The sequence below is a fragment of the Nannobrachium achirus genome, assembly GCF_963921795.1.
Source record: "Nannobrachium achirus genome assembly, chromosome: 17".
Taxonomy (NCBI): domain Eukaryota; kingdom Metazoa; phylum Chordata; class Actinopteri; order Myctophiformes; family Myctophidae; genus Nannobrachium; species Nannobrachium achirus.
The window spans coordinates 53,506,866-53,635,229 of record NC_137824.1 but is presented as its reverse complement, the minus strand read 5'-3'; the positions used below and the strand labels follow the sequence as shown (position 1 = coordinate 53,635,229).

General features: G+C 42.6%; 4 protein-coding genes across 4 annotated transcripts in view; 1 reads left to right on the top strand and 3 right to left on the bottom strand.

Annotated features, from left to right (window-relative positions):
• Positions 1 to 12,711, bottom strand: part of sparc (secreted protein, acidic, cysteine-rich (osteonectin)) — a 27,709-nt gene extending 14,998 nt beyond the window's left edge. Inside the window, exon 1 of the mRNA XM_080745738.1 lies at positions 12,620 to 12,711. The gene's annotated coding sequence lies outside the window, so the exon portion shown is untranslated. The remainder of the gene's footprint in view (positions 1 to 12,619) is intronic.
• A 19,615-nt stretch (positions 12,712 to 32,326) lies between these two features.
• On the bottom strand, positions 32,327 to 39,453 carry atox1 (antioxidant 1 copper chaperone). The gene is made up of 5 exons (XM_080746233.1): positions 39,321 to 39,453; positions 37,852 to 37,964; positions 37,567 to 37,645; positions 34,627 to 34,794; positions 32,327 to 34,088 (listed from the first exon to the last, which is right to left on the bottom strand). Exons 2-4 carry the CDS (start codon positions 37,855 to 37,857, stop codon positions 34,670 to 34,672), a joined length of 210 nt encoding a protein of 69 aa, XP_080602359.1. The 5' UTR covers positions 37,858 to 37,964; positions 39,321 to 39,453; the 3' UTR covers positions 32,327 to 34,088; positions 34,627 to 34,669.
• Positions 39,454 to 39,647: 194 nt separating this feature from the next.
• Positions 39,648 to 106,386, top strand: slc36a1 (solute carrier family 36 member 1). The gene is made up of 12 exons (XM_080746232.1): positions 39,648 to 39,828; positions 42,958 to 43,082; positions 48,295 to 48,421; positions 48,885 to 48,975; positions 50,081 to 50,169; positions 53,884 to 53,973; positions 54,513 to 54,597; positions 57,091 to 57,318; positions 64,979 to 65,077; positions 65,814 to 65,980; positions 68,637 to 68,806; positions 102,022 to 106,386. Exons 2-12 carry the CDS (start codon positions 43,046 to 43,048, stop codon positions 102,291 to 102,293), a joined length of 1,455 nt encoding a protein of 484 aa, XP_080602358.1. The 5' UTR covers positions 39,648 to 39,828; positions 42,958 to 43,045; the 3' UTR covers positions 102,294 to 106,386.
• Positions 60,219 to 61,034, bottom strand: LOC308301963 (mitochondrial import inner membrane translocase subunit Tim21-like; the record flags this gene model as incomplete). The annotated part of the gene is made up of 1 exon (XM_080746110.1): positions 60,219 to 61,034. One exon carries the CDS (start codon positions 61,032 to 61,034, stop codon positions 60,219 to 60,221), a length of 816 nt encoding a protein of 271 aa, XP_080602236.1.
• Positions 106,387 to 128,364: the final 21,978 nt, after the last annotated feature.

Genomic DNA, 128,364 nt, shown 5'->3' with positions numbered 1-128,364 from the left:
CATTTTCCACCTTGTTTTATCCAGTATATTTTCCCCATCCAACATATTCTATTATCTTACAATCCCACTGCAGTATTTCTGGATTCATGTCACAAGCACCTGTTTGATTTTTGGATCCTTGACAAAAAAAGATTAACCTTTATTATCTACAGCATAAGACCTGAAGTCCGTCTGCATCTTAAGCCTATAAAATACTGCGCACTGCACTGGTATTGCACACGGCCCGGGAAATATCAGATCTACAAGCTGCAGGCTAACTCAGGCTTTAAAGACCCCAGACATGGTGGAATGCCTATAACAGTAGAACGCCTCTCCTCCTCTCCCCCTCTTCTCTCTGAGTGTCCATTGTTCAGGGTTTGATATACTATCCCCCCGTCTCTCTTCCCATCTCTCTCCCTTCAGCGTGTCTCATCTCAAGGACAAAATAATAAGGGCTCTTTTGTTTTGTAGTGTCCCACATTGTGCGTTTCTCCCTCATTTACTCCCTCTTTCTCTAACGTCTCTCCGTGTCTCTCTGCACAGCATCTCTCGCTGCGTCTCTCCTTTTTGATTCTATCTATCTCCAGGGGTGTCGTACCAAATTGTGGGCCCTGGGTACAAGGATTCACTGCGGGGGCCCCCATGAACGTTCTTCTTAGGGGGAGGGGGTTTAACCCATTCAGACTGGGAACACATTATTATGCATTATTTTGTGCTTTAACTATGTTTCTATGTCAGTGGTGCTCAAACTATTTCATGTGAAGGACCCCCAAAATGAATGTATTTTGGCAACGGACCCCCCAGAAGCAAATTTTTAGTTACAAATGTTTGCTTAAAAAATACATATATTCAAAGATTTGCGCACATTTTCACGACTTTTAAAAAATAGCAGATCAGCGCGGCACCGTGAGCTTGTATATCGGCTATTTTTCAATAGCTAAAGTATACAATAATTAAGGACCCTCCACCTTGTGCCCACTAATAGCACATAATAGCTAAAGTATGAAATAATTAAGGGCCCTCCACCTTGGGCCCTAGTAACTCAGTCCCTCTTTTCCCCCCCTTGTGACGCCCCTGTCTATCTCTACTTCGACTCCCTCTCTGTTGATGTCTCTCTTTCTCTCTCTCTCCCTAGTTGTGCCCCTCTCAGACGACCCGTCTGTTCCAGCCACTGTTTATCCTGCAGAGATGAGAGGGCCTGAGTGTGTGTGCTCGTGTGTAGGGCCTTTAAGAGTGATCCTATCAGTGTATATCATCTGGTGAAGTTGAGAGCAAAGATCAAAGCAATTACTGTTCTTTCATTTAGCCCTTTCATAGTGTCATCAAAAAGAATAGGGAGTCACTTCTCAAACTATACCTAGGGTTAGTATCATTCTCACACACACGCACGCACGCACGCACGCACACACACTAGGCATTAACGAAAAAGTCGATTTCATTACACAAGTCGACTCCCATCAGAGAAAGTCGAAGTTGATTTTTTTTTTTATAATATTGTGAAAATAGCAGATCTACATGCTCACAACACCTTGCGATGCGAGGCGTTGTGAGCATGTAGATCTGCTATTTTCACAATTGCTGCCTCTATATATTTGGCAATGTTTAATTTGTCATTTTAGAGGTATTAAAGAGTCCTTGCATTGTCACTTTAGAAATGTGAAGATACCCTCTCTACACTTTATGTTGGTTTGTTTACTGTTGAGTGAGAAAACAATGTTTCACATTAAGTTAATCATCTGGGGACCCCCCAAAATAATTGGGGGGTTGTGTGTGATGTGATGACGTCATCAAACGATAAAACTAATCTTTTTACTGAGTCGAGTCGACTTGCAAAAATCACAAGTCGTTAATACCCTAACACACACACAGAGAGATAAGAGGGTTAACGGGTTTGAAGCAAAGACTAATTAACACAGAGGGAGAAATAATCTACCCTTTAAGGAGAAACAGACATCACCAGAATAATCCAAAGAACCTTTTGTGAACATTGTTTCGACACGTTTCGAGAATTACAGACTTATCGTTGGAGAGGATAGATGAGAGGAAACTGCGGGGCACTTCTTAATACCATCGCCTTGAGGAGGAACACATTGTGACATTTAGAGAGGGAGGAAAAGTGCGTAACATTTGGCTGACGGGTGCCGGGGGACCTGAAGAATGCACGGGGCCCCTCTTGACATGAACCATCTGAATAGGTGAACGTGTTTAGACAGATGCAGTACAAAGGGTATAACCTTTGCATGTATAGTCGACTGCAGATATGACATTTAGACGTTACCGCGGCATACGTGTTTTGACTGGCCCTCGGGCGACATCATTTGGGTTTTGTTATTTACAATTGGTGAACTATTCGTTGATGAATCCCTCGTTGACACCTTGAGTAGGGATGGGACGATATGAACATTTCATATCATGATTATTTTCACGAAAGAAATCGCGATTCACAATATTATCGCGATAACCAAACCAAAATCCATATATCCTGGGGCGGAACATTTGCCAAAAAATTGCAGATCTACAAGCTCACAACGCGTCGCAATGCGACGCGCTGTGAGCTTGTAGATCGGCTATTTTTTGGCAAAGACATTTGATAGAGAGTGAAAAAAAAGACTGTATGAAGTACGTATTATACGGTAAGTACCTTTTACCAATTATAGAGGGTTTAAGTGGTACCGATATGCAGCTCAGCAAATAAAAGGTGAATTGATCCCAGTGCATGACGCGATATATAAAATCTCTGTGATACGATTATCGTGAGTGTTATTTATCACGATAAACGATAATATCGCTTATCGTCCCATCCCTACCCTTGAGAGAACATCATAAAACTTGGAAGCTGTATTCGGGGGGCCTGTTTCTAAAAGCTACGATTTGTTGTTTGCTTTTTGCTGCAGTTCTACGCAATGAAGCAAATATGGAAATGTTCCTTTGGCGTACGTAAGTGTGGTGGAATTAAAAAGCACACAAGGCAGTGTTGACAACCAGAAGCCATGGCATTACTTCTGTACTTAATTATAGACTAGTCTGACTAAAAAGGGACTAAGGGAGTTTCACTTGTATGGCAGTAACTTACTTTCACAACAAACACCTTGTTTCATTTCACCCCTTTTTTTTTTTAAAGGTGAAGAGAACGTCCCTTGTGTTGGTTTATTTGGAGACGTCACTGTCTGTGTGCGCTGCCAGGCTTGCTGTACTGAGATCATTATGGAAAGGACCAGGGACGTGCAGAGAATGTTAGAGAGGCAGGGGCTGACATTTCTAAAAGGGCCTTGTGGTGAAAATATTGAAAATAGCAGACCTCCAAGCTTGGAGGTCGGCTATTTTCGGTACTTCATAACACACTACTAAACTAAGCATAAAAATGGATTTCTGGACAGTGAGGGCAATTCTTTCAACATAAGACGCTGCATTCAAGTTCAGGACAGTTTGGACAAGGCAATTCTCTTGAATGCTGCCTTCAGGTATGGCATGGAAAGAGGGCATTTGCATTTCTTTCACCATAGATACCTACACTTGGAAAGGAGTCAGCTTATAGGTGGTTCAGGCATCTAGTACGGATGCCTCCAGAGCGTCCCACTAGGAGGGACCCCGTGGCAGACCAAAGACCAGATGGAAGGATTATACTGTATCTCCAAACTGGCTTGGGAACGCCTCAGTATACTCCCAGACGGGAGTGGAGGAAGTTGCACAGGATAAGGAACTCTGGAAGTCACAGTTGGAACTGTTACCCCCGCGACCCGATTAAGCGGTCGAAGATGGATGGATGGATGGATGGATAACAGCGTTACCTCACTCAGTGTACTACACACTATTTTACAGTACACTTCATTGTAGTACCGCGTCATGTGCCCAAATTACTTACTGGTTGGAAATCAGGTGTTTTCAACGCGGCATACGCACGTAGATGGACATGATTAGCCTCAGCAGCACTGATACAGACTGCAGAAGAGAGACTTTGACAATGGTGTTCAGTGTTTGTGTGCGCTGCACACAGTGTTAGGTCAGCTAGGAGGCCGTGAAGCCTCGACTGGGCTGTGGGCTCGGGACGTGGAAAAGTACAGCGACTGCCTGGCAGAGTGCACAGACAGTGACGTCTAAAAGTGTAAGCCGGCACAAGGAACGTTCTCTCCACCTTTTGAAAAAAGGGGGTAGCTGAAAAAAGAAAACACTAGGTGTTTTTTCTGACAGGAAATCTTGGAGAAAATAAACCCTAACAAACAACTAAGTATAACTAAGTGGCATGTCAAACTGAGAGAGGATGAGAGCAGGGACGTGCAGAGAATTTTAGAGAGGCAGGGGCTGAAATTAATAAAAGGGCCTTTTGGTGAAAAAATATCGAAAATAGCAGACCTCCAAGCTCACAACACGTCTCGCTGTGACTCGTTGTGAGGTCGGCTATTTTCAGTGCTTGATACCACACTGAACTAAAGCATAATCAAGTCGATGTGGTGTAACAGCATGGATTTCTACACAGAGAGGGCAGTTCTCTCAACATAAGATGCTGCATTCAAGTTCAGGAGAGTTTGGACAAGGCAATTCTCTTGAATGCTGCCTTCAGTTATGGCATGGAAAGAGGGCATTTGCATTTCATTCACCGCAGTAAAAACTGCATTCATGGTCTGGAGAGGGCACCTTTTACAGACAGATACAAGGGCAGGGGCTCAAGCCCCCTTTGATGTCTATGTGTGCACTTGATGAGATAGAAAGAGGGGGGCAGAGCAGAGGGGTCAGAGAATGTGAAATTTGATTGCAAATTAAAAACATATTAAGGAAAACATGGCCTCAGCTCCAAAACTGCCAGTTCAGTGTTTGATTTGGAGGAGCATGGTGTCCCCATCTAATGACCTTTTCATGCTTTTTTTTCTTTTTCCTTCAACACATTCACCTTTTAGACGATCCGCCTCCGAACCAGACGAAAAGCTAACGGCGCTCGGCACGACAGGAAAGCGGATGAAGGGGCCGGGACGAGGTGACGCAACAGCAAAACAAATTGTTTTATTTGGAAAGCGGCGCTCATAATCAAACAGCGCAGAGGGTAAAAGGGGAACTTCAGACTCATAAAGGATCCCTGTTTTCCCCTCCTCAAAGGTATTTAATTTGGGATGTTTGTTGGGTAAAAGCAAGCAGCTGTGGGGTGTAAAATCCCTGATGCGCGAGAAAAACAACTCCCGGCACGGATCTGTCTGTGGCCCAAAATCTCTACCTCTCTTTTTTTCTTACTTTATCTCTTGAACTGTCTCTATCTCGCTTTCCCCATCTCCCCTCCTCTTACTCTATCGCTCTGTTTTGCTCTCCCTATCAGGGGCGTCACATTGGGGGGGAAAGGGCCTTAATTCTTTTATACTTTAGCTATTGAAAAATAGCAGATATACAAGCTCACGGTGCCACGCTGCGAGTTTGTAAATCTGCTATTTTTGAAAAGTCATGAAAATGTGTGCAAATCTTAGAATATGTGTATTTTTTTAAGTGAACATTTGTAACTCAAATTTTGCTTCTGGCAGGTCCCTGGAACTAAATATTTTGAGATGGGGGTCCGTGACCAAACACATATCATTTTGGGGGTCCTTCACGTGAAAAAAGGTTTGAGCACCGCTGACATAGAAACATCGTTTTTTTCAAAAAACAAAAGGATTTGAAATGTTCAAAGACTTGCACACGTTTTTCAAAATTTTTGAAAAATAGCAGATCTACAAGCTCGCAGCACGGCACTCGGTGCCGCGCTGTGAGCTTGTATATCTGCTATTTTTCAGTCGTTAAAGCACAAAATAATTGAAGTGAATCCTTGTACCCACCAGGGCCCAGAATTTGGTGCGACACACCCCTGCTCGCTATCACGTTCTCTTCCCTATCATCCCTCGATGCATCCGTACATCTCTCACTGTTTCTGTTCCTTTTACCCTTTCCTTTCATATCCCAGTTGACTTTAGAGGGAGAGGGAACACAAGATTCTTTGCTGTTCCCCCGGTGACATAACAGGTGGGTCGGATGCCTGGGAGAGAGAGAAAAAAAAGAGAAAAAAAAACACTTGCTCCAGGAGACACGGTGGGGCTGCAAGGCCAAGGGTGTCGCACCAAATTCTGGGCCCTGGGTACAAGGGTTGACTCACATTTTGTGCTTTAGCTATTTTTGAAAAATCTTGAAAATGTGTGCAAGTCTTTGATATTATTTCAAATCCTTCCAAGGTTTTTTGAAAAACCTATGTTTCTGTGTCAGTGGTGCTCAAACTTTTTCATGTGAAGGACCCCCAAAAAATTATACATATTTAGCCACGGACCCCCATCTTAAAATATTTAGTTCCAGAAGCAAAATTTTACTTACAAATGTTCGCTTAAAAAGTACATATATTCGAAGATTTGCACACATTTTCACGACTTTTCAAAAATAGCAGATCTACAAGCTCGCAGCGCGGCACTCGGTGCCGCGCTGTGGGCTTATATATCTGCTATTTTTCACTAGCTAAAGTATAAAATAATTAAGGCCCCTCCTCCACCTTGGGCCCTAGTAACTCCTAGTCCCACTGTTCCCCCCCTTGTGACGCCCCTGGCTCAGATTCACAGAGTCCCCCCCAGCAAATACGATAGGCAAACACCATATGTGTGCAGGGGCTATTAAAGAAAAACCCCAAACAACTTAATATAGAGACACAGGGAATAGCCTCTTTTTGTGCATGCTTATCCTGTCACTTTCAATTACACGCGACTCTGCTCCCCATTGAGATCACTGTATGCTCGCTGAAGGAAGGAAGGGTGAAAACACTGCTTAAGTATTGGACATGTTGACACCATGGCGGGGGTCAGACGAAAGGCTCACACACATCACTTTTTTCATCTTCACTTTCATTTTTTTTAACCACTTAAACCCTATATTGTCACTGTCAGGCAGAAACCTTGTATCTCCAAGTTTCAAATTTCTGCATTTTTTCGCAAAGCCCTGCTTCAACCATACAAGGCCGTCGCACAGAAGTTGTGAAAACAGCATATCTACAAGCACACAACGCCTCGCGGTGCGAGGCGTTGTGTGCTTGTAGATCGTCTGTTTTCACTAGTTTAAATCATTTTTAAAATGATAAGTACAAAACAAGCCTGGGTAGCGAGTAGGGATGGGACGATATGAACATTTCATGTCACGATTATTGTGACGAAAGAAATCGCGATTTACGATTTCATAATGATAATTATATCCATTATCCTGGGGCGGAACATTTGCCAAAAAATAGCAGATCTACAAGCTCACAAGCTATTTTTTGGCAAAGACATTTGATAGAGAGTGAAAAAAAAAGACCAAAGATCAAGTACGTATATTATAAGTACCTTTTACCAATTACAGAGGGTTTAAGTGGTAGCGGATATGCAGCTCTGCAAATAAAAGGTGAATTGATCCCTAGTGCATGACGGAGGACGATATCACGATGAATTCAATCTCCACAATACGATTATCGTGAGTGTTTTTTTATCACGATAAACGATAATATCGCGTATCATCCCATCTCTAGTAGCGAGCACAGTGATTTTTGCGCTCATTCTACAAACTCAGTCCATAACATGGCATGATAGGCCGTTGTGGAATGCATTGCTTTCCTACTCTGAATAGCAAGCCCTTGGATCCAAACTACGCCTTGCACTCTTGTAATGATACACCTGAATGACAAACTCTTTCTGTGGGAATTCCCAGTAGAGTGAAAGCTGGACAAAGGGCAGGTTTGAGAGTCGGCCTAACAATTCACTCCTGTCATTCAAACTCAAGTATTATACGCACAAAGCAAGTATGGACATTAAAAAGGGAGCGTCAGCAAAGGTTAAAAGAAAGAAACGTGAGCGAGTTGCAGTGGATCTACAATATCGCCGTTGTCGGACGTACAGAAACCAATTGTGTCTTCAAATTTGTGCGTTTTTCCGCAAATTAAAGCCCTGCTTCATCAGACAAGGCCGTCGCACAAACCGCGAGGCGTTGTGTGTGCTTGTAGATCGGCTGTTTTCACTAGTTTAGTTAATTTTTAAAGTGATAAAAACGAACGGTTTTGGACATACAAGGTTTTTCCACCCGACAACGACGATATACATGTAATCTGAGTTCTGTGTGTCACCTGACCTCTTTGTTTCCCCCATCCCCCATGCACCTCCCGATAGGGAGAATGTATTTTTCTGTCAGCCCTTTGGCTTCCTAAGCTGGATTGTGATCCTGTTGGCTTGGGGCAGTAAACAGAGCAGTGCTCTGAGTGCCAGTTCCCTCTGTAATTGGATAACGTGTGTTCGGACGACGCATACCCCCTCCTCTGCACAGGGGTGTCGCACCGAATCCTGCGCCCTGGGTACAAGGATTCACTCACATTTTGTGCTTTAACTATTGAAAAATAGCAGATATACAAGCTCGCAGCGCGGCACCGAGTGCCGCGCTGCGAGCTTGTAGATCTGCTGTTTTTGAAAAATCGTGAAAATGTGTCAACTGTCAAGTCTTTGAATATTTCAAATTCTTCTAAGGTTTTTTTTTAAAAACCTATGTTTCTATGTCAGTGGTGCACAAACTTTTTCATGTGAAGGACCCCCAAAATGATATGTATTTGGCCAGGCCACGGACCTCCGTCTCAAAATATTCAGTTCCAGGGACCCCCCCCTGAAGCAAATTTTGAGTTACAAATGTTCGCTTAAAAAATACACATATTCAAAGATTTGCACACATTTGCACGACTTTTCAAAAGTAGCAGATCTACAAGCTCGCAGCGCGGCACTCGGTGCCGCGCTGTGAGCTTGTAGATCTGCTATTTTTCAATAGCTAAAGTATAAAATAATTAAGGCTCCTCCCCTCCTTGGGCCCTGGTAACTCAGTCCAACTTACACCCCCCTTGTGACGCCCCTGACTCATTTCTCTCTCATCCTCTTCAGCAGCCAAAACACCACTGTGTGTATGCTGTACACAGAATGCGCTTGTTTGTCTGGACAAGTTTATGTTGCACTTCACTTCTCGAGATTGTCACTGTGCATTTCTCTAATGCAATCTATCAGGCATTCCCTTCCATCAGTCAAATGCATGCCTTGTCATCGTCACAGTATGTGTGTGTGGTGTAAGGTTACTTTGGAACAAAAGCGTCTTTGTCATCCACACTGACCTATCCCAGTCTTTTTGTGCTCAAAAACCTCAACCTTCTCTTCTGTGTGCACTTTGTGACCAAACCACTCAGACAGTGAGCCAGCATCAAACCCTTCTTTTATACTTTTGCGCGCTGTCACGCACCGAAAATAGAAGATCTACAAGCTCACAACCGCGGTGAGCTTTCAAATGGGATATCTTTGGTGTGCGACAATACCATGAAGCTAAGGCTAAATCACCCTTTATAGGTGGACTCAAATTTTCAGATTTCAAATGGGCCATTTATAGTTACGTATGGTTGATTTTGTGTACGTTTTGGGTGAGGGATTGCGTACAGTAATTCCGTTGACATACATAGTTCCTCCTATACGTTAAATGACACATTTGACATTTGCTGGATGTCCAAACACCATTTGGCACCAGTTTCCCATTGAGCATCACAATGAGCGTAATCTTCTATACCCTAGTGGTGCTGGTGATAGCTAGGATACTGGACTACCTGTGTTGTTTTTGACAGCAAGTTTTGATTTAGTTTTAGTCATAGTCTTTTGAACAAAATGTCTTTTAGTTTTAGTCATAATTTAGTCTCCTGAAAAGTTTTAGTTTTAGTCTAATTTTAGTCGACTAAATATCATAAGATGTATTTTTGCAGGCCTTGATGGCATCGCAATGACTGATTTTACACTTGGTTGCGTGCTGAAAATAGCCGAACTACAAGCTCACAACGCGTCGCGCTTGTGAGCTTGTAGATCTGCTATTTTCAGCGCGCAACACCTGAGAGCAACCAAACATAGAATGACTCTCTTCTCCACTAGTCCCTCCCTAACGTTTTAGTCTAGTTTGTATTTTGTTGACGAAATTGTCAATTTATTTAGTCTTAGTTTTAGTCATCACAGCTTAGTTTTTATTTCGTTTTTTGTTTCGTTTTCGTCAGTGAAAAAAAACACGTAGTCGACAAAAAAAAATTTGTCATAGTTTTAGTCGACGAAATCAACAGTGTGGACCAGGACTACCCACGGAGCCACACAGCGCCAACATGGATAAGAAGGCATGTCTGAGGCAGGCAGTACATTTTAACCATAGCCCTGTCCTGTCTGTCTGTCATCATCTCACACCCTTCCCCCCCGGCCTTCCATCCAGCTGTGAATTTACACCTCAAGCTCAGAAGGGCTGCAGTCCAGGGAATTCTGGTCTCTTTCTCTCTCTCTCTCACTTTGCTAACTCAAACGTTTATGCCTGGCATGTCCATATCTCTTGAGTGTTTGCCAGCCTGTCAATTCATTCTTTTCCACTCCGTAAGTCCTCCCCTCCCTCTACCCTGAGTTTTAAGTTTTTGTATGTCCATGTCAAAACCTCAGGGCAGCCAAGATCGGAGTACAATCCTTCCTTCCTGGATTAAAGAGCTTTTTAGGCTGCCAGGCAGGCCATTTCTTCCCAGCGTCCCCGGTTGCCCTGTCACCATTCTTGCCCTGTCCGACTCCAGTCCTGCCACCTCGACAACAATGAGTCATCGCTCAGCATCCTTTCCATACTGGACTCATGTGAATTGCAGCTAACGTGGGCTTGCCAAGAGAGAACAAAGAGGAGACAAGCAGAGGAAGATGGTTCCAGACTTCCTAAAGATACCAAGGATGGGAAAAGCTTCTTCTTCATCTTCTTTTTTTTTTATTTATTTTTTTATTCTATGAACAACAGAGCTTTTCTCTCTTTTGCACATGGGCTCTAGCCACAATAAGTGAACATTCGCTGAAAATAGCAGATCTACAAACATTGTAAAATGGGAAACAGGTAGGGGAACAAGTATAGACCCCTGTGGGACACCAGTCAACTAAGTTTATCGTCGTTGTCAGGTAGAAACCTTGTATCCAAAACCATTTGTTTTTATCATTTAAAAAACTAGTGAAAACAGCCGATCTACAAGCACACAACGCCTCGCACCGTGAGGCGTTGTGTGCTTGTAGATCAGCTGTTTTCACTACTTTTGTGTGACGGCCATGTCTGATGAAGTAGGGCTTTACTTTGCGGAAAAACATACACATTTTAAACTTGGAGATACAAGGTTTCTGCCCGACAATGACGTTATAAAGATTTCTGGAGTACAGTAATAAAATTCAGTCAACCACTTTTTTGTAGGTGTTTGTAGGTGGGATGGAATGGAGTCTGCCAGATGTCACTGAATACACTAACAATGTTTATTACCAAACAAACCCCCACAGCTTTGTTTTGTGCTCTCTCTCTCCCTTTGTTGCTCTGTGTGTCTCCCCCTTTCTCTCTTGTCAGTCGGTAAATATGGCCTGAAGTCTTGACAGTCCAGCGGCAAAAGCCACTGACATCTGCACCATCTCACAAAGCATTCAAACAGCTGGTAACAAATCGCCATGACAACTCCGCATTCCATTCCAGGGAAGTAATTGGGAGTGACGGTGTGTTTGGATGGATGGAAGGAGTGATATGCTGTCTGAGAAGAAACAGTCCCCTTTTCCTCTTGGTTGACTCCAGTCCCCCTCCCCCCTTCTCTATCTCCCCCTCCCTCTCATTCCTAACTTGGTCAGTCCCCTCCTCCCATTGCTTATGTGGCACACAATACCTCCACATTGTCCGGTTGCAGTACTACAGACAAATCATTTTCATCATCTTCTTTGCAACGCCAAAGTGGTAAGATTCCCTCCATTGATTATGCAAGGGAGAGTGGACCAGGAAGAGTTTGGATTGTAGCTTTTTTTTATGCTCTCAACCGTTAGTAGCTGGGAGAGCACTTACTGTATGTCACCAGACAAACTATGGAAATGTGTACGTCATATATGGCTCGGGAGTTAGAATACTCCAATGGCAGTCACTATGGCAGGTACAGTCACCAACAATGATTTCTGGGTCCCCTTGTCATCTAAAGACATTACTTTGGCTGATTAAATAGTGAAAGTCGTTGTAGTTACGTTTGGTACTGTATGTACCAGCAACTGTTGCCTGAAGACAGAAAAAGTGCTTCCCTGCCAAGAACTTCAGCACAAACAGGTGAATTTGGAATGTGAGTCATTTGCCAACCAAGCTAAAGTTCAAATCAATAATAACATAATCAATCAAATAATTAAGGTCATTTCTTCAATAATAATTACTTACAAATCATAATGATATGAAACATAATTTCAACATTGCATGTCTCTAATCAAAAACATAAATCTGGCCTGAACAAAGGTTATTGCTTGTCACCATATCATTCTGTGAAGTTAAACCAAGCCACTTGCAAACTATGACACACTATGTCTACACTAAATACTTCACATGCTAAATCTCAAATACACATACACACAGTAAAATCATCGGTGTTGTAACTAATGGGTACAAATGTGACCAAATGGACCTGGAACTTATTGTTCACTCACGGTTCAATTGGAGGTAGGTACACAGACTACACACAGACAAAATGATGGACGACAGTGGAAACAAGACTTCGGGCATTCTTGTGTTTTTATCCCTTTGAATTCATTTTCAATAAAGTACTCAATCAAACAATCAATACATCAATCAATGGATGCAACGAGGAGCACAGGGGCCTTACCTTTCAGTTACAGAGAGCAGAGGAACTGAAGAAGAAGGAGAAGTGAACTCTAGCAGGGGCCCGGGATCATCTAACTCTCCTAAACAACTTCACACACAAGACATTTGCAGTGGGACGGACTGAGTGAGTCTCCAGCCCCCCTACAGTACCTCTGCCTCCCCCCTCCTCGGGTGGGCTGGGCCTAGAGATTAACTCTGTCTATGCTCCCATACCTACTGGGACAAATACAACAGTGTGCGAACACAGGCAGCAAGATTTGTGAACTGTTGCGACAAAAGAAGGACTACAAACCATGAATTGGCACCTAGACCTACATAATGCTATTTGTTCCAAAAGCTTTATACCGTGTATATATATAAAATAAGATGTATGTGGCATGTAATAAGCATTATAAAGGTCTTGGAGAAATGTCTGCACATCCACTTGACGAGTGAACATTAAATGAAAACCACAGTTTAGTTTTAATTAACAATAATCTAGTGCTGATTGAAGTTATAATTTAGTTTCAATTTGGGTTCACATGATTTATAGCGGTGGTTCTCAAAGTAGATTCCAGGGACTCTGGGATCTATAATTGACCCATACAAGTCTGTAACTGACAGTGTACAAATGGAACCAAATGAGGGTTCATTTAGTTCCATTTGTACACTGTCAGAGTTGAGGAGAGACCTTGAAATTTAAAAGTTTGAGAAACACTGATTTATAGGATTCTAGCGCCAGAGAAGATGTGAAAACATGTTGTTTTCCGTGCAGGGAGGTATCCAAAGAGGCTCGCATCCGAGGAACCTACAGAAAAATGACGGAGAGGAACAACAATCGCATCCCTGCTATCATTCACTTGTCAGTGACACACACACGTACTGTACACACACACACACATACTGTACACACACAACCCACAGCACACACAAAAAAAGACCTGCCACACCGACAAGCAGTAGCAATCAAACCCAGATAGAGGGCCTGCAAATCAGGCCCTGACTGGATGCCATGCAGTCATCACAATCATTGTTTTTTCGGCGGTCGATTGCTCCTGCCTGTTCCCACAGTGTACTCACAGAACAGTGCTGACGAGAAGAACATCTGGATGAGACAAGGGAGGGGAAGGAAAAATAAGTGGCGTTGCAACGTGGCGTTTTCCATCCTCGCCCCGGCTGGGCTGGAAGAGGGTGCTGCTAACAGTCTGCAGACTGAACCCATGCTGCATGCAGGAAGTGATGGGGAGAAGAGAGGAGAGGAGAGGAGAGGGAGCTGTAATTACACTGGGATCAGGGGTGTCGCACCAAATTCGGGGCCCTGGGTACGAGGATTCACAGGATTATTTTGTGCTTTGACTATTGAAAAATAGCAGATATACAAGCTCACAGCGCGGCACCGAGTGCCGCGCTGCGAGCTTGTAGATCTGCTATTTTTGAAAAATCGTGAAAATTTGAGTCTGAATATTTCAAATCCTTCTAAGGTTTTTTTTTGGAAAAAAATATGTTTCTATGTCAGTGGTGCACAATAAATGTCATGTCAAGGACCCCCAACGTGATATGTATTTGGCCACGGACCCCCATCTCAAAATATTTAGTTCCAGGGACCCCCTCAGAAGCAAAGTTTGAGTTACAAATGTTCGCTTAAAAAATACAAGAAGATTTGCACACATTTTCACGACTTGTCAAAAATAGCAGATCTACAAGCTCGCTGTGAGCTTGTATATCTGCTAATTTTCAATAGCTAAAGCATGAAATAATTAAGGCCCCCTTCCTCCACCTTGGGCCCTAGTAAGTCAATCCCACTCCCCCCCCCCCCTTGTGACGCCCCTGCCCTGGAGGTGTAATTACACTGGGAGACCCTTTCTGCCTCCATCCCTTCCTCTCCTTTTCTGTTCTCTCTCTCCCTCTCTCTCTTCCTATACTTCCCTCACTCTGTGTCTCGTCCCTCGCTGTTCCTTTCAGTTGCTCTCCCTCCTTTTCTCTCACTTCCACTTTGTCTCTCCCTCTCTCTCCCTCGACTCTGATTCACTCGTTCCTCTCTGACTCTCTCCCTTCTCCCTCTCTCTCTCTCTCTCTCTCTCTCCCTCTCCCTCTCTTCTGTCTCAGCTGGCTGTGTGTAGACGTGGCAGGGTCCAAGCCCAACAAGTCCACACAAAGACACACACACACACACACACGGGCAGCTGGGACAAAACTGTATTATGGCAATTATGGATGCTAGCTGCCAGCTTCTGCTTAAATTGCCCGTCTAGGTGGGCGCAGCTTACCGAACAAGTGGCAGGGCGTGTTCTCAGTATCGTCACGTCAACCCCCGGCCCCTTCACACCTAACGAGTGACATTTAGAAAAGGCTGCAAAATGCTAAATATGTCTAAAAATAGCTGAAATATGGAACTCGCTTTTGCCGCCATGCAGGGCTTTTCTTGCACACGTCACAGAGACTATACGGAGACGGAAAGAAAAGTTATATAACTCAAACTATTTGAAGTGGTTTTTACCCTTTCCCCCCTCCTCCTCTGCGGCCTTCCAAGGCACACCTGCGTGTGAAAAGTACACTTCATCCTTCAATGTGGGTTTTAAACGTCTGAAAAAAGGGTGAGAGAGAAGCAAAAGACTTGCGGGAGTTTAAATCCGTCAGTAAACATCAAAGATTTTTTTCCTTCTTCCCTCATTTCCTCCATAAAGTCACCCTGCCTCTTAAAATGATTTCTGTGCGTGGAGGGACAGGGAGGCTTTTCAGACTGATGGACGGTTTGCTCTGAGGTAAACTAACCTCCACACTCCTCCCCCCTCCCTCATCAAACATAATCAACACCGGTCCCCAAATTAATAACTTGTTTTTCTTGGGGCTTTTGTTTGTTCGAAAATATCCCAGGTGCGTGTAAATGACATGTTTGCAGTGTGAGGATAGGCCTCCTTTTTTATTAGAGGCCTGTAATAGCCAAAAGAGGAGTCGAATGTCCCTAACAAAAACAAATAAAACCGGACTGCCTGTGTAAAAAAGGTTATTACCTCGCAAGGCTTGAAGACTTGAACTGACACAGTTCTGTATTAGTCTTTGAGGAAGTTGCTCTTTTCTCGAGTCTTCAGGACAACACATCTGTGAGGTCTTTCGGGAAGGGAGACTATCATTTTGCCGTTCCTCAAAGTAGTCTGTGTTATCGGCCACACACAGACACACCGGTGGCTGTCCTGATTGCTAGTCGAGGCCTATAATTACCTTTTAGACAATAGACAACAGATGCTCTCTCGCCAACATGAAATGTTACAATAAGCATTCGGACAAAGTTTGCCTCGATTCGTAGAGGGACACACTGCTGCCAGCTAATAGGCAAGCAAGGTCATCTGTCGGAAGATATACTGTATGTAATTATTGGGCTTGGAGAGACTACTGACACATCCTGTGGTCAGGCTAAATCTGTTGAGGTGACAGAAGCAGCCTGTCATTGTCGGTGGCTCCTCTTGTGTAAACTTTGTAAAGCCAGCCAAGTCAAGGCGGATAACAAGCATGTTGAGATGTTGAAGTTGTTTAGTGAGCGTAAAGCATAGTGAGTATCAAGTACTACTTTGTACATGATCCAATATTTTATTCCATTCGATTGTAATGCCACACAGGCGTGCATCACATGCTGTGACACTTAGCTCTCACACGTAACTCTGCCATACTTTTGCCTAGCAACGTGATTTCAACTTTAAAACGCTCACACGACTTGGGTCTTTTTTCCGCCCATAGGGATGAGCTGTAATTGTTGAAGCCCCGCCCCCCTGTCTTCCTATTGGCTGGGCTTTAAAAATCCATAACTTCAGTTCGCAGCATGGTACCGTCTCGAAACTTGGTGTCTGGACTTAGACGGCCAATATGGACAAGCTGTAATTGTTGAAGCCACAGTCAAAGCCAGAATGTTAACTTTTGAATTTGGAACACAAAATCCAAAGATATAAGATAAGCCAATATACCTGTACAAACTCACAATGTGGCACGATGCAGTGTGTTGTGAGTGTCTTTCTAAGAACTAAATGTAGTTTGAAGTTGGAGCCAATGTTTCGAAGCCATCTTCGAATAGCCTAAGAAAGGACGCACCCTGGCCTGCAGCAGTTATTGTAGCTGTCACCAAAACAGTGTTAAAGAAGTAGTTCACCCACAATGACTTTTTTCCTATTGATTACTCACCCCATGGAGACCCAAATGCATTTGGGTCTCCATCCGGAATCAATAGGGGTACATTTAATATAATCAAATTATTGGCTTAAGGACAAAAACTAAAATAATATTGAACCCAAGTCTCCATGGGTTGAGTAATCGATAGGAAAAAAAAAAGTCATTTGGGGGTGAACTACTCCTTGAAACCAAGCCACTTGCAAACATTATCTACACTAAATATCTGACATGCTAAAATCTCAAATCTACAATAACATTCTTAGTATTCAAGTTGTCCATCTGTAACTCAGAGAGTGCACAAATAGGGAGGGATGTCAGGGTTTAAGTAGTTGACTCTGAACATGTACACAACGGGCTCCATAAGGGCCATTCACACAGGGCAGTATAACTCTAACTATACAAATATAGTCAGGTATCAAGTCAATTCTAGTCAAGCGGATGGCACATCATGGCTCACACCACAACTATAAAAAACAATGAACGATAACATTATAGTAAAAATGATAGTGCTCAGTGTGAACGGTAGGGATTATTCATTCTAGATTTTACAGTGTATGAAGTGTGGTAAAGCAGATTAAAGCAGCACTCTGGACTAGGCTTGTCACGGTGCTGGATTTCTAACTTCGATACGATATTTTGGAAAACTTCAATACTTGATGCCATTTCCGATACCACGCAACCACAGCGTTTTTTAAAGAAAAATACAGAACTTCTTGAGGTAGATGGTAGTGCACTTTTTGTTAGAATGTTTTCACATTCTAAGTACAAATAGGCCTTTAAAATAACTAGGAATGAGCCAAAGTAGGAAGGATACACATAAAAGTAACGTTGGTGTAAACCAACGAGAGGTAAAAACTGAGTATCGATATTATCCATACTATGGTAAAGTATTGAAAATCAATACTATATTCAAAATCGATATTTTTGACAACACCACTCTGGACTTTCAGGTCCTACCAGGGAGTCCAGGTTCCCCACGCAGGTGCTAAAAGTTTGACCACTGAGCCAATAGTGCACAGCTGCTTGCTCAGGGGAGATTTATAAATGTGACCTTCAGACAGTAGTACCACACGTCAACTGTCTGGTAGTGGTCCTACTAACAGGGACGTGCAGAGAATGTTAAAGAGGCAGGGGCTGAAATCTCTAAAAGGGCCTTTTTTGGTGGAAATATCGAAAATAGCCGACTTCCAAGCTCACAATGCGTTGTCTATTTTCGGTGCTTGATAGTATACCACACTGAACTAAGCATAATAAAGTCAATACTGGAGATGTGACGTACGGCATGGATCTCTACACAGAGAGGGTAATTCTTTCAACATGAAACGCTGCATTCAAGTTCAGGAGAGTTTGGACAAGGCAATTCTCTTGAACGCTGCCTTCAGGTAAGGCATGGAAATAGTTCATTTGCATTTCTTTCACCATTGTAAAAACTGCATTTATGGTCTGGAGAGGGCACTTTTTACAGACAGATAAAAGGGCAGGGGCTCAAGCCCCCTTTGATGGCTATGTGTGCACGTGCCTGCCTACTAGACTAGAACACAGGATACATATACACTTCTCAATAGAAGAGCAGGGAGAATCAAAACTGCTGCAGTTATATTATATTATGTTCTACCATAAAATAACATTTCATTCACAAAGAAAAGTCACATAGTGTAGCTTCAAGGCCAATATAAAATGGTACCCATGGTCTGTTCAGCCCCAGGCTGCCGTTGGGTTCGTAGCAAGCCCCAGACGTGGGCTGAGCCTCAGCGTTCTGGTGACGTGTAAGTCTGAGCATGGGCTCAGACTCGTACAGACTGTACCGGCAGCTCCCATCAGGGCCAAAGCCAACACACATACATTCTCTCCATTTTCTGCTCCTGTTTAGAGCAGAGCAGACAGGCTTTTAGTACTGCCTTTGGCAGTCATTGTGGGACCAGTATAGGCAGTGCAGTGCACAAACACGCGCATGCGTAAGCGCGATTGCACAAACTCAACCATGCAATTCTTGGCACGCGCATATGCACGCAGTGGTGTGCTGTACCCAAACGTGCACGCACGCACGCACGCACGCACGCACGCACGCACGCACGCACGCACGCACGCACGCACGCACGCACACACACACACACACACACACACACACACACACACACACACACACACACACACACACACACACACACACACACACACACACACACACACACACACACACACACACACACACACACACACACACACACACAGTATAAGTACACACATCAAAGGGTGAAACTCTTGCAGAGCAGTGAAACATTTAAAGAGCTTTCAGAACATAAAACACCAGTTCTTAGATTCAAAACCGCCACCGGTGAATTGTTCTGCCTCTCTGTGCAGCTTTAACATGTCATTAAAGTTTAAACAAAATCTCGTGAAGAAAAAACAAAAACAAAACTATCCAGGTAACAGAGATAAGTCTGTATACACTACAGAGATCTGTCTCTCTCTAATCTAAAGTATAGTGTTTAATTTCCCACCCCATGGAACTTTAATTCTGGGTATAAAAGTATGACAGAAAAAGACTTTGCTGCACTGAACTCTTGGAGTGTAATCTCAAACAATATACTGTACCAACTCCTACAATGCAATACAACCAGTAAGACTCCCTAATCGGGAGATAAGCGAGCGTCACGTCGCATACACAAACTTTAGAGGTCAATCGTAGCCAATCAGGAGGGACTATGGGAAATGGGACAGATCCATGTTGATGACATGACTTGAGAGATACTGTGTAGTGTGTAGTGTGTACCGCTTTGTGTGATTTTAGGGCAAAATCTGTAGGAGCAGTGTCCAAAAATGTGTTTTGCAAGAATCGGCCTGATGGTGGCACTAGAAGAGGGCCATGTGAGAAATCAGGCTGGAGGTTGTGATTTGCCATCCGATCCAAGGAGTGTGTGTGCAAAGTTTGGCATCGATAGGGCCAACGGTGGCAGAGATAGAGTAGGCGCAAAAGTGTGACGTGACGGACAGACGAACGGACGGACGGACAGACAGACAGACGGACAGCCGGTGGAGCTTTTCATAGTAACTTGCGACCTGGCGCGCGTATGTGTGTATACGTGCACGTGTGCATGTAAAACACATAAAACCAATGTTTGCTTTTAACTCCCCATGGCCCAAGTGCAGTCTAACTGATCAAAGACGTGTTAACCAGATTAGAAATCCACAGGTCATGCACAGTAACATTCTTAAGGAATGCCTCCTACCGAGCCTTATCACATTTTGCAGAATGTTGTCACAACATCAGCAGATATGAAATCTCCTGCATTTACTTGCACACGCATGGCTCTGTAATCTGCACGTTCAGCGAACTTGAGCTTTCAATACTTCTAATCCCTTTCAGTAGAGGGGGTGACTGAGGACTTAATACGGGCAAATACACGTATCTGCCAGGAGGCAAAATACTAGGGCTGAATGTCAGAAGGCTGCTAAATGTCAAATCATCTCTGGGTTTGACATATTTGGAACAACATTTGCATTCAATTACCTAACCACAACAACAAAAGGTTACCGTCTACTGTGAAGTATGGTCTGTAAAGGAGCAGGGATTACACATCATCAGGGGCGTCACAAGGGGGGGAAAAGTGGGACTGAGTTACCAGGGGCCTTAATTATTTTATACTATAGCTTTTGAAAAATATCAAGCATTTTTACACCATTTATTGAAACATCGTGAAAATGTGTGCAAATCTTTGAATATATGTATTTTTTAGGCAAACATTTGTAACTCAAATTTTGCTTCATGGGGGTCCCTGGAACTAAATATTTTGAGATGGGGGTCCGTGGCCAAATACATATAATTTTGGGGGTCCTTCACATGAAAAGGTTTGAGCACCACTGACATAGAAACATAGGTTTTTCAAAAAACCTTAGAAGGATTTGAAATATTTTTGAAAAATGCACACATTTTCACGATTTTAGCAGATCTATAAGCTTGCAGCGCGGCACTCGGTGCTGCGCTGTGAGCTTGTATATCTGCTATTTTTCAATAGTTAAAACACCCAGGGCCCAGAATTTGGTGCTATTTTGCTGCTTTAATGCCCAGAGGGGGATGTCAAAAGCAGAGGCATGGATTTTCCCCATCATCAATCCCTAGCAAATCGAACCCTGTCATTAATTCTGAATGAGAACCTTTGAGTCATGCAGAAGGAAACTGGAATGCAATCAGTCATTGTTAGGCCTGGTGGAATGTGTTCGGTATTGTTGGCGAGGAAATCACACAACTACACACTCTACACCTTCAACTAACATCCAAATCTTTTGTGCACGCATGCCTCCAAAAGCACGTCGCCACTGTCGAGGAGAAACCCTTACGTTCAGAACCGTTACAAGAACCTGCGTTCCATAAATGTCATTTGTCATACATATTCTGAAGAAAACCAGGAGGAGACTGACATTCATTAACTGCAACTTATGATGAAAATAAGAAAATTATAATGGTGTGCAAAAAATAAATTCTCGAATTTGCCACGGACAAAACCAAGACTTGCCACGGACACATTTTGTCCGTGTACAGACATGTTGCTGACCCCTGCTGCACGTGAGCAACATGTGCTTAGAATGACTGGAATGAACGTGTTGCTCACATGTTTATGGCCCCTCATCATTTTGTGCCTGAATCAGACAAGCTGTGAGTTTTTGTGTCCAGGCCTGAAGCTAGGCTTATTTTCACAAGGTTTGCCTTATAGGGGCCATGTGTTTCTGGGCCCCCTGACTGCGCGAGCACATGCTCAAACTGTGTGTGTGTGTGTGTGTGTGTGTGTGTGTGTGTGTGTGTGTGTGTGTGTGTGTGTGTGTGTGTGTGTGTGTGTGTGTGTGTGTGTGTGTGTGCGTGCGTGTGTGTGTGTGTGTGTTTTTATGTGTGCGATTTGTGTGATTGCATGTGTTGTTGAATGCATCCGCTGTGTGAGCCTATACAACACTGTTTGCACACATATGTCAGCTTCAAGCGTTTGTGTGTCCACTGTTTACGTTTGTTTCATCTTTCCCATCTCTCTCTCTCTGTCTCAGTGTATGTGCCATGTGTGAGTATGAGGGTGTGCATGTACAGGGGCGTCACAAGGGGGTTTACTAGGGTCCAAGGTGGAGGGACCTGGAATTATTGTATACTTTAGCTATTGAAAAATAGCAGATTTACAAGCTCACAGCGCGGCACCGAGTGCCACGCTGCCGAGCTTGCAGATCTGCTATTTTTGAAAAGTCGTGGAAATGTGTGTAAATCTTTGAATATTATGTATTTTTTAAGCGAACCTTTGTAACTAAAATTTTGCTTCTGGGGGGTCCCTGAACAAAATATTTTGAGATGGGGGTCCGTGTCCAAAATACATATCATGTTGGGGGTCCTTCACATGAAAAAGTTTGAGCACCACTGACATAGAAACATAGGTTTTTCAAAGACTTTTCAGGATCTTTCAAAAATAGCAGATCTACAAGCTCGGCACTACTCGGCACAGTTCTGCGAGCTTGTACTGTATATCTGCTATTTTTCAATAGTTAAAGCACAAAATGTGAGTGAATCCTTGTACCCAGGGCCCAGAAATTGGTGCGACACCCCTGGGTGTGCATGTAAGTGGCCACCTTACAGGCTGGAAGTCAAAACAAGCCATATACTGTAGTCTATACTGGGATGTTTTACAAGCACCGGAAATCTGATCTTCCACTCCATGTCCCTCCGTATCTGAACGATCTGCTCACATATCAAGGTATTCATTCAACTCTGGAATGCAAAGAAAATCAGGACCGCGGAAGGTACGTACGGATGGCAAAACAAGACAGAACAGAAATGAGACACAGCATCATTTGGCTTTTATTTAATTAATTCCACCGGTGTGAAACCAAAGCCGAATGTGCACACCTATAAGGTTTCAACCCTATTCTATTGAGGAGGATGGGCATTAATGCACAACGTTCATAAAGATATATAGTATATTTATTTTTGTATACTAGTAAGGCACCATTTGACCAGTGATGTATATCTGACCAGTTACCCATATATGGAGATCCATGTACTGTATAGGGAGATATGCTGTGAGAGCCCAAACATGCTTACTCAGTTATTCGTTATCTGAAAGTCCTACGATGTCTATGACATCTGACATCATACCCTTTTATGTCCTTGCATGGAGATCCTTGTCTGTAGAACCAGCCACACAGATATGGGCTGTTCTGTTAGATATGGGCTTAATATTGATGATCAGGGAACTCCATATACAGTATGGGCATAAAAGGGATTCTGTTAGTGTGACATCACAGTGAAGCCAGAGCGTGATGTCAGAGCGGCAAACCCATTCTGTTAGAGTGGTTCCCCTGACATCACAGTGACATGAGAGCATGATGTCAGAGCGACAAACCCATAGAACCACAATGTCAGGCGTGACAGATAGAGATACACACATACGGACAAGCTGTTCACATACTAATCTGCAACCTATGGTCGCAGCAATTAAACTTGCAAAAAAAAATAGAAAGTTCATTATTTTGTTTACAGTATAATCATTCATTCTTTTCGGGAATAGCATTGGTCAGCAGACGGTCAACTCAATTCACCCAAATAAGATAATGATGTTGAACCGAGGAGAGCAGCGGTTAGTGTCCGTGTTTGCTTTCATCACTCAATCTGCACACTGACTGGCTGGCTGGCTGACCCCCCCCCCCCCCCCCCCCCCCCACCCCCCCCCGCTGAGCTGTTTGACTTGGCACACTGCACAGGATCTAACAGCACACACACACAGGGGTGTCGCACCAAATTCTGGGCCCTGGGTACAAGGATTCACTGTGGGGCCCTGTTATGTGCTTTAACTATTGAGTGCCGCGCTGCGAGCTTGTAGATCTGCTATTTTTGAAAAATCATGAAAATCTTTGAATATTTCAAATCCTTCTAAGTTTTTTTTTGTTGAAAAACCTATGTTTCGATGTCAGTGGAGCTCAAACCTTTTCATTTGCAGTACCCCCAAAATGGTATGTATTTGGCCACGGACCCCCATCTCAAAATATTTAGTTCCAGGGACCCCCCAGAAGCAAAATTTTAGTTACAAATGTTCGCTTAAAAAATACATATATTCAAAGATTTGCACACATTTTCACGACTTTTCAAAAATAGCAGATCTACAAGCTCGCAGCGCGGCACTCGGTGCCGCGCTGTGAGCTTGTAGATCTGCTATTTTTCAATAGCTAAAGAATAAAATAATTAAGGCCCCTCCAACACCTTGGGCCCTGGTAACTCAGTCCCACTTTCCTACCCCTTGTGACGCCCCTGCACACACACACACACACACACACACACACACACACACACACACACACACACACACACACACACACACACACACACACACACACACACACACACACACACACACACACACACACACACACGTAGAGAAAGACAGAGAAATGTGGCACCAAAAAAAATACATACAAATTGGAAAAATGAATATTCAAGGTGTAGTCCCTTTAAGTTCAAGTCACAAAACACCTCAGATGATAGTAGTAACCTATCATTAATCCGTGTACTAACCCCCCGCACCTCTCCTATTCGGAGAAGTGAGACATCGGATGTATACCATCTAATCTGTTAAATGGTCTGTATTCCTAAAGTGCCCTTTTCCAAATTGCTGTACAGTGTGTATGCATTGCATTCACCCATTCATACACACATTTATATGACGACCGGGAGTCAGTACTTGCTCAACGGCACTTTGACGTGAGGAGGACCGGAGATAGAACCTTGATGTTATGCCCAGAGATAGAGTTCTCAACGGGCCGGAAAATGAAGGCCCGGCCCTAACTGGGCTGGCCCGAAAACATCGGGTATGGTCGGGTTTAGGAAGAATTTGAGAACTCTACCACAGAGTAAAAGTACTAAAATAATAATAAAAAATAAATTCATTGAGCTCGATGCCCGGCCCGGCCCAACTAATTAGCATACATTTTAGGCCCTACCCTAACTCTAAATGTCGGGCCGGGTTCGGGCAGAATTTGAGAACTCTAACCAGAGAGCAGATAGGCAGTTGTTTAGGGGTGGCACAAGCCAAACAAGTGGGCTAGTGGCTGGTAATTCATTGCTTTGATCCCCAGACTGAGGGTGGGGAAACACTCAGTAGTTCCTTCAACAATTACTATCAGCAAATGTTACATCAAATTACTATTTCTTCTCAGAAGTCAACTAAAGAGCACTAATTAATTAATATGCTGACCTGCTCACAACTGTAAATGTGATACAAGGTGTTCCAAACCCCTCCAAAGCTCAGTTAACTTGTTTTTAATTTGGTAAATCAAGACGTCAGCACATGCTGATTTGGTGCCCAGGTCTATTTTGTCTCTGTGTGTTTTCATTGGAGACCATTGTGTGTGGAGGATATTGCGGTGAAGCGTTAAATTGAATCCCCACGATAACATTCATGTGTCTGAATCAAGACTGTTTTCAGCAGCACACTGGTCACCGAGCATGGCTTTAATATAGAAACAGCCTATCAATGTTTGCTCCAATGACAAAAAAGCTAACAGTCTGTTTGAATGTGTTTGTTCTGGCAAACTAAGCTTTGATCCACGTGACACATGGAACACACCAATATCTGTATTAAAAATCTTCATAATACAATACATCAAGCGTATTCAGCAGTAGCCAAGGAGAGGACGAGTTCAAGTGTTTTTGAACTTGTGTTTTTTTTATCTTATTATGCAGGGGAGTAGGCTGTGCAAGGATGCTCTGTTTCAGAAATGTTCTGCTACATGTTCATTCATATGCATGCACACCTGGGGAGCTGCCCACTACAACCAGACGTATTTCACGACCTAGCTGCACCTACGCTTCAGGGGTGGACCAGGGATAAGAATTATACATTCAGATCTTTTACTGAGATGTTTCTGGACAGTAAAGGGGATTTGATCCAGCAACCCACCTGAGTAAAGCTCAGAGAACAAACTACTTCTTCCTCTCCTGCCACAAGCATTTACTAAACTGTAAAAGGAAGCTCAGAAATAGATACCGTACCACAAAACTAATCAGGGTACCAAGGATCAAAGCCAGCGAAGTGTGTTGAAGGGTTAGGGTTAGGGTTAGGTATGAGGAATCCAGTCACGGTGCTGGTGACCCTGGTGTCGGTGGAGTTTGGGCTCTACACCTTGTCCCTCTGTGCCCCGGGGTGGCTGGTACAGACAGAAGGGCTTAGCGAGGGTCTCTTTACCATCTGCAATGTCTACGAGGGCTTCTCCAGCTGCACGACATTTCCAGCCTGGGTGGGTAAGCAACCTCTTTGTTGTTTCTGTTTTCTAGATAAGTGTATATCGTCGTTGTCGGGTGGAAACCTTGTATGTCCAAAACCGTTCGTTTTGCATTTATCATTTTAAAAATGATTTAAACTACAGTATTTTCTGGACTATTAGGCGCACCTGACTATAAGGCGCACTGTCAATGAATGGTCTATTTTCAAACTGTTTTCATATATAAGGCGCACCTGACTATAAGGCGCACATAATAGACGCTACCGTTGCGTTATGCATCCAACAGATGGAGCTGTGCTAAAGGGAATGTCAATGTCAATGAATGATCCATATATAAGGCGCACTGGACTATAAGGCGCACTGTAGTTTTTTGAGAAAATTAAAGGCTTTTAAGTGCGCCTTATAGTCCGGAAAATACGGTAGTGAAAACAGACGATCTACAAGCACACAACGCCTCGCGGTGCGAGGCGTTGTGTGCTTGTAGATCTGCTGTTTTCACTACTTTTGTGCAAGGGCCTTGTATGATGAAGCAGGGCTTTACTTTGCGAACGAACGTACACATTTGAAACTTGGAGATACGAGGTTTCCACCCAACGACGATATACAGTATATTATGCTCTTTGATCAACAGTGATATTACATCTGAGTGCCATAGGATTGTCACAAAAAGGCAGTGCACACAATATTACTTGTATCTTTTTTTCCCTACTTGTCTTTTAATCCTAGGTCCATACAGTTTGTCGTGGATGTTCCTGGCTGCGTCCTGTGCTCTCTCCTTGGCTGCTCTCTTCAGCATCAGGCCTGCTATAAGCAGAGGACGGAGAGCCATGGCTGCCCTACTCCTTAACATCTGCTCAGGTACATAGGGATCTATAATTATTTTCAGAAAGAAAGTGCCTAGGGTTATGCGTAATGACTTGACATTATATTCTAATAATAATAATTAGACCTATTTGGAATATCTCATGGGATATATTCAGTTTTTCAGCTTCACTCAGTTGATTGCAGTCCAAGTCCACATAACTATTAATTTAGCGAATGTCTGTCCGTCTGACCATCTGCATGCTGACATCACTGATAGACTATAGTACACAGTTTCGCCGCCATGGTAACCGAGAAGCGATAGGCTTATGGGCTCCACTCTATGCTATGAGGGTTCCTGGGTTCTCCTGGGGAAAATGACAGGGGCATTTATTTCTGCTTAATAGACCCCATGGACAGTCATCTGGGATCAATATAAGCAGGGAAATGAGCCTAGATGTTATTTAGACTGGAGTTGTCCTTTAAATCAGTCATCCTCCATCCTACATAAATTCACATCTTATCTTCTTGGAACTAGCCCTATTCACGGCCCGCCCACTCAGCAAATTTCTCAGCAACTTCCTGGTGCTGACGTCAGTTTAGAAGGGGAAACTATAACAGAAATATCTGCACTTAAAGCCAACAAATCATGATTTCGAACGGTAAAGTAAATTATAATGCTTTGTGCCTTTAACTATCTTGTGTTCTTGATCATGCTAGCCGTATTTTATACTTTACTATTCGGAAATTGCATTAAATTTGCGATTTCTGTGTTAACTCTATGGGCTTTTAGTAGGGTTTTACCCTTCAAAACGTGACTTCAGGCACAAGGGGGATGCTGAGTGGGCGGGCCGTGAATAGGGCTAACTGGAGCTGCCTATGGTTCAGCCACCGTCTTCTAGTTGGACATTGAGCAGGTTCAAGGTTCAAAGTTCAACATACTAGTCTAGAGTAGTAGTTACTTTGAGGTCAAGCACACAAATAGCTGCTGAGGGTGAAAGTGATATGTTAATAATTCACTTTTCCCCTCCTACTTTAAAAATTCCAGTCACAAGCTAATGCCTTAAGGTGCCTCCACACCGAAAATACTACAGGAGACTCTTTCTAACTGTTCACAGACTGCAAAGAACTGCAAAAAACTAAGCACAAACTAAGACATTGTAGAGCAAGCATCATGTTGCTCTTTAACAGTGAGGCATTTCAATGAAAACACCAAGAATCATTATAGGCTACTTTAAAATTGTCATTTTTCTCTGCCTTATGGCCAACAGAATAGATGGTAAAGCGCCTCTACTGATTCATTCACTGAACTCACATGTGATTTCCCATGTTGTATAAAGAAATTGCATGAAGTATCACATTATTAATACTATGCATTAGCATTACTATTAATTAACACTATACCTAATGTTTGCTATTTCATATATTTACTACAGGAACTACAATTTGTCTGATTGATTACAATGATTACCTGCTGTGATTATAGTATGTGTTATGATTTTTCCATGCATCAGTGCCAGGAAGGGAAAGAGCACAAGAAAATCCAAGTCCAAGTATCGTCATGTAAAGTTATACTTATGTTAAAGTCTACGTAAATGTACAAAAGTGGGGATTTTGGTCACCGTGAAATGGTGGTCAATAACTATCAAGATGCCACATCTGTGAATTCACCCTACCAACCAGTCCATCTCTCTCCCCAATACAGCGATGCTCTCCAAAGTGACAAGCATAACTCTTTTCTTTGTGAGAAAGCACAAAGACTGAGGGAAAAGAGGTTCAGAACTAAATTAAAAGGTAGTGCTACTCCTGGTTGTGAAAGAGTATACACAGTAAAATTCTGGGTGTTAATTTAACTTATTTACTTATTATTTAATGTAACTTTTTTACAATCGAGTACCTGAGGCGAAAAACCATATAAGTCCATATTAAAAAAAATTGAATATAGATATTTCTTTGATTTACCAGAGTGTAAACCACAAACTAGAAGTTTTTAATCTGTTAAATTCTTAATACACTACCCCCTCATTTTGTTGAATTAGATTTTTTTACTTAACTCATATATATTAGGAATTATAAGAGATAGTACTTATGGAAAGTGGAAAAACAGTAGGCCTATATCTCCAACAGTTTGTGGAACAGGAAGTCCGTACAAGCAATATTCAGCCACTAGTCTCGCGTAGCCAGACAACTATGCCACAATCTCTGAATGCTATATAGAGTCTGGAACAGCAGCTCCCGAACGTCGAGTATCGAAAACTGGCATTAACGTTCAAAAAAATATATTTTAAAATGTCATTTCTGCTAAGCAGCAAGCTAAACATGCTTATATGATTTTTATTTATATAATGATAAATGTGTGTGATGTGAGACAGAAACGGAAGTGACGTGAGGGCTTCACTTCCGCTTCATCTTCGCACTCATCATTTCTTCCCCGGTCTGCCAGACTGTATGCTGGGAGCATTTGACCAAATCGCGGAGGCAACCGTCTGGCCACGCGAGACTATTCAGCCACCCTGTGTACAATATGCCTTCCGGTTGCTTCTAGCGGAAGTGGCGGAAGTGCTGCGTTTAACGGAAGCTACGTCATGCGTTGCAGTCTTCCGGTGAAATTCTCACGCCGGAAGTTGAACGCTTTCTGCCTTATAGTCACCAGGCTTTTCTCTTCGCAGATGAGTGAAGCCTGGCTACGCGAGGCTCAGCAGACAAAGGGAGCAGATAACATTAAAACAGACAATTGAACAAAATGAGGGGGGAGTGCATTAACAATTTAACAGATTAAAATGACTATCTTATGGTTAACAGTCTGATAGATCAAAAACTACTATTAAAAAAAATATATATATATATGGACTTAAGACTGTTATTCATCTCAGGTACTCAATCGTCTTTCTTTTCTAGTTGCACTCTGTATCAGTGGGTTGATTGCCTTCTTGATGTCCGTGGAGAAGATGCCAGAGTTGCTGAAGTACCTGGGTTGGACCTTCTACATCTGCTGTGCCAACCTCTTCTATGGCTTGTTAGTGTCCGTGGCACTGGGCGTGGTGAAGGGTGAGACCACACGGGTTGTACCAAGCGCCACCGGGATGGAGGTGGATCTGCCTGTGATAGCAGCCTGAGGGTGGGCAAAGGTTTATTAAGGCTTTCACAGGCTGTCTTTTGGAGGACTGTGCACATTGACATTACCAGCTAATACCAGCTAAGGCCTTTGTCTGACTGTAACAGATCTTAACTTAAACCCTTGAGCCTATACTTTACAACACCTATACAATAGCAAAAATAGCTCAAAATCTACCCATGTAGTTGCCATTTTCAGTATTTGAAAATAACTTTTGGGTTTTAGTTTTGAACACTTTTTTTGTCTGTGACATGCACAAATAGGGATGCCAAGTTGAAAGTGGTTAAGACTATATATTTAAGCCTGGCACATTTTCATTTAATGTGATCCTTCCACAAATTACAAAATCATCAAGCATTTCATAATTTATAAATTGTTCCACCATAGACATTTTGCAGGTTGAAAAGGCCCTTAACTGTGAACTTAACAAGATCTGCACCTGGCTCAATGACAACAGACTCTCAATTCACCTAGGCAAAACTGAATGTATCCTCTTTGGATCTAGTCAGAAACTTAGCCTAGTTGAGAACTTCACAATTAAAGTAGGTGACACTGTGATAGAAAGAAAAAACCACATCTGCTACCTGGGTTGCATCCTGGAGGCTAACCTATCCAGTGAAAAAATGACCACCAAGGTAATCAATAAAGTCAATCAACGAATTCGCTTCTTGCAAAGAGTTGCCCCACTGATCAATATTAAATCCCGAAAGACACTAGGAGGTGCTCTTATTGGGCCCCTCATTGATTACGGAGTCCTTGTCTGGTATCGCGACGCCCCAGCTGCCTTAAAGCTAAAGCTCCAAACAGCCCAAAACAAACTAATTAGGGTTGTGCTTGGTCTCCCTCCTCTGACCCACCTTACCGAGCATCACCACGAAAGCGTGGGGTGGCTCAAAGTAGCTGACAGAGTACAGCATCTTGCAATGGGCCTGGTGTACAAGATACACTACACCTCCAAGATTCCCATGTACCTGACAAACTACTTCTTAAAGGTCAAGGATGTTCACGATCATAACACCAGAGGCAGCTCCACTAATCATCATCAGCGTAGATTTAACACTAAACAAGGCGCTAACTCGTTCTCCTGCTATACCATCAACATGTGGAACGCCCTTCCACAAGCCCTAAAGGAGAGCAAATCCCTAGCCTCCTTCAAAATTGGTATGAAAAGTCACCTTCAGACAGCAGCTACCCGTGACTTGTAAATAGACTAAGCCCCCATGCTCCCCCCCCCCCCTTTTTCTTTGTATTCTGCCTTTTGTATTTGATGTTATGCTTTTGAAACTGATATTATCCTAGATAAAGTACTATGTTCTATCCGTCTGTCTTTCAATGTTATATGAGATACTTAAAGTGTGGTTCCTGTGGAAATAAGCCTCGGCTTTCTAGGATCTCCTTTTAGTTGACCTTGTACCAGTGATTTGTACTGTCATGAAACTGTACTTTTTTCTATTGCAAACTTCTAATAAATTCTTCAATCAATCAAAAACACTAAAACTTGTTATAAAAGCACTGGAGAAAGCAAATACATCTTTATCAAACAGCACCACCCAGTGGCAGAATACTGAAGTCTCTCCATAGTATTTCTTCCATACCACACAATACACATCTTTAAGTGTTTTCTCTTTGCCATGTGTAATTGATTCTCCAAAAGACAGTCGTTGACACTTAATATGAAATCCATATTTGTATCATTTAGTCAGATCTGACCTCAAGCTGAGGTTATGTACTATTTCATCATTTCACTGAGGAACATTTAGGACTGGCTGGATTAACGGTCGGCCCTCCAGATCAGGGGTTCCCAAACTTTTTTGTCTCAGGGCACCCCATGAATATATTTTTTTTAATCCGAGGCACCCCTACATTATAATTTTCACTCCCAGCACCTTATATTTATTGCATATCGTCGCTGTCGGGTGGAAACCATGTACTGTATGTCCAATACCGTTCGTTTTGTATTTATCATCTATAAAATGTAGTGTGCAAGGCATTGTGTGCTTGTAGATCGGCTGTTTTCACTAGTTTTGTGCGACAGTCTTGTATGATGAAGCAGGGGCAAAAGGCGTACACATTTGAAACTTGGAGATACAAGGTTTCTGCCCAACAGTGATGATATTTTAGTGATTATGTTGCAAGGAAAACGTTGAGATAATAGCCATTTTGGTTAGAACTTTGTACTTCAAGTAAAATCATAAGTGTCCAAATATTATCAAATGATCTCGCGGCACCCCTGGACTGCTGTCACGGCACCCCAGGGTGCCCCGTCACCCACTTTGAAAACCCCTGCTCCAGATGATTGCGGTGGGAAGCAGAGCACCACCTCTTACTTCTGCCTGCTGTGTCACTTGCGTAGGATTATTTGAGGAAATTGTATTAAAGTGAATCAATACAAACTTGATGACATTTAGGCAGACTCTAAAGTTGTTTTTATTTCACATTTGAGTCAAAAATCTACAGAAAACAGAGAAGTTTGTTGCATTTTCCTTACAAATTCATATCAGAGTGAATTACATTAAGTGCTCAAGTTATTAAGACAAAGCAAAGATATAATTGTGGACGGTTTGACAAAACCTCTTGACCATTTCAAGAGGTCCAAGAATAGACTGGTTCCTTAATGTTTACCGTAATGCAACACACAGCTAACCACGCTTTATGGGAATTAGCAGCATGGTTGCCTCAAGGTTAATAACGCTACTGCAAGTCAACATTTAGATAAAGAGGTCCATTGTACAACAAGCCTTTAACCAATTTAGACAACCACCTTTTGTTCCTTTGTACATTTGGTCATATTTCCCCAGGAACTGTAGTTGAAAATGTCAGTTTAACATGTTCGTGATAGGGCAATATTATATTTAAGAGCATAACCTATTCAATATGGTAGCACTTTAGAAAAGTGGACGTAATTCTACAATGTCTTTCTCTTGTACTCTCTTAATGCTCTCTTGATGTCTGAATGCTTAATGTTTTATGTAAAGTACTGTTAATTGCCTTGTTGTATAAATGTGCGAAACAAATACACTTGTCTTTCCTTTAAATAAAAAAGGTGGAGTAGGTGTGAGTATAGGACATGACTTTGGAATCAAATCAAATACTTTCCTCTTAATTATTTCATACACAATCAATCATAATCTTGAATGAAACTGAATGGAAGCTAGTTACATCATGTTTAGAGTGTTTAACATTGCTTACAAGGGATATATCATACGTTCATAACGTGGAGAGGAAGAAAACAAATATTATTATTGCCTCTTCTTCTAAGAGACACCCCAAAACTGTAATGTCAGTGCAGCAACAAGGGGTTCAAATGATGCAGTAAAACAGTAGCCTGGCAAGCCATCCTCATGCTGTGCATTCACTCACTCGTTTCTTCGGGACTTTGGGCTATATAGTACTTGCCTTGACAGACAGACTCCTCTAACCAATCAGCGTAGCAAAACTTCTGCCGACATCACAGAGCAGCCAGTCAGAAGAACGGCAAACAAACACATCTTTTCGGCCGATGAGCTCCGCTAGCGCATACTTTGGTTCCTTTTGAATTGTTGTAATTGATTCCAACTCTGAAATAACTTCACTTACTTCTTGTTTTATCATTTCAGCATTAACTGTTACACTTGTTGCGTCGAGGGCAGCCATTGTTGTTTTGAAAATGCTACAGCATGTATTCTACATCACCATCTACACATGGACCAATCAGGGGAAGCTTTTCACTTGTTGTGCGGACAGCAGTTGAAACGCAGTCACTGATTGGCCCCGATCATTTTCTGATTTCTCATACTCGGTGCCCATAAGACGGTGTCCAGACCCGATACTGGGGAAGGAATGAGTGAGTGAGCGCAGTATCAGGGCTGGCATGCCAGGCTAGTAAAAGAGGACAGGGTTATGTCAAGCAGAAGAACACACACTCCTTGTTTTATCAGTGAGTAAAATGCAATACCACATCTTTAGTTTAGTAGTCGATCCTTCATAACGGTAGTGTGACCCTTGTAAACATTGGTAGTCACTCTGAAAGCCTCTATTGGAATGTTGACATGTGTCCATTACTATGGATTCTTGAATTCTAATCCAAGTTGATTGTTGAATCTGAATGCAGGGGGAACGTCAGCAAACTCTACAGATAAGAAGGACTATAAAATCCAGTCAATTGTCACTTCACATCAGCAGCAATTATCCCCTGCAAAACATATAGACAAACACCATCTGTGATTATGTTGCATTTGTAGTTATTGTGATCTGCAGTCTTCTGCAATATCTACATTTAAAAAGAAAAAAAAGAAGAAGCGTGAGTGTTATGAGGACTGACAGAGTAGAATAGAATAGACCACTAGTACCCAAACTCAGGGTCTGGGACTCTGGACCCATTTGTGGGTTTACGGACACATTTTTATGGGTCCCTGTATTTTCTTGTTTTCTACATTTTGTATTTAATGATTGTTTATTTCAAAACATTTTCCAAAAAATATTCCCGAAAAAGTAATTTCATTAATGAATAAAATAGATCAGAGCAATTCCATAAATTAGAAAACAAATGTTTAAGAAGTAGTGAAAATTGCCGGTTTACAAGCTCACAACGTGGCGCAAAGTAGATCTGCTATTTTCATTAGTTTGGGTCCCAGGCAAATGTCTAATTTCTCTTTTTGGTCTCGAGCTAAAATGTTTGGGAACCACTGGAGACTAGACAGAAGGAGAAAAAAAGAATCTTAAAAAGTTACCTGTTCTACATGAGTTGCAGCAGACGGCCAGAGCCAGACACCTTCATTTGGTGCCATTGTACTTGACTTCCTTCCCACATTTCTTCAGAGTCTCTGTGAGAAAATCCACATCCTTTTCAGACTCAATCCACACCAACTTCTTGGGCAAGTCGATCTCGAACTTAACATCTGAAAGAGCAAAAAAACAAAGCGTAATCACCATCGTTGTTTTGTTGAGGTCAAGGGTTGTTAAAGAGGGGAGCATTCAGTAAAAGTGAGCGTCATCCTATGATCTAGAGATGGGACGATAAGCGATGTTATCGTTTATCGTGATAAAAAACACTCACGATAATCGTATATCGTGGAGATTTAATTTATTGTGATATCGTCCTCCGTCATGCACTGGGATCAATTCACCTTTTATTTGCCGAGCTTCATATCCGGTACCATTTAAACCCTCTATTGGTAAAATGTACTTTATAATATACGTCTTTTTTTATAACTCTCTACCAAATCTCTTTGCCAAAATATAATAATAATCTTTATTGTCCCCAGAGGGAAATTTGTCTTCACAGTCTGTTCAAACAAGAAACAACACCGCCGATCTACAAACTCACAACGTGTCACGTTGTGAGCTTGTAGATCGGCTATTTTTTGGCAAATGTTCCGCCCCAGCATAATGGATGTTGGGGTTATTTTGATCAGTGCGATAATATCGTAAATCGTGATTTCTTTGGCCACAATAATCGTGATATTGTCCCATCCCTACTATGATCCAGGGACATAAAACCCACATGGTTCCGACATTTGGGTTTAAATGTTTAGCTCAGTCATAAACACACATTGTGCAACATTTGGGAAAGAAAGCTCTGCATTAAAACAAAATGGCCACGCTGGATGTACTGTGCAAATGCGTATTTACAATCGCGTTTTTGCACTGGAAAATAAAGAGTTACAGTTTCCTTGTTGACTGCCATACAGAAACATCCTGGTGACTCAGCGACACACCGAGTCATTACAGACTCACTGTCTGTGGTAATGGCTTAAAATCACAGCAATACTTATTGTGAGTTTGTAGATCGGCTATTTTTGTGCAACACTGCAGTAGAACAAAGTACAAAATAGGCCATAATGTGTTAATTAAAACCAGATGTAATATTATGTGCATACGCACTGTAAAAGATAATTATGAATGAAAACGTTATCTTGTATGTGTAGGCATAGTCTCTGAAAAGCTCTGAAAATGATTGAGGAGTAAAGCGGATGTGCCGCACTGCCGCATCCCCCCACTTTGGTTTTGTCTTTGCAGTCATGCAAATTTTTAATAATGCAAATTTGTAATAATGCAAATTTGTAATAATGCAAATCCAATTAATTGAAGCAAATGTGGTTTTCAGAAGGAAATGACAAACATGACAACTTCCTGTTATCAGCTTTCAGGAGAACCAGTAAGACTCCCTAATCGGGAGATAAGCGACAGTCACGTCGCATACACAAACTTTAGAAGGCAATCGTAGCTAATCGGGAGGGAATATGGGAAATGGGACTGATCCATGTTGATGACATGACTTTAGAGATACTGTGTACCACTTTGTGTGATTTTAGGCCAAAATCTGTAGGAGCAGTTTCCAAAAATCGGCCTGATGGTGGTGCTAGAAGAGGGCCATGTGAGAAATCATGGGCGGAGGTTGTGATTTGCCATCCAAGGACTAAGGAGTGTGTGTGCAACGTTTGGCATGGATAGGCGCAACGGTGGCAGAGATAAGAGTAGGCCCTAGGGGCAAAAGTGTGACGTGACGTGGCGGACAGATGGAGGGACTAACTGACAGCCGGTGGAGGTTGTCATAGTATCTTGCGAGCTGATGGTCGCAACTAGTTCCAGAATGTAGCATTCGTAGAGGATGTAGTGGAATAGTTGTCTGGCTACGTGACACAACTGTATGTGATACTACTATCAGAAAGGATACCTCAGACAGGCCCAATTCCACAGTCATTATATAAGAGACACAACAACAACACCATTCAAAACAGGTGACTTGCAGGTTTAATAACACACCACACCCTGCCAGCAGTGCCAGGAAGTCATGAGTTGTTGGTGACACAAAGGCTTTAAGGCACTTTAAGCCTACACTTTTACTGACTACTAGAGCATAGATACAACTAAAACCATAGGTTCTTTCATGGCTACATCTCAATGTTGATATGCTCACACAATTTTAGCCAATGCCTTAACTGTAACACTTGGCTTGGGCATTCCTCTAAATCTGCAGGCCTTTCACAACTGATTTATGGACAAAGTGAAACTGAAATAAACTGAAACTGTAGTGAATGTCTCTTCCAGACTTGTGACCACTTCCAAAATGGTCACTTCTCTACTGTCCTCATCAATAACGACATCTGGTGTATTAGCTGTGACTGAAAAAGCATCATTTCATTTCATCATTCATGCACATGAACATGAAAGATGAAACACAAGAGTGATTATATGCATTTTGGCAGACGATGAAACATAATGAACATATTAACTCATGTCCTTGAATAATAGGTCAACGACACACACACACACACACACACACACACACACACACACACACACACACACACACACACACACACACACACACACACACACACTATAGAACAGTACCATGGTTATCTATGTAATAGCCTAGTGTAAATATATTTGGGGGGAAAGGACAGTTGGGGGTTAAGGTCCAAAGAAGATGCAAGGTTGCACCATGGGGTTTGACTGATGCTCACACCCACTGAAAGAACAGCATGTTCAAATGCTGCATGGTAGATAAGCAAGAAACGTGCGCACTTTTAACCACAGTTCGCCATAGAATAGATTCAACAAAAGATAGATTTATCCCACATGAGGACAGACATTAACAGAACTTGTGTCTGACTGAAAAATAGATCAGAAAAGATGTGAGTTGGTCCTCCTCTCCCTTAACTCACCATCACCAAGCTTATTGAGGATCCTGGTGACGGCTCCAGAGCAGCCCTCACACGTCATGGCCACCTCAAATTCGTGCTTCTGTCGGGGAAATAAAAAACAAATTGTTAATACCAACTCCTCGCACGCATGCTGTCGCTTTATTAGCTTAGATGTTCGGGTCGCCACAACTGGACAGAAAGAAAGCGAAAGCCGAAAGGGTGGTAGTTTTTTTTTCTCCAACGTGCACAGTTTCTTTCACCACAACAAAGTATCTAATGACATAATGAATCATGGACAGAGCTCACCGTCATGTTTCAGGCTGTTGTTGTGGTTGTGGCACAGCAGAATGTCACCGTCGAGACTCCAGAAGCTTTGTACAGCACACACAGTCAGTCAGTCACCCCTCGATGTTAGCAGCCTATTGAATCAGAACACACAGACCTATGGACACTGGGCCAGGGGGTTCAGTCGGTTAGCAATATACCGGCGTTACTTGCTAGGCGGGCGGAGCTTATGTGGGACGTTCGCGAACGAATCGAGTCTTTTGAACGGCTCTTTGAAATGAACGGTGGGATCCTGTTCGCAGTACAGGGAGCCCTTCCTCTTTTCCTCCCCCTTTTTTTTTAATTCTCAAATGTTTTTTTTTTTATAAATACTGCAATGTAGAAATACACTGTTAAAAGTCTGTAATTCAAAATGTAGGCCTACTTGTCTTGAGTAAAAGTACAAAAGTATTGGTATCAAATGTCCCGTTTCACAGGTTTTCCAATGAATAAAATGTTGAAATATCTTCCAAATGGCTATATATATAGGTCTATATATATATGTCACGGTTTTTTTGCGTCTCAGAGAATTAGAGAAACGGAGCGCTTGCCGTGCCGCACAGGGCGGAACAAGCGGTCGCCACAACAACGTCCTCCAGGCGGAGCCACTCGATTGTCCACGACATTGCAAGCGGCGCGAAGGCCAGCGGACCTTGGTCCTGCTCTTCGCCCCCGAGCGCCGCAGGCGCGAGTGGCCGCGAAGAGCGGGCCAGGGCCGCGCGGCCGGCGGAGCGCCGCGCGAGTTACGAAGCCGTGGTGAATGCAATCGTTATATTTATGCCCAGGCCGTAAGGCCTGGGCAAGCCCACGATAAACGCCCTGTCCAAGTGACTACAATGGAGCTAATGGCTAAGCTAGGCTAGGCTAGGCTAGTAAATAAAGAAAGAGAGTCGCAAACGAGTGACGTCAGCGCCTTCACTATTGAATGGCTGCGTCGCCATCTGGTGGTGATTAGTGTGTGGTGAACTACAAAACGAGCGCTCTTACCACAGTCTCCCTGAGTTACCCAAAATGACTGTAACATACATATATATATAGTATATACTAGTATCTGCTCTCATTCCATAGGGATGTCCCTTTGGAGTGATGGTTAAGATATTGGACTTTCACGCAGGAGACCCGGGTTCGAAACCGGGTGGGGAGGTTCGGATCACCTCCGTTACATATATATGGTTGAATCGATTTGAAATTCTAATCAAAATCCTGACTCCTAACTAGTAACAAAAATGAGTCTTTTGAACGGCTCTTTGAAAGGAACGGATCCCAGAGAGCCAGCTCACTTCAAAGAGCCATAAATCCCATCTCTACTGAACCGTCTCTACAACTGGGCTGTCTCAGTTCACAAATCAAGCGCGTCCACCCACTGTTCTGTTCCCACCGGAACAGCGCATCATTTGTTTTCAAAATAAAATACCTTCTTTCCTCACACACACAAGAGAGAGAAAACACACCATTGTACCGCACCGCACGGAGCTCAATCATCATGGACACGGGCAATGCGAAATAATCCCTATGAAGTCAAGCCTGGACGGTGCTTATATTATTAACCACACGCGACTCACGCGAGCAACATGACAAAGTGGGGGGTTGCTTCAACTTAAAACTTAAACAGGGTTTTTAATATTCCAGCCGTGTACAAGAAAATCTAAGCAACCGCCGCGCTGTGGTTGTTGTTGTGTCAGCAGCAGTCAGACAGTCAGTCAGCTGACCTAGTAGTGTCCGGGTCCGCGTCATCATGTGACCTGACCGTGCCTGCCTGCCTGTGCCAACACAACACACTCGGTGGATGAACCGCGGAATCGTCTTTATACTTTGCATAAAAAGCCACAGTAATCACAGCTATAATGTCGCGCTGCCCTCGGGCGGGATGGTGATATGACAGTATAACGTCTGCGTCGTGAGGATAATCTGACCAACAGATTCCACTTGGAGAGAGAGAGAAGACGCGATTTTGCCCAGGTATGATCTGTCCTGTCATTGATGTGTCATTCCTTCCACGGTTCCACCCGACTGTTTACACGTTTCACTTTCACAGATGCATGATAGCAACCCTGAGGTTTATAGACTATAATATATCATTTAGAAAGCCACTGGCAAAACAGGTTTGACTGTTTGTGTGCAATATCCATTCTATATTCTATAAGCCATTCCACCACTGATCACATTATTCACATATGACCCACATTTCGTTGTCTTTGACACCTTCCAACTCGTCTTGGTGACAGCACAGCAGTCCAAATGAACTCCTTTTAGATAAGATAGGCTAAAGCTTTATTGACCCTCGGCTTGGTGGGAAATCCTTGAAACTAATCAATAAGTGAGAATCGTGTCCACAATTATGACATCATCAACAACAACAACACTGTATGCTGCTCACATAATTATCCTACTGTAAGTATTTATTTGTGTTTTTTTTGTTAACATAGAACTGCTGGCCTGCGTTGGATCTCTGCATGAGTATAGTCAGTATATAGTCTAGTCAGTGTATAGTCTATCTAGAAATGTATATGTACAGATAATGAATGAATATACATTTATCACTATAGATCCATCACATGTGACTGTGAATATATGAACGAGTAGACTACTAGGGCTATAGTGCATTGATTGTCTATTATTAACTGTCTCAACACTTGAGTATGGGTGAGGACACTCAGGACAGTATGGTATATCAACACTTGAGACTCAAGTGTTGATATACATATACTGTCCTGGCTGTCACTCACTACTCAAGTGTGAGTGGTGAGTGAGGGCAGTATATGAATGAACACAGTAGCAGTATTCAACTATATATTCTTATCAAGGGTGCCAGATTTTGAAAAATACCTTGATTCATTTTCCTTGTTATAAAAAAACAGTGATCAAACAACAGGGTTAACATTTCATTGCTTCAGCACACATTAGTATTGCATCAGTACTGTTTCAGTGTCAATGCCATTGTGCTGACACACAGTAGTAGCCTACTGTCATATCGTCTCTGTCTCGTATCTCCAAGTTTCAAATTTGTACATTTTTCGCAAAGTTCCCTGCTTCACCATACAAGGCCATTGCACAAAAGTAGTAAAAACAGCAGATCTACAAGCACACAACGCCTCACGGTGCGAGGCGTTGTGTGCTTGTAGATCGGCTGTTTTCACTAGTTTAAATCATTTTTTAAATGATAAATACAAAACAAACGGTCTTGGACATGGGTTTCCACCCGACAACGACGATATTCTAATGGATATATACCTTAGGTCTATTAACATATCAGCACGGGATTGAAACATCTAGTTCTATTATATACTTTAGCTGAATATGAGAATGAAGAGCCGATCTGGAGTCAAATTATACTGACTCAGAAAGATTATGTTTCTCTTTACACTGCACTCTCTTGATACCCTACTATGAGAATGTGTGCGTTAGTGTTTGTCATGCTCTTCCCATTGAGCTACACGGGCAGCAGAACCCCTAGTCATAGCAGTTTAAAAATACTATAATGTCGGCCATCCCACCCTTGACCCAAAATTGCATTAAAAAGCAAAAAACTCCAGACACCAGAGGATTAAGTCTTTATTTTAGATCAAGACTGTAGTTGCAATCTGTATTGTGTGACATAGTTGTGCAACAAAGTATAAATTAGCCATTAGTGCCATGATCTACCCACTGAATTTCACTAAATCTCAAATAGTTCCATTCTCCAAACATAAGTGTGCTTGTATTTGTGGGTGTGTTTCATTTAGGTGTTGCCAGCAGGTCCTGTATAGATAATCACATGCATGTTGGCAGCGGGCACACAGAAACACCTAAAATTAAACACACTCTCACACAATGAACATTATTTACCTTCAGCTGTGTTCACACACATCAAATGCCTGCTGTTAAAAAGGGTCCTTATCGTTAGACGAATATCCTGGACAAACAGACGTCTGGGCAGTAAACCTCATCTAGCTTGGCAAATGTGATAAGGCAATGCAAGAGGCATTGTCTTCTTTAACATAATACATTCTGCGAGTTATTAAGTCATTACCTCCTACTAATTATAAATATGTGAAATCTATGTTGGGCATTCCAGAACCACTGATTCGACAGACATACAGATGGGTACTCTGACCGTGGGGTGTGTGTTAACAGACCATCGTCTAGCTTCTTTTGTAACTTATTCTCTTCTTCACTTCTTAGTCCTGTGAGACTGTAGAAATTCATAGAAAGCACAGTGTACACTACAAATGAGGCCAGTAGGGGATGGAGTGCCTTTTAAGGACACTACAGTAAAAGCCTGCTTGCCTCTAGAAACCTCTGATATTTGAACATCGCTTACATCTCATTTAATATGTTAACATAACAAATGGTGTTGATTGTGTTGTGTGCCTGAATAAAATGAACGATTGCTACTGATGTGATGTGTCATAGGCCTAGTACAGTAACAAAAGGGTGTGATTCTGCATCTACGAATCAGTGCATTGAGTGCAATGCTGATGTAGATAATATTGTTAACCATGAGGATAACAATAATATTTATAATTGCTTTGTTGCAAAAAACCTTTCATGAAGTGCTTCACAACATACAGTAAGTCACAATCAAACATGTGGGAGTCTATCCCGGCTACACCGCTAATCTACCACACCTACCATCATCTCCCTTGCAAGCCATGGCGTGCTACTCATACGCTGAGTTGGCGTTGGCGATGCCCGTGATCGAACCCATGATGATTGTGGTCATCATGGGTGCGGGTAGCGCTTCCCACTGAGCTACCCAGACATGAAGCGGAACTAGAAAGTTTCAATTCTAGAAAATTGCAAGTGTGGTGGTTGCACTGGAGTGATTCACAGGGAATCCGCTGGCAATTGAATTCCGTCTTAACATTTACATTTGGCAAATGAAGCATCCCATCCTGTCTGATTGGACATTATATTGTCCAATCAGAAAAGGGACAGAAAACGTCCCCTGAACTCAATGGACTTTTGGGATTACAGAAAAGTTGAATGAAATCAGATTTACTTTAGGTGTACAAAAGGTTCTCTGACCTAGAACAATAGTCTGGTTGCCTATAATAATGTATTATGTATTGTTACAATGTAATGAATGCGTAACTGTCTCCCCCACAGTGGCACGCTGCTGTTAATGTGGAATACAACGATATACCAACGGTAGGATTAGAGACGGGACCTGAGGAGACCCATACATCCACCCACCATGGCCACCGTCAATAATGGAGACCCCCACAGCGAAGGTATTCACATCATCAATCGCACCCCTTGATGAAGCAGCAAAGAATGTTGCAGTAGTTTATGAATGAAAATGACATGGAATTCTATTAATTTGGGCAGAGGGGCAATGTCAGGGGGTGTGTTTGTTTTGAGAGGGAGAAAGTAGTACTGTAGCACTGAGGACACGGTTCTCAAACTTACTTCTTAATTTCAATTTGTGACTCCCAGTCCCCGAACCGAACCGGTTTGTTAACCACTTGAACCCCAGCATCCCTATTCTGGAGGGAACCTTTTCCAAAAGCAGCAGAACTGCAAGCTGCAATTCTTTTCACTTTCACTTTTAATACAGAGAAATGCAGTGCTTCATAGTCATACAATTAAGTAAAAGTAAATGTACTACATACTGTAAACAACCAATAGTAAGTAGTTAAAAAATTAAGTAGCATAGCAAGGCTATGTTCAAATGTAAGTCACGAGTCATGACAGTAATCAACATCTAATCGAATAGCCTAAATCAACGATTGGCTCGCAAATTGTTGAGACATGTGATTCAACATTGTGATTTGAATAATTTGTCATCAGTTGAAACACATGAAAGTCATAAGGCACAGTGCCAAACCATCAAACCTCTACCTGTTAGGGGAAAAGAAACTGCTGAGTCTGAGTGTAGTTATTTGATCATTGTTATTAATTTGAGATTCATAATGTTTGTGGGGATGGCATCAATAGAACATTTATAAGTCACAAGACTGCATGTTTGCACTCAGCCTGAAGCACTTGTTTTCTGTTTTTGGAGCTGTGTGAAGCACAGGCTCCCTATACGTGGCCGTGTGGGTCTGTCTGTCTGTGTGTCTGTCTGTCTGTCTGTGTGTGTGTGTGTCTGTATGTAGCCTGAACTTCCTAAACTTCGGCACGCCACTAGTCCCACAGTTTTGCCACCACACACTCGCGCCATATGTCAAATCGACCGGCTTACTCGGGAATCGTGGGCTATTACTTTTCTAAGAGAAAGGTTCTATAGTTTAATTGATATTAATTTATTAGTGAATTAATTTTCCCCATTGACTTATAATGGGAATCGCAAAAACTCACATTCAATTATTTGTCTCTCGCAAACCATAGGGGCTAGAGTTTCAAGACTTGGAGAGGAGGTTCATAATGATTTCAAGGATTAAATAAAAAATAATTGTGTCATTTGGCCGCATGGTGGCGCCATAACACCCCACTTTACGTTTTGGCCTGTAACTCTTGAACCGTAGGTCGGAAAATTAAAAATATTTTTTCCCTGGATTCCTTGGGTCATGACGCATCTCCCCATATAGGCCACGCCCATTTGCGCCATGATAGATTTTCCGCCATCTTGAATTTTCTCCAAAACACACTTTTTGCTCCTTTTCCTACATATTTTCTTCAAATGTCACAAAAATCGGTACACATGATCCACACACACACACACACACACACACACACACACACACACACACACACACACACACACACACACACACACAGCTCCACTTCACACAGGTGTGATTTTTCAGTTTCAGTACAGTCAAAAGGTGTTTTAGTCAGGCGGAAATTCGGAAAAAAGGCCTTCTATAAGCAGGTTAGATGCATTTGGGGGTAAAAGTGGGGAACCAGGCCATTTTACATAATTCAAGGGTGCAGAATCTGAAAAACCTGGTTCCCAATCAAAATTTTGAGTTTTTGACCTTCTAATTCGCGTAACAAAGTGGCTGCCGAATTGTACATTTTGAACTATTTATTCAAGCAATATTTCTCTTTCATCATTTTATCATATAATCAGGGTTTTGCTAACACCCAGGACAGTTTCTGCAGTTGCTTGATTCAGTTTAGATTTAGATATTTGATATTCATTTTATCAGACACGCCCCCTTCCTATACAAACCCATTGTAACTTCAAACTCCATTTTAACCATGATAGATTTAATGAAAACACCCGTCCTCTGCCAACATACAAAATGTGGAATGCCCTGACTGACACCATCCATTACAAGATGTAGATGACTGGTTTCTTTAAAAACGGGCCTGAAAAATCATCGATCAGAAGACCACAAGAGGAGATAAATGCAATTTCCCATAGAAAGGAGGTGTCATTCACTGGCACCAAATACCATGCACGCAATTGGGCGGATATTTGCCCTCTGGCTATTTGGAAATATACGGTATGTAAAACATTAAATGTTAAATCTTTGTTTAAGCAACATAAATGTAATGCACAGCACATGTTGACAACCTTCCTGAGGGTAAAACACATTAAAGTTGAGCAGAATGTTATTGATATAGTTATATTTCTGCCAAAGGGTACAAGCTACAGTTGGTGTCAAAGGGTACAAGCTACATTCCGCTTAGTGTGTTTTATCCTCAAGAATGATCCAACATGTCCTGTAAGTAGCCTTGGGAACCAACCATTCCAGAGCAATGTGGCCCATAAATAAACACTTGTGACGTTTTTCTGGTGACTCCTGACGCCTTCCTAATACATGAGCAGGTTGTGTTCTTTCGATAACTCCTTTCATTTATTTTTAATAATTATTTGGGAAAATGAAAAATAAATAAATACAAAAAATAAATTATTAAAAATAAATGAACACACCAGAAATATCCCTTTTAAATAAAAATAAAACATTTTAACCATGATAGATTCAATGAATACACCCATCCTTTTTTTCTGGTGACTCCTGATGCCCTTCTAATACATGAACAGGCAGTGTTCTTTCAATAACCTTTTTAGTTTATTTTCTATAATTATTAGGGAAAATGAAAAAAATAAAATACAATTAAGAAATTATTAAAAATAAATGAAAAATGTTATTGACAAAACACAACCTGCTCACGTATTAGGAGGATGTCAGGAGTCACCAGAAAAAAGGATGGGTGTTCTCATTAAATCTATCGTGGTTAAAATGGAGTTTGAAGTTACAATGGGTTTGTATAGGAAGGGGGTGTGTCTGATAAAATGAATATCAAATATCTAAATCTAAACTAGGGATGGGCCGAAAGCAAAATTCTTGGCCGAAACCGAATACCGAATACTGGAAACATTCCACCGAATACCGAATAGCCGAATAATACATGTATATAATTTATTTTGTATAATAAATGTTTGTACCATTGCTGTACCTTTGTTGTAAAGCTACCTGATTATGGCAAACCCTAACTTAAATAATAATCACCATATGGTTCCATAAAACATTTATTTCTCACTTTTGAATGCACACATAACAAAATAAAATATTTTCTCTTTGCAATGTTAGCATAAAACAAAGTCAAAATAGTGCAACTATTTCTGTAGTATCCTACAGAGATAAAAGTGCATCAGAACAAGGTGCTTAAAACTGCAGAATGATCTAGGCCTACAACAAAATATTATTGTAAACACAAGGGCTGTAACAGCCAGGCCTTCAACAACAAATACACATACTGTATGTTGCAAAATGATCTAGGGCCCTGGGGTCCTCAAATACAAATCTTGAAGGTCCAGAAATATTTTTTTGAAACAGGTCCAGGTCCGAAAAAAAGGCGAAGGCGAAATAAGGCGGATACATTTATACAGTATGTACTGTATGTATGTATGTTTATTATAATCATTAGAATTGTTTATTTTAATTATTATTATTATTATTTGGAACTTTGGAAATCTCAGTTGGAACTGTTACCCCTGCTACCTGATGCTGGATAAGCGGTTGAAGATGGATGGATGGATGAATGGATAATTATTTATGCATGTAGAGTAGGCTACATTATTTACATTTATTGTGTAGCAATAAAACACTGGCTTATAGTTTAATTATTGGAAACTAAAGAGCATAAATGCAATATTAGGCTTGTCGTTCAGAATGGAAAATAAAGTGGAACTTAGCGTGAGGGGGAGAGGATTACTTGACATTCAGTTAGTTGACACACGTACTGCACAAGCCAGACTGACTGTGCTGATTGACTATGTCAAATGACCAGTCAAATCAGGGTCAACGAGTCATAGTTATTAACCTAACACAGCCTAGGATAGCTGGCAATAATATGCGACGACACATCACATTGTTAAAGACGCATGATCACGCATCGCGAGTTTCGCGACCATTTCTCGTCTAATGCAAGCAGTTGGAGCCTTACATCGTGGATATTAATGTGTTGCTGTTGTCCTCTCCAATTGAACAGCCAAAGGTAGAAGATCTCTAAGTTATTAATCCAGTGGGAGCAATGGTTTCCAAGAGGTTTTAGCAACTTTTTCAGGCAGCGAGCGGCATGAGTGTGTGGAGAGGGGAGGGGAGGGGGGAGCAGCATGGAGAGCGCTGCTTCGGAGGGAAGGAAAACCTTTGATCTACAAGCCCACAGCACGTTGCACCCGCGACGCTTTGTGGGCTTGCAAATTGGCGTAGGGGTGTGTCTTGTGAGCCTGTGTATGTGTTTGAGCGAATGAGCACAATCAGCACATACACACCCACGCACACACAAACACACATCACACACAGTCAGTCCGATCGTCAGATACAACTGTGCGGAGATTTCTCAGAAATGTGCCGCGGTCCGGACATGGACTGCGGTCCGCCTATTGAGGACCCCTGACCCTGTCCTTCACACTATTCGGTGCTCAACTATTCGGTTTTAAAAGCTATCCAGCCGAAAACCGAAAATCCATTTTTAGCCATTTTCGGCCGAAAATTTTCGGTGCCGAATATTCGGCCTCATCCCTAATCTAAACTGAATCAAACAACTCAAAAACTGTCCTGTGTGTTCCCAAAAGCTTGATTAGATGATAAAATTACTGAAGGTTTTTTGAAAGTGAAATATCCCTTGAAGAAATAGTTTAAAATTGACAATTCTGCAGCTATTTTATTACGCAAATTAGAAGGTCAAAAACATTTTGCTTGGGAACCATTTTTTTCAGATTCAGCACCCTTGAATTGTGTAAAATAGACTGGTTCCCAACTTTTACCCCAAAATGCCTCTAACAATCACATTTTTCAGAAATTCCACTAGACTATTTGTTTCAATGCTCATGTGATCAATGTTCATTTAAATTTAATCAAGCATTTCTCATTTGGAAAAACTCTTCCCTTCTCTTCTCTTCTCTTCCCTTCTCTTCTCTTCTCTTCTCTTCTCTTCTCTTCTCTTCTCTTCTCTTCTCTTCTCTTCTCTTCCGCCTGTTCTTTCCTTCCCTCTTTTAACTAATTTGCTCTCTTCACTGCTCTCTTCTACTCCCCTCTTCTCCAGGTCATTCTGGCCCCATCCTGTCCCCCAGTCCATCAGAAGGGGACATATTGTGTCCCTCGCCTGTTCCTCCTGGCCCCTCCAGGAGCCAGAATCAGTATGAGAGGATTGGCGGGCAGGGTGGAACCACGTAAGCATGGTCCCATGATCTCCCACCCTAGATCACACTAGTTTTGACTTTTGAGTGCGGCGAGAACCGTGAAAACAAATATCACTCAGTCCACAGCGTACCTGCTATATTTCTCATAAGCTTATATGCAAATATGTAAAACTAGTTTAATTTAGCTATTCCTTTATGGTGCAGATGGGGATAATGGCTGCGAGCTAGTTATTCTGTTTACTAGCTATACAATCATTTTAGCATTTTACAAGTCAAGTATAAAAGCTTTTCTACCCCTTCCTCGAACTAAAACTTGACCAGTAGAGAGAGAGACTGTATTCATGTTTTGACTAACTAATTGAATTAGACTAACATTCAGGCCACCAGGTGCGGTCTATTGGCAATCACACAGTTTAATCTGCTGCTTAAAAGCCAGCAAATTACATCTGCAAATGCCATCTGCTAGCAATTTACATCTGTTTCCTCTCTATAGGTTCGTCCAGACTCTAATCCACCTGTTGAAGGGAAATATTGGTACAGGGCTGCTGGGGCTGCCCTTGGCTGTAAGATATGCAGGTCTGGTGGTAAGGACATACATTAATATTCATATTAATTTAAATAATAGTAGGCAATTTTCCTCTCAGTATAGCTAAAGTGAAGAGGATTAGCCAGGACAAACTCAAATCAAGTCAATATAATGTGGTTGTTGCGCATCTAATTGGGCTGGTTGGTGTGAATATCGGGGGTGGGTCTAACGAATATCCAATCAGCGCAGCAGTTGAAACGATTTCAAACGAAGTTCACACACGACAGGCACACATACACACACATGCGCGCACGCTGAGTTCACCAAGCTGTTAATGTTGATTACATGTTTCTGGTTGCAGTTCTGTGTGGAAGCAGTCACTGGCACAGACAGAGACACACACACTAACACACACACACGAGCGTCGCACACGCGACCGATCGCGACACATGGTGCTTGCGCGCACGCTCGTGCAGGCTCGCAAAAAAGTCCCTCCCCCGTAAATCGTTTTGAATAGGGCACAGTATCAGACTAAAGCGTGAGCTGAGTCTGAAATCAGGCTACAAAAACATATCTTTAAAAAAAAGTACAGGCCAAATACCTACAATACATAGCTATGAATATGATTTGGGTTCACGCTATTTTATATTTTTAAGTGTAGCAACAGTGAAAACAGCGCTTTATAGGTCAACAGTGCTTTTATTTTACATTCCACAGACCACGAGACAGAGCGCTCTGGACAGATTCAGGTGTTTTTTTTTAGACAGATATCTGGTGTTGTGTTTATAGACGGTTGTTACGTCCCCCTCTCAGACGAGAACCTTAAAGCAAACTCCACCTGCCCAAAGGTTTTATTTACGTTGCAGGTGGGCAACCCTTATAGTGTCAATGGTTGCCTATGAACCTTTGAATGAAGCCCCACATTATTGAACACATCTCTTTTCTTCCTTCCTTCTTTTAACTAATTTCTTCTCCATTCTTCAAGACACAAAGCCTTATCACATATTTGCAGCTTCCTCTGCTGATCTGTCTGTGATGTCAGTTGTATATTTCCGTCAAAACCTCCATTACCAATGTTTTTATACAATATTCTAAGACAGACTTGACTTGATCTAATCTTTTTTTCCTCTCCATCTGTCCTCTCTTTGTCTCCTTCCATCCAGCTGGGTCCTATCAGTCTGCTGTGTATGGGATTTGTCGCCATTCACTGTATGAAATTACTGGTAGATTGTTCTCACCACCTCAGTGCAAAGTAAGTCTACTGCAGAGTATACACTATATGGTCGCTGTTGGATGGAAACCTTGTATGTCCAGAACCTTTTCTTTTCAGAACATGGAAAATGGAACCCTTGTTCCAAAGGATCCGATAGCAGTTATTGTTTATTTAGTTACAAGCTCTTATTAATACTTTTCATTGGTTCAATATCTATAAAACCCAAAGACACACTTAATGACTAAAGGCTCTCCATACTTCGACCGAAATGTTCGACGAGTTGTGTTTTCCGACGTGCAAATTTCCGAACTCTCGTTCGTTCCAATGCTTTTCAGAAGTCCCGAGGGATATAATTTTATGGTAGAAAAGGACCTTTTGACCGAAAACCGCGGTTTCGGTCAAAGTATAGACAGGCCTTTAAGCATTCAAGTTTCTGTCCGATAGCGACAATATGACAGTATACGTTTTATTATTGTTCTACTGAGGATGACAAGGCACCCAAGTTGCAACAATAGATGGTAACAATAGAACTTGTACGTAGATCTACATGTATCTGATCTAACAAAAACTGTTCAGTAACCACTTCACTGTGGATGAAATGCACACGCTTCAACCCTCAAATTGTCAATTGTCTACTCAACCCTCTTAATTGCCGTCTACACCAAGAATGATGACTATAATGGTAAACATAACAATCGTGATGAGAGCATCCACGCTGATGAGCGATAATGTTCTGTAAACAGTGTGCATTCCAGCTGTGTTCGAGACAAAAAATGGATACTGCTGTATGTTGCACAGAGAAAACCAGGAGGTTATGGGTTCAAATAATGTATACACAGCTTCTCTCTAACTCAAGGTCGGTGCCTCCCAGCGCGACAATTTGTCTGTGTGCACTTGCCGGATGAATATATGGATAAAATGGCCCAGATTCGTAATTATATTTTTAATCCTCAATGATGAGTCCCTCAGTAATATCATCTGATGCGTTGAACCCTGTAAATACTCTGTAAAACGTTGATTTTGATTGGCTGTCACAGTCTGTCAGTGATCCTATTGTTCATCAAATCCCTTTGAAACTGATCCCAATGATTTAATTCACTACTTCCATTGTTGCTATACTATAGTTGTGCTATGGACAACATCCACTTGAGTTAGAACAATTTATGAAATCCTGTATTTACTAGTCCTGTGCCTGGGGTGTGCTGTGCACAGTATATAGAGGATTCAATGTAGGAGTCTCAGAAGTAATGTTGGAGTGCCCGTTGGGAAGATCTTTATACCCATATATGGTGTTCAGATTCAGATTCACTCCATGTTGGAGTGCCCATTGGGCAGATCTTTATGCCCATAAATGGTGTTCCGTGTCCAGGTCATTCTGATGTCAGTACTATGACGTCAGAGTATGACGTCAGTGATGTCAGCAATGCATGCAGACAGACGGTTACCATGGCAGTGAAACTGTGTAGTATCAGTGATGTCAGCATGCAGATGGTCAGACGGACGGACAGACATTCGCTAAATTAATATTTATTATTATAGATAGTTATACAGTAGTTCTTGGACGTCCCTTAAAGTAGAGTAGTTCACCCCCAAAATGACTTTTTTTCTATTGATTACTCATGCCATGGAGACTAGAGTTCAATAATATTTTTAGTTTTTTGTCGCATTCCTAAGACAAAAAACAATAAATTTACCCCCATTCGTTCCGGATGGGGACCCGTTTCAAAACGGGTCCCCATCCGGATTCAATGGGGGTAAATTTACTCGAATCAAATTTTTGTCTTAGGAATGTGACAAAAAACAAAAAATATTATTGAACTCTAGTCTCCATGGCATGAGTAATCAATAGAAAAAAAGTCATTTTGGGGGTGAACTACTCCTTTAAGTCACGTGGTCTTGTGTGCAATTTGAGCCCATTTGACAGCATTATTGCTAAGAGCAAAGTCCCCTGCCAGTGGTCAGGTGACCACCATCAACTCCATCCGGAGGCACGTGCACCAGATGACATTCTTAAAAATGTCAGTGGTATAGATAGCAGATACAACTAGGGGTGGGACAATAAGCGATAGTATCGTTTATCGTGATAAAAAAACGCTCACGATAATCGTATCGTGGAGATTTAATTTATCGCGATATTGTCCTCAGTCATGCACTGGGATCAATTCACCTTTTATTTGCCGAGCTGCATATCCGGTACCACTTAAACCCTCTATAATTGGTAAAAGGTACTTATATATATTATACGTACTTCATACAGTCTTTTTTCCACTCTCTATCAAATGTCTTTGCCAAAAAAAAATGCAGATCTACAAGCTCACAACGCGCTGCTTTGTGAGCTTGTAGATCTCCTATTTTTGGCAAATGTTCCGCCACAGGATAATGGATTTTGATTATTGCAATGATATCATAAATCGCGATTTATTTTGTCACAAATGACAATAATCGTGATATGAAATTTTCATATCGCCCCATCCCTAGATACAACTAGGGCTGTCACCATTATGACATTTTACATGACGATTAATTGTCACTCAAATAATTGGCGATTAACAATTTAATTGTCTATTCGTCGTTGACAATAGACCGTTTGTCAGCCTTCTGATTGGTCCCTGAGACTCCCTGACTGGCCAACCAGAAAAAAACATTCACTTTTTGCTATCGGGGGTGGAGTTTGTGCAGTGGAGAATGTTGCTTCAGCCTTTCAAAAACTGTCCGCAGTGCGCGACACGGAGATCGGCCGGTACGGTGATAGCGACGGCAAGCGTCAAGCGATCTCGCTCATCATAACGAATAAGCTTCAACAAACTAGTTCACATGTACCTTATCAATGGTCTAAGAGTCACGATTGGGTACATATAATTTAAATGGGCAGAATTACGAAAAGCCAGCCTATTATGTGAGGAGAAACATTCTCTCTGTCCTCTTCCTAGTACCCAAGATGCAATGCGCTTCTCTTTCTATCTCTGATCCAGAGGATTAAACTAATTAAAACATTTATTTTTCGGGGGAAAACTACTGTTTTGCTATGTAATTACTGTACCTTTTTCTTCCCTTTTTATTAATATCACGTAGATGTGTTTTTTGTGGTACTTTATATAGCTGTAATGAGGCTATGAAGGGAAAAAAAATCGCATCCACTACCACTATAAAAGAATCTGCAAAGAGGATTCTGTCCCACTGGGATTAAACAAATTAAAACATATATTTTCGGGTAAATCCCCTGTTTTGCAATGTAACTACTGTACCTTTGTCTTCCCTTTTTATTAATATCACCTAGGTGTTTTTCCTTTGGTACTTTATATAGCTGTAATGAGGCTTTGAAGGGAAAAAAAAATCCCATCCACCTCCACTATAAAAACAATCTGCCCAGGGTTAATGTCCCATCATAGTAACAGGGCAGAATGGGGCGGGATTTGCAAAAGGGTTTATTACATTTCTGTTTGGCTTTTAGGCTTTGAAGTTGCACATGGTAGATATGACACATGACCTAAATATACAAATACATTACTGACATATTTGACAACTTAGTACTTAAAAAATAACATTGATAGTGGAAATAGCCGATCTACAAGCTCACAACGCGTCGCATCGATCTGCTATTTCCACTATTTCTGTCATTTTTCAACATTCACGATTATGGCGATTATGACAAAATAATTGCGATCATGTCAAATAATCACGATTAGACGATTATGTAATAATTGTGACAGCCCTAGATACAACTGAACAATATTTCTGCTTGCTGTCCTTTAGATTGAACAAGCCCTTTCTGAACTACGGTGATGCAGTACAGTACGGGATGGAGAACGTCTCGTGGCTCAGGAGACACTCCAGATGGGGAAGGTAAGAGAAGCATTCATCTCCCATCGCGATACACTTCTTATTCTTACTCTTATTAAAGGGGAAGACCACCCATTTTCAATATTGAACTGTGTCATTAATATGCCTTAGAGGAGTGTGAAAATAGAAACAAAGTTCCCCCCCTTCTGTGTTGCCTAGAACTGGAAGATTGATTTTGGGGTTTGTATTGTAAAGTACAACTTGATGACATCACACATTGTACTTTACAATACAAACCCCAAAATCAATCCTCCAGTTCTAGGCAACACAGAAGGGGGGGAACTTTTTTTCTATTTCCACACAACTCCGTATATTAATGACATATTTCAATATTGAAAATGGGTGGTCTTCCTTTTTAAGAATAAAAGGCAAAACAAAAACAGGTGATTTACTCTTATTTTGCACATTGCCTGCCGTCTGCGGGTTCCGCGGGTAACGGGTCGGCCCGCACATCTCTATTACCTTGTAAGCATGCAATAATAACAATAGATATAATAGAAGGATGAAATAAAGAAACATATATATTCTTGTTTTTTCCTCAGACGGCTGGTGAACCTGTTCCTGATCATCACCCAGCTGGGATTCTGCTGTGTCTACTTTGTGTTCCTCAGTGACAACATCAAACAGGTCAGAAACGCTTTGACACTCTCACATGGTGGACGTTTTGCTCTTAACTCTCAAAGCCCTGGAACGCGCCCGAGTCGCCTTAGATTTGAACCACTTTAACCATTATTTTATGCTTTAACTATTGAAAAATAGAAGATTGCCGCGCTGCGAGCTTGTAGATCTGCTATTTTTGAAAAATCGTGAAAATGTTTGCAAGTCTTTGAATATCTTTGACCCGATCTTTGACCCGACTTCTAAATCCTTCCTCTAAATCAGCTGTTCTCAAACATTTTCACGTCAAGGACCCCCAAAATTACATGTATTTGGCCGCAGACCCCCATCTCAAAATATGTTGTTCCAGGGACCACCCAGAGGCAAATATTTGAGTTACAAATGTTCGCTTTTAATTAGATATATTCAAAGACTTGCTAAAACAAATCTAGATTTTTGGAGCTGTGTGCAGCTCCCTATACGTGGCTGTGTGGGTCTGTCTGTGTGTGTGTCCGTGTGTATGTAGCCTGACTTCGGCACGCTACTAGTCCCACAGTTTTGCCACCACAAACTCGCGCCATATGTCAAATCGACCGGCTTACTCGGGAATAGTGGGCTAGTAACTTGCTAAGAGAAAGGTTCAATAGTTTAATTGATATTAATTTATTAGTGAAATAATTTTCCCCATTGACTTATAATGGGAATCGCAAAAACTCACATTCAATTATTTGTCTCCCGCAAACCATAGGGGCTAGAGTTTCAAGACTTGGAGAGGAGGTTCATAATGATTTCAAGGATTAAATAAAAAATAATTGTGTCATTTGGCCGCATGGTGGCGCCATAACACCCCACTTTACGTTTTGGCCTGTAACTCTTGAACCGTAGGTCGGAAAATTAAAAATATTTTTTCCCTGGATTCCTTGGGTCATGACGCATCTCCCCATATAGATAGATTTTCCGCCATCTTGAATTTTCTCCAAAACACACTTTTTGCTCCTTTTCCTACATATTTTCTTCAAATGTCACAAAAATCGGTACACATGATCCACACACACACACACACACACACACACACACACACACACACACACACACACACACACACACACACACACACACACACACACACACACACACACACACACACACACACACACACACACACACACACACACACACACACACACACACAGCTCCACTTCACACGGGTGTGATTTTTTTTTAAATAGCAGATCTACAAGCTGCACTCGGTGCCGCGCTGTGAGCTTGTATATCTGCTATTTTTCAATAGTTAAAGCATTCAATAATTCTAAGCCTAAATGGGTTAATTCATACTGGGGTGTTGTTTCCACCCATGGTTCTATTTTCACTTCAGGTCTAATGTCCCACTGCTGAGGTAAAAAGAGGGGCACTGGAGTTGTGTAATGTCACAGTTTACCACTAGATGGTAGTATTTAGTCAAGCTTGAGGGCTGCTGGTGTTACTTCTGCCCGAGAGGAACCATTGTATGAACTCGACTCACCTTTATTGAAACTCACCCAACTAAACAAGCACTAATAACCGATAATAACAACAATGGTGTTGCTTTTGTTGTATACTGCTGCTGCTGTTTTCATATGCACAACATAATTATTATTTTTTAATTACTGTATGCATATATATGTATAGCTCTATTTCCCTCACGATTGGCTGTTTTCACTAGTTTAAATCATTTTAAAAATGATAAATACAAAACAAACGGTATTGGTCATGCAAGGTTTCTACCCGACAATGACGATATATATATTATTACCAAGGTCAACATTGGTGGGCGCCCGCAGTACTTTGCGCCCGCAGTACTTTGTTTGACCCTTTTCCCAGGGGCGTCATTTGGGCCATCAGGGGATGGCAACTGCCACCCCCTTGTTTTCACATTTAACTTTAAATTCAGTCATTTCATGTGAATTGTTTAAGCAGATGAATCTGATCTCATCGCAATCTATACCCGTTATGATTTAGACAAGCCTTTTATTGTATGCATTCGTTAGGCCTAATTTATTAATTCCTATTCCTATCCCTATTTTGGGAATGTCATTTTAGACAAACATTTTTAAAACATTTTCTCTTTTAGAGCTATGAGAAAGAAGTAGTCGCCAGCACTCAAGGAATCTCCTTTTTTACATGATTTTGTTTACCTCAATGGACAGAGTCAACGGACGCGTTTCGACCCTTCGGTCTTCTTTCAGCGTTGTAACCTATGATGAGTATGATGCAACGCTGAAGAAGACCGAAGGGTCGAAACGCGTCCGTTGACTCTGTCCATTGAGGTAAATAAAATCATGTGAAAAGGAGATTCCTTGAGTTGCTGGCGACTACTTCTTTCTCATATGCTATTTTGAGCCGTGCACCTAAAAGCCTTCATCTAACTTGGAGTGTTGCGGGCTGTCTGCTTCATTGCAGATACCTTTCTCTTTTAGAGCTATGTAATTTTTTTTGCCACCCCTTATTCCTTTCTGAAATAACACCTCTGACTCTTCCCCCCAGGTGGTGGAGGCGGCCAACGCAACCACGGTGAGCTGTCAGGTGAACAACACCAACCAGACCCAGCTGGTGGTGCCCAGCTTCGACTCGCGCCTCTACATGCTCTGCTTCTTGCCCGCGTTCATCCTGCTGGTCTTCACGCCCAACCTCCGCTACCTGGCGCCGCTCTCCCTTGTGGCCAACATCGCCATGAGCGCCAGCCTGGTCCTCATCTACTACTACTCGCTCTCGGTAAGCCCAGCCTGGTCCTCATCTACTACTACTCGCTCTCGGTAAGCCCAGCCTGGTCCTCATCTACTACTACTTGCTCTCGGTAAGGCAACCGCTCTCATACAGGTGGTGCCGCACCAAATCCTGGGTAAAAGGATTCCCTGCGGGGCCCCCCATGAATGTTCTTCATAGGGGGAGGAGGGGGTTTAACCCATTTAGACTGGGGAACGCATTATTACGCATTATTTTATGCTTTAACTATTGAAAAATAGCAGATCTACAAGCTCGCAGTGCGGCACTCGGTGCCGCGCTGTGAGCTTGTAGATCTGCTATTTTTGAAAAATCGTGAAAACCTTTTTTGAAGATGTCAGTGGTGCTCAAACTTTTTTTGTGTGAAGGACCCCCAAAATTATATGTATTTGGCCACGGACCCCCATCTCAAAATATTTAGTTCCAGGGACCCCCCAGAAGCAGAAATTTGAGTTACAAATGTTTGCTTAAAACATTCATATATTCAAAGATTTGCACATATTTTCACGACTTTTCAAAAATAGCAGATCTACAAGCTTGTATATCTGCTATTTTTCAATGGCTAAAGTATAAAATAATTAAGGTCCCTCCACCTTGGGCCCTAGTAACTATTATATCTGTCTGTTGATACATGAAACCTGTGTATCCGTCTGTCCCGGGCAGAACTCGTGCGCAGTCCCACCAAAAGGGCTCAATCCTGGCGTGTGTGTCCCATGGGACCTGGGGGTGTGCAGCGAAAGAAAGTAACAAAAATAAATCAAAGCGTTTAATCAGGTTTAAAAATAAGTCATATTAACTCATTGAATGCCCTTTTCAAGATGGCCGCCAAGTACCAGGATGCCACGTTCCTAAATTTATAGTGCACGGATCAATTTATAGTGCACGGATCGTGCACGCCCATGCACCATATATGCACCATATGTGTAGTAGGGTAGTTTTAACAGCTTTCAAACAAAAAAATCCGCTTGGAAATCCGTTCAGGCATTCATGAGATAGAAGCCTTCAAAGTCAGACAAAACAAACACTGCCACCTTCCTAAATTTCTAGTGCACGGATCAATTTTTAGTGCACGGATCGTGCACGCCCATGCCTAGATCATGCACCATATGTGTAGTACTTTCTAACAGCTTTCAAACAAAAAAATCCGCTTGGAAATCCGTTCAGGCATTCATGAGATACAAGCCTTCAAAGTCAGACAAAACAGCCATTTTTGACATTTTGAAAGATGTGTTTGTTATGGGGCTAAACATGCAATTTCGCAATTGTGATCATGCCTAATACATTTGAGGCATTTTTAGAATTTTTTTTATAAAAAAAGTTTTTGAAAAAAAAAAAAAAAAACGGCTTCCAACTCGGGAAACTCGGGCTGTGGCATCCTGGGACTACTGTAATAACTCGGGAAACTCGGGCCTTGGCAGTCAATGAGTTAACCAACCATCTTTTTAATGAGAATTTAAAGTTTTCAAAAGGTAAATAATTCCACCGAACTGCTATGTTTTTGTTTTTTGTTTTTTTTAAATATATATTTAACAATTTATTACAACTCTTGTAAAGCGTCGCTAAAGATTGGGGGTATGATGAAAACAACTAAAAGACACTATTTTCAATGCGGTTGTGATTCTGGGCAAATGAGTGTAAGAAAACGTTCTCAAATTGGATACCAACAAGAACACACATACATATACAATACAATTCAAGATGTTGTTCACCACAAAAATCATGTGCTTTACAAAAGGTCTGCCACCAAAGCATATTGTTCAAATAGTTTTTAAAGCAGGTTGCACAATCTTTCTCTGAAAACCCCCAATCATTGCTTCTATTTAACCAAAGAAAATACTGAAAACGTGAACTATTCGGCAAGGCTGTCTTTTAGACACAAATTATTGTGATTTTATTTTGCATGAAAAACATTCCTTGGGCTAGATATCGGCCCCCCAAAACAGTCAAAAGTGATGAGTCATCACCTTTTTTCCACTTTTCAAAGTTTTGGGCTGCCGAAGGTTAACCCAAGCAATGTTTTTTATGCAAAACAAATGCTTGCAATGGATTCAGAATCATGAAGAACCCCTAGTTTGACCCCTCACATGCTAATTAAAGCAGATGTTTTTCCTTTTTTTAATATTTCTAGTGGAGTCAATGGGACAGTGAATATACAAATGGCCATAACCTTTTTTCGCGATGTTTCCGGCAGAGCAGGCCTCTCATTCTGTGGACCTTAACCTCTTAAGCCCCAGGGGGGTCCAGGGGGAAAATCCGCCTAAAATGTATGCCCAAATTGGAACAATTGTGGACACAAAACTACAATGATTGTGGCTACTCTTGACTCACCAAATGTCAGCTGACCCCTGACAATTCACAAATGCAGTGTAAAACATCACATTTTTCTTACCAAATTGTCTTGTTGCTGTGTTCATTTACCTAGGAAAAGAGGATTGAAAAAGACCTCCGCCTATGGAAATTTTGCATTCTGAATAGTGAATGACCCTCAAGACCTCATTGAAAACATATACTGTATAGTGAATAGAGAAATTGTTCACCAAGGTGTTATCAATTTATAGGCCAAATTTTATGAATATATTCCAAACTATGTAAACTCTACAGGTGTTTTAGTGAGAGTAGTGCTGTAATATTAGTAATGTTAAAGTATAGGGTGAAACATGATAAAAACGAGTAGCAATAGGTTGTAATAATACTGTAATATGAGTAATGTATGGATGAAAAGTACAATGGCAACTGATTACTATGCTGTAGGCCCACTGTAACAATAATCAACAATGATTTGGTCTCGGGTTAGGTCAACACCTTTTGCCCCCGCCGGCGGGGGCAATGGGGTTCAAGAGGTTAATGACCAAACTAATAGATAAAACAGAAATAAAAAGTACGGCAGAAGATCACATGTCCCACCCTATTCCTTGGGCTTGTGGGTCCCCGGCTACTATGATGATGGTCCGTCGTGGGGACTTTAGGGAGTTGTCTACTTCCACAAATATGTAACGAAACTCATACCTTCCTGTTTCAGGATTCTCTTTTGATTCTGAATGAACAGTTCCTTTGAGGCCTGGTTCTGAGCCCTCGATGTAAAACTTGACTCTCATGTACTTCAGCCCGTCCTTCTGGTACTTCTCCCACTGTGGGTGCCGTCTCCTTCGTCTGTGGGTGGTCTCACCATAGCACCTTATTGGCTCACCAAATGCACCAATTACCTCTGGATGTAACCTGACTAGGTCAAACGCTTTCCCGTAGATTTTGTTTGGGCTTGATGAAGAGAACAGCCACTGGAAATCCTCATATAAAGTAACCCCTGTTACTCCGAGTCCGATGAGACACGAAAGAAGAAGTCCCCCCACTATAATGAAGTCGGTGAATGTGAAATCTCCGCCTGTGTCCTTTACCTTTTGTGCAGCCGAAACCTTTGGCGTTCCGTGTCGTCGGTACTTGGAAACGGACATCTGCCCACGGTCTCTCTCTTCAGGGCTGCGTTCATTACTAAGCACAGAGTCGAGAGAGATGCCCCGTATTTGTATGACATTACTGTTGCCTCCGGCAGATGAAGAAGTGCCACCTGTGTTTCTGAAGAAGAGAATTCCTGGTGTCGTCGTAGATGCAGTCCACTGCTTCTGTGTGAGCAACCTGATCTGTGTGTGTCTGCAGCATAACTGTTGTTGCAAATGTCGGTGCACAGCTTTTAATGTCAAAGAACACGCCATGGCTCTCACAGTAGTGACACTCTGCTACTCTGTCTAGCCTGCTAGCCTGGACACAAGAAAGCAGAGCTCGGCTTGGCTCTGACGCGAGTTCGTTCCTCACCGGCAGAACCTCTGACGGAGGTCGGTTAAGACTCTTCAATGGCTAATCCTCTATCTGGAGTGCTGTGCTTATGTGCTTAGCTTAGTTATTGCTAGGCCTGGCTCAGGACTTCTTCCGGTGTTCAACTGCAGTAGCTGGTACAACTGGCCCAGATCTAACTGAGTAGCTGGTTTATATGCGTTTTGGTGACGTCATATTGATGACGTCACTCTGACCCATATACCGTTCAATCCTGGTTGCCATTGACTCCTCTAACAAATGGCTACTGTCTATGACGGTAGTCCCATATGACATGATGGAATGGACTATCTCCATATATAGTGTTCTCCACCTCTCCATGTTAGGCCAAACGGGTTCGCTCCATATCTCCATGTATAGGCCTAAATGCCCGACGTTGAGCTTGGCAACGAAACGTTCCTAACAGCCGCCCCCATATTTACTAGAAAATATGTTAAATTCTAAGAACGTTTCGAGTACCGGTTTGATACAGAAGCGTGTAAGCGCTACACTTCTGGAATCCTGTGCGTCGACTTAAAGTCGGATCCCGGCCTAACAACGTTATCTGGCCGCCCCATTACAGCTTATTTGTTGCGCTTCCTCTCCTTGCTTGATGATTTCCACCTGGCCGCCCGTGTTGGATTTAGGAAACATGAAGGTGAATTAGCTGAAGTAGGATTCAAGTTGTTACTGGATATCGTTCTGTCTCTATGACCTCTCAACATGTTGGTGGTATTAACTCGCCGATTTCTCAACATGTTGGACTGAATCATCCTGCCGTCCCATGAAGGGTCTTGCCTCCTCATGAAACGTTTGCCAGCCCATAGAGCCCCATTGTGAACCCGGACATATTGAGTACACCAAGGTTTTATGTTATAAATGTTGAGTAAGGGTCCCCAGCATGTAGAAACTGCCGGATGCTAACTTGCATATGTTGAGCAATTTTCATAATTTGCATAATTAGCTTTAATTAGCATAATCCCCTATAATAATGGATAATATGTAAAAAATTGATTGGCCGATTTGAACAATATTGGAGTGGTTTTGGGGGTTATTGAGGATGCTGAATCCATTTTCTAAATTCGAAATGGCCGTTTTAAACCGGAAATGGCCTTATAGCAACTTAAAGTGGGGTGATTTTGATACTTTTTTATGTTGTATATGGCCATTTCCGGTTTAAAACGGCCATTTTGAATTTAGAAAATGTCAGAAATGGATTCAGCATTCTCAATAACCCCCAAAACCACTCCAATATTGTTCAAATCAGCCAATCAGTTTTTGACATATTATCCATTATTATGGGGGATTATGCTAAATAAATCGAATTATGCAAATTATGAAAATTGCTCAACACATGCAAGTTAGCATCCGGCAGTTTCTAAATGCTGGGAACCCATACTCAACATTTCTAACATAAAACCTTGGTGTACTCAATATGCCAGGGTTCAGATTCTGGCAAGTGGACTAATAGGGTTAGGGTTAGGAAAAAAAGACCCCCCAAAAATCTTCTTTAAGTAGCATGTGAGGGGTCTATCTAGGGGGTTTTCATGATTCTGAATCCATTCCAAGCATTTGTTTTGCACAAAAACATTCCTTGGGCAAGAAATGGACCCCACAAAACTATGGTTTAGTGAAGAGTCATCACTTTTCACAGTTGTGTAGGGTCCATTTCTTGCCCAACAACAGGCGTTGTGTGCTTGTAGATCGTCTGTTTTCACTAGTTTTGTGTGACAGAGGTCTCTGCCTGACAGTGACGATATTTTAATGATTATGTTGTGAGGAAAACGTTGAGATAATAGTGTCCAAATAAATTCCAAATATTATCAAATGATCTCGCGGCACCCCTGGACTGCCGTCGCGGCACCCCAGGGTGCCCTGTCACCCACTTTGAAAACCCCTGCTCTACAGGGTGGTTGGGGCACCCGACTGGGGAGGATAGAATGTCCCACACACACACACACGCACGCACGCACGCACGCACGCAGTGGCTGTTATAGATGAGAGGTTTAGCGTTGGTGACAGTTTTTTCAAAACATAAAATAGTTGATCGCACAACGTCTGCCCATGCATATCGTTTTGCGTTCCTCGAGGTAGAGCGCCGAAAAAAGCAATTTCCAGCCTCAAACAAAAGCTTTTGTATATTCAGTAGTTGAGAACAGAGACGGGGAGAATCCCACTCCACCACACATACAAGGCTGGTCTTACACTCTACTCTACCGCTTTGCTTAAAACTGCTCACCATTCATAGGGATTTCCCCATGCTCCTCTCAGGGATGTTCATTGCTAAAAAGTAAATAAATAAAATAAGCGGCGGCATTGTGTTTTCCTGCAAACTTGCATTGGCAGCCTTTGCCTTTTGGACACAGAAGCCAATTGGAGACTTTTCCAATTATGACACAAAAACATAGGCAGTAATCACAGTCAGACTACCACTATGGGCCTTTCTTTTTGAGCGGTGGTCACATCGTCTCCTTAGCGCGAGTGTGTGTGTGTAGCTATGTGTGTGTGTGTATGTAGCCTGCAATACCGCTGGTCACACATGCACGCGCACACACACGACCCTGAGATGAACTGCTACACTCACATACACCACCGCTCACTTCAAACTTGGTTTGATTTTTCGTTTCTTTTGTAAGATATTTTTGGGGCTTTTCTGCCTTTATTGTCAGTGAAGAGTGACAGGAAGGGGAGTGACACCCTTCATAGGCCACAAGGCTCGGGAATCGAACCCATGACTGCATTTCTGCCTATGTGGTATGGGCCTTAACCACTAGACCACCAGCGCCCCCGCTATGTGCCTTTCAGCACCATGGACTGTGATGCCATCCAATACAAGTGTAAATCCCTACCGAAGGCTATACTTTTTACTAATAACAATAAATCCAGCAGAATAATCACCCGGCCATCAGTCCCTTCCTTGTCTCCCCTTCCCAAAATAAGTACTTGGTAAACTGCATTGTCGACAGGAATAGATAACTATACATTCAAGCGTGAAATATTCTGGGAGAAAAAAACAAGCCTGAAGCTGCATTCACACTACAGATATATAGTTGAACGTTTTGCTTGCTTGGTCAATGTAATCTCAATGGAAACCAGCTTTAAAGCTTTCAAAGCTTTGTTCTGTGTATGTCCTGTATCTTTAAAGCTGGTTTCCATTGAGATAACATTGACCAAGCAAGCAAAACGTTCAACTATATATCTGTAGTGTGAATGCAGCATTAGCCTGTCAAACAACTCTAATTCAGTTGTGTAGGTGATAAAAGGTTTTCTGAATTCCGAATTAGGTTCTTACTGAATGGACTCTCAAAGTGAGTGTGTGGGAGGCACTGGTGATAAAAAAACATAATTGAATTCAGTGCAGATTACATGGAAAGTGCACAGAAATTGGTTCAGAAGAACAGGGACATGCATCATGCGCACATGTTGCAATTTATTTTGTTGTTGTATGTATTGACCACAGTGACTGATGCATAAGGTTTAATGTTACAATACTTTAATAGATATCAACATTCTGCCCATGAGACTAGCCCAACTCTGGGCCATAGAGAATGAAACTTCTAGCACAGAATGTAGTTTGTGGATCTTTTATCTGCAGCGCAAAAGAAGTCAGGCGCTCACCTTTTAAAATAAAATGTAAAAATCTACAGACTGCATTCCGCTCACATTTGTCCATGTTTTGCTTGATTTCCAGAATTGCTTTATTTCAGTCTATATGTTAATGTTTGTGGGACCACCACTCGGCGGATACTAAACTAAAACATTCGTGTCCTAGAACGCAGAGGGACAGAAGTGACCTTTAATACTCATTGGTTGTTGACATTTTTGCTTTCCGGCTTGTACTTTCCAGAACATCCCAAACCCTGTTGAGCTGCCAACGGTTGGAAGAGCCAGGGACTACCCACTCTTCTTTGGAATGGCCATCTTTGCCTTTGAGGGGATTGGAGTGGTAGGTGACTTTAGCAAGACATTGGAGTAGAATAGAAAAAGACATGTGGACATTTGTCTTCACATTTATACAATAGGATAAAACAGAGGTCTTCAACGTTTTCAGGCCAGGGACCCCTAAACTGATGGGGAGATGGAGTAGGGACCCCCTACCTCGTAGGCTGGGTGTGGGGCTACAACATATATTGTATAAGTATGTATAAAATTGTGTATAAACATACCATGTTATTGTGCATTCAATTCTATGCTATTAAAAATAGATTATATTCATGCTTTTATTTTAAACACATTGTGGCCCTACCACTGCCATTTATAAACATACCTTATTAACTGAGAACCAATGGCAATCCTATCAATCTATCACCAACAATCTGTCAATTGCACAATAATCGTGTATACAAGCTATTCAAAAGAGACAGAATAATGTTTTTTTTAATATATTTAAAGACAAATTTATTTTTTTCTTAAAAATAAAAAACATTTTTCATTTTTTCCCCAATAATTTCGGGGGACCCCCTGCAGTATCCCCGCGGACCCCCAGTTGAAGACCCCTGGGATAAAATCTTCAACACAGAAAACAACATAACCCCCCCCCAAAAAAAAAATATTTTCCTTGGCTTCAGTACCAGGACATTTTGCATCCTTGTCATAGCCATAAATCAAAGCAATATCTCACACACGTTCCGGCTGACCAGCATTGTGTATGTTGTTTTTGTGCATTTCCTTCTGCTGGCCAGGTCCTTCCGCTGGAGAACAAGATGCAGAAGCCACAGAGGTTCACTCTGGTCTTGTACCTCGGCATGGGACTCGTCACCTGCCTCTACATCAGCCTGGGCACGGTCGGCTACATCTGCTTCGGGGATCAGATTAAGGGCAGCATCACCCTCAATCTCCCCAACTGCTGGTGAGCTGTTGTAATAGATTCATTTAAACCTCACTTTAGTATAAATATTGAATTTCCACAAGGTAGAGTGAAGATGATTACAATATATTTATTAAACAACAGAATGAGAGCTCTCGAGGCTCACGCATGCTAGTGTCCTCCCGACTGTCAGGGGCAGGCCCTTCTTATAGAAAACAGTAGTACAAGAATAGCTAAAGATACAAGTCTATTCTTACAGAAGTCTTCCATACATGGACTGGTGACGTAGGAGTAAGCATGGAGCAGCTGTCCGGATATACAGCTGCTATCAATCTTGATGTTGAAAGTAACCCCTCTGGGGGTCCCCACACCAAATTATTTTGGGGGGCCCCCCAGATGATTAACTTAATGTGCAACAATGTTTTCTCGCTCAACAGTAAAATGCAGTTTAAGTGTATAGAGGGTTATCTTCACATTTCTAAAGTGACAATTTAAGGACTTTTTTGAATACCTCTAAAATGACAAATTAAACATTGGCCAAATTGTCAAATATTAGAGGCAGAAATTGTGAAAATAGGCGATCTACATGCTCACAATGCCTACCAATGTGGTATGCACCTGGACCAGTAGGCCAGCAGGCGCCCATAGTTTTGTCGTATATTTCTTTTAAATAAAAGATACGTGTTGTTTGTACTTCCAAGTTGAATGGAAGTTCAGATGCAACTTTGAATTCAAACGCTGTCAAACGACAGTTTCAAAACCATTATCGATGACAATACTTGCACGTTTTGGTGTCATTTATGCCTTTAGTGGCCTCAATTTCACTACACACTATTTGTCAGATCAATTAAGTACCAAATTGCCCACTAACATACAGCACTTTCAAACAAAACAGTTTACAGTTTAGGCATTTAGCAGACGCTTTTAATCCAAAGCGACTTACAATAGGCAGATAAAACATCACAATAATAAACAAGATAATATGTCAGTACATCAACAGCAATATAACAAATGCAAATGGATATCTATCTAGAAAAAACACAATATAATCAGTAAAGAAAAAAGGTTCTAAAAACCTAAAAAAAACAAATGCTAACTAGCTTCATGTATGGTCATTGATTTTTCAGTAGTGCTAAGGGTTTAGGTGGAGTCTGAAAAGGCGAGTCTTCAGTCCACGGCGAAAGCTAGCGAGTGAGTCCGTTGTTCTAAGTGCGACAGGGAGTTTATTCCACAACTTGGGGGCCAGGAGGGCAAACTGTCTCGGATGCACAATTACAGCATGGGCTGCTGGCATCTCGACAGAGTGCAATCTAGTTTGTGTTGTCTTAAGTAGTATTCCACTCTGTGCTGTTCTGTTGGTGGTTTGGGGTAGATTTGCACTTTTTTATACTATTGTATACTGCCGGGAAAACCAGAAACTCAATATTTCTATTTCATGTATTCTCAGGAATAGGAACTGCTAAACTTCTACAAAGGTTCTGAACGTATTATTCGCCCCTGGGAATCAGATTAATTAAAAGCAAGTTTAATGTTCCTAATTATCCATTAGAGGTAACAAACAAACAGGTTAGCTTGTTCACTGAAGCCTTCGAAAAAGGGATTGATGACGGTAATAAGCACACATCGTCTTTGGAGAGTTCTGCAGAGAGGGATAATAACATCGTTTCACTGAAAAAATGTTTTGCCTTAACTTTATTTGCAGGGACAATTATATCTTGGGCTTGCAGTCATCCTGACCTTGAAGTTCTGTTGTACAAATAACATTCTTTTATTAATTGTTTCTCTACAAACCAAATTGCACTTTGGGATAATCAAGTTAGTGAAAAGCAAAACTTTATAATAGATTTCATTTTGTTTGCCTGTCATTTGTTTTTATGGTTGACAAAGCAATAGTAGACTTGTATGTGAGAGCTTTCTCCTGACTGGATTATTCAGGTGGTTAGTGGAATAGATTGGCTGCTCAATGAGCTTGAAAAACTCTTTAAGTGCTGTAATTTTCAACTTCTCTGTTTGGAGGGGGTGGGGCAAAAAAAACATAGATTTTCTTATTTCCTTGTGTTTTATATATTATATTTTATAACCATAAGATGCCTGTCTGTTTTGACATCTGTGTCTCGTCTGGCTGACAGATCGGCCCGGGACTGTGCATAGGGATGGGACGATACGAAAATGTCATATCACGATTACTGTGACAAAAGAAATCGCAATTTACGATATTATCGCGATAATTATTACCCCATTATCCTGGGGTGGAACATTTGGACAACGCGCCGCGACGCGTTGTGAGCTTGTAGATCGGCTATTTTTTGTCAAAGACATTTGATCTAGAGTGAAAAAAAAGACTGCATCAAGTACATATATTATAAGTAAGTTTTACCAATAGAGGGTTTAAATGGTACTGTATATGCAGCTCGGCAAATAAAAGGTGAATTGATCCCAGTGCATGACGGAGGACGATATCACAATAAATTAAATCTCCACGATACGATTATCATGTGTGTTTATTTATCACGATAAACGATAATATTGCGTATCGTCCCATCCCTTACTGTGCAGTGTGCATTTGATTATGTTTATCTGTTTGTTTTTATAGTCTGTCTTGTTGATCTCTTTATCTCTCTGTCTCTCTTTGCTTCTCTCTTCATTTCTTGCTTCCTTACTTTGTCTGTCTATCTCCCTCTTCTTCTGTCTCTCACAGGATGTACCAGGTGGTGAAGCTATTGTACAGCTTTGGTATTTTCATCACCTTTGCCCTCCAGTTCTACGTGCCAGCGGAGATCCTCGTCCCGCTGGCTTTGGCTCGTGTGTCCGAGCGCTGGGAGACGGCCGTAGACCTGCTGATCCGCACAGCTCTTGTCATATTTACCTGTAAGTACAGACCCTATAGTACCAGTAACACTCCCTAATCGGGAGATAAGCAACCGGCTGGTCGCATACACAAACTTTAGAAGGCAATCGTAGCCAATCAGGAGGGAATATGGGAAATGGGACAGATCCATGCTGATGACATGAGTTTAGAGATACTGTGTACCGCTTTGCGTGATTTTAGGGTAAAATCTGTTGGAGCAGTGTCCAAAAATGTGTTTTGAAAAAATCTGCCTCATGGTGGCGCTAGAAGAAGGCCATGTGAGAAATTAGGGCTGGAGGTTGTGGTTTTTCAGCCAAGGAGTGTGTGTGCAAAGTTTGGCATGGATAGGGGCAACTTTGCCGGAGATAAGAGTAGGGCCAAAAGTGTGACGTGACGGACAGACTGACTGACTGACGGAGGGACAGCCGGTGGAGGTTTTGATAGTAACTGAGACCTGACAGTCGCAATGAAATAGACTTGACTCCATTTGAATGTCTTTGGCAGCATTGATGCTGCATTAATTTAGAGCCAAGAACATAAAATTGCGCGTCTAAAACAGGATGGGGACAGCAGAAGTCAAAACCTGTACTGTACATCACACTACAGAAAGGTGTTTTACAAGGTCAAGTTTATTAAGTATTGATGGTTCAAGTGGTTAAATATCTGAAAACACAAATTGACATGAATCCAAAATACACGATGATTGTGCTGTCAAAACAATGAAACTATATGTAATCTATGAAAAGGTTGTGGGGGTCCCTGCTTCATCTCTCTCTCAACTAAGGGGTCCTTGGCCTGAAAACGTGCTGCTTTAGAAGACACAAATGCCAGAAAAGCTTCATCTGAAATTAGCAGTGAAGCAATAATCTAATTATCCAGTCAGTAAACTTTAATGACACTAGTTTCCACGCGTTGAGCGTCAGAGTTTGAATCTGACGAAGACGCCTTGTTAATGTTCATCACATTTCTGATCAATAGTCACAAGAGCTTAACACAGTTGTAAATTGTGTCTGTCGGTCCTGTCTGACCGATTGACTTCAAACTGGTCGGACCAGCAGTTGTCCAGAACTAATGATTACATTTGAATAATAGTACAAGTACAGTATAACTACAGTATCAGTGACATATTACACTAGTAAGACGCCTCAGGGCGACATGCGACATGCGGTCGCGCCATGTCTTGGCCATCAGGCGATTCAGGCCAGTGATATCGGACCAGTTAACCATATATGGAGACCCCTGGTACCCATATGGAGATCCATGTACGTTATATGGAGATATGCAGAGTTATTCGTTATGTGACGTCTATGACATCTGACATCATACATACAATCCCTTTTAAGCCCATACATGGAGATCCCTGTCTGTAGAACCAGCCACACAGATAATCACAGTGACATCACAGTGATTTGTCAGGGGAACCACATTGTCATTATAGAAAGAGATACAGACAATACAGACAAGAGATACAGACAATACAGACAAGAGATACAGACCGTTCACATACTAAACTGCGACCTACGGTTTCAATAATACATGTGTACATAAACAGGTTATATGTGTATATTGGTGAATTACCAATAATTGTATATTGGTGTCAATATTTCTCACACTCAGCACTGCACTTCGCTGATTGAAGTAAGGGTCACATGAATCATATGAGCATTCACAGATTAGAGGTTTTATTGTATTTTCCCAAGAAAGGTTATTTTTATTGAAGATGAATCGTGATTGGACTCGCAATAATGACTTTAGTTGATTTTTCATGATTTAAAATATAGTATTAGGTTTGCCTCATACACATTAATGTTATCAAGTTTTCATTCATTAAATCCATTTCTCTGTCTCTACTCTCTCACACACACACACACACACACACACACACACACACACACACACACACACACACACACACACACACACACACACACACACACACACACACACACACACACACACACACACACACACACACACACACACACACACACACACACACTAGGGCTGACCCAAAAAATTCGAATATTCGAAGCTTCGTTCGAAGGCACGGTATTCGAATTTGAAAAATAAATTCGAATAATCGGCCGCGGCCGTTTGTCCTTTGGGGGGGCCGCGTGCCTTAGCTTGCATGCGCCTCGCTCCACTCTAGCGTGATAGCGTCACCCCCTCCTCCTCTCGTTTGGCACCGAAATGTGTGAAACCAATGTCTGAGTAACATCACCCAATGCAACTATGCGATGCAGTCACACATTTCGTTATCAAACCATTGTCGGTGTAACATGATCCATGCATGCGTTTGCTGTCTTCCACTCGCTGACAGACACACAACTCAACGCAAGGAAACAAACAGCGAAAATTGGATTTTACAAAACGGACCCCGTCAGCGTCGATCCCGTTTTAAAGAGGAAAAAATAGCTTAAAACCCAACTTGCTAGGGTTACGTTGTCGTGGTGTTGATGAAGTTTATATCGGATCTGCTGCAAGCTCAATAGTCGCGCCCGCATAGAGTAGGCTACGTTGTCTGAGCCTGACCATCAGCTTTCGGTTGATGAGTGTGGAACTTTAATTCAGACACAGTGCAGTGCAATTATTGTGGGCTCGCCTGGAAGGCGAGCACACGTATGTTATCTTCATTATTTATCTATCAGTCAGTCAGTCAGTCAGTCAGTATCTCCTCAAAACTTTGGCGAGCTTCATCTCTTAAACGCTTACACCTTTCAACACCATTCAAATTTTTATGTGTTCAGCTTACTGAGGACACGTGTGCTTGTACTTTTGGTTTTGAAATGTTTTGTAGTATAAATATAAAAAAATAAAAATGTTTAACTTTAAGCACCCAATGCATTTAGTGAGTGGGGACAGAGTGGAGAGAAGGATAATAGACCCATGTTTATGTTAAGGCGCTGTGGCTGCAGTGTTCACACTTCAGATATGCTATCTATATCATTGCGTTCACACAGGTCTGCTCTCTGATTTGATCCAAATGTCTAAGCTGTGTGATGTATAAAACTATAGTTATAGTTAAAACTATAAATAAATGTCCCTCTCCACTCTACTGATTACACAGCTGTGATCAAGAATCAAGTCCGGGCGATGGGATGTAAATCCCATAGCCATATATCCTAGAGCCCGCAGGGACAGTCAGCCATATTAGTGGTTGTTGTTGGTTGTCAGGGAGATATCAAAACCAATGCATTTCCAAGTCAGATCCACAAACACAATAAAAGCCATGCTCCACTCCTCAGTCTGGAGTGGCCACATAGAAGAACGCCTTGGTTATAGACATAGTGGAGGACAGATGTGATCTGGGATTGTTAGCCTACAGTATATGCACTCAATATACTCCACTACAGTTGGAGTCCATTTGACAGTTGCTGGTTCCCAAACACAGAATCAAAAATGTAGATCTAGAACACATAGAATATGTACAGTACAGTAAGGTTCAGTCCACTACAGTTGGAGTCCATTTGACAGTTGCTGGTTCCCAAACACAGAATCAAAAATGTAGATCTAGAACACATAGAATATGTACAGTACAGTAAGGTTCAGTAGAGTACAGTAAAAGTACAGTAAGGTTCAGTAGAGTACAGTAAAGTACAGTAAGGTACAGAAAGGTACAGTACAGAAAGGTACAGTAGAGTACAGTACAGTAAGGTACAGTAAAGTACAATACAGTACAGTAAGGTACAGTAGAGTACAGTAAAGTACAATAAAGTACAGTAAAGTAGAATAAAGTACAGTAAGGTACAGTGGAGTACAGTAAAGTACAGTAGAGTACAGTAAAGTACAGTATAGTAAGGTACAGTAGAGTACAGTACAGTAAGGTACAGTACGGTACAGTAGAGTACAGTATAGTATAGTACAGTAAGGTACAGTACAGTACAGTAAGGTACAGTAGAGTACAGTACAGTAAGGTACAGTAGAGTACAGTAAAGTACAGTAAGTTACAGTAGAATACAGTAAAGTACAGTACAGTAGAGTACAGTAAAGTACAGTAAGTTACAGTACAGTACAGTACAGTACAGTACAGTACAGTACAGTACAGTAAGGTGCAGTACAGTATAGTAAGGTACAGTACAATACTGTAAGGTACTGTACCTTACAGTACCTTAAAGTATCCTATTTGTTGGGTTGGAATCGAGCCCACACTGTTTCGAAGGAACAGTATTTCTAGTTTACTATAAAATCTACTATTACATTAGCGTGTACAACACCTTGGGACTTGGGAGTTAATCTGTTTGTTATATAGGGCTCGAGTCGCGCTGCAGTGTTTGCTGTTGCAGCCGCGCTTTGTTACATTACTGACGTGATGTGATTATGTCAATCCTACTTGTCCTGCAAAAACACCTTTCTTTAATGTAGAAAACATTCGTATCTTCTTCTTCCTCGTTGTATTGTACTATTTAATGAAAATAAGGAGCATTATTATGAGGAAAAAACTGGTGTGTTTTCCCTTTTAAAATTGTGTAAATCGCGCATTTTTAAACACATTTCCTTAACGGTTATCACTTATGTAACCGATAAACTTTTGCTCCCTACCACCCCCCCCCCCCCCCCCGGTCGCCGTCATCGAAGCTTCGAAGTTCGAAAGAAAGCTTCGATTAAGCTTCGATTATGAAAAAAGTAATCGAAGGTCAGCCCTAACACACACACACACACGTCCTTGGGTAAGCTAAACGACAGGTTTGTTGCGGAGTATTAACTTCACTGGTGAAATGCTCCATAATTATTACCGCAAATAAAAGACAATCAAAGTCAATTGGATGTGTTGGACCCTTGCTGCCCTTTTTTCGGCATGTTAGACAGCTGTTTTTGGCCGATACAAATCGCATAATAGTTTTGCCAAGCACGGAGCTACTGGACTCATTACTCCCACAAGCTGGTAACGTTAAACAAACAGCAGCCATCTCTCTCTCTCGTCTCTCTCTTTCTCTCTCTGTCAAGCGTCGCTACTAGGGATGGGGCGATAAGCGATATTATCGTTATAAAAAACAGATTTAATTTAATTTATCGTGATTTATCGGGTACTTATAATATACATACTTGATACAGTCTTTTTTTCTACTCTCTATCAAATGTCTTTGCCCAAAAATTGCCGATCTACAAGCTCACAACAACGCGCCGTTGTGAGCTTGTAGATCTGCAATTTTTTGGCAAATGTTCCACCCCAGGATAATGGACTTTGATTATCGCGATAATATCATAAATTCTCTTGTCACAATAATCGTCCAATCCCAAGTCGCTACTTGCTGGCATTTTATGCTGCGCGCAAGTCCTATCAGGCTCTAAATCAAACCTACCATATGCGCAGGGTTTCACTTGATGTTGTCCAATAAGAATTCAGAATCTCAAACACAGACACAGACGCCTAAAAACCATATTGACAGGAAGATGCAGAGGAGAAAACTGTGAAATCAGGTGGGGCATCTCATTTTTTGTTGATGGTTATGTCTGAGTCAGAGTAGTCTCGCGTGGCCACTGGCCAGACTATTTGACTCCCACAATTTACAAATGCTCATGTCATATAGTCTGGAATAAAGGAAGATCTGACCCGCACCCCATGGTGCAGTAGCGGTAAGAAGTCCTATTGAAAGCGTTATGTCTTCTTTCAATATTTTTGGGGTGTTATTTCGTCTTTCTCTGGTGTTGTTTGTGTTTTCAAATGTTTTCTTGAATTATACACGCACAACAAGAATATGTCGCTCGAATGAGTCTGTCTGTGCGAGTGTGCTTCTGTTATGTTTCCAATGGGACTACAGTTCAGTGCAGCAGTGACTACTTCCGTTACTCGCCTTTCGGGAACTTTGTTCCAGACTCTATTTAGCATTCGGAGATTGTGGAATAGTTGTCTGACCGGCCCTCCCATTAGCACATTTTTATATAGGATACTTCACCTTTGAATACAAAAGTCCTTCACAGGAAGTTGGAACAATGTTGAGGCATTGACAGAATAAAATGTTTTTACTTGCATAGATTTTCAACTCTGATCCCATATGCTTCATAAGACATTTCCTAGACTTTCATGGCCATTGGTGTCATGCATGTGGCAACATGGGCTGTGACTGGTCTACCTTTGAAGGGACAGAAAGACAAACCAACCCCTGTTCTAGACGGCTTGGCTTTTTCGGCCATTAAAGAACTAATGTTGAAAGAGTCGCCATCTGAAATCTGACAGTAGAATTTGACCTGTGGTGTCCTTGTTTTAAACGTCATAATATAATGAGCTGCAAAATGTGAAAAAGTATGACTGGATTGGAGACTTTCCCTCCATTTTAATCACTAGGTCTGTGCTTTTACTGTTCTTTCCCGCTCTCCTCCTGGGACAATAAAGTCCAAATTGAAATATTTGACAAAAGCCTTAATGGGACATTAGAGGGGAAGTATTTCTCCACTCATTTGACATTTCTGCCTAGTAGTACGTGCTTGGCATTGGCCATGCTAACACAATGACAAAAGAACTACCGTAATTTCTGAACTATAAGCCGCACCTGAATATAAGCCGCACCAGCTAAATTTAGAACAAAAAACGAATGTTTACATATTTAAGCCACACCTGACTATAAGCCGCAGGTGTCCTTCCTGCTTCCTGCTAGAGCGCCCCTGGTGGCCGTTAGCTGTCAAAATCTATATATAAATCCTTGTTAAAGACCATTGTAAAACTAACAAACTGGCCGTTAGCTGTAAAAATCTCTTTATAAGCCGCACCGTTGTATAAGCCGCAGGGTTCAAAACATTCAAACAGTGGTGGACAGTTACAAAGTACATTTGAATACTGATCTTACAGGATGGGAGGGGTGGGGCGGGGGTCTGTACTTTACTTGAGCGCATTTGTGTTTTTGGATAAAAAGAAAACATTACTTCGCTTTTTTTTTTTTTTTTTTTTTTTTAACTACTGTTTACTTTACTTACAGGTCTACTGTCCTATCAGTAAAGGCATAAATGCCCAAAAATACATCTTACAAAAAGAAAAATCCCCCTGTGGGTAGAAATTGGTATTTTTTATTATTAATATCATTTCATTTCACATGAGCCCATGTCTTTTTGTTAAATGCAGGTCAGGTTATAGTTGGTGGACCTCAAGAACCATTCAGCTCGCTGTGAGATGAGAAAATCTGTTTCTAAATTGGGGCAGGAGAGCAGTAGATTAGTCTGTCCCTGTTCTGGGAGAGAGCAGTGTGGAACCCTAGGCACAGAACAGATATACAGTATGGCTGGCAGGGAAGAGCTCTTGGAGAAATTAAATCCCTATACCTCAATCTAGGGCATTGAGCCGAGGGCATTCAGCATTCTGTGCGTGCGTGTGTGCGCGTGTGTGCGTGTGTGTGTGTGTGTGTGTGTGTGTGTGTGTGTGTGTGTGTGTGTGTCTAAACTAGATTAAAAAAAATCACACTAGTGTGAAGCAGAGTCCTGCAACGGGTCGGCCGGTCGGGGCCCCGCGGGTGAAAACGGGCAGAAGATATTCTATTATGGTATAAATTCACGGGGACGGGCGGTGCGCGACTAAACACGGGCGGGTGATATTTTATTGTGAAAATCAGACAACTGTTTCCGCCTAAAGAACGTCATAGGAGCGCACACATTGAGCGGCAGTACAGAACCACGACATGCACACATTGAGCAGCAGGACAGAACCACGACATGCACACATTGAGCAGCAGGACAGAACCACGACATGCACACATTGAGCAGCAGGACAGAACCATGACATGCACACATTGAGCAGCAGGACAGAACCACGACATGCATACAGCATTGTTTCCACCTAAACAACGTGGAGCGCACACTAGGAAGTGGCACTAGGCAGCAGGACCCATATAACACACAGACAGACAACCACAGCACACACCAGCACGTTAGCCCATGTTTATGTACTGTATACTATATTGCGTCGCAAACACTGAGGCCAAAGTGCATTTTTTTTTTTTTTTTTTTTTTAATTAATAATAAATAAATAAAACAGAAATGCAGTTTTTGTATGTTCCAGTGTTCAATGCCAAAAACACAATAAATGGCAATTATTTGTGTGACAAGTAATCGTCGAGTAAAATGTCATGATCGTGACAGCCTTAATTAAAGGACGACCTCACCTTTTTTCAACCTACTACGTGTCCAGATACAGTGTAGTGCATACATGGGCAACTGGCGGCCCGGGGGCCACATGCGGCCCCCACCTTCACTTAATGCGGCCCGCAGGTTCATATAGGAATACAGATATATTAGTAAGACGCCTCAGGGCGACAAGCGACCTCGCGCCATGTCTTGGCCATCTGGCCAGTGATATACTGTATATCGGACCAGTTACCCATATATGGAGACCCCTGGCACCCATATATGGAGACATAATATAACATAAAATAACGTAAAATACGGAGAAGAGGTTTCTGCCCGATAGTATACAACGTGGCCCTCTGGAGTGGGTGTGAAAATATAGTGGCCCTCTCCATCATCAAAGTTTGCCACCCCTGGTGTAGTGCATCCACATGTGTACGCACATGTGAACATACTGTACCGTACAGTATTTGTTCATCATGCAAAGGTGTGTATGGTTGTAGTTTTTAACATAATGGTTCGTCACCTTGGTGCCTGTGTGTGTGTGTGTGTGTGTGTGTGTGTGTGTGTGTGTGTGTGTGTGTGTGTGTGTGTGTGTGTGTGTGTGTGTGTGTGTGTGTGTGTGTGTGTGTGTGTGTGTGTGTGTGTGTGTGTGTGTGTGTGTGTGTGTGTGTGTGCGCGTGTGTTGCATGTGTGCGTGCGTTCGGTGTACAGCAGTTATCACATGGCACCTGTTCCACTCTACCACTCGAAGCAATCACCGTTCATGAAAACCCACTCCCGTTTGGAAGGGACTTGATTAACCTGCCAGGCTCTCCTCTCCCCTTCACCCAACCACTACTCCCACTCCTTTCCTCTCTCCCTCCCCTCAATATTAGATGGCAGCAGCAGACAATTCCTTTTATGGGCCCAACCAGGCTATTTATAGCAACAATATTCTTCCTATTGATTTGTGTTCCGCGAGGACTGCTGACATTGTTCCTTTCAAATTGCCTGTGGTTTTGGCCTGGTTATTAGGGTGGTCCGGGGGCCTGGTTATTAGGGTGGTCCGGGGGCCTGGTTATTAGGGTGGTCCGGGGTCACTGTAATGCTGCACACGACGTGCACACGCCAGTGTACTGCCACGCATACCGTTAAAAGGTGCGCACACATGTCCACCAGAATGTTTTGATTGATTGATTAATTGGATTCTTTGCGAGTCAGAAATGTAAACGGCACGTGGCACACAGTGGCGTCAGTTCCGAAAAAGCTAAGGTATGGCAACATGACTGGCAACATGACTGGTGTCAACATGTCACACCAGTCATGTTGCTTATATCATATCCATTCCAAGCTTTATTAGCCTTTGGTCGTGAGGTTAGACTTGGTAAACAAACTTTTCATTACACGTCAGAGTCGGCTATTTACTTTATTGACGTTCTCTTGTGCTGATCTAAAAGTTGTGACGTGGGTGCGTCCTGTTGCGTTGTAAGCTTGTAGATCTGTCCTTTTTGAGGAGTGGTGGTATGGTGACGTTTTTGGTCTGACGTTGATGTTGTCCTTTTTGAGGAGTGGTGGTATGGTGACATTTTTGGCCTGACGTTGATGTTTTGGGTTGCCTATGTGGTGTTAAATGGGCCATGGAGCAATGCAAATGATTCTCCACCTGAACGCTCCTCTGATTTTTAGACAAAAAGAAGGAACACCTGCAATGCACACATCAGGGCTTTACACGCCGTTTCATGAATTACCGTTACACGTCAGTTTTGTGCTTAGAGAATCTACGCACTCCAATAAATCAGGTTTGACAAGATTTTGCTGTGTAGGCAACAGCACTAAAGCTAAAGCCAGGGACACGCTCAAGACGAGTACACAAATGTGGACGCTTCAAGCTACACAAGAATGATTTCACGAGTTGTTGCGTTCTGGAATGTGTCACCTGAACACTATAACAAAATGCAAGCATGACGTGCATTGCAGCAAAGATTTCTGTCGCAGGCAACAACATAATAGAGCTGTCTTCTTGGATTTGTGTTCTCTTGCTCTCTCGTGCTCCATCTTTCATAATACTGTATTGGCAGTCTGTAGTTTAAAACTTTATGTGTGGATTTATTACATCCACATAAGAGCACACAATTGAGTATGTTCACCACACTGGTGATGACTGGTCCAGTTTGCCATTTGCCTTCACACACTTGCGTTGAGTATGTTTCAGGCTTAACACTGCCTCCATTTAAGGAATGCTTTGCTGAATTTCAAGTTAATCTATGACTATACACAATAGTGTGAGATAGCAATTGTTGTCCATCTTCTCTGTGTCTTAGAGTGGCGCTGAAAGTCAGTTTATCTTCTACCTGCATCACGCACAATGCATGGTGGCCTGGTTCATGTTAGCACTGTCAGAAAGGCTATTAGGGTTAGAGCGTTTGGTGAAATGTTCGAACCTTTGAACTATTGTTGCGACCAAAGGTCGTTTTTTACCATGAGAAATGTCACAGCTTGTCCGTGTGTAGACGTGAAGCCGTGTGTGTTGTAGTGACTATCCTGGGGGCATAGTGCACCTTAAGACTTTTGGGGCATAATTCACCTTAAGAGAGTGGGCGGGGGTTAGAGGGGTGTCAATAGGAAGTGGTGTGAATGTTGTGTTGTTAGTATGACTGAGTGTGTGCAATAAACGAGTCACGTCGTTTGCGTGCTCAGATAGAAGTTGCAATTCTTTTGTCCTTTCTTGCAATTACTACATTGGTGACCCTGACGCTCGTCTGCTGGACGTTTCCAGTGACTTTTACACGTAAGCTGCGCAACTATGGCAACGAACACAACCGTGAAACTACCTGACTTTTGGGAGGCTTCCCCCGCCACTTGGTTTGCCCAGGCTGAAGCACAGTTTGCGTTGCGGGACATTACCGACGACGCTACCAAATATTATCATGTCGTCGCGGCCCTTGGCAGTTCAACGGCGCTCAGAGTGGAAAGTCTGATCGTTTCTCCTCCTCGGGCGGCTAAATACGACGCGATCAAAAGCCACCTGCTGAAGACGTTCCAGCCTTCTGATGCTGAGCGCGCCGACCGCCTCTTCTCTCTGCAAGGTCTGGGTGATAACAAACCGTCTGAACTTATGGATAAGATGCTGAGCCTCATGGGACCAAATAAGCCTGATTTCCTCTTCATCCACCTGTTCCTGCGACAGCTGCCTTCTCAGGTACGGGCTGCTCTGGCCAACACTAAAATAACAGACTGCCGTGCCCTGGCTACAGAGGCTGACAAGTTTTTCCTGGCTGGCCAACAACAATGTGCTGCTGCCCTGACCATCTCGCCGCCGCCCCACGCCACGACGGTCGCTGCTGCGGCAACAGCCCCACGCCAGGGGCGGGACAGTGGTTTGTGCTATTACCACTCAAGGTTTGGCCCCAATGCCAAGCGATGCCGGCCCCCGTGTACTTTTGGCACCTCGGGAAACGGCAGCGCCGGCACACGGTAGTGGCCTCGTGTGCCGGCCGAACTGGCAGGCTGCTATTCATTCAGGACACAATCTCTGGCCGGCGGTTCCTGTGTGACTCCGGTGCACAAAGCAGCATCCTGCCCGCTTCAGCGGCGGACATCCGGGCCAACGGGCACGGCCCCCCCATGGAAGCCGCTAATGGAACCCCTATCCGCACCTACGGCACCAGGCGCGTGTCTTTGAGTTTCGGCGGACAGCAGTTCAGCTGGGACTTTGTGTTGGCAGATGTATCCTTTCCCCTCATCGGCGCTGATTTTCTGTGCGCATATGGACTACTGGTGGACGTGAAAAAACACCGTTTGATCGATGCGGCCACCTACTGTTCGTACGCGTGCACACTTGGGGGGGCTGATGCTGTCGGACTGTCCAACATTCTCTCCGCCACCGACGAGTTCCTCCGGCTCCTCGCGGAGTTCCCAGCCCTCACGAAGCCCACCTTCTCGTCATCCACGACCATGCATGGTGTGGAGCACCACCTCGCCACTGCAGGTTCTCCGGTCTACGCTCGGGCACGCCGTCTCGACCCTGTTAAGCTGACCATCGCCAGGGCTGAGTTTGAGTCCATGGAGCGACTCGGCATCATTCGCCGCTCCAGCAGCCCGTGGGCTTCCCCCCTCCATATGGTCTCGAAACCTGGTGGTGGTTGGCGCCCGTGTGGTGACTACCGCCGTCTAAACGAGGCGACTACGCCGGATCGTTATCCAGTCCCTCACATCCAAGACTTTTCCGCCCACTTGGCCGGGAAGGTCATTTTTTCGAAGGTGGATCTAGTACGTGGGTACCACCAGGTGCCTGTTCACACACTGGACATCCCCAAAACCGCTGTGATAACCCCTTTCGGACTGTTTGAGTTCCTGCGCATGCCGTTTGGCCTGAAGAACGCTGCACAGACGTTCCAACGCCTCATGGACTCTGTGTTACGGGACTTGCCTTTTCTTTACGTCTACCTGGATGATATCCTCATCGCCAGCACCTCCAGGACGGAGCACCTGTCCCACCTACGGACTCTGTTCGAGCGACTCAGCACGCACGGCCTGATTGTCAATCCGGTTAAGTGCCAGTTTGGCCTGGAAACCATTGACTTCCTGGGCCACCGAGTCACCAGAGACGGGGCTGTTCCCCTCCCGTCGAAGGTGGAGGCGGTTGCGGCCTTTCCCAAGCCACTCTCGGTGAGGTCCCTGCAGGAGTTCATCGGCATGGTGACGTTTTATCACCGTTTTCTGCCCCGAGCCGCCCACGTCATGCGGCCCCTTTACGAGGCCCTTAAAGGCAAGGCCGCCAAACACACTGTGGACTGGTCCCCGGAGAGGGACAGTGCATTCAGGGCGGCCAAGGAGGCTCTGGCTGGTGCAACCATGCTGGCGCACCCGCTGCCCGGGGCTCCCATCGCCATCACCACTGACGCTTCGGACTATGCCGTTGGTGCGGTGCATGAGCAGTGGGTGGACGGTGCCTGGCAACCACTTGCTTTCTTCAGCCGTAAGCTGCGTCCCAGCGAGCGCAAGTACAGCACTTTCGACCGGGAGCTCCTGGGCCTCTATCTGGCTGTCCGTCACTTCCGGTTCCTGCTGGAGGCCCGCCCCTTCACTGCGTTTGTAGACCATAGGCCACTGACTTTTGCCATGGCCAAGGTGGCCGAGCCGTGGTCTGCACGCCAACAACGTCACCTCTCCTACATCTCGGAGTTTACAACGGACATACGTCATGTAGCTGGCAAGTCCAACCTCGTCGCTGACTGCCTGTCCCGGGCCGTTGCTGGGGCTGTTCATCTGGGCCTCGACTACGCCAGCATGGCTGCGGACCAGGCTGCCGATCCGGACGTGCAGGCTTACAGAACGGCGATAACAAGTCTTCAGTTGCAGGATGTGGCCTTCACCGAGGACCAGGCCACTCTCCTGTGCGATGTCTCGCTGGGTCAGCCCAGGCCTATCGTGCCCTGTGGGTGGCGCCGGGGTGTTTTCGACGCTATCCATGGACTCTCTCACCCAGGCAGGAAGGCTTCACAAAAGTTGGTGGCAGCCAAGTTTGTCTGGCATGGCCTCAAAAAGGATGTAAGAGACTGGGTGACCACCTGCGTGGCGTGCCAACGCTCCAAAGTGCAACGCCACACCAAAGCCCCCCTGGCGCCTTTCCTGGTGCCTGAGCGCCGTTTTGATCATGTCAACGTGGACCTGGTGGGTCCACTACCTTCCTCCCACGGCTTCACCTACCTCCTTACTATGGTGGACAGGACGACCCGCTGGCCAGAAGCCGTTCCGCTGGTTTCGACGACGACTACCGAGGTTGCCCGGGCGTTCATCGGGACCTGGGTTGCACGTTTCGGCGCTCCGTCTGACCTTTCCAGCGACCGTGGCTCCCAGTTTACATCTGAGCTGTGGAGCGCCATTGCTGCGAGCCTGGGCACGAAGCTCCACCGCACCACCGCATACCATGCTCAGGCCAACGGGATGTGTGAACGTTTCCACCGTGCTATGAAAGCAGCTCTGCGGGCCAGCCTCACGGACGGTGCCTGGGTCGACAAGCTCCCGTGGGTCATGCTGGGTATCAGGACCGCTCCCAAGGAAGATCTCCAGTCCTCATCTGCCGAGCTGGTTTATGGCCAACCACTACGGGTCCCGGGAGAATTCGCCCCCACTGCCACGACTCCCTGGTCAGCTTCCCGTCAGCGTTCCTTGCTCCTGGATCAGGCCGCGACCTTTGCCCCAGTCCCTACTGCCCACCACGGCCTACCTCAGTCTCACTTCCCTTTGTCCCTGCGGACGGCGGAGTATGTTTTTGTCCGCCATGATGCGCACCGCGGGCCCCTGAGGCCTCCTTACGACGGCCCCTTCCGGGTCCTAGAGGCTGGAGACAAGGCCTTTGTCGTTGAGGTCGGCGGCAGGTCGGAACTAATTTCTGTGGATCGCCTTAAGCCGGCTCACCTGGATTTGGACCGGCCTCTTAGTCTGGCGCAGCCTCCGAGGCGTGGACGCCCTCCCGCCCCTCCCCCTCCACGTGATGGGCCCGACGTGGCCTCCCAGCCCCCCTCCCGTGCCCCTCGCCCCCATGTGCCTCCCCCGACACCCGTCCGGCGGAGTCGTGGTGGTCGGGCCATTCGCCCCCCTCTTCGTCTGCGTTGACTTGCTTTTTCTGTTATGGTGAATTCTGGGGGGGCCTGTGTAGTGACTATCCTGGGGGCATAGTGCACCTTAAGACTTTTGGGGCATAATTCACCTTAAGAGAGTGGGCGGGGGTTAGAGGGGTGTCAATAGGAAGTGGTGTGAATGTTGTGTTGTTAGTATGACTGAGTGTGTGCAATAAACGAGTCACGTCGTTTGCGTGCTCAGATAGAAGTTGCAATTCTTTTGTCCTTTCTTGCAATTACTACAGTGTACACATTTTTATGGTCTATGGCAGGGGTCCTCAATAGGCGGACCGCGGTCCATGTCCGGACCGCGAGGCACCGCCGACCGGACCCAGGACGAATTATAGTAAAAAAAAAAAAAAAAAAAAAAAAGTGGAAAAACATCTCCACGTTTTTGTTTCCACTTCTCGTATTCATTCACTTTCATTGCATGCGCTGAGTGTGTGTGTGAGAGAGAGAGAAAGAGAGAGAGACAACGACGCGGTGATTGGCTGATGCCTGGCAACAAAGTATTATGGGCTGTCATGTCTTTGACAATGATGCGCTGATAGGCTGTTGCTACAGACCGCGGATGTTTTCGGAGCAGCAGCAACAGCAGCAGCCACCAACAATGCAACTAGTTATAAATCAGTGGGGTTTCATTCACGCTAAACATCATCAACGTGAATACGTTTGCAGGATTGTAATCTTATCTCCAGAGTTTGTCACGACATGCCACGGCCCGACGGCCCGTGACAGCTGCCTCTCTTTCTGCATGGATGTTGTTCTCCCATGGTTCTCCCCACCGGGGGAAATGGATGCTGTGTGGCAGCGCGCCGCATCCAGTTGGGGTTACCGTGCGGCACTTAACGTGCGTCGATACCACGATGCGACGCTGCGCAGCCGTCCACGTTCAGTGTGTGCTCCCCTGTCTCTGATGCGCGACACCTTGTTTTCATATCGATATTCACGTTGCGACAGAAGCATAAATTATTCGAAGATTATCCCAGTTTGTTAAAAGAAACCAGAGCACTAGCGCAAAATATCTCTGCTCCATTGAACATTCTGTTCTCCCTGCTTTAATGGGTTGTTTCTCTTCAATCAAGTAATGCCCCCAAATGATTTTGGAGGAGTCCCCAGCCCAGATGACAGTGAAGTCATAATTTAAGGACCCTTTTAATAAAGAAAGAAACGGGAAAAGACCATTACTGCATGAAGCCTGGTGGGCGAGGTTATTACTGTATCAACAAACTACTACTAAAAAAAAAACAACAACACATCAGCCATTGTAAAAAAATAAAAAATAAGGAAGGGATCCCTAATTATGTAAGATGAACAATAATGAGGGCAAGTGGCCATGACTGAGGGCAAGTAGAACATGACCTGTACTTTCCAGACGGACAAGTGCCTCTGAGACCATGGTGTCAACCCCTGGTTGGTACTTTTTTGTATCTTAGCCTACTATTTAAGATTGACCGACATAATAAAAATAAGCGAATATAAATATATTTTAATATATATATATTTTAATATATATATATATATATTTTAATATATATATATATATATATATATATATATATATATATATATATAAATTGTTTTATTTTTTCCCCGGACCCGGGCCTGTTTCAAAAAAATATTTGTGGACCTTCAAGATTTGTATTTGAGGACCCCTGGTCTATGGGTTGGTTCCCTTCACTGTGACATCATCTATGTAAAAGTCCATATATGGGTATTCCCCAGAATCACCCAATTTTTGCTGCTCTCACTGGAGATGAGGTTTTAGTTCGACAGACGACAGTAACAATATCGTCGTTGTCGGGTGGAAAACTTGTATGTCCAAAACTGTTTGTTTTGTATTTATCATTTTAAAAATTATTTAAACTAGTGAAAACAGCCGATCTACAACCCACAACGCCTCGCACCGCTTTCACTACTTTTGTGCGACGCCCTTGTGTGATGAAGCAGTGCTTTATTTTCCAGAACAATGTACAAATTTTAAACTTGGAGATACGAGGTTTCTGCCCAACAGTGACAATATGCATTGTGGCCCACTGGAGTGAGTGTGGAAATATAGTGGCTTGCTCTCTATCATCAGAGTTGCCCACCCCTGTGTTAAATTAATCCACATTCAGTTATTCCACCTCTGTGTTCCTTCGATCAAATCTGACGATCCAATCAAAATTAGTAATTACGAAGCCAAGAATTACGATGTTTGATTTATGTCAGTTGTAATGGTTTCACACTTTGACGACTACATCTTTGGTCCTGGAGTTTTCCTTTACTTTTCCTTTCGTTAGGTTTGGCATAATGCCCTCCCCATCATTCTTTATTACTTGTTATTGTAGCCTATAGAAAATTATGCAAATGACATTCCATCCACTTTACAGGTTACTGCATGCGCATACTGATAAGTTAATAAAAGCAGGAATGCAGAGTACACGTGCCGCTCCGTGTCTCCAGGTCATTTGTGAGGAAGAAGCCTCTGTAGTTGGTCTTCGAGCTGTGTGTGTGTGTGTGTGTGTGTGTGTGTGTGTGTGTGTGTGTGTGTGTGTGTGTGTGTGTGTGTGTGTGTGTGTGTGTGTGTGTGTGTGTGTGTGTGTGTGTGTGTGTGTGTGTGTGTGTGTGTGTGTGTGTGTGTGTGTGCTTTCGCAATAGAAAGAGAAGATGAGGAGTCACTGATGTATGAATGAAGGAAGCGACGGAATTGGATCTGTGTGGACATGAAGGTTGCCTAGAGGTTTCTCAATGGGAATACATGATGAGATTGTAGCAGAGACAACTCTGTACTGTGCTTTTGTGAGAGAGTACAGGGAAAGTCGGCCGTGTTTGAATCACAAGCGGGTGTCGGCTTGTGACTCTCCTGTGAGAAAAGGCTGTTGTGTTTTCTTACACCAACGCTGCCGTATATCTTGTGTGTTAAACTGTGTTGTCTCTACAAGCACAACAGTGCTGTGTGTTGCAGGGGCGTCACAAGGGGGGGGGGGGAGTGGGACTGAGTTACCAGGGCCCAAGGTGGAGGCGGGGCCTTAATTATTTTATACTTTAGCTATTGAAAAATAGCAGATATACAAGCTCACAGCACGCTGCGAGCTTGTAGATCTTCTATTTTTGGAAAGTTGTAAAGATGTGTGCAAATCTTTGAATATATGTACTTTTTAAGCGGACATTTGTAACTCAAATTTTGCTTCCGGGGCGTCCCTGGAACTAAATATTTTGAGATGGTGGTCCGTGGCCAAATACATATCATTTTGGGGGTCCTGCACATGAAAATATTTGAGCACCACTGACATAGAAACATAGGTTTTTTCAAAAAACCTTAGAGGGATTTGAGATATTCAGACTCCGCAAAATTTTCACGATTTTTCAAAAACAGCAGATCTACAAGCTTGCGCCGCGCTGTGAGCTTGTATATCTGCTATTTTTCAATAGTTAAAGCACAAAATGTGAGTGAATCCTTGTACCCAGGGCCCAGAATTTGGCGCGACACCCCTGCGTGTTGTGAGGATGAGAGAGGCAGATGGGGGGAAAAAAGAACAGAACCTTGGGTGATATCCCCCCCGAGCGATACAACTTCACTCTCAGCCCATCTTCATTCTTCATCACGTCTGGATGTTTCAGGGCCACAATGAGAAACGTTACCTAAATTCAGAGTCGGTGCATATTAAGCTGCACCACCTGCACAATGAAAGGACACAAACAAAGAGAAGCTTTGGTTTGTGGCTAACACTTTAACTGAGTCCCCTTTCTCCGGAATCTTCACGTTTCTGTAATTAGAACAAAAGCATCAGCTTGCATTCATCTCTTTGCTTGCTTTTTGGAAAGAAAAAACAATGGGATTAATAGTTTGGCCACGGCTAACGCTTTTACATTCCCCCCCTCCGAAGTCCTTTTTTTCTGAAATCGAAATGCTTTCAGTTGCTTTGTCTCCTCATCCGCCTTTGTTTATCATTTTCAAATGTATTTCCTTTGATGGCCTTCCAATGGTGGCATGAAATGTGACAGCGAGCGTAGCATTGACTGATGTTCCCAAATTCCCGCTGTTCTCTACTCTGTTCTCTGCTGTCTTAAGATGCATGGGAGGGGGACTTTGAAACTAAGGATATCAAAATGGAATTAGTTATCTTTCATTTTCGTTTGGCCCAGTTTTGAACTTTGAATGGCCAGATAAAGATGGCCTCATGGCGAGACATGTTCATCCTCATTTGTCTCTCTCTCTTAAAGGACAACTCCAGACGAAATAACATACAGGCTCATTTTCCTACTTATATTGGTTCCAAATGAGTTACTGTACTGGCCAATCACAGCGTGTCTTTTGCGGAACTTGGTGAAACATAGTCTGGGATCACTTCACTTTTCGGGGTTGGAACCGGTCTGGAGCGGAAACCACAACACGTCATGTTGTAGTACTCAAAAGACTACAATTTGCCGGAACTATCAAACCGGATTCAGTTTTAACCCAAAATGATTCCCCTGCGCTCAAGGACATACTTTTAGGGCCTGCCTAATAAACTCCTTCATGCGGAGTAGTTTTGCTTTTGAAAAAATCGTTTGGTATATGCATCTTTTAGTCCAACTCGTAGCAACTGGCAAGACTACGCAAGGCTACTCGAGCATTTTAAAACAAACGGGGGGAACCAAATCAAAGTGACGCCGCTTCTTCTAGTGGTTTCCGCGCTTTAGGCAGAAACCAAACAGCCTGTAGTGAACGAACACCAGGCTTTCCCCCAGAAAGCCGGGTAGGCGAGGTTAGGTAAAACACATAACAGCATAACATCTGTTTAGCAGCTTGTGTGCGATAACCAAGGCATGACAACTAATGACAGATTGATGAAAAAATTCAACAATTTTGAACGCAACAAATAGCGTAATAAGCAATTATGCTGGTGGGCTACTCTCAATGCTATAAGGGCTGCTGGGGAAACTGGATGACAGGGGCAATTCTGCAAAATAGACCCCATGGCAAGTCATTTTAGGATCAATATAAGTAGAAAAATGAGCCCATATGTTATTTAGTCTGGGGTTGTCCTTTAATTCTCTCTCATACCGTTTCTCTTGATTCTCTCGCAGTTTTTCTATGCCTGTCTGTCATTATCTTTCATCAAAGTCATCTAATCGGTAATCTACCTTTAACGTTACTTGAGCACTTAAAGCAATTCTTTAATGTAACCATCAATAAACCTTGACCAGCGGCCATAGCTGATGGTTACAAATGGGACTGCAGTTCTGAGGATTGGTTTTCTATACCCGTACTTTGCAGCTCTGGGGTTTGAATAATGAATATGAAATTTTAAATATGTGAATAGAGTCATCTACAACTAGAATGATTGCTTCAATATCCGCTCTGGACGTCCTTAACACAGCTTTGCTTAATAATATAGCCTCTCAAACAATGACCAAATATAACGTGTTATCATGAATTTCTAATGGTTTACACTGTACAGCATAATAATGGGATGTCTGAAGAAAAAAATAGATTCTGGGAATTTATCATTTGTTTTTCATTTTATTGCTGTCCCATGCAATAGTACCAGCCTTCTTGAGGAAGGTCTTTGTGACCAAAACATCAACGTGTTTTGATAAATTCACCTTTTTTCTTCCTTTTTTTAAGCAAGGGGTTTTGTTTTTTCAGCATTAGCGGCAGACAGGCGGACAGAGGAATGCACACATTTTAATTCCTTTATTCGATTACGATTAGAGACATAAATCATCAAAATCCAATAGTAATAAGAGGCAAAGCAGTACAGTGCAAAAGATCATGTTCACAAATAATGTCCTTAATTCCCTATGATATAGGGCAGATCATGAAACACAAACACAAACTATGGATATAGATGGCACCATCTTTTCCAAATAAAGTGACAGACACAGAGCAGAACTTAGCCAATTGTTTTGCTGCTTTTTTTGCCAGTCCAGCAAGTTGGAGTCCTCTCACACACATTTTATGAACATGCCCTAGGCTACCAAATATCAAAATGCCAAATTGTTTTGTATGAATATGAACTGTAAGCAGGGAGGGGTGTTCTGAACTTTTTTCGCTGGAGCGGTCGCGTGCACGCGCTCGAGCACGTGAGTGATCGCCCATTATAATAACCTCTTTAATATGCTTCAGACAGAACTTCTCACACCTACTAGATCGGCAGTTTTTTTTTGCGAGGAGCTAAAACAGCAAATGCTGGTCTTGCAGCTTCTCTCACTCTATCTCTGTCTGTCTCACCTAATGCATGTGTAGCCTATGGTGTGAGCCATGATAACTTTATAATAATAATAATAATAATAAAACTTTTATAGCACCTTTCATGACATGAAATGCAGCTCAAAGCGCTTTGCAGAGCAGAAAATGAAGCACAAGTGCTTATGTTTTTATGTTAAGTTTATGCGGTGGCACATGCTTAAAAAGAACAGCCAACATCCTGTACTATCGGGCAGTGTTGATAGCTTGTAAATCTGTTCTTTTTGCACATGTAACAACCTTGTACTCGTTAAAAATGCTCCATGCTCTGCAGTTTTCTACTGGACACTGACAAACACACCGCAGCGCAGGTTCATATGTGCATACAGGGAGGACCAGCAGGCGCCCCTAATGTCCGTAATTTCAAGTAAAACAGACATTGCTTATCCCACCCGAATCCACCATAGTAATCACAGACGACATGGGGTAAAGATTACATTACCCCACGTCGTCTGGTGATGTTAGTCCAAGGCGAATAGGGCTTTAGTTACATGATGGAAGGTACCGTGAATAATCCTCTGCATTTGCTCATACATTTTTCATCCTTTATCCTTTCAGAAAGGCATCTCTGATAATAAAATCAAAGGAAGGGACCCACACACTGTGAAGAACTTTGCAGGATATCCCTTTTTCGAATATATTGTCACTGTCTGGCCAAAACCTCTTATTTTTTGGCATAAATCAGGGCTATTGAACACCCTTTACAGCTGAGTGTTGGTTAAAATAATATTGAACCAATGAAAAGTAGTAAAAAGTGCTTCGGTCAGAACCTCCACTTGAGCTCATTTTCCCGAAAATGAACATTTTGGAGTTAGGAGGTTTCGGTCAGACAGCAGAGATATGCATCTTTGTCCTACACACATGTCACCAACCTTTGAGGTGTGCATCAGCCTTTTTTGAAATCCTTTAACATTTGGTTGCCTGAAGGCCAGAGTTACAAACTCTATTCATTGCTGACTGTCACTTTGTAATCTGCAGGTGAGCTGTGATTGAGAATCGCATTCCCCACACACACCATGTTCTATAAAGATTACCTTTAAGCTGCACTGGACCCCCAACCATTTCAGTGATGGAACTGCTCAGCGGAACCCTGTTTGTGCTGACGAGCTCCCATTTGTGCGGGTTTGCCTTTGTTTGTGGGCATAAATATGTTGTATTAATTAAGCAATGCTTCAGTGGATGAATCGTTAGTGCGCCGAGCATAATAGTTACGACGTATCCAGCTTGATTCCAGCTGGAATAGCAATATTTTCCTGAAAAGAATGGGATCCTTTTCATTAACTGTTTTGTGGAGTGTTTGCTGTTTGTTTGAAATGTCATGTTTATTAAGCATTGACGGTTCAAGTGTTTAAATATCTGGAAACACACATTAACATGAATCCAAAATACACTGATGATTGTGTTGTCAAACAATGAAACTATATGGAAACTATGAAAAAGGTTGTGGGGGTCCCTGCTTCATCCCTATCTCAGCTAAAGTACCATGCATAGTAGTACATAAGGACCGCAGGAATACACAAGAAACGGAGGGGGAGGGTGATTTAATCCGGTTGCTCCGTAGGTCCGTACGTAAGTCGTAATTGTCTCTGTCCGTAACCTTACGGACAACACTCAACCCAACGGATTAAAACCGATAAAGACGTACGTACACTTGAACTACCCGTGGCGAACTTTTGTCAACCGTGGCAGTAGTGAGGACACTTACTTATGACAGCGGTTCTGAAACTATGTGTCCCAACAAGAAATATAATTTAGCAAGAAACGGAAAAAAAGGAACGTCATTGCAATCACTGAAGAGGACACCTGGACTCCTCACAAGCTAAACGGCTTTATTGGCATGAGAAAACATACACTCAAACGTGCGTGCGCACACACTCACACCGCCTGTCCTCCAACAGCGAGACCGGTGCAGTGCACTGTGTTTTGTTATAATTACTCAGTACGGGTGGTTAATCAGTACCTCGGTCACTCGCGGAGTTGCATTTACCGCGATAACGTTGTCGACAGCAAACATCCCGTCGGTCGTCGGGTCAAGAAATTCTGTGGTTCTACATATTTTGGATAAAAAAACCACCTCCATGTGGTGCGTGGCCCAAACGGGAGCAGAATTGGAGCGGAGAGCGGGTCGGCACGTAAATAACGTAGAGAGGAACTATGCATGTCGACGGATCTACCGTAAGTACTCTCTCACCCAAAAATGTACACAAAATCACGCATACGTGACTTAAGAGGTCCCTGGCCTGAAAACGTTGAAGACCCCTGGAGTAGACGATAGACAACCATGTCTCCTCCAATGCACATGGAGGTTCCATAGAGGAGTTTCACCTGAAGGGTGTAAGGCGTGCCGTGCGGACAAACACGCTATCCCTCCCAGTTCTGCTCCCCACTGAACAGGCCCACAGCCACGGTGGAGGAAAACGTGGAGGAATCCAACCCCAGTCTCTGTGGCAGGGGGCCGTAACTTTACCAATTGTAACAAAAATATATCCACACCTGCAGGTTTGACTGCTTAAGACGTCATCGTCATACAGTTAATCTGTTGTAGTTGGAAACTCCAGTGTAGCTCGACTACTTGCCCTCCAGCTGACTCATCTGATTAACCCATTTAGGGCCTAGAATTATTGAACGCTTTAACCAGTGAAAAATAGCAGATATACAAGCTCACAGCGCGGCACCGAGTGCCACGCTGCGAGCTTGTAGATCTGCTATTTTTGAAAAAAGTTGTGAAAATGTGTGCAAATCTTTGAATATATGTGTTTTCAAAGCGAACGTTTGTAACTCAAATTTTGCTTCTGGGTGGTCCCTGGAACTAAATATTTTGAGATGGGGGTCCGTGGCCAAATAAATATCATTTTGGGGGTCTTTCAAATGAAAAAGTTTGAGAACCACTGGCATAGTAGTCTCTCAAGAACAGACTAACTGAGCTCCAGTTAAGTGAAAAGGACCTTTTCTTTGACGATGGCTGGCCAGATTGCTGACATAGAAACGTATAGGTTTTTCAAAAAGCCTTAGAAGGATTCAAAAGACAATTATAGAATCAGTTCAAAATTCTAATTTTCACGATTTTTCAAAAATAGCAGATCTACAAGCTCGCAGCGCGGCACTCGGTGCCGCGCTGTGAGCTTGTATATCTGCTATTTTTCAATAGTTAAAGCATAAAATAATGATACACAATATAGTGTAACCCGTTCTGAATGGCTTAAAGAGAATTTGTGCTCGGTGATCTCACAGTGCCCAGGCTGGTGAAAGTGAAAACAGCGTTCCGGCTCACTTTGTGCTGGTTTTTTAATATCAAATTACCCCGGAGCCATGGCTAAATCGAATCTTCACTTCACGGCGAGCACCAGCCCCACCTCCCCCACCCCCCACTGCATGACTCTGAGACTCTGGAATTGATTGCTCTAGTATGGTATCTCTGGGGCCGAGGCAATTGATTTAATTTTCGTACAAAGAGTAGCTGTTGATTGAGGTCCTATAAGCCCCCTCCCCTCAAAACTAGCTCATACTTTAATTGCAATTTTTACTAATTTTCATACTTCTATGTCTACTCTTCTCTTATACTTTAGTCTAAGTTGTGCTTTTTATATTTTGTGCCATGAAGAAAGGTTAGGAAAAGTGTGTAGAATCGTATGTGTCTGCAAAAGTGCATTCACTACAGAAAAAGTAGGTACTACTTACAGCCAGCCTTGGACAAGTTGTCCAAAGACCTTATTGTGCCAGGGGTTAAACTTAACCACTTTAACGCTGGCATCCCAATTTTGGTCACATTGGTGAAAATGTCATCAACAAGACAAATCTGAATATGTTTTGAAGATTGTTCACAGTGTATCACACCGCAACACCTTATGAGCACTGGTTTGATGCGGTACCAGCACTGCACGAGACCCAGGGGTGTCACACCAAATTCTGGGCCCCGGGTACAAGGATTCACTGCGGGCTCCCCATGAATGTTCTTCATAGCAGGAGGGGGTTTAACCCATTTAGACTGGGAAGGGAACACATTATTACCCATTATTATGTGCTTTAACTATTCAAAAATAGCAGATATACAAGCTCACATTGCGAGCTTGTAGATCTGCTATTTTTTCAAAATAGTGATTTTTCTTGCAAGTCTTTGAATATTTCAAATTATTTTTTGAAAAACCTATATTTCCCATCTCAAAATATTTAGTTCCAGGGACCCCCCCCCCCCCCCGCCGCCCAGAAACAAAATTTGAGTTACAAATGTTCGCTTAAAAAATACATATATTCAAAGATTTGCACACATTTTCACGACTCAAAAATGGCAGATCACGGCCCGAGTGCCGCGCTGTATATCTGCTATTTTTCAATAGCTAAAGTATTAAATAATTAAGTCCCCTCCACCTTGGGCCCTAGTAACTCAGTCCCACTTTTCCACCCCCTTGTGACGCCCCTGCACAAGACTATCTGTTCATTTGATATAAAGCAGTCAGTCAGGTCTTCATAGCATAAATGACTACGGATGCATTCATAAATTCACTCTTGAGGGCATGGAAGTGCATCCCTGAGTGCTTCCTTCAGAGTTGCGTCACTGCATTCCCGTTCGGAAGAGCAGCACACTCTGGTGGTAGCACTCACCAAATGTTCAAGCGCATTTATGTCGTACTATGATACAAGACCATTGCATTTGACACAGTACACACTATCTTAAAAAATATATATATTTAAGTCATTACAAAGTTAAAAGTTGTTAAGCTACAATCCATTTTTAATTAGACTGTTATTTTTTAGAGCTTTGGTTCTCAAAGTAGATTTCAGGGACTCTCTAGGTTCCTTTATGGGGGTCTAAATTGACGCTTACAAGTCTGTAACGTTGACAGTGTACAAATACTGTACATGTGTACGTTGTCGCAATATCTCCCTTGAGTAAGATGGCATTCCCTCTTGAACGAGTGGTAGAAGTTTGGCCTCCCACACTGGAGGATTCACAATAAATTCCAGGTAGGGCATGAAACTTATGGATTGACACTTTAATTATTTACACCTTATGACTGTACACCATAGAAAATCCTCTAAATTGACGGAAGTGTTATTTTCCGACCATGGTAATAACTTGTTTTCCTTCTTGAGTGACACTCTGGGCTAACCAATCCTCCTTTGTAAATTATGAAATAATTCTGCACTCTGCCGCGCATCAGTGTGGATTTATGAACGCACCTTACATCATCTTAAGTGTTTCCTCCTAAAGGAGACGTAAAGGCCTGTCCGTGTGGGGGCGGGGGTGACGAGGGAGACGTAAAGGCCTGTCCGTGTGGGGCGGGGGTGACGAGGGAGACGTAAGGCCTGTCCGTGTGGGGTGGGGGTGACTAGGGGAGAAGCTACAGTGATGTAGTGTGATGGGCGTCGACGGGACGAGACGGACAGTGAGCAGGAAGGGAGAAGAATTCTATTAAACAGAAGATGTAGTGAAGGCGTGTCCAATGCCCCCGCAAATTAATGATGATGAGAAGACCGTGACTGCTTAGTGAAATGACCTGCTCCGTTACCACCAGTCTCTGTCCAAAATGCCATCAGGGAAATTGCGCATGAGCATGGCGGAGAGTATCGTCACATTAAAATCCACTTTTTCTTGTGTGTGTGGGTGGGCTGGGGTGGCAGTTTGGATTTATAGATTTGTCATTGACGGGTTAGCCAGGCGCTTTCAGAGACCATTCTCAGGCTTGACAGTCACTGGATCAGTTCCAGTGGTGCCCAAGCCCATGGCACTTCACCCTGCACTTGAGGAAAACCCTAAACCGTTATTTACCCAGTAGTCTCGCGTAGCCAGACAACTATTCCACAATCTCCGAATGCTATATAGAGTCTGGAACGGCAGCTCCCGAACGGCGAGTATCGGAAGTTGGCGGAACTGTAGTCCCACTGGAAACATAACAGAAGCACACTCGCACAGACAGGGTCATTCGGGCGGCATATTCTTGTAATGGGTGTATAGTTTAAGACAATATTTGAAAACATCATGGAAATAAAACCAACAACACCCGAGAAAGACGAAATAATGCCCCAAAAAATATTGGAAGGAGACATGTACGCTTCCAGTAGGACTTGTTATTTATTGCTACTGCACCAAGGGAGCGGTTGCATCACATCTGCTCTATCTCGCACTCATCGTTTCTATTTCCGTGCCCCAGACTGTATGCCGGGAGCATTTTCAAATCGCGTTAGGCAATAGTCTGGCCACGCGAGACCCAGTGGTTTTCAAACTTTTTTTGTGCACAAGGCCCACCTTCCATGGATATTTTAGTGATCCTTCATGCTGTTGTACTTCAAATTCTATTCTACATACCGTTGGTGCCTATTGAGATTGGCAGATTTCACCCAGGTTTTTTCATCTCACTCACGTCACTTTGTCTGCTTACCTCACTCAGCAACGAAATAAAAAGTAAATAAACAAAAATACTTAATGAAACAATTCACAGGAGGCAAGCAGTGATCACCCCATTATGTGCACTGCAATGTAGTTACAAATGCACTACATTGCAGGCGCTTTTTTGAAAGTAAAACACGAAAAAAAGAAGAAGTCACGTGTGACATGTGTGATCTTCGCAGGTTGCCCCAGAAAATATGCCAATCTCAACAGGCACCAACGGTACATTACATGAATGGTGTTTAGCTGACACTGATCCTGGTTTGACATACAACAAGTGTGTAATGTATGTTGGGGTTCAGTGTTTTGTCCGTATGACGATCACCTCGTACTCTGTGGATGGGATTACCGCACGGGAGAGTATTTTTTGCTGGTCTTTCAGTCCGAGTGTATCAAAAAAGCAACTTGGTTAAGCACCGTTGCTCCGACCAGTTTAACATTGACCAGGTCAACATTAACCAGCATCGGCAGGTTAGCATTTCACCAGGTCAGCATTCACCAGCGTTAGTTTTACTGAGGTTAGGAGTGGCGGGGGAAAAAAGAACTTCTGGGAACTCAGATTAGGGTCAAGGTTAGGTTTTAGGTGTATCTCCATCCCCCCGACCTTCGTCACCTCTGCGCAGCCAATCACAAGCTTCCGCTGCCTTAACCCATAGTTGCCTTTTTGATTGACCTGCAAAAAGCACTCTCCCCAGAGTGCACACCTGGCAAGGCCAGCCCTTCACCTTGGGTAAAACAAAGGCCCTTGACTCTGCATGTATAAAATAATCACCACCGTCATCATAATCCCCTCTCCGGTTATCCTCCTGGTTCCTCTGAAGACCAGCCGTGCCAGTGTACAGAGAGCTCTCTGGAATACAGAGCGCCGGCAGGCTGATGGGAACAAAGCAGCAGGGTGTTTCTCCTCCGCGTTTTGTTTTCCGTGAGGCAGGAAGAGGCCGTCCGTTCCCCAAATTAGTGTGCCGCAAGCGTTCCCACTTCAGCACCTTTTTTGAAGTTGCCCGATGATCCGCGCCTCCTACTCGAGGGAGCGCCGCCGCCCTTTTCGCCCTTTTTTAGCTTTGTAGTTTTACTCTCCCGAGTGCAACCCCGCCTCCTCTCTCCGGCTCCCCCCTGCCCCTCCCCTCCTCTCTGCTCACGTCTGTCTCGTTTGATTGGGCGGTTTGAAGAACTGTCCTTGCGCAAAGAGTCAATTGTTATTAATCCATTTAGGCCTAGAATTATTGAATACTTTAACTATTGAAAATTAGCAGATATACAAGCTCACAGTTAAAGTCGTGAAAATGTGTGCAAATCTTTGAATATATGTATTTTTAAAGCAAACATTTCTAACTAAAATTTTGCTTCTGGGTGGTCCCTGGAACTAAATATTTTGAGATAGGGGGGTCTGTGGCCAAATACATATCATTTTGGGGGTCCTTCACATGAAAAGGTCTGAGCACCACTGACATAGAAAAATAGGTTTTTCAAAAACCTTTAGAAGGATTCAATAGACACTTCAAAATTCAAATGTTCACGATTTTTCAAAAATAGCAGATCTACAAGCTCGCAGCGCGGCACTCGGTGCCGCGCTATGAGCTTGTATATCTGCTATTTTTCAATAGTTAAAGCATAAAATAATAATACCCAATAATGCGTACCCGGTCTAAATAGATTAATTTTTTTTTAAAGATAAGTGACAGGTTTTGTACTCCCTTTGAGCGTGCATAAACAGCAAGGTGCTTTCCCGGCCCGACTTGTCACATGAAAGCGTGACCTTGCCGTCACCCCCTCCAAGGTTAATTTGAAAGACTGTGAACACGCGGCGCTCCAGTGATTGATTATGGTTCAAAGAGGCCTTTTTTTATCAGTCGCTGGTAACGTGTGTCCGACAACAAGACAAGGAGAACAAGAGCAATCGACTTGTCTCGTTCACTCAGCGTAGAGGAGGACGGCATGTGACGGATTAACGCATTCAGAACGGGTACACATGATTGTGTATCATTACTGAATGCTTTAACTATTGAAAAATAGCAGATATACAAGCTCACAGCGCGGCACCGAGTGCCGCGCTGCAAGCTTGTAGTCTTTTGAATCCTTCTAAGACTTTTTGAAATACCTATGTTTCTATGTCAGCAATCTGGCCAGCCATCGTCAAAGAAAAGGTCCTTTTCACTTAACTGGAGCTCAGTTAGTCTGTTCTTGAGAGACTACTATGTCAGTGGTTCTCAAACCTTTTCATGTGAAGGACCCCCAAAATGATATGTATTTGGCCACAGACCCGCATCTCAAAATATCTAGTTCCAGGGACCCCCCAGAAGCAAAATTTGAGTTACAAACATTCGCTTTGAAAATACATATATTCAAAGATTTGCACACATTTTCACGACTTTTTCAAAAATAGCTGATTTACAAGCTCGCAGTGCGGCACTCGGTGCCGCGCTGCGAGCTTGTAGATCTGCTATTTTTCACTGGTTAAAGCATTCAATAATTCTAGGCCCTAAATGGGTTAATAGTCAGATTGTGTTCGTGCGCCGGCGTGTGCTTCTTGATTATCTTTATATAAGGTGACTTTCTGTAGCCTGCACGTGTATGAAATATTTAGATTTAACCCATTTAGGCCTAGAATTAGAATTATTGAATGCTTTAACCAGTGAAAAATAGCAGATATACAAGCTCACAGCGCGGCACCGAGTGCCGCGCTGCGAGCTTGTAGATCTGCTATTTTTGAAAAAGTCGTGAAAATGTGTGCAAATTCTTTGAATATTATGTATTTTCATATACGTTTGTAACTCAAATGTTGCTTCTGGGTGGTCCCTGGAACTAAATATTTTGAGATGGGGGTCCGTGGCCAAATAAATATCATTTTGGGGGCCCTTCACATGAAAAGGTTTGAGCACCACTGACATAGTAGTCTCTCAAGAACAGACCAACTGAGCTCCAGCTAAGTGAAATGGACCTTTTCTTTGACGATGGCTGGCCAGATTGCTGACATAGAAACATAGGGTTTTTCAAACCTTAGAAGGATTCAAAAGACACTTATAGAATCGGGTCAAAATTCTAATTTTCACGTTTTTTCAAAAATAGCAGATCTACGAGCTCACAGCGCGGCACTCGGTGCCGCGCTGTGAGCTTGTATATCTGCTATTTTTCAATAGTTAAAGCATAAAATAATAATACACTATAATGTGTAACCGTTCTAAACGGGTTAAAAATCAACCACTGAGCGCACTGTGGGATGGAACGATTTCTCCGGCGTGCGCGCTCTGTCCTGGCACAGCTGCTGCCTGCTGCCGTTCCCCCATCACCATAGCAATAGATGAAGATGATGCCCGGGGTCGCCGGTGGGCATCGCCGTGTTCCGCGGAGGCACATGAGGAGTGTCAATCTAGGGGTGTAACGATACATTTTAACAGCGATACGATACGCATCACGATACATGGACGCTATTGGTTCATTCATGGTGATAGGATTCGATTCAATGATTTAAAATCGATATAGTAACTATTTAGCAAAGAAATCAAATCTGTGTAAAACGTGTAAAAAATCTATTATGGAAGCAAACACTGTGATTCTCTAGCAAATACAAGGACATTATATTTCAACACATATGGACAAACCCGCACGTTGACATGAACATAGAGATTACTCACATTTATCGATAGACCAAGAGTAGTTATTTGGATTGGAAAGGTAATTAGACCCCTCTTTTTCATTTTCCCTCTTAAAATTGACAAATACAAGGCACAAATACTTAGTTTCCATACAATCAATTATTTGCATTGCAAAACGATTTGACACCGATTACCGCATTTTAAAATGATACAATACGATACAAAGCCAAAATTGTACGATATTTTGCTTTTGCAAACGATATAGTAGATCATTGCAAATTAAAATAGATTTTTTGATTAGGTTACTATATCGTTACACCCCTACAGCAATCGCAATGAATCGCTGCCTGTTATTTTCTCTCCACATGGGGCAGCTTTTAGGCTCTCGTCTGTATCCGTTTCACTCCATTTTCCCTGGCGTCCCCCTCGTCCTTCAAGTCTCATCCGTCTTATTTCATTCCTTCTCTGTCTCATCTGCCGTTCGTTCACTCGGATCCTGTTCAGATCATGCCTCCTTAACACGTGTGGAATACATTACCGGTATGTTCTGCTTTCCTCTCCTTTTTTTTCTCCCCTGAATGATCCTCTCTGTCTCATTAACTCTGTTGTCCTGGGGGGTCTGGGACCCCTAGGGGGTCCTCAGAGTTACTACAGGGGGTCCTTCAAATCTTTGTGTGATATAAACCTTTTTTCTCCTTTTTGGAGCTGTGTGCAGCTCCCTATACGTGGCTGTGTGGGTCTGTGTGTGTGTGTGTGTGTGTGTATGTAGCCTGACTTCGGCGCGTAACTAGTGCCGCACCATTTACGCCACTCGCGCAATATATACATCAAAATGTGCGGCTCGGCCGGGAATGGTGTTCTATTACCTTTCGTTCCGATCCGCCTTACCATGCCGACGTAATCGGCAAAAAACAACGCTTAATTGTCCCCATTGACTTATAATGGGACAATGCAAGAAATCACTTTCAAGTATTTTTCTCTCGTAAACCATAGGAGCTACAGTTTCAAACCTCGGAGAGGAGATTCATAATGATTTTAAGAATGAATCGAAAAATAATTACATCACTCGGCCTCATGGTGGCGCTATAACGGCCCACTTTACGTTTTGCCCCGTAACTCTTGAACCGTAGATCGGAAAATTAAAATTCTTTTTTCCCTGGATTCCTTGGGTCAAGACGCATCTCCCCATATAGGCCACGCCCATTTGCGCCAGGATAGATTTTCCGCCATCTTGAATTTTCTCCAAAACACACTTTTTGCTCCTTTTCCTACATATTTTCTTCAAAAGTCACAAAAATCGGTACACATGATCTACACACACACACACACACACACACACACACACACACACACACACACAGCTCCACTTCACACGGGTGTGATTTTTTATATTAATCACTTGAACCCTAGCGTCCATATTCTGAGAGGTTTAGCCAAAAATAGCCGATCAACAAGCTCACAACGCCTCGCGCTGCGAGGCATTGTGAGCTTGTTGATCGGCTATTTTTGGCAAAGTGGTTTGGTGTAGAGGGGAAAAAGAGCAGACTAAAGTACAGAGCGAAAGGTCAAGTTTATTAGGTAATGACGGCTCAAGTGGTTAAATATCTGAAAACACAAATTGATATGAATCCCTGATGATTGTGCTGTCAAACGATGAAACTATATGGAATCTATGAAAAGGTTGTGGGGGTCCCTGCTTCATCTCTCTCAGCTAAGGGGTCCGTGGCCTGAAAACGTTGAAGACCCCTGGAATACAGAATTACAGATACACGTGATCAGGTCAGGGCCAGCAGTGCTTCCCTCCCCAAGGAGGATTTGTATTTGTATTTTTTTTCTGGTTTACTCTCAGCCTCCTCCCTCTCATTATTCTCCCTTTCTGTTTCTCCGTCTCGCTCAGTCTGTCAATCACTGCGTCTAGGGCTGTCGCAATTATTTGACATAATCGCAATTATTTGACATAATCGCAATTATTTTTCATAATCGTTTCCATGTTAAAAGTTTTCATATATATCTATTTTTCAAGTCAAAAATAGTGGAAATAGCCAATCTACAAGCTCACAACGCGTCGCGATGCGCCGCGTTGTGAGCTTGTAAATCGGCTATTTCCACTATCAATGTTCTTTTTTAAGTATAAAGTTGTCAATTATGTCAGTAATTTCTTTTATATATTTAGGTTATGTGTCATATATACCATGTGCAACTTCAAAGCCTAAAAGCCAAACAGAAATGTAATTGTCCACGACAAAAACACAATTAAATCGTTAATCGCAAATATCTGAGTGACAATTAATCGTCATGTAAAATGTCATAATCGTGACAGCCTTAACTGCGTCTCAACCGTTTCTCTCACTTCATCGCACGTCTTTTCTTGTGTATGTCTCTCTCACAGGTGCCTTGGCCATTCTTATCCCAGAACTGGACCTGGTGATCTCATTGGTGGGCTCCGTCAGCAGCAGCTTCCTGGCACTCATCTTCCCGCCCATCCTCCAGATGTTGACCTATCACGCGGAGGGCCTGTCGCCGTGGGTGGTCATCAAGAACTCCGTCATCAGCCTGGTGGGTCTGATAGGCTTCGTGGCGGGGACCTACATCGCCGTCGAGGAAATCGTCCAACGCAACGTGCACAAACACGGCGACGCCTTCTCCTACATGATCCAGTAAACCCTCGATGTGTACTTGGTTTTACGTGCCATATCGCGCACCAAAAAATGGCAAATCTACAAGCTCGAGATGCGTTGCGACGCAACTTGTCGGTGAGCTTGTAGGTCTGCTGTTTTCTGCTCACGACACCAGCACACGGTTAAGTATAAATCCTGAGGAGGAGGATGATGAGGAGGAGAGAGAGACTGCAGTCTGGTTTGTCTGAATCGAGTTATTTGAGCTCGGAGCTCAAAACTGCACATGCGATCCAATCGGAAACTGTTATTTATCCAAGGCTAGCTCCAAGTAGTAGTTATCCTCTATAGACGTCTTCTACTATTTATTTACTGCTGTCGGCAACGTCATCCATTCTGGACGGTGAAGCAATTTATTTCAGTTTATGATGCTGTAAGGATCTGTGGTACATAATGTTGTCAGTATATTTGTGAGGACATTATTGAGTCATAGCGTGCTATTGTATTTGAGATACATGCATACAGTTCAGTCATATAATACTCATCTATAACACTTCCAATAACTAAGTAAAACAAAGTCATTTTGTTAATGGACAAACAGGATTTTCACTATTTAGATCACATGGAAATTATACCCATACCTTCCTCTTGTTCGATTGAGAATAGTTTATGTGCTTCAATATTTGAATGTTTTAACCAGGGTACCTACCTCAGTTTTGTTAAGTTTTTTGACATGGTTCACACACAATAAGATCCTCAGTGTTAATTCAACTCAGAGAGTACAAATGGAACCAAAAGGACCGCAACCTGCCCATTAGCCTCTGTAGCTGTTGCTGGGGTTGTAGAGACCTTATGGACTTTTTCTTTTTATTATTATTTTTATTTTCAGAAACCCAGGCTACTTCTCATATAGAGCTTTTCAGAACAAAGCCTCCTCACTTTACCCTCACCCCCCTTGAAATTTTGGTGCACTTTTATTCATGCCAAATGCATTGAATATGTACTGTATATAGAATGCCTAGCACACATTTATTTTCAAGGAACTAAATTGAGAATCTATTATACAAATATAAAAACGTAACCAAGCTTAAAACTGAAATGATATGGTGACAAAAGGGACATTTGAAAGAGCAGTTCTGTACACTTGGTTTTGCTCTTGTTTTGAGAACTTTTATTTTTTTAATTAGATGTGTTTGTATTTTTCCATATTAATGCAGAGGTGTCAAACTAATTTTAGGGGTCTGGACTGGGGGAAAAAAATACTAATTCATAGTAATTCATGCGGGCCAGACCATTTTGTGCAAGCACAAACACACGCACTCCTCGCCTTATTGTGGCCAAAAAAGCAAGTGTGTTTCAACTGTAAGCCGCCATCATCAGCATCACACTAATGTTTATTATGGAGAATAGGGCAACGTGCGTTGAGAGCAACCTGGTGAACCGAAGACTTTTTCTCCAAATCTGTTCTCGTGAAAATCTGGTAATGATTCTGAAACTCACTTCTCTACGGTTTGTGATATTTTGTCCTTGTGACTGCCTGTGATCTGTCCCACCATGAGTGATACACAGATACAGCTAATATGTTCTCGTTTAATCATAGCCAAGAGGGGAAATGAACCGGCCCTGTTGAGGACATGAACATACTGGGGGTTGACCAGAGTCGCGCACAGTGTTTGGTCTGTCTATTGTTTCCTAAGTACACACAACAAGCTGCCGGCGCAGCAGGCTACAAACAGTGATAGGGAGAGATAACAGCACGAGAGCGGCTGTCGTACAGATACATAATAATTGGGCCGTGAACAGCAAATGTTCTTCATGAAATGAAATAATCCTGCGGGCTGCATTGGATCCCTTTGTGGGCTGCCATTTTGACACCACTGTTTTAATGTATTCACTAAATAGGTGATTTTTTATTTTATTATTATTATCAGAAATGCTTTCTGAATGCTTAAATATCCCCCAAATGTATCGCTTATTTTAATACATTCTCATTTTTAAGCATTTTAGTTGAGGCTCTAATTTAGAACAAATTGTGACAATTAACGGTTGATATTCAGTGCCTTGCAGAAGGACACTTCAACAGGACGCACGGCTATTGTGAGCACTGAATATTTCTGTCAGGGGACAGATCTCTCGTCATGATATTACGGTCCACTAATAGCAGACGACATTAGAAAATGACCAGGGTTCCAATTTACAGCAGATATTAGGCAACCTTCCCAAAGTGTAGCACAGTGTTCAGTACAGGCTGGATGAAGACTACAGTAGCTTTGGTCCATAGCGTTAGTGGAGTTCTCCCTAACGCTATGTTCCTCTACCTCCGTATTCCTTGGCAAAACCGGAAAACCCCGCCGTCTGCTCCGAAAATAACAAAAACTGTTTCACCCCTCACCAAACCAAAGGTATCAGTGGACAGTTGAAAGCTTACTCTACTTAGTGGACGCAGTCTGGGCCCCCCACCACACACTTAAAATAAATTTCGAGGGCAAAATGAAAAATAATCCACCTGACGGAGACACTTTTCCTGGTTGAAGACTGTTTTTACGAAACAGCGCTTCCAATGTTGCAGAGCTGAATAACACCCAATGAGACTAATGTTCTGTTAATGCGGTGCATTTCGGTCCTCTGACCTGTACGGCAGTAGTGAGTTGGTGCCGTGATGGCGACGACAAATAGTAAAAAACTAAAAGAAATGGAGTCTCCATCTGGTGGATTATCTTTCATTTCGCCCTTAAAATGTATTTTAAGCGTGTGTTGGGGGGGTCCAGACGGCGTCCACCAAATAGAGTAAGCTTTCAACTGTCCACTGATACCTTTGGTTTAGTGAGGGGCGAAACAGTTTTCGGACCAGACGGCGGGGTTTTACGGTTTTACCAAGGAATACGGAGGTAGAGGAACATAGCGTTAGGGAGAACTCCACTAACGCTATGGACCAGAGCTAGATGAAGACAGACCAAAGTGATTGAACTGAATTACTGACGTTTGCCAACTGTGATGATAGTTGGGATAGTAGTGCCTAGCTAGCTGTGCACTGTCAGTTACCAACTCCTGTGATAATCAGGAAAGCTAGTTGGTATGCGTCTTTGAAATTCACTTTGCAGGTAGCACACGTTGTTATTGCTTGTATAACGCCATAATTCCTTCTTAAGATGTTCATAATAGGAGTATTTCTATTGTCGTAATGCCAATATAGCACACCCAAGTATTATTTCTGTTACTGTCCCCTCAAATACGTCACCGTGGTCCATTGTGCCGAGCATTCTAAAGATCAGCTGTCATAGAATGGTCAGTTACTTGGCAACGACCATGGAGCATGGTAGACCCTTTGGATCTCTCCCATCACAGGGAGGAAAGTAAACTATATCTAGGGCTGTCACAATTATTACATAATCGTCTAATCGCGATTATTTGACAAAATGTTTTTTTTCATAATCGTCATAATCGTTTCCATGTTGAAAAATGATCATTTATTTTTTTTTTAAAGTCAAAAATAGTGGAAATAGCAGATCTACAAGCTCACAACGCGTCGCGATGCGACGCGTTGTCAATGTTATTTTTTTTCTATCGATGTTCTTTTTTAAGTATAAAGTTGTCAAATATGTCAGTAATTTCTTTGTATATTTAGGTTATGTGTCCTATCTGCCATGTGCAACTTCAAAGCCTAAAAGCCAAACAGAAATGTAATTGTCAATGACAAAAACACAATTAAATCGTTAATTGCAATTATTTGTGTGACAATTAATCGTCATGTAAAATGTCATAATCGTGACAGCCCTAACTATATCGTCACTTAACACCTCGGACTGTGCTTCAAACTACAACTGCCCACTTTTTATTTTATTTTATTTTTTTAGCTGGAATCAGTGTTAATATTTTTAAATGGATTTTAGACTTAGATTTCTGTTTTTAATACTTCTGATTTTGCTGCTCTATTAGACGGTCACTCGCTTATGAATGGGCACTTTGGCTTTGCATTTCATTAAGGCCTTGTCATTTTTACTTCTGTAAAATGGTAGTGTAAATGTATTTTTTACAATAATGTTGTTGGGTTTTGTCATCTTATGTAAATAAGGATGTAATGTAAGCACCAAAAAGAAGGAAAAAAACTGTAATCCCAGCTAAATACTATAAACAACATTTTCAGCCTTCTCTTTGTGTGTTGTCAGAGTGTGCAGTAGTGCATGTGAATCACTGATAACGCAAAAATAAAACAACACTTGACAACTCAAGGCCGAGGTGGGTTTGTGACTGGCTTTGCTTCTTTAATGCATATTTGTTGCCTTTCTTTGTCCCTGAAGTGCAAGTAGGTTCAGAGCGTTCGCCATGCTAGCAGTTTGGCGTAATCGCGTCCATCGCCTAATTGATACAAACGAGAAGGCGGACGATCAGAGAGGGATGGAGGAGGAGAATTCCACCCGGGTTAAATTTTCTTAACGAAGCTGTGCAATGCACTTTGTGGTCAGCCCGAGATGCAATGTCATTAAGCTATTCAGACCGGGTACAATATATTGCGTATCATTCTGCTTTAACTATTGAAAAATAGCAGATATACAAGCTCACAGCGCTACACAGAGTGCCGCGCTGCGAGCTTGTAGATCTGCTATTTTTGAAAATGTGCGAATATTAGAATTTTGACCCTGAAAAACCTATGTTTCTACGTCAGTGGTTCTCAAACTTTTTCATGTCAAGGACCCTAGAATTATATGTATTTGGCCACCGACCCCCGTCTCAAAATATTATGTATCCGGGACCCCCCAGAAGCAAATATTTGAGTTACAAATGTTCCCTTCAAAAAAGTATATACAGTATTCAAAGATTTGCACACATTTTCACGATTTGTGAGCTTGTATATCTGCTATTTTTCAATAGTTAAAGCATAAAATAATGGTTAAAGTGGTGGCAATCTAGAGGGACACGATGCAGGTCTAAATGGCTTAATATAAACTGGGAATTGAGGGAGCCTCCAGTGCGGTTCTGCATGCACAGATAACAACGCCGGCCATGCATTTTAGATGAGCTGTGATATTGTAGATGGTTGCCGCGCGCAGGCAGGCACTTAAGGCACGTACATTTGTGTAAATGCATTATGGATGTTGAACGTGCATTGGTTGTTATCCATCTCACAAGAGGGGTTTTAATTGTCACGGTCGCTAACTAACTCCTACAGGTATACAAGCAGCAAACTGTTGGTGTGGAATGTTCCGCAAGACCGCTAACAATACAACAAGATAGTAATGATGATAATTGGCTCGTTATTATTCAGTTTTTATTACATTTTCTTGGCTTTAACAACAACAATACATGCTTAAACCGTTCAATTCTATTTTAATTAGTGAAAAACAGAACCAATAAATAAATAAATAAAATGACATCTTATACAGATTGTCACTTTCCATAGAGAAATATTATAACGTCACTGTCTGTCAAAACCTAAATTTTTTGAGGTTTTTGATTTTGTTGGCATAAATCAGGGCTATTGAACACCCTTTACATCTGAGAGTTGGTTAAAATAATATGGAACCAATGGAAAGCAGTAAAAAGTGCTTGGGAGTTGGGACAAAACCTCCTAACTCCACACTTTCTGCCAAACCAGCAAACTCCACCCGATTGGCCCTCTCTTTTTTTCATAAATATGTGCTATTGAACACCCTTTACGTCTGTGTGTTGGTTAGAATAATATTGAACCAATGAAAAGTAGTAAAAAGCCCTTTGGTTTGGCCCCGTGGCCCGACAGCAGACATATGCAGTATATAAATATACATAATCCCTTCAGAAATATTTAAGCTTCTCAAGTTTTAAATGTGCCATCACATCTCCATTCCAGCGTTGATGTGATGGAGAAATGGCTGATTTGGTTTCCAATTGAACAAAATCAGGCATTGAGCCAACGAAAGAGCAGAGGGCTGTACGCTCAGATTGAACGACATGCTGTCCTTTCACCAGGGACCACTTGTCTCCAAAGATTGCAACCAAGAGGTTAGGGCTGATATCTTTATCACATGATTGGTGTAATAAAGAAAATATAATTATGAAAAGATAATGATGATTAAAGAATATTAAAGTTGGCAATAATACAGTTTAGCAGCAACTAAGGTCAACCAGGACACCCTGCCTGCGCTGTGCTGACTGGCTTGCATAGGTTATTGATGAAACTAGAAGCTGGGCCGCCCTTCGGGCGGCCCAGCGTCTAGTCGGCGACCTGGCCAACTCGGGAACGATGTAAATAGAGAATGAATGCCCCGCCCTTTAATGCAAACCCCATTATACCTGTTGTCATAGGACCTGTTTTGACCATCTGTTTGCCTGTGTCCATTTATGCCCATATATGGAGATATCTGTATCTGTCTGTCTGTCGGCGTCCATTTTATGTCCATATATGGAGATCACTGCAGATATAGTTCTGGGTCCATTTTATGCCCATATGCCCATATATGGAGATATCTGTCTATTTGCGTCCATTTTATGCCTGCCCCACCCTTTAATGCAAACCCCAATATACCTGTTGTCATAGGACCCGTTTTGACCATCTGTTAGCCTTTGTCCCCACCCTTTAATGCAAACCCCAATATACCTGTTGTCATAGGACCCGTTTTGACCATCTGTTTGCCTTCTGTTAGCCTTTGTCCCCACCCTTTAATGCAAACCCCAATATACCTGTTGTCATGTTGTCATAGGACCCGTTTTGACCATCTGTTTGCCTTCTGTTAGCCTTTGTCCCCACCCTTTAATGCAACCCCAATATGTCCATATATGGAGATATCTGTCTATTTGCGTCCATTTTATGCCTGCCCCACCCTTTAATGCAAACCCCAATATACCTGTTGTCATAGGACCCGTTTTGACCATCTGTTAGCCTTTGTCCCCACCCTTTAATTCTGGGTCCATTTTATGCCCATATGCCCATATATGGAGATATCTGTCTATTTGCGTCCATTTTATGCCTGCCCCACCCTTTAATGCAAACCCCAATATACCTGTTGTCATAGGACCCGTTTTGACCATCTGTTAGCCTTTGTCCCCACCCTTTAATGCAAACCCCAATATACCTGTTGTCATAGGACCCGTTTTGACCATCTGTTTGCCTTCTGTTAGCCTTTGTCCCCACCCTTTAATGCAAACCCCAATATACCTGTTGTCATGTTGTCATAGGACCCGTTTTGACCATCTGTTTGCCTTCTGTTAGCCTTTGTCCCCACCCTTTAATGCAAACCCCAATATGCCCATATATGGAGATATCTGTCTATTTGCGTCCATTTTATGCCTGCCCCACCCTTTAATGCAAACCCCAATATACCTGTTGTCATAGGACCCGTTTTGACCATCTGTTAGCCTTTGTCCCCACCCTTTAATGCAAACCCCAATATACCTGTTGTCATAGGACCCGTTTTGACCATCTGTTTGCCTTCTGTTAGCCTTTGTCCCCACCCTTTAATGCAAACCCCAATATACCTGTTGTCATGTTGTCATAGGACCCGTTTTGACCATCCGTTTGCCTTCTGTTAGCCTTTGTCCCCACCCTTTAATGCAAACCCCAATATACCTGTTGTCATGTTGTCATAGGACCCGTTTTGACCATCTGTTTGCCTTCTGTTAGCCTTTGTCCCCACCCTTTAATGCAAACCCCAATATATGGAGATCTCTGCACACACAGTACCGGTTGCGGAAAACTCTGATGTCAGACATCAGCTCCGCATTCGGGGATTCATTTTATGCCCATATCTGGAGAACGCGCGTGCCGGTGGGAAGAACGGTTCTCGAGATTCACATACATACATACACATTCACAGAGATTTTTTGTTGACTCCTGGCGTACGTGATGTCAGAGCCTTTTATGAAGTGATGTCACAATGAGTCAGCGATTGTGCCGATTTCCTCAGGAACAGCCTGATGTTAACAATCAGCTCCGCGTAAGGAGATTCCGAACGTTTCGCGCCGCTTCGGGAAAACCGCATGCCGAGTCGGGCCGAGGCCCGGCACTGCACTCCGCGCCGCAGCGGGGAACGCGCGTGCCGAATCTGAAGCCGGTGGGACGAACGGTTCTCGAGATACGCGGATTACAAACAAACAAACAGACAGACAGAGATTTGTCGCATTTATAGATAGATGACAAGACAGGTTTCTCCCCCTTTGTTGCAGAAATAAGCTTCACCCATCCTAGGTGCCAGACAGTTTGTGGTGTTTATAGCCCAAGAACTCATACCTCACACAGCCTATATTATACACAAGATATTTGGACTGAGAAACTCGTTCGTTTTATTGACAGTCTCTTTGTGGACATTAGGCTACAACGTATAAAATTGATAGTTAACCAAGAAATGAATTCAGTTGAATTAAGTTTAAGGAGCTATAGTCAACTTTTTCTTGAAAAACGGATGCTAAAATAAAAATGTTTCAAAAATATTTTATAAAAAGATAAGCTTCATATATGTGTTTCTATTCAAAAATGACCACAAAAAGCGTAACATAATGATAAAATAATCATTTTGGCCATTGTCAGACCGACACTTTGTTTACATTCTAGTCTATAGACTAGGATGTAAACAAAGTGTCGGCCCTACAATGAAAAAGTTGACTATAGCTCCTTTAACTTTAAGATCAAATTGATGCTGCACTAGCTCACACCTGCTGGCTGACCACGCGCATCACGCGAATCCATGTTGGTCATAGTGCATGAATGGGGTGAAACGCGATTCACATTTCACCATAATAAAAGGAGGCTACTCTGTTGCATTTTGCCTTAACGGGAAGGCAGAAGGAGATTTGCATGTTGCCCTATCAGTACGGTAGGAGACCCGGGCAGTACATTTACCCAGTTTGTTTGCTTTATCGGGGTTTGCCTTAACGGGATTTCCCCGACCACACACCCATGTTACTTCTGCTTAAAGCAAGTGCTGATCTCCATGCCGGTGGAAAGTGCAAAAGTGCAACATGTCTTGATCATTAAAGAAAAGAAGAAAGATTATGATTACTGACAACTGCTGTGTTGTGCCTTATCTTTCCCTGATAGCTTCTCAGTGCTAAAATTAACTCTTTCATCGCCTGCCATGTTCACCGGTGTGGCCTGCGGTCAGCATTTCTGAGCTGAATATAATAAAAACCGTTTTGACAGTTTGAAAAAGAAGTTACACAGACAGCTCTTGACAGCCTCTCTGGAATGGCCCTCCCCTGGCATTAAGAAAAGCACAGGCAGTTCCTTTAAAAAGCCTCCAAAAAATGCACAAGCACTTTATCTCGTACCATGTTTTTCTTATTTTTTATTTTCCTCCCCACATCTCATAACGTGTTTTTCTTCTTCTTTTTTTCACCCTGTAATGTTTTTACTATTTATTGTTTTTAGCTTGTTTTACATTACTGTGTAACATTTGTTCTGTAAGGCACTTTATAAATTAACTTGTGCTACCAGGTGGTGGCGAGAGGGAGGCATTCTTGGTTACAGGCAGTGGTGTAAAAAGTACTCACATTTTTTTACTTAAGTAAAAGTATCAATACTGCAATGTAGAAATACTGTTACTAAGTAAAAATCCGGAATTCAAAATGCACTTATTAGTAAAAGTACAAAAGTATTGGCATCAAAAGACCACCCATTTTCAATATTGAACTATGTCATTAACGCTTCCAGTGCCAGCCCCTTTGGGGCGCCCAAGGTCTGTTGAGTGGCCAGCGTCTCTCTCATAGACAACTGCAGTAACATACAGGGACCCACGTGGCAGCGACGCGTGTGTACATGTTTGTGCTTGGGATGAGAAGAACCCAGATGAAATGGCTACAGATAGCTATAGGCTGATAGCTCATTTAGAAGATAGATATTCGGCAATTTAAGCCGGAAATAAAACGTTCAAGCTAAGATTTGAACACAGTTCAGAGAAAATCCTCTCTAAAGATGTGACTTTGTATTGGATTCGGCGGCGGCCTCTTCTGTGTTGCCTAGAACTGGAGGATTGATTTGGGGGTTTGTATTGTAAATCACACCGAGATGACATCACACCGGTCTTCCCCTTTAAAGTACCAAAAGTTCATTTAAAAAAGGAAGAAGAGAAGAGCACTCAAAAAAAGACAGGAGTTAAAGTTAAAAACACATTTTATTCTATAAAACAGCCAACGGTTAAAGTGTAGGCACCATGAAATTTGCCTTGTAAAACTGTTGACACATGTCTCTAAAGGTCCCCCTAAGTATTTTTAACATATATTTGAGTCATATTAGTTTGGAAATATATAGTTACATTTGAGGTTTATAAATTAATAAGACCAACTGGGGCCATTTTGGGAAATAACTTCGGAAATAAAGTTGTCGCGTGAAAATGACGTAAACAAGAGACTCTCTCCTGCCCTCTTGTCTCGGTGAAATGCAAGCTGGACACGCCCCCCTTGCTGTTTCCTTGTCAGCACGGCTGCACGGACTGACAGCGCAGCGGTGGAAGAAGTACTCATATTTTGTACTCAAGTAAAAGTATCAACAAGTAACAGTATCGATACTACAATGTAGAAATAAACCGTTACAAGAAAATGTCTGTCACGCACTGTGAGCTTGTAGATCGGCTAATTTCAAATGGCCGATGTATATATAGTAATTAATGAATGGTTTGTAATAATAATTAAACAAAGTATTTTTAATAACTTTTTTTTTAAATAACTGCAGAGGAGTAAAAGTAGCCTACAATGATTTATTTTGAGATGAAGTGGAGTAGAAATAAAAGTACTGAAATGTAAAACACTCCAATAAAGTAAAAAATACCTCAAAAGTGTAGGGCCCTACGTAAGTACAGTATCTGAGTAAATGTAGCGTACTTAGTTACCGACTGCAGGCGAGCCGATTAGAAGAAGGCTATCTCCACCTCAAAGTACAATCAATACTTGAGTAAATGTAGGCTACTTAGTTACTTTAGCGGGCGAGCGGCTCTCATCCACTCACAATGATGACAAGCCTCGGTACAAAGTGCTTGGTTTAGTACTTGAGTAAATGTTGGCTACTTATACTTTACACACGAGTCCCGAGCGTAGATGCGAGCGCAAGCCTCGGCCAAAGTGCTTGGTTTAATGTTTTATTTTAACTCTATCTTCTAATTATTATTCACTTATCCTCACAAATAGTCGCCCTGTCCGGCTGTCCCCTATTTATCTTATTTTGTCATGATGATTTGTCCCAGAAACGGCCCGGGAAAGAAAAGCTCCATAAAAATCACCGAGTCACAATGGCTTGTTCATCCCGCACATGAACCTCTCATCGCGGCATGAACAGCGAACAGCAGCCGCTATCCACAAAGCCTGGAGCGAAGTCAAGACCCCCCCCCCCCCCCCCCCCCCTCTGGAGCGAAGTCAAGACCCCCCCCCCCCCCCCCCCCCTCCCCCTCCCTCGCGACTGTAGACTCGTGCGAGCTGCATGTGCTTCAGCATGAATACAGCGAAATCAGTCCCATCAATTACGAAACATAACACAACGTGTGATAGCATACATATCGTTGGTCATCGTAAAAAAACAGGAAAAAACCTCCATAACCAAACACCGAGTCCCCTCTCCTCTGTTAGTTCTACCCACGGATGAGCCCGGCCGCTGGGCCGGGCAGAGCTCCAGTAGCCGCTCTAGCAAGCCTGGAGCGAGTCAAGACACGCCCCTCGCGACTGAAAGCACTTGTTTTCAATATGAATATAGCGAAATCAGTCACGTAAATTAATAAAATAATATACGAGGGGACAGAATTCAGATCGTTGGTCATGGTCATTAACAATGTTATGTATTTATCTTTATTATTAAAGTATACAATAGCGTAATTCCCACAGCCTTTTCCCATCCACTTAACACTGGGTCACGTGAGCGTGTCCCACAGATGACGCACTGTTTTGGCTCGTCACATTCCGAGGCGGCTGGGCGGTGCGTCGGGAGTTGGGACCTCCTTCTTCCTACAGCTCCCAATATTAACCCTTTCAGGGTATAGTTGCATTGGCAAATATATTCACAACTATGTCACTGTTCTATTGACACAAAGTAGTGCCCGTTATGTTACCCTTCCTTTAAGGTCTTCATCAGGGCAGTTCTTGTCCTGATGAAGACCTTAACCGGCTGGTTTATAGAATAAAATAGTGTAAATAGTGGATCTGCAAGATTCCAACGGATTGAAACCCGTTGTGGGCTTGCTATTTTTCTATTGAAAACAATTTGCTATATTACAATATTTCCCGCCATATTGATTATACTTTATTAAAATAGATTAGGATTTTTTTTATATAATCAATTAAATTGATTTGTTTGATTAGCTGTTGCACCCCTACTTGGATCAAATTCAGCCTATGATATGATATAAGTGTAAAGCTTTTCCAAGGTATGTGTAGTGGTTAGAGTGGTTGTCACTCACAGGTAGGGTCAATGTTGTGAAATGTGAAGTTGTCTGAACTGAAGCATTTTAACATTTGCAGAGTGCAGGCGATAGAATATATTAGCTATATTTTATTTGCCCACATGTGCTGCATACACTGTAGATGAACCTTTTATTAAATTAACTCCCACGTTTCCTGTAGAGATAGAGTGGCTGGCTAGCTACCGTTTATGGATTATTCTACACTTTCATGTCATAAATAATTTGAAAAGTGATTTTGTCTTATTGCCCTAAAATACAGTTGTGTCCTAATAATATAACTTTCAGGTGGAGATAATACTACTACTGAGGGCCACAAGAGGTCACCAAGTCATCCAATCTTAAATAACTTTTTATTTTATTTTATTTTTTAACAAAGATGGATGTTTTTTTTCCCCTTTTTTGTAATGGCAGATTCGTCTGAAAGCAGGCTAGTTTTACCTACACTATGATGATATTTTGTATCCAGGTAGCTCAGTTCGTAGGGCACTCGTCTTTGGACCAAGGTTCTGGGTTCAATCCCGGGCGCCACCAACTCAGCCTATGAGTAATATGGCTTGAGTAACTAAGTTGTGCGGTAAGTAGGCTAAGTGGGAGCTGACTGTAGATGTGACGGTCCACCTCAGCAATCCACCTCCCAGGGGTCTAGCACAGTGAAAAGGAGATGGACACCCTTGTTGGACTGATACTGACAGCAAGTGATTTGCAACCTACTTATTGTCATGTGTGTATACTGTATAGATCAGTGTTTCTCAACCACTGTGCCTGGGGAGTCGTGGGGACCCTGAGAAGGCTCAAGTGTGCCCATTGAAACTGCCTGAAACCCCCTCCACCCCTCCCCACCTCTCCCCCGAGAGAACAATGGGATACGTGTGCCGCTACTCAAGCCATTCAAACAGCCATCGAAACTAATAGTCAGGGGATATCTTCAGAAATAGTGTGAAATCCTGGAATAAATTCCTTACCAAAAAAAATCTTCACCAATGTGTTTGTAAAGGTGTCTAGTAACATATCTAACAAAGATTGAAATGCTACATCCCTAGGAAAATCTTTGACAGCTAGGGTAATTCTGGGTCTCATTCACTTACTATACACTATAGGCCTAATAGGGGAAAAAACCACTCCCCTCACATCCCACTTAAAGCATATTTTTTGGGAGTGATTTTTTTCCCCTATAGTATAGTGTATAGTGAGTGAATGAGACCAAGAATTACCCTAGCTGTCAAAGATTTTCCTAGGGAAACTGAATTTCAGTCTTTGTGAGATGTGTTACTAGACACCTTTACAAACACATTGGTGAAGAAATGTTTTGGTAAGGAATTTATTCCAGGACTTTTTAAGATATCCCCCGACTATAAGTCCATTCACTGCAGCTACTCTCATACGTAGAAATGCAACGTAGGTCTTTAGTTTTCACCTGTACTTACCTGGCAAGGTACTATATTAAATATGGCCAACACAACAGGGTAGCTTTGCCACTCTTATTGTACTACAAGATGAAGCAACCACCAAACACCAAGCATGTTTTACTCTGGGAAGGTGAATCAACTCCTCCATTCATTGCAGGATTCCAATTAAAAAATAGACGATCTACAAGCTCAAAACGTGTCGCAGTGCGGCCAACTGAGAAAATAAGATGTTGAAATGGGGGAAGGCTGATTTAAGATGTCACACCTTAGCCTGGGCACCAGACGAATCTGCCAGTGCAAAAGTCTGGCCACACGAGGCTATAGTCACACCTGGCCTGATTCAAACTAACTGGACTCAAGAGCTACACTAAGTAAGACAAATAGGAAATATGTGGACGCCACTTTAGGAGACCAGAATTAGGCTGGAGATTCTTTACCCCATGGTCACTGAACTAAATATTAGACCCAGTTCCCACAAGCCACACAATCTTCCCAACATTCTGACACTAAAATGTATTTCTTCAGAGAAACAAATCTGAAGAAAAACAACTTTGTTATGGATCTTCCCGTCCCAGCAAATCACTCACGAGATCTAGCAACAGTAAATATCCACCACCTTTGGCCATCAGGTTGTCAGGCTACACCGCATCTATGTGGTATCATGCCCCTGGACCGGTAGGCCAGCAGGCGCCCCTGTGTTCACGAATTGAGGTATTTTCTTCAAAACAAACCAAATGTAGGAATACATTGGAAGCAGACAGATCCATCACATGACTATAGAGATACAGTATGTGAAATTGTGAATGCGTTCCGATTTTGTGTGATGTTACTTTGGACAAAATTAGGGTTGCACGATTAATCGGGCCATCATATCGGTATCGGCAATGTGGTGGAATTCAGATCAATCAATAATCATGGGAAAATGAGGAGACAAGACAATTATATTAGGTGGTGGTGGTGGTCAAGTTTATGTAAACATGATATCATGGACAGAAGTACAATTAACACTCTGGGCAGTGGTAAAAGAGTTCTGCCAAGAAGAATGGTCAAACACTAGAGTTATACTGTGGCTTCAAGGCCTCTGGAACGAGCTGTAGCATAACAAGATAGGCTTTATCAAAACAATAGTTACGGAGGCCCACTGAAGGCCTCTCTACTATCAGGTATTAGTATCATCATAAATACCTAGATATTAATATAATCAATGAACACATGATCTATTCTACTCTATAACGTCACACATAATCAATCATGATAAACTCTAATCTACTGCAGCAATATCGGCCATATCGGTATCGAACAGATATCAAAATAAAAGATGGGTTTAGCCGATATTTTGTTTTATAATTTTCACATTTGAATGTGCAGCTGATGATGAAGGCTGAAGATTCAATCAGGGTTTTCTGGGAAAGCTTTTCAACTTTAAAAAAATATATATATATGAAATTTTGATATTTTCAGTGTCATATCTGTCGATAGCGATTCCGATAAGATATATATTGCATTATAATATAATAATGTATCAGAATCGATATCGACAGATATGAGCTTGTAGAATATCGGATATCGGCCATAATTTCATGATCGTGCATCTCTAGACAAAATCTGTTCCACACATATTCAGGTAGTGACAGAACCTCTATCTTGACACGCTTTTATCTGCTCTTGTGGTTATTTTCCGTCTTGTTGCTTATTACACCTAAGGCATGTCAAAAAGCTCACGGGGGGAAAAAAAGAGCTTTGACCCCAAATGCTTGGCTATCGACTGTCCTTACCTCGAGCCCTAACATGTGTCACGACATGTGATACATGACGTGTTTATCTTGTTTTCTTGTGTTTAACTGATGACAACTAAGGCTTGGCATGCAGCAAAGCTGGAAATAACCAGGGAAATTAAACCCTTGGCTGTTGTCTTGTCTGTCCATTCTTTCTTCTTCCCTGCGACTTATATCTGGTGAACTTGTCACTGCATCCTGTATGCTAGAGTGGGTTGGCCTTCCTTGGCTGATAGGCGAAATAAGCATTGGTACCGGTTTAAATTGTATTGCAGTTGACGGGACTCTGCACTGTAAATTCCAGACTGGAACAATAGATCATAATAGGACACGCTCAAAAAAATTGGCTCACGTTAAAGGTCCCCCAAGTAAAGACTGAACTGGGAAAAACCCTTTGTACTTTTGGTGTCCCAACCATTTGGAGTGAGCTACAGCTTAAACTAGACTGCACTCCTGTCAAGGTGCCAACTTGCGCTTTGCCGAGGTGGCACTCTGCCGAGGTGCCAACTTGCCACAGAGGACTCTGCCGAGGTGCCTGTAAAGGTTGCCTGAGTGGCCAAGGCTCCAAAAAGCAGACAAAGTCCAAAAGAATACCTTTTAGGGTGTTTTATTTTTCCCAGATGACGAAGTATTTACTGTGGAACAAAACACTGAAGACTAAACTTTACAAATATGTATAAAAGATGCCGCACATCTTCTGCGCAATGCACGATGGGACGTTGGAAAGTTGTGGATAGCATAATTTAAAACTTTGAATGAAGACCTGAACACAAATGTCTGCAACCGTGTTTTTAAGCCTGTAAGAACTCTTGTAAACCTCTCCTCTCCTTGCTCGACTTCTAAACTCTCCAGTATGTTTCATCTCAATGCCAAAGCTGCGTACATCTGATGAAGTGGCAGTTCAAAGCCCCAAGTGTTCATCAGCCACCCCAGTGAGCTCAGGGGAGAACTGGCTTTCATGCGCTTTAACCTTGGCCACCTTTAATACCTCCGGCTATGGACAACAGTGAGCTCATAACGCCCCAGTAAGCAGGGACGTGCTGGCCATTGGGAAAAGCGGGACAACTCCCGAACGGCCGGTTCATTCCTGGCCGGTCCAGGCCGGCCATTACGAAGAAAATAAAAATAAAATGTCGGCCTCCGTTCCATTTTGGGGGCTGGGTGGCCAACAAAGTAAATCGTCACTGTCGGGCAGAAACCTTGTATCTCCAAGTTTCAAATTTGTACATTTTTTCGCAAAGCAAAGCCCTGCTTCATCATACTAGGCCGTCGCACAAAAGTAGTGAAAACAGCAGATCTACAAGCACACAACGCCTCGCACCGCGAGGCGTTGTGTGCTTGTAGATCGGCTGTTTTCACTAGTTTAAATCACTTTTAAAATGGTTTTGGACTTACAAGGTTTCCACCCGACAATGACGAAATATAACTCATGTAATTGGCCCACTGGCTTGTCACTTGTCATGATCTGAAATGGCAAATCTTTGAGTAGCAGCAGTGCTATAGAGAGAGATCTCTCTATGGCGCGCAATGAGGGCCTCTACAACTCTTTTTCCCGGGCTGAATCAGGGGCCCAGCATGTCCCTGCTCATAACGCCCCAGTAAGATCAATAATGTTATGTATAATCAATGGATTTCACGGCTGCTTTTACTGATATCTGTCTGTGGGTTGTTCTAAATTATTTCACACGTGAGGTTTTTAAATCCCATTGCCATGACTCTTTACATGCTGTGCTGATCTGTACTTATCTTCTTAGGCTGTAGCAGGGCTCTTCAACGTTTTCAGGCCAAGGACCCCTTAGTTGAGAGACAGACGAAGCAGGGAGTCAGGGACCCCCACAACATTTTCATAGATTCCATATTGTTTCATTGTTTGACAGCAATCATCAGTGTATTTTGGATTCATGTAAATTGGTGTTATATTTGGTTATTGTATAGTATATTGGTTATATTTAACCACTTGAACCAATACTTAATAAACTTGACCTTTCACTCTGTACTTAGTCTGCTCTTTTTCCCCTCTACACCAAACCTCTTTGCTGAAAATAGCCAATCTACAAGCTCACAACGCCTCGCGCTGCTATTTTTGGCTAAAGTTCGCAGAATTTGGACACCTAGGGTTCAAGTGGTGAATATAAAAAAGGAGAAAAAAGTTAGAAAATCACACAAAGATTTGGAGGACCCCCTGCAGTAACTCTGAGGACCCCCTAGGGCAGGGGTTTTCAAACTTCTTTGACTCAGGGCACCCTTGTAAATAACTTTTTCAGACACGGCACCCCTGAGTTACATTGTGCATTTTTAGAATCTTACACGATCACAAAGAAATATCCATTTCCATCGGAACTGACTGAAAATAACGTTATACTTGACGTTTAACCACTTGGACCCCAGCATGCCTATTCTGGGGGTTTACCAAAAATAGCCGATCTACAAGCTCACAAACGTTGTGAGCTTGTAGATTTTTGGTGAAGAGAGTTGTCGTAGATGGAAAAAGAAATCATCAAGTACAGTGCAAATCAGGTCTGTTTCACTAAGCACTATAGTGAAGTGATATTGATGAATTCCAAATCGTATCAAATTATCTCGCGGCACCCCTGGACTGGCATCACGGCACCCCAGGGTGCCCCGTCACCCACTTTGAAAACCACTGCCCTAGGGGTCCCCGACCCCCTGTTGAAGACCCCTGCTGTCATGACATCAAATAGCTCTGCCGGAAACTCATCTTATAAAGACTGCTGAATGAACAGATTCATTAATGAATATCTTGATTCAACTGATATTCTCCGAAGCAAGAAAGAAGGGGAAAAAAAGCTTTTGTTCACACAATACTTGCGCTATTGGGTCAACTGTGGTGAACCGGCGTCCAAGTTTTTCCCATCACACAACTCCAGAACTTCTGGCCCAAGGGCAATGTCATTCACTATGATGATGGCAGATTTTAAGATAAGCTTCCCCTGACTGGACACTAAAATATGCATAGAGACTATGTTTATGTGCAATGTCCTGCTCCCGCGTTTCCAGTGATGTTTATTTAATGATACATCAGCCTTTGGTGTCCAAGGCACTCTCCTGTGCTGCGATGTTAATCTCATCCTGTTTCATGTTTGCTCCCATCACCGCTTCTTGACTCATCTCCTCTACCATTATACTTCACCTTACCTCACCCCACTCTTCGGTGTTTTTCCATGCAGTGTGATGTAACTGAGCACATTTGCGTTACTTAGTACTGTACTGAAGCAGGGACGTGCAGAGAATGTTAGAGAGGCAGGGGCTGACATTTCTAAAAGGGCCTTTTGGTGAAAATATCGAAAATAGCAGACCTCCAAGCTCACATCACGTCGGCTATTTTGGGTGCTTGATACCACACTGAAATAAGAATCAAGTCAATACTGGAGACGTGGCGTACGACATGGATTTCTACACAGAGAGGGCAATCCTTTCAACATAAGATGCTGCATTCAAGTTCAGGAGGGTTCCGACAAGGCAATTCTCTTGAATGCTGCCTTCAGGTATGGCATGGAAAGGTAGCCTAGTAAACTGACTCCTCCCATCTACTGTTCGAGGCAGGAGGAGCCTGGTTTACGAGGCTAATGGAAAGAGGGCAGTTTTTACAGATGGCTAAAAGGGCAGGGGCTCAAGCCCCCTTTGATGTCTATGTGTGCACGTGCTGTACTGAAGTACAATTTCAAGGTACTTTTACTTTTAGTGTTTCCATTTCTTGCTACTCTATAATGCAACACCAGTCCCAGGTAGCTATGAGGGTTCTTGTGTAGTAGTACACTGGGCGGGGCCCGAGTTCGTTTAATGAAATGGCGCGACTACCTGTAGTCTAATTTATTAACTAGTTAATTGGGTACTTAAGTAATTTTAATTCAACTGGCTGTGCCTCCATATAAACTTAAAGAATATAATCAAATACTCCTCAAAAACAGTGGTGGAAAAAGTACTCACATTTTTTACTTAAGTAAAAGTATCAATACTGCAATGTAGATGTACTCCGTTACAAGTAAAAGTACAGAATTCAAAATGTACTTCAGTAAAAGTATGAAAGTGTTGGCATCAAAATATATTTAAAGTACCAGAGGTAAGTACAAAATGGTTGAAAATAGCAGATCTACAAGCTCACAACACGTCGCATCGCGACGTGTTGTGAGCTTGTAGATCGGCTATTTTCAAATAGCCACGGTATAAAATAAGGCTAAAGTGGTTCATGTATGTTTTATAATATTATAATTTATATCTGAAAAGTAACTAGTAACTAAAGTTTTCAAATAAAAGTAGTGGAGTAAAGGTACAATAGTTGCCTCTGAGATGTAGTGGAGTAGAAGTAAAAGTACTGGAAATTGGAAATACTCAAGTAAAGTGCAAATTCTTCAAAAGTGTACTTAAGTACAGTACTTAAGTAAATGTACTTAGTTACTTTACACCACTGCTCAAAAGTACTGTATGTAACTTGTCTCTTGCTTTTAACTACTTTTTTAAACTACTTATTTCCCAATATGAATTAAATAGTACCAAACATGAATTATAATAATACCAAACATGAATTCTCTGTGAGCTATTATGACACAACAAGGTTACTTTATAACTACCCAACATAGGCAGGAATATTTATTACACAAAAAAGTAATAAAATAGATGAATAATGTCTCCAAATGCAGTTTGAAAAATAAAATAAAAAGGATTGCGAATTTAGATACAAATGGTACAACAGCTCACACAATAATGGGCCCCACTCACACACACACCTAGCCCCTCTCGGGACCCCAAAATCACCTCTTTTTATATTTTGACGTCGGTGAATGGGGTCCCTTGCTCCTCCGTTGGGTCTCTCTGATACGCAACACTACCACTGTCTGGTCTCGGACGAATATATTAATTTATCTGTGAAAATGTAGCAGCTTTTTCCAAAATGTATCTCGCTTCCTCGTTACGTCACATATCCCGCATCCCCGCGGTGTGGTTGGCTACGTTCCTGCCTCTGATCTCTCAGAGACAGGCTGACACTACCAGCTAGCCAAAAGACGCCGTGGGGAGGCGGGACATGTGACGTAATAAGGAAGCGAGAGACAGTTTGGAAAAAGCAGCAAAATATTCACAAATAGATTAAAAATACTTAACGGCATCGGCGATTATTCAGAAATGTAAGGGGCTAACACACACCTGACTTGCAACTGTCCTTTAGTGACCCTAAACTGAACCTTGTTGCAGGCCTGAGTCGTGGCTTGGGTGCGTTGAGGCCTACAAACTGTAGTGGCCGCTTCACTTGGTCTCACAAGCAGAAAATAAAATGCACATGCTCAATGTACAGTACTCACAACGCCATGGTTACGTAGGAGGTTACGTTTGGTGAGGGGTTACTGCATGATGGGGGGAATGCAGCAGAGGGAACAGCAACACAGGTCAATGTCCAGAAGAACACTCCAGGAGAAACTCAGTCCAGAAGAAGAAACAGTAGGGACCTCACTCTACAGCTGGGCAAAGTGTTCCACGCTCACTTGCCAGTGTCCTGAAGCAAATACATAGCTAAGCTACAAGTCCAAAATACTACATCATGAAGAGATAGTGGTAGCTTGTACTTAAACCAATTACTTAAAATGCCAAGCTATGCATTTACAACACAATACAAAGCTCTTTGATGTTGTGGAAGTGCAAATGGCTAATCACAATTTGCAAACACATTAACTGCTACACTCCAACACATACATGGGCAACTGGCGGCCCGGGGGCCACATGCGGCCCCCACCTTCACTTAATGCGGCCCGCAGGTTGATACCAGAATACTGATATATTATTGATTTCAGCTGTTACAATTCCAAACATGACCTGCTTTAATTCCTTCAGTCTATATTAGTAGCTTAATGACTAGTATAGTAGTATTAAAATGTATTTTTTATGTACAATGTATTTGTATTTGAAAGCTAACATGAGTATATAATTAAATGTGTTTGAAATTAAATCAAAATGTTACATTTCAGGATTCCGATTAAAAAAATAACAAAACAATATTCAGGATTACAATTTAAAAGAAGCAAAAAAAATCTACAAGATCTACAAGCTCAAAACGCATCAGCGTTTTGAGCTTGTAGATCTGCTATTTTTTGCTTCTTTTGTATGAGATACATGAATGACAAAGTAGGACGTAGCAATATGCAATGTGGCCCTCTGGAGTGAAGTTGGAAATATTGTGGCCCTCGCCATCAACAAAGTTGCCCACCCCTGCTCCAACATTTAGTTACAGCAACAGAAACAATACACAGGCATATACAGGCTTATATTTACCTCTTGCAGATCAATAATGTTCACACCAACAGGATAACTGGTCGTCAACCAAGGTTAAAAACATTTATGTCTTGACACAGGCTTCACTGTACAAAACTGTGACTCTTCACTCTGGCTGTCTTGGTTGGAATGACTGATTAGAGAGAAAAGGACTGATCTAGTACACCTGTTCCCCTAGCAGCTAGCAGCAGAGTTGTAGAAGAGAGAGTTACGTCACTTACGTCGACTCCCATAGTAAGCGTGGAAAGCCTATTTACTCTATGGTGGGAAGCTAACTTAGCCTAGCTTACTGGAGCCTGTTCTCATTCTTAGCGAGCCTCTGCCCCGTGACCGTCCGCCCCCATTCATTTTGTCTCTCGCTGGTAAGTAGACTAAATTACGTCTTTTTCACTCTTTTAATAATGTTTTCTACCTTAGCGAGGCCCGTGAATGCGTTACAATGGTGAAAAAGACGTGATTTGGTCTACTTCCAGCGATTTTAAATGCCTCGGCTAGAATGGGGGCGGACGGGGCAGAGGCTCGCTAGGAATGAGAACGGCTCCATGCGAAGCCACTTCCGGTCTGCGGCGAGTTCAAAGCGTGACGCCACTCTCTTATATATCGCTCTGGCTAGCAGGATCTGAGAACCCATCCTTCCAACTGGAACTGGACTCATGATTGGCTGTCAATTAAGCAGGAACAAATCAAAAACAAAAGAAACACAAGATTGACACATGCTGCTGCTCACAAGCTAAGCTGTGAGACTGCAATCATGTGCTGCTGGGCTGTGTACACTTCAAACAAACTATGCCCTTCTGCATGCATTATGAGGTTTTAACTCAAAAGACCATGAATTAGTTTCCCATTTTTTATACATGAACTCCTTCCACATAGTTTACCTTATTTTAACCCCATTCAAACAATATGAACTCAGTCTTTTTAACACAATGCTTTAAATGTTTTAACCCATTTATTTATTGCATGAATTAAAGCCAGTAGCCTAAATTAAATGGTGAATGAGATTTAGCCAGGGCTATAACTTCTACTCCACTACAACTCAGAGGCAAATGTTGTACTTTTTACATTGTGAGCTTGTAGATCAGCTATGTGTCTAATAACCTTAAGTCTAAAATAGGACTTTAAAGTGGTTGATGATCAATAATCACAGACTAACAACATATATTAAGTAAGATCTTGACTGTGGTATGAGGTGTGAGAGACTGGGAAAGTCCTTTGTGCCCGTTGCTCTCAAGTTATACAATGAGACACACAATGGTCGCTTGGCAAGGACAACTACAACTTAACTTAACTGGAATAATAGTTGTTTCTGACTCTGATCTCTAATGACATTCCTAGGGCGGAGTTCTTGTGCTGCTTTTGCTTTGAGCACATGTTACTTCTCATGCTTTTTGCACTGACCGATGGACACTTTATTTGGCTCTGCACTGATAATTAGTATAAGTATTATTACTTGTGTTATGGCGAGATAACTATTATGTAGCCATGACTGTTATGGACACTTTATTTGGTTTAGTGCCACTTTTTGTTTGGCACTGCATTGATATGTATCATTATAAGTATTACTATTTGTGTTATGATGAGATAATGGACTCTTCTCTTTATTTGACCGTTCTCTTTATTTGTTGTTGTTTTTACCTCCATTTACGATTGCTCCGTATTGTCGATGCTTCTTTTATTGCTTAGTTTTTTGCCCTGTACACAACAGTAGGCAACTTTTTTATTTTTCATACTTTTTACCTGTGACTTTGTAACCTTCCCTGCTGTGCCGCCTCTAGGGATAATAAAGGTATTTATCTGTGGTCCTTGCGTGTGTCTGGCAGCAGGGAGAAGACAGTGAGGAGACTGCTGTGCCATCCAAGGCTACCTCACTGGTTCCCAGCAGATCTACAAGCTCACAACGCCTCGCAGCGCAAGGCTTTGTGAGCTTGTAGATTGGCTATTTTCGGCAAATAGGTTTGGTGTAGAGGGGAAAAAGAGCAGACCATGTATTGACAGTTCAAGTGGTTAAATATCTGAAAACACAAATTGACATGAATCCAAAAAAACACTGATGATCGTGCTGTCAAACAATGAAACTATATGGAATCTATGAAAAGGTTGTGGGTGTCCCTGCTTCATCTCTCTCTCAACTAAGGGGTCCTTGGCCTGAAAACGTCGAAGACCCCTTATCGAGGGCATTAACAGGGAGAGGTTTTCGATAAAGGAGAAAAGAGTGCAAGAGTTGTCAAAGACCGAGACGCAAGTGCATGCTTGTCTGTTTCATCTGCGTAGAGAGTGGAGATATGCCACACGGTGACAGGGACAGAGGGTACTAAACTACAGAAGATGCCAGAGACGTGGCAAGAGAGGACAGGAGACAGCAGATCACAGTGACTGTTCTTTATTTGAGACTTTTTCTTCGGGGAGTTCCAGTTCTTCTTGGTTTTCCCAGAGACACAACTTCTCTCACAAATAACTGAGACATTCAAAACATGACATTCTTCCCGGTGACTTAATGTGCAAAACAGGTGAAAGGGAATGAGGTAAAAGTGGCTACATTCACAACCACAGCTGGCTTCACGTAGGAATCTTAAAGGAGTAGTTCACCCCAAAATGATTTTTTTCCTATTGATTATTCATGCCATGGAGACTTGAGTTCAATAAAAAAAATGTTTTTTGTCACATTCTTAAAACAATAAGAGAAAAAAGTACCCTGACAGTTTCCTCATCCACTGCTATTGATTTGGGTCCCCAACCAGGGCCATGCATCCGGGTCCCCATCTGGAATCAAGGGGGGTAAATTCACTATAATCACATTTTTGTCTTAGGAAAGCGACAAATACAAAAACATATTATTGAACTCAAGGCTCCATGGTGTGAGTTAGCAATAGAAAAAAAGTCATTTTGGGGGTGAACTACTCCTTTAACATGATAGCCAGTCAAGTTGGGCCTTACTCTTCCATTTGACAAATGCATAACAAAGCAAGAAAGATACAAACAAACAAACAGTGAGTTTCATTCTTTGTATTGTTTTCTTTAGTACCATTTACCCACAGGTTAAGAGGTGCAGTGGTATTGTCACGCGGTAACCCACAATGGGCCAATTAGACAAGCTAGTCCAACAAGATAGTTTACCCCTTTCCCCAAGAGTTCTAATAAGTAAATCCACAAAATGCACATTCACATAATTTCATCCAGGGAGGCTGGGGATTGGTCGGTCTCCACGCTTTCAGCTAATTGGGTTCCTTGGCGATGCTCGCGCAGCACAAACACCGTTGCACTCCTCGTTCCGAGCGGGAAAGTTCCCGCTGTGAAAGTTTCTCACTGAATTCAATAAACTGCAGACACACACACACACACACACACACACACACACACACACACACACACACACACACACACAGTGCGTGTGCAGGCTTCGGGTGTTGCGAGTGTTGTGTGTGCTCATTAAAAGATGAAGCTGGAGGGGAGTGGACATTTTTCTGTGTGGAGGCATTGAATTATGAGATTTACACGTGTTTTCCACCTCCCCAACATCCCGTCCTTGTTTTCCCCTCCATCTATACTCTGTCCGCTCTTCACCCCATTTGACCCCTCCCCCCCCCACTCACACACACACACACACACACACACACACACACACACACACACACACACACACACACACACACACACACACACACACACACACACACACACACAATTATTTTCTCGGATTCATTCACAAGTCAACATTTAACAACGTCCAGCTTCCCAGGGCTACACAGTGATGTGGTCGGTCCGAATACCTTTTTTTTGTTGAAATATTGGTATTCTTTACAATAAGTCTTCGTGTTCCTCATTAGTGTTCATTTTCTGTACATATTTAACATTCTATTTAACATTCAAATATGAACCATGAAGCAAATGAAACACATTGTGCTATGGTTTTGGAAATGAGTTGGTTCTTTTAACACACTAATAGTTTACACTCGTGCGGGGCCTTTAGGGGGAGACAATGCTCATTTGTTTCGTGCAAATCAGTCTAAAAGCGCCAAAAAAAGTATCCTTGGGCTAGAAATGGCCCCAGAAAACGATGGTTTAGTGATCATCACTTTTCACAGTTTTGTGGGGCCCAAGGAATGTTTTGTGTGCAAAACAAATGCTTGCAATGGATTCAGAACCATGACAAACCCCTAGTTAGACCCCTCACATCCTACTTAAAGCAGTTTCTTTCTGGGTATTTTCCTCCTGTATAGAAAGTCTATGGGTGCCCAACTTCATTTGGCCGCTGTGGCGACCTCGAAGGTCGTCGGCTCGGGCGCCCTAGCTAAATCATTAGAGCAAGC

Bases quoted from the DNA above. Each gene is read 5' to 3' on its own strand.
- atox1 (XM_080746233.1), bottom strand. The intron at 34,795-37,566 runs GTGAGTTAAGGG...TTGCTCTTTCAG, and splicing joins CCTCAATAAGCTTGGTGATG to ATGTTAAGTTCGAGATCGAC.
- slc36a1 (XM_080746232.1), top strand. From the start codon at position 43,046: ATGGCCACCGTCAATAATGGAGACCCCCACAGCGAAG. The intron at 48,976-50,080 runs GTAAGGACATAC...CCTTCCATCCAG, and splicing joins TAAGATATGCAGGTCTGGTG to CTGGGTCCTATCAGTCTGCT. The intron at 65,078-65,813 runs GTAGGTGACTTT...TCTGCTGGCCAG, and splicing joins CCTTTGAGGGGATTGGAGTG to GTCCTTCCGCTGGAGAACAA.